General features: G+C 44.6%; 5 protein-coding genes across 5 annotated transcripts in view; 1 reads left to right on the forward strand and 4 right to left on the reverse strand.

Moving 5' to 3' along the window:
• Positions 1–5,789: 5,789 nt before the first annotated feature.
• On the reverse strand, positions 5,790–15,721 carry LOC127590716 (protein crumbs homolog 2-like). Its single transcript, XM_052050158.1, has 5 exons — positions 15,580–15,721; positions 14,945–15,071; positions 14,738–14,854; positions 11,923–12,049; positions 5,790–6,128 (listed from the first exon to the last, which is right to left on the reverse strand). The coding sequence occupies exons 2-5, from the start codon at positions 14,989–14,991 to the stop codon at positions 5,907–5,909; spliced, it is 513 nt and encodes a 170-aa protein (XP_051906118.1). The 5' UTR covers positions 14,992–15,071; positions 15,580–15,721; the 3' UTR covers positions 5,790–5,906.
• A 12,954-nt stretch (positions 15,722–28,675) lies between these two features.
• Positions 28,676–79,376, reverse strand: LOC127590697 (fibropellin-1-like). Its single transcript, XM_052050133.1, has 5 exons — positions 79,144–79,376; positions 45,772–46,464; positions 35,940–36,135; positions 30,621–34,298; positions 28,676–30,125 (listed from the first exon to the last, which is right to left on the reverse strand). The coding sequence occupies exons 1-4, from the start codon at positions 79,262–79,264 to the stop codon at positions 34,151–34,153; spliced, it is 1,158 nt and encodes a 385-aa protein (XP_051906093.1). The 5' UTR covers positions 79,265–79,376; the 3' UTR covers positions 28,676–30,125; positions 30,621–34,150.
• Positions 79,377–88,719: 9,343 nt separating this feature from the next.
• fbxw2 (F-box and WD repeat domain containing 2) lies at positions 88,720–107,961 on the forward strand. Its single transcript, XM_052050126.1, has 8 exons — positions 88,720–89,215; positions 93,161–93,455; positions 94,137–94,359; positions 94,988–95,182; positions 98,834–98,967; positions 101,237–101,323; positions 104,701–104,870; positions 106,829–107,961. Exons 2-8 carry the CDS (start codon positions 93,189–93,191, stop codon positions 107,115–107,117), a joined length of 1,365 nt encoding a protein of 454 aa, XP_051906086.1. The 5' UTR covers positions 88,720–89,215; positions 93,161–93,188; the 3' UTR covers positions 107,118–107,961.
• Positions 107,962–109,646: 1,685 nt separating this feature from the next.
• Positions 109,647–139,033, reverse strand: mvb12ba (multivesicular body subunit 12Ba). The gene is made up of 11 exons (XM_052050147.1): positions 138,930–139,033; positions 138,760–138,825; positions 128,099–128,221; positions 127,819–127,926; positions 126,150–126,246; positions 120,371–120,500; positions 118,119–118,262; positions 115,308–115,402; positions 112,930–112,985; positions 111,697–111,756; positions 109,647–110,404 (listed from the first exon to the last, which is right to left on the reverse strand). The coding sequence occupies exons 3-11, from the start codon at positions 128,207–128,209 to the stop codon at positions 110,318–110,320; spliced, it is 888 nt and encodes a 295-aa protein (XP_051906107.1). The 5' UTR covers positions 128,210–128,221; positions 138,760–138,825; positions 138,930–139,033; the 3' UTR covers positions 109,647–110,317.
• Positions 139,034–139,534: 501 nt separating this feature from the next.
• LOC127590698 (SWI/SNF-related matrix-associated actin-dependent regulator of chromatin subfamily B member 1) overlaps positions 139,535–144,179 on the reverse strand; it is a 10,903-nt gene continuing 6,258 nt past the window's right edge. The window contains exons 8-9 of the mRNA XM_052050134.1: positions 141,337–141,468; positions 139,535–140,289 (exon numbers count right to left, since the gene is read on the reverse strand). Of these exons, the coding sequence (XP_051906094.1) occupies positions 140,250–140,289; positions 141,337–141,468 (172 nt within the window). The 3' untranslated portion in view covers positions 139,535–140,249. The remainder of the gene's footprint in view (positions 140,290–141,336; positions 141,469–144,179) is intronic.

Raw genomic sequence — 144,179 nt, forward strand, 5'->3', positions numbered from 1 at the left:
GGTGAATTATATATATAGAAGTCACTACAGCATTCAAATTATCAAAGGCTAGCAAGCCTTTCTCCGAAGGCGAGTTTTTGAAAGAGTGCATGGTCGAGACAGCAGGTCTATGTTTAGCGTTATGGAAATCAACAAAGCCCATCACAGATCCAAGTTAACTGACCAACACTTCAGATCTGTCCTGAGAATTGCCACAACAAAACTAACTCCAGACTTTGATGCACTGGCAAAAAAGAGAGACCAACAACACTGTTCCCACTGAAATGGTGAGTTTTTCTGCTGTGTTATGAAAAAATACATTTGGAAAGTTTGGAAAGATTAAGAAAACCTTTATTAGTCTCGCAATGGAGAAATTCCAGATTCACAGCAGCAAAGTTATGAAAGGAAGAAGTAGAACAACAAAAAAAATAGGAGCTGCTGGAAAGGCAGCCACTCTCGCGGCGCCATTTTGAAGTCAAAATAACAAAAAATAACACAAGACAACACATAGGACAGAGACAGTCGTGCAATCTTCACCACTTTTCTGCATACACTTTGTTGTCTGAAGCAGTTATAGATGAAAGAGGAGAGGATCAAAGTGTCCTTTCACCAGTGGATCAGAGACATCATGCCGAAAAATGTGCACACGTCTGCTACAAGCAAAGTTTTGAAAGCAAACACGAAGCTGTAGCATCCATTGACGAAAAGAGATTAGTTCACTTCTGTCCCACATAATCCGCTTCAAACTCCAAGCCGCGACTCCCAGCTCCAAATCCGCATCGGCACTCCGCGCCAACGCTCCTTTCTTCTCATCGTCGGCTCCTCAAGACCTCCATCCATCCAGCCGCAGACCGTTCAACAGCACCGATCTCTCCGCTGAACAAAGCGGGGCTGTGAAAAATGCTGCCCATTACAGGCGCAAGACACAAGCGCCCCGGGACTGTCCAGCAACGACAGTCAAATGGCGCCGACATTCCTCCAGTCAAAAACAGTGCTGGTATACCCATGCTGCCGAGAAGGCGCAACCACCAAGCACAGAGTCTCCTCCTTGATGAATGTCGTGGCCAAAAAATGCTGAAAAAGGTCCACATCAAGTCCACACGACGTAACAACAAACACAAAGCGACAAAAGAAACACAAGAACAACAAAAAAATGCAAGGCTCATGAGAGCACTTGCTGACGGCTGCCTCTTCGGGCGCCATCTTGACTTCAAAGCTGGAAGTCATTCATTCATTCATTCATTCATCTTCCTAACCGCTTGATCCTCACTAGGGTCGCGGGGGGTGCTGGAGCCTATCCCAGCTGTCTTCAGGCAGTAGGCGGGGGACACCCTGAATCGGTTGCCAGCCAATCGCAGGGCACACAGAAACGAACAACCATTCGCACTTACACTCACGCCTAGGGACAATTTAGAGTGTTCAATCAGCCTGCCATGCATATTTTTGGAATGTGGGAGGAAACCGGAGCACCTGGAGAAAACCCACGCAGGCCCGGGGAGAACATGCAAACTCCACACAGGGAGCCCGGAGCTGGAATCGAACCCGGTACCTCTGCACTGTGAAGCCGACGTGCTAGCCACTGGACTACCGGGCCGCCCCTCAAGTTCAGAATTTGAATCGAAAATAACAAATTACGAAATGGCTTCAAAGTTTCATGGAAATGGCTATTTCTGGGCAAAAAAAAAAAGGAAGAAAAAGAGCTTTACAAAAAGCTTTTTAAGCATGAATTTCAATCACGTGAGGCACCACTGCCACCTACTGGTCGCTTTTTTACATGCTTTACAATGCAAATGGCTTATTCTCATTCACAGATTGCATCAGACCTCCTCCTCTCTATGACGCACCAAAAAAAAAAAAACAAAAAAACTTAGACGTACAAGTACGTCCTTGGTAGGCGGGGGCCTAATTTTAAAAAGACGTCTTGTGGAATGAAAGAGTTAAAAAAAAACAAATCTGAATTTTCGGCCCTTTTAGAATCCAGCCATACTCACATGCGAGGGATTACAGATGTCAAAACATTTCTGCACGCTTTGTCCGACCGCGACAGAACCAAAGTTTAGCACGGGACCGCCATGTTGTTGATCAGCTTTCGAACTGGGGCTTCTCAACTGAAGACACGGGTACTTGGCTTTCACCGGGAGAGCAAAGCAGAAAAGAGGCGAATGATTCCACATGCAGCCTTCACGTGTTCACACACTTTGGAAGTGTGTTGGTCGAGAATGACAGTACCCACTCCCTGAAGACGCACGGCGACGCAGCAGTCGGCTTTTTCCCCTTCCTCCCCGAAACGGCAAGCGGCCATTTTGTTGTACAAGAGCGCCAGCTGTGGTTGGAAGTGTGTCTTTTAATTAAGAGCAATGCGTATTTACGCACAGCAGCGGTACAGTAGCTTAATTAACACGCCGCACATCGCTCTTAATTTAAATTTTCAGCTGCAGGTAGGATATTTCATACAGCCTATGTCTGTGTGCTTGGCAACAATACACGTGTACTGTTTGCGTGTGAAGGCGAGGGCGTCCGTGGCGAGTTTGTAGAGCGCGCGGTCAGGACAATCCATCCATGATTTTGCGGAGTTTAACACAAGTAGATATTATCGAGCTTGAGTACCGGTATTTCGTTGTGTAATATGTTTTGAATGTTGAAAGTGATTAAATTTTTCAATAAATGTTGATTTCCTTAACTTTGCACCTTAAATTGAAACTTATTAAAAACAGACGCAATCTTGATAAATCACAGTGCGTGTGTTATTTTAATCTATTTACATTTCCTCCTCCCGGCATCTGCAAAATAGTATGTAAATGCCATATCTTGCATATTCCTTGAGACAAATTTATTAACTGATAATGGCTATTTTCACATTTGAAAGACAGTTAATAAATTGGGTTGTAGTGTTCTTCCTTTGCTATGAGGTTTGCACACACTACATTTAATGCTTTCGTATATCCGGCCCAAACACTCCCTCCAAATGCACCTGGCCCGGCCCCTCTGTCAAATTTGAAAACCCATTGTGCCCCGCGAGTCAAAACGTTTGCCCACCCCCGATTTAAGGTCTTCAGGTAATGTCAAGCAACAAAACAGTAACAAAAATTAGCCCAAAAAAGTATTTAAAAAAACAACAACAACATTTTCAATGTATTATTAAACAAAAAGGTCACAGAAATGGGTAAAAAGCTGGACTCGCAAACTCACCCTAAAACTAACTAATACAAAAGCGAACATCTAACTAAGGTGGCTCAATAACTAATGAAGAATGAATTGTTTAGCAAGAATCACTGGTTGGAGGCAGAGAGCAAACTGTCAGTCCACGGAGGATCATGCGGCAGTTAAGTGTTGGCCAATCAGGAAGGGCCTCTACATCAGCCATTTTCGCTAGTCCCCGTCGGCCATCTTAGTTCCCAAAGAGATCCTATTAAGGACGGGAACACTCACTTCCACAAACATACCGGAACATACATACATCAGTGGCGAATGCTGGTCTGTCAAGGAGGGGAAGTTAAATTCTTTAAAAATTGAGCACATTGTAGCGCATATTTAGTCAATGACACGTACACACAATTGTATGTACACACATATTATATTATATATTATATATTATTATATTTTATCACTTATTTTTTTGACATTTTAGGGTAAGCTGAGCTTCGCTTGCAGTCTTTGAGCAATCACCTCTGACATACATACACAACACCAGAGACAGCTGCCACACACATGAACAAAACAAGTACAGCATGTACATAAGATTACAAAATACGGCCAGGACCGTAACACCCCACACTTAAGAATAAACATACTCGGATTTGTCAATGACCAGACTCAAATAACCCAAAACAGAGCATCAGGCATAACATTATTTTGGACTTTTTTATGTCTTACATCTAAATTGAAATGTAGGCCACCACGAGCAGAGAGCTGGAGCCGACATACACCTCGAAATGTTGCAGAGCAAGACGCAGTGCGAAGGCAACTTGTGCTGTGCTTTACCTGGTCCTGATTAATCCTTTTCGAGAGTAGCTGACGGGATGGTGATCACTATGCTCATTCTCATACCACAGGACCACACCCACACCTTTGGCGCTGGCGTCGGCCTCCGGTTTAAAAGGATGCATAAAATCAAGAGGCTGAAAGAACAGGAGTGCAGTCTTGAGCGTGTTCAGCCCGAGGTTGTGTTGGCTGCACCAGAGCTCCAGCTGCTCCACTTGTTGGCGGTACGCAGACTCGTCACCGTCTTTGATGAGACCGATGACCGTGGTGTCGTCTGCGAACTTTATGAGTTTAACAGCTGGATCTGATTCAAAGTAAGCGATGCCTTTTGGAATGTTTCCAGAAGCTCGTGCCAACAACCTGAATACACCACAATGTTGTCTGGGTACGCCTCACAGTTTGGGACAACAGGAAAAAAAATGGATACATGAACCTCTGAAAGTTGGCGGGAACAGTTCGGGGGCCGAATGTCATGATGTTTTACTGGTAAAATCTGTCAGGGCTCACGAAATAGAAATCCCTGATGCCCTAGGCCTGAAGGGAACTTAGCAATAACTCTTTCAATAGGTCGAGTTTAGTTTGACACACTGCATTGCGGTCAACATAATCCTCTATTTGCGGCAAAGTTTATGAATCAGGCTTACTAACGTTGTTCACTTTCCTGAAATCTGTGCAAAATCGCAGAGTTTGATCTGACTTCTGCACCAGAAGGCAGTGAGAACTCCACACACTCAAGCTAGGGACAGCCAAGCCATTTTCCAGCAGGTATGCGACCTCCTTCTGGAAAAGGCCACATTTAGTGGGGTTTAATCTGTTTGCATGTTGTGTAATTGGTGGCTGATCACCTACATCAATGCCGTGTAAGAAGACATTGGAGCGGGTGGGAATGTCCGGAAAAAGAGAGAGTTATCTGTCAAATGACAAATATAGATCTGAACTCCAATGCTTGAGTGGGACAGTTTACTTCTCATGTTCTTCAAAGTTTCAGAGTTTTGGAGATGCAAACACGGGATTCTGCCTCGATACTGAGCCCCGGAGAATGAACGTGTGGTATGCCTCATCCGCCACGTTTTCAGTTGGCTCAACTGCACGGACAGGTGACAGAGCAAGTTAATGCTGAACCAAATCGAAGCTCTTTGGCTTCGCAGACTATTTTTTCCCCTTCTGCTGCAGTGCCGGCCATTTAGCAAGCAGGCGCCCTGGTTCATGGCAATAAAAGTACTCGCGCTTCTTCACGGACACAGAGTATGATCGTGGTTGAGATTTCAGGGAAATGCACACAACACGATGTGTCAACACAAATTCGGCGGTAAGCACAGCAGCTTTTTTGCTGGCTTTTATAATGGAAGTTTGTCTGTCACAAGCTCTCCACTTCAGGAAACCCGAATAGGAAGCCTTCTCCATGGCCCCTTTCTCAAAGGAGAAAAAGGAGGCATCGGTAGAATGGTTGTGTCATGTACAATTCCTCACTCCTAAGCGCCGCTGCCATGTTGGGGACTTCCTCCTTGGGCCGAAGGGGGACGCCTTGGCCAGCGCCACCTTCCAGAAGCTGGTGTTCTTCACGGGAGTCATTCCAAACCAGTGCTCGACAGGGCAGTCTGTGCCGGGCAGCACAGAAAGACAGATGCGGTGCAAATACATTAGCTCCAAAACACCACCACTCAACTTCGAAAACAATATGTGTTGTGAAAAAAGGCATCAATATAGATAGATGCCTCAATATTCGTTTTTTTAATCCAATCGTAGCTCTTGAATCGTAATCGAATCGTTAAGTGGCCAAACATTCCCACCATCAGATACTGTTCTTTTAAGTTCACAAAATATACAAGTTTCATGCTGTATAAATTTACTTTATATCTGGGGCTCTCAAATGCAATACTGAGGTCACTATAAAACAGATACAAACTGCAAAAGTTTGATATTTTCCATGTGGTCGGTGACTTCTGTCAAATGAGTCTTTCCTCTGGTGGAATTTTGAGCATTCTGTTCATCTTCAACCGAGCCCCGGTCAGCTCTTCAGAGCTGGGGCTGTAAACTCCCTCTGACTGGCGCTTCTTTCTTGTTGTTAAAATCATGAAGGTCAAACCACATATTAAAACTAGCATGGAGAGGGACAACAAGGCGACAGACGTGACCAGCCAGGCCGTTTCTTGTTTATTGGCTTGTGTCTGCAAAGGCAAAAAGAACAAAGATTGTGCTGAAGTGATGAGACTGTAGTGTGTCAATATAAAGGTCGCATATACTGTATAAGTATATGCGCGTATACTGTATAAGTATAGCCCGGATATAAGACGGTGTTTTTTGCATTGAAATAAAAAGTGGGGGTCGTCTTATATTCGGGGTCTAGACGCTATACCCACTCACGACGCTAGATGGCGCCAGATATCATTGACGCGAATGCTGAACTTGACTCCCGAGACCAAAGTGAACCCGTCTCGAAGAATAAAAATGTAGCGGTAGTACAAAGAAGAAAAATAAAAATATACAGTGAAAGTCCTCTACGACGAAATCATGTTTGCAGCAAGAAATTTTTCACAACAGGGGGGTTTTCATTGTAGCAATTTTGATCTCAGAAGTAAGCACACACACAAACGTATGTGGACTCTATTATTATTCCAATAGTCCACAAGTATGAGTACACACTTATTTGACACTTCATATTGTCAGTGTTGAAAGAAAAAAATGGAAAGAAATTGCAAAATTGCGATCAACATCCACTTTCACTTACATCGATTTCTTGGATAATGTCTTTTATTTTGCTTGCTCCGTCTTTCATTTTGATCACTTTTATCCTCTCTTCCAGCATCAGAGCTCTTCTTGTCTTAACTGCTTGACATCAAAAGGTCCGTTTTGTAGCCATTTTAGCAATGCAACGTCCATATTCGTCTGAATCTAACAATAACAAATACTTCCTGGCATGCAATGAACTTTTAAGCCGGCCACGGGACGCTTCGTAGTATAGTGGAAGAGACTATTATTCTTGACTTCTTTATTTGGTTTCACTGTCAGAAATCTCTATTCAATGATCTCCTCTGTTTTGAGGTACTGTACATGTGGTATGATTTCATTTTTTTAACATCCCCATAACTCTTGCGTGGCTCTCGACAAAGGCAGACACTTTAGCTCCTCCCAATTATTTTACTGTGTTACTGCAAAGAGCAACATCATACACACATAAACATCACCGCATCCCTTCCTCACTCACATTCACACACACACACACACACCCACACACACACACACACACACACACACACACACACACACACACATTTGCTCAGACAGATTTATTGTAAATGTCACACACCAACATGAAAATGACAGAAATTGACTCCTAAGGTACTAAGACCTCACACACAAACAAACTCTCATTTCAACTCCAGTCCACAAACAAAAATATAATAAAGTTTTTCTTCTAAGTGTTACTTAGCGCCTTCTCTTGAACAATACTCTTCCAATCTGGCATGTCATCCGTTGTTGCCACTCGAAGCAGGCAGTCACTGTCTGCATGCGAGCTGCAGCAGTTACTTACTACTTGGGTCAGCTTGCCACATAGGTGAAACATTTTTGACCTAAGATTGACTTTTGAAGATGACCAACCTCCCGCGATCAACCTGATCGCGCACTTGCAAGCATATACACAAACGCACGCACTCGGGCACCCAACAAAGCACACACATGCATGCCACAATGAGCAACAGCCAGAACGTCCCCTTTCATGAACGAAACTGAAAAACACAGATACACCAATCTTCCCCTACCCCCATTTCCTCTTCCCACCCCTCACAGTCGACTTGGGACCAGTCCACTGGATCCTGGTCGATCGCGATCGAGGTATGGGTACCCCTGCCTTAAAATCAGAGATAATTCGCTGGCTAGCTTAGCATGCTGTTGTTTGTGCATGAGCACCACTTCATTTGTCATTGAAGTGGTTGCCCTGTGTGTCAATCAAGTAACAGGATTGATGATAGGCTGACATAATAAATTCTGCTGTGCTTAGCACCGTTGTTTGATAGGCAGCGCCACTGCCGAGTTTTTGATGCTTATCATGTGAAAGCCCGGAAGCCACATGGAAGCAGCCAAAGAGCCACATGCAGCTCGCGAGCTGCGGATTGTCCACCACTGGTGTAAATAAGATTAGTCTTGCAATGGAGAAATTCCCAATTCACAGCAGCAAAGTTATGAAAGGAAGAAGTAGAACAACAAAATATAGGAGCTGCTGGAAAGGCAGCCACTCACGTGGCGCCATTTTGAAGTCATTCATTCAGTCATTCATCTTCCGACCGCTTGATCCTCACTAGGGTCGCGCCTGGTGATGGAGCCTATCCCAGCTGTCTTCGGGCAGTAGGCGGGGGACACCCTGAATCGTTTGCCAGCCAATCACAGGGCACACAGAGACGAACAACCATCCACGATCACACTCACACCTAGGGACAATCTAGAGCAGGCGTGTCCAAAGTCCGGCCCGCGGGCCAAATCCGGCCCGCGGTCGAATTTCATCCGGCCCTCGGCCCCCGTCATAAAATCAGTGCCGTCTGGCCCGCAGGTTGGGCGCAATGGAACACGTGTTGCATTGACTGAGGTCTCGTAGACTGGTGAGTGATGTTTCATAGAGTACTGCTTCCCTCTAGTGGCTAAGTGAGTAATAGCATTCACTAAATGAGTAAAAGCATTTAGACACTAGAGGGCATCACTCACGAGTTAACAAGACATCACTCCGTGTTTATATTGACTGATATGTCATATTTCAAATCATCCTTGCAGTTGTGGATATGTGTATTGCTTGTTCATTTCCCTGTTGTTCGAGTCAAAGGTTTTGTGACTATTGAAAAGTCATTTTATGTTTCAAATCAATCAATTTGCACTCAGGAGACTTCCGTTTAAGAAAAAGTCAAGTGAATAAGCAGTTGCATGTGATATACCTGTTTCAAATGAACCAAAAGAAATTCTTAAGATTGTTGAAATTCAAATAAAAATGGAAATGTGAAACAGACTGGCTTACTAAACAATATTGTTGTTCAATGTAAAGAATATCAGCCAAGGTCGGCCCCCCGACATTTTACCACATAAAATCTGGCCCCCTTGGCAAAAAGTTTGGACACCCCTGATCTAGAGTGTTCAATCAGCCTGCTTCTCTCTTAAAATGCCACGCTAGATTTTTAAGGACGTACTGCTGCTGTGGTTTAACGGCCCAATTTTCAACCCGTCAAAATGACGGACGACCTTAAAATTTCCCCGTCCACTCTTAAAAAAAAATTGTTATTGATGGGAAATTGTTGGTTAATGTAACTTCTTCAGAAACAGAAATATAAGAGATGTAAATGTTTATACAGTCTTGTCTAACTTACACTTCGTTACAAAAGACAGGCTTTGTTATCATAAATCACCCCTCCTCCTCCCGAGTCCTCACAAATAAAATATGAAATGTCGGGTTTGCTTCAGGCTCGGGCCTGCATATCAAGCTAGGTGATTGGGCTTGGGCCGGGTCGGGCTTAAATACCCTCGGGCCCGATTTTTTTAGGACAGATCTTAGCTCTAGTGCAGACATGGGCATAATACGCCCGTTAGTCTTTTTAATCCGGCCTGCCAAACATCTCCCAGTTATATCAAAATATAACATTAATAATATTGTTTCCCCATGTAATGCCCACATTTCCCCAATAGATGGCGCTTGAGCATTTGCCCCCTCTTCTTCGCGGTTAAGCTTTTCCCAGAAGAAGCACTCTCCTTCTCGGTTCTCCCTGTAAAGCTTTCCCCCTTCTAAAAACAAACATGAGTTTATCAAAGAAAAGAAAAGTCGACAGTGAGTGCCAAGTGTTTAACACAGAATGGACAACAAAATATTTGTTTAATATTAGCCGTCAATTTGCTACGAAGCATGCCAATGATTCCAGCTGTCGGCGCAAGAACGGACAGCTACGGCTGAGAGGTTGGCAGCCAATTTACTGACCCAGCAAAATTTTTTCACCGACAAACTGCGCTTCAGGAGTCATCTACCAAGGCAAACCTTTTGTTGGCTTTCAAATTAGCACAAGCTAGCAAGCCTTTCTCCGAAGGTGAGTTTTTGAAAGACTGAATGGTGGAGACTGAAGGTGTTCTGTGTCCGGAAAGTCAAGGCAGGTTTGAAAAAATCAATTTGTCACATCGGACTGTGACTCGCCGTGTGGAACTAATTGATGAACATATAGCTAGCCAGCTAAACAATAAGGCAGAGTTCTTTCAGTTATATTCACTTGCACTGGATGAAAGTAATGATATCAAAGACACAGTGCAGCTCCTAATTTTTATCAGAGGAATAAATGACAGCTTTGAGATAACGGAGGAGTTTTTGACCATGCAGTCCCTGAAGGGAACAACGTGTCAATGTGACAAGGTGTCTGCTGCTATCGAGAAACAAACTACCTTGGAGTAAACTTGCCAATGTCATAACGGATGGATCACCAAATTTAACAGGAAAAAACGTTGGGCTGCTGAAACGAATCCAGGATAAAGTAAAAGAGGAAAACCCTGAACAGGATGCAATTTTCCTTCACTGTATCATCCATCAGGAATCACTTTGCAAGTCTGTATTGCAGCTTAACCATGTTGTGAATCCAGTCGTAAAACTTGTTAACTTTATACGTGCAAGGGGACTCCAGCATCATCAGTTCATCACGTTCCTGAAGGAAATTGATGCAGATCATCAGGACTTACTTTACCACTCTCGTGTCCGGTGGTTAAGTTTGGGCAAAGTTTTTCAATGCCTGTGGGACCTGAAAGAGGATCGGCGCATTTTTAGAGTTCAATGAGAAATTTGACGAATTTCCTGAGCTACGAGACCAGATTTTTGATTTGCTTTGTGATTTTGCGTTTGTTGTGGAGGTATTTTCACACTTGAATGAGCTGGATGTTAAACTGCAGGGGAAAGATCAGTTTGTGCACGACATCTCCAAACATGTTACAGCGTTCAAATCTAAGCTTGTTTTATTCTCCAGACAATTTGTGAACGCATACTTTACTCATTTCGCCACACTTGACACGAAAGAGGCGACGCAATATGCAAAGAAATTACAGCAAATCACTGGATGACTAGATGACCTGCACAGAGAATTCAGTCACTGGTTCTCTGATTTTCAAAACATTGAAAAGTCACTTCAGCTCGTGTCTTGTCCCTTCTCACAAGACCCTGAAACAGTACCACATGAGGTGCAATTGGAACTGATCGAGCTTCAGTCTGACGCCATCTTGAAGGAAAAGTTCAACACTCTTAAGCTTAACCACTTTTATGCTTCACTGAACCAAGCCACCTTTCCAAACCTACGGAGGACGGCACTGAAGATGCTGGCCTTGTTTGGCTCGACCTATGTATGTGAGCAGACATTCAGTGTTATGAACATGAACAAAGCCCGTCACAGATCCAGGATAACTGACCAACACCTCGGATCTATCCTGAGAATCACCACAACAAAACTTACTCCAGACTTTGATGCACTGACAAAACACGGAGCTCAACAACACTGTTCCCACTGAAACTGATGGTGAGTTTTCCTCTGTGATTATTCAACTCAAATGTAATTAAATAATCATTAATAGGTCAAATCCTGTATGTAATTAATATAATTCTTGGCTCGGCCCCTCTGTCAAATTTTAGAACTCATTGTGGCCCTTGAGTCAAAAAGTTTGCCCACCCCTGCTCTTGTGTGTGTGTGTGTGTGTGTGTGTGTGTGTGTGCGTCTGTGTGTGTGTGGGAGTGAGCGTGTGTGCACGTGTGTCTGTGTGTGTGTGTCTGTGTGTGTGTGTGCGTCTGTGTGTGTGGGGGAGTGAGCGTGTGTGCACATGTGCGTGTGTGTGAGTGTGTTTGTGTATGTGTGAGCATGTGTGTATGTGTTGCTCTTAGTCTCTGACTCGTTGGCCACCCCTGCAGTAATGGATCATGCTGTGATCCTGAAAAACATTTTTTCAAAACAACAATACTGCACTTACATTGGTTTCACAGACTGGCCCATTGTATCCTGGTGGACATTCACACACAAACCTATTTAACCGATCCAAACAGGTCGCACCATGTCGACAGGGGTTGGAGCCACATTCATCAATCTCCAGTTCACATCTGTAACACACGAGAGCACATGTGTTTGTGAAACATTAAACCTCCTAGATCAGGGGTGCCCAAACTTTTCGGATCGAAGATCTACTTTTCGATCAACTAACCTCATGGGATCTACCCTTACCGACGTGCGTGCACGCGCACACACACACACACACACACACACACACACACACACACACACACACGCCATGATGAGAAACAGCCTGAAACTGAGGCATGTGACGCACTTCTGCAGCCTGTCAACTATCGTAGCTCACAAGTACCATTTTAAAGTGCTTCGCTGGACCCTCCTAGATTCCTATTCTTTGCCCGTGCCCTCGGTAATTGTACACGAAGCAAACTCTGAATGAGAATCATGACGATAAAAGATAGAGCGCAACAGCTCTGATTACAAGCTGCAATTGCAGACTGCTGAGCGCTAACAACTTCCGGTGAAGTAATCAGGCGCGACCGTAAATTCAAGATTTACCTGCTTTATTTTATTTTTTAAATATTTATTTTGTGAAAATGAGACTGAAAATGAGACCATTAGGTAGATCAGGATCTACCTAATGGGCACCCCTGTCCTAGATGCTTTAAATTCTTTTACCCCTGTGTAGAGGAGGGATGGGCAACTGTCTCACAGCCACTCTTGGAGTGGCCTTTGATAAATTTGGGAAAAGAGAAAAAATTTATTGTTGCCTAGCCAGTGAAAGATGTCATACCAGTGTTAACCACAGGGTAGCAGACTTCGCTCATCAGTGCCTCCTACCCAAGACTTTAATGCCTAACAGAAGAAGACCTTGTCATTGCCCCCATCTGCGGATTTATATATGAAAGCACTAACAATGCCGCTTACTTGCCGTCGAAAGAAGAGAAGCCATTTTACTGGCAGCTGACTAAGCGCAGCTAATTTCAATTAAGAACTTTTTGTGTTAGCCTTAGTTTCTCTGAGTGACGAACTGTCATACTGCTGTGTAGTGTTTCAGAGTCTCAGCCTTCACACAAAAGTTACTCCTGTTTTTTTTTTTTTGATTAGTATCATTCTGACTACTTTTTTTGTCATCTCCTCCAGCGTTTTCATCCGATTCACTCTCAATTCCAATTTCAAAATATTTAGTAAATATTATCCAATAAATTCAGGTGCTTCAATGTGGCTTTCACAATTCCTACTTCGGAAGTGCGAGACTACAGGGAGAACAGATACCCAGGGTGAATACTTTGGGTCTATGGTGGAGGGAAATAGGAACTACAATAAGGACAGAAAGATACAGATCCAACCAGGTAGGAATGCATGCAGTAAAGTCTCGAGTGTCTTAAAAGAGTCCCTGGTAGGATGAAGGGAAACGTTTCTAGTGATGACATCGGCCATGATATAAGAATTAGATACAGAGGCACTTAAGAGATATCAGGAAGCAGATCCGAAGGTGTCGTAAATGAAGATGTTGAGGTTTTTTTCTCTGGAGTGACCTAAGGTTAGAGGAGCGGTACCCAAACCCCGGGCCGTGGGTCATTTGTATTGTATTGTATTTGGTACCGGGCCGCGCAGAAAGAACATATAACTTGCGTTTCAACAATGCTCCGGTTTCCTCCCACATTCCAAAAACATGTGTGGCAGGCTGATTGAACACTCTACATTGTCCCTAGGTGTGAGTGTGAGCATGGATGGTTGTTTGTCTCTGTGTGCCCTGCGATTGGCTGGCAACCTGTTCAGGGTGTCCCCCGCCCACTGCCCGGAGACAGCTGGGATAGGCTCCAGCACCCTCCGCGACCCTAGTGAGGATCAAACGGTTCGGAAGATGACATTACAACAACTTCCTTTTTATTTATTTTGGAATCTGAAAGATATTTTATCTTGAAAATTTACCGGATTCTCTGTTACCCACGTCTACAGCAGGGGTGTCCAAAGTCGGTCCTCAAGGGCCGCTGTCCTGCCTGTTTTCCAGCGCTCCCAGTAGCAACACACCTGATTCCAATAATCAGGAATGTTCTAATGCTGCTTCAGAGCTGGATCAAGAGCTGATCATCTGTATCAGGTGTGTTGCAACTGAGAGAGATAGCAAATAGTCAGGATGGTGGCCCTCCAGGCCTGGATCTGGACATGCCTGGTCTACAGTATGTTACTCTTGACGCAGATCAAGGCGCGCTTCTCTGTCACGTGATAGGGCTAGTAGAGGGCTGATTAGAATGAAGCTGACAGGCCAAAAGAGCTCGAGGAAACTTGCAAAAATAGATAGTTTGGACATGTCCAGAGGAGAGAGAGTAAGTATATTGATAGAAATATGATGAGTATGGGGCTCCCAGGAAAGCGAGTGAAAGGAATACCTAAAAGAAGGTTGATGCATGTAGGGGTGTCCAAAGTCGGTCCTCAAGGGCCGCTGTCCTGCCTGTTTTCCATTTCTGCCGGCTGCAACACACCTGATTCAAATAATCAGTATTGTTCTAATGCTGCTTCAGAGCTGGCTGATGCGCTGATCATCTGAATCAGGTGTGTTGCAGCCGGGAGAGTTGGAAAACAGGCAGGACAGTGGCGCTCCAGGCCCGGAAATGGACATGGCTGATGTATTGAGAGAAGACATGAGGGCGGTTAGTGTTAGAGAGGAGGATGCAGAAGATAGACTTGGCTGGAAAAGGACGACACACTGTAGCAATCTCGAACGGGACAATTTGAAAGGATGACAAGAAATATGTCCTTGAACAGAAACTTACCTTTTGCCTTTAAATCCTGGAACGCATGTACAGTTAGCTCCCCAGAGGCCATCATTGCAGATTCCCTCATTTGCACAAAGCACATCTTTACCACATTGTAGTGGTGGATAGTCCCACCTATTGGAAAATGAATTAATGTGTAATGTATGCCAAAAAATAATTAACATAATAATTCAACTTTATATATGTTTTGCTTTGCATATTTACTCGCATAGTGGACCGCTGTATTCTTTTGGGCATGAACAGGTGTACATGTTGGTTCCGTCTCGACAGGTGCCTCCATGTTTACAAGCATGTTGTTCACACTCATTAATATCCACATCACAGAGTGTTCCTGAATATCCAGGGTGGCACAGACACTCAAAACCAGTTAAGTAGTCTTTACAGTTCCCATGAGCACAGGGGTGGGAAACACAATCATCAGTTTCTGTCTCACATAGATGTCCTTCCCAACCTGAGTCACACTGACAGTTAAATTTATTAAAGAGATCATGACATGTAGCTCCATTTCGACACGGATCTGAATCGCAAACAGGGACACCGCTACAGCCCAAATACAGGTTTTGTTTTCCAAGTAAACGGAATGGAGATTGCTGCGGAGTGTTGAAGTCACTGACAAATGGAAGATAAACTCCTCCGACCCTTACTGCTCCTAAGCACCCGATAAAGCTCTCTGCTATGGTGAGAACAGAACTTTGATCATGGAGAAAGTGTAAACTGCCTGTGGTCTTAGGTAGGCTGCTGGCGTCAACTATTCCATCCACACTAATTAACCAGTGAGAGGTTTTGTGATCTTGCTTTGCCATGGATACATTTATTCGATGCCACCTGCCATCACTCACTTTGCGCTCTCCGGTAAAGATCAGTAACTCAGGTCTGGCGGCTATGTGGATCTCGACCCAGATTGAGGAGTCAAGCAGACCTAATATCAGCAGGTCAGAACCCTTTGAGGCCCTCAAAAGAACTGCACTCTCAGAACGTGTCCGTAGCTCCATGTATATTGAAGATACCGGTTCAGCCAAGGAATCTCTAGCACTGAACTGTACAGGACTGTTGTTGAAGGTTGCATTGTATATACCTAGGGGGAACATATGAAAACAGTTGTCAGTAATTATCATTATCCATCCATCCATCCATTCATCAATTTCCTGATCCGCTTTATCCTCACAAGGTTCACGGGGCATGCTGGAGCCTATCCCAGCTGTCTTCGGGCAGTAAGCAGGGGACACAGAGAGGAACAAGCATCCGCGCTCACACTCACACCTAGGGACACTTTAGAGCACGGGTGCCCATTATGTCGATTGCGATCGACCAGTGGATCAAGGACTGTTCCCAAGTTGATTCGAGGGGTGTAGAGGGGAAAAAAAACATTTGTGCCCGTCTGTGTTAGTATTTTATTTTTTGTGTTAATGCACACCTAATCATTCTATCAGTCTCACTTTCACAAAAAGTATTTAAAAAAGAAAAGAAAAGAAAGCAGGTCATGTCATCTTTGACCTATGGTGACTGTCACCATAAGTTGTTAGCATTCAAGCACTCTGCAGTTGCAGCTTGTGATCAGAGTTGTTGCGCTATATCTTTTATCGTGATCATTATTCTCATTCAGGGTTTGTTTTGTACAATTCACAGAGGGGACGCGCAAAGAATGGGAATCTGGAGGGCCAAGAGAAGCATTTTAAAACGGTAGGCGTGAGCTACGATCATTAATAGGCTGCCTAAGTGCATTGCATGCCACAGCGTCACACTATTGCTCATCATGACATGGTGTGTACGTGCGTGCGTGCGTATGCGCGCATGCGCGGTAACGGGTCGATCACGGGAGGTTGGTTGATCGAAAAGTAGATCTTTGGTCAAAAAAGTTTGGGCACCACTGATTTAGAGTGTTCAATTAGCCTGTCATGCATGTTTCTGGAATGTGGGAGGAAACCCGAGAACCCGGAGAAAACCCATCCAAGCACGGAGAGAACATGCAAACTCCACACAGGAAGATCGGAGCTGGAATCGAGCCCAGTACCTCTGCACTGTGAGGTCAGCGCGCTAATCACCCGCCAACCCACCGGGCCGCCCAATTATCATTATTATTATTGTAATTTTTTATGAGAATTTGTTTTTGTTTGATATGATTGATGTTTCTTAGTGGTCAAAACTGTCATAATCCTGTCAGGATCGCGGGCTCCCTGGAGCCTATCCCAGCTGCCTTCAGGCAGTACGCGAGGTACGCCCTGAACTGCTGGCCAGGCAATCGCAGGGCACACATAGACAAACAACCATCCGCACTTCCATTCACACCGAGGGACAATTTAGAGTGTTCAATTCACCTGCCAGGCATGTTTCTGAAAACCAGAGTACCCAGATAAAATCCACACAAGGACAGCGATAAGATGCAAACCCCACACAGGAAGGCCAGAGCCAGAATCGAACTCTGCACCTCTGCACTGTGAGGCCAGCGTGCTAACCAGTCACCCACTGTGCCTCCCCCTTGTGTACATATGGTGACATTCAAATACACTTGCCTTGCCTGGTTTACAAACTGCATTTTGTATTTATAGTACCAGTACTTGGGTTGTTTCTTTTTTTGCAAAATAAAAATTGCCCCAAAAACCGAAAGAGTTAGCTGTGATAATTAATTAAATATTAGAATTCAAGAAGGCAGCAATTTTTAATGGCGCTGGCTGAAGCAATAGATAAAGATACTTACATTCATATCTATTAACGAGGTTGACGCAGTAGCCACCATTTAAACAAGGATCACTGACACACCATATTCGAGTTTCACAAGTAATGCCTGTGTAGTCCTCCGGACACAAACATGTGAAGTCATTGAATGAGAATGTGCATTCGCCTCCGTTTTGACAAGGGCTCATCTGTTGAGAAAAACAATATTGGTACTTGATTACCTGATTTCTGTGACACATGTGGGATACTTGAGACAGAAAATGAACATTTTGTCCAAAAGGTTGATGCTTGAAATACGAAAGTTAGGTTTCAATGTTTTTTAAAAACGCCTTGTTCCATCTGAGTTAAATTGACGTTCTTAAATTGAGGAAGTTTTATGAAGCTGTAAAGCTGTCACATTTACCCATTCGTTGTCATAGCCAGCATACAGCATTCCCTCATTTTTCGCAGCTGATACTTTAACCTAGTTCTTGGAATGTATTTCTTTTTATCTTCCATTTATCCAACCATCCATCCACCCATTATCCGAGCCTCAGGCCTACTGAACCCTATCCCTTTAATGTTAAAGGGTAAGTCTGTTCAAAAATGTTTTTTTTTTTTACAATATGGTTGAAGCCTGAGTATTCGTTTCAGACGAGTTTCTGTTATGGAGAATGCAATTTTGCCAAGTATGAGCATGAAATAAGTAGAACTCATCATGATGCGTACTCATGCTGAAAAAAAATCCTCAAATTTTCATTCAGAAAATTAAGAATATTTATTAAGATTAAGATATCCTTTATTTGTCCCACACTGGGGAAATTTATCCTTTTATGATCAATCCATGTCAGTTTCAGATATGATAATGTACAGATTTAAGCCCCACCCATTCCTGGGTAAACCACGCCCACTTAGGTGTTACCCCTGCTCCCATCCCGAGTACAGATACCGTATAGATAATTTAGGTGTGTGAACAGATACAGCTAGTGGTGACGCGCCCATTTCTAATATGTTCTGCTCTTCTAAAAACAGTATTCTGATTAATATTGTGTTTGTGCAATATGAATTAAGCAGCAAAATCCACCCATTTTTTTTCCATCTCAGAGATCAGTCATTTTGTCACTCACTATCAACTGAAAATTGCATCGCAGTTGCTCAACACAATATTATTCAGAATACAGTGGTACTTCTACTTATGAAATTAATTGGTTCTGCAAGAAATTTCTTCAGTCGAAAATTTTGTAAGTACTTTTCCATAGAAATGCCCTAATCCGTTTCAAGCCCCCCCAAAATTCAGGCATAAATCTTTTCTAAAGCAGAAAAATGCATCAAACAATGTAACAAATACATTTTACAATTAGATTATTGCACAATAAATGAGAGTTATTGTGCAATAATCACTTAACTTTTAACTGCGTCCTCACCATTTTTGGCCCTATTTAGTTCATGTTCTCTTTCAGAAGTGGTTTTTGCCTGGCGTTTTGTCAAGAACCGTTTGTTTTTGTCGGCTTTTAACAATCGTTCGAAAATGTCCAATGCAAACATCAGCATAGTGAGCGATCGCCCAACTGGTTAACACTTTTTCTGGGTGATTCACATTTACGTAAAACTGTCGGAACACCTCATGGCCAGTGGTGGGTGGGGTCGAGGGGGGGGATGACGAGGATGCCACAAAGACACATATCTATCTATTATTTCTATCTACAGTCTTAGACGCATACGGTAGAGGTCCTTCAATGAGATGCCAGGATGATGCTCGGTAGTAGCCAATGGCAGAGCAGCTATCAGTATGTTGCATTCAAGAAACTCGGAGATCTGATGAGCAGCCCCATCCTGTATGTTTACCTTTCGTAACTTGAAATTTCTTTCGTAACTGGAGGCAATATTTTCCTGTTGAGGCGTTTCATAACTTGAAAATTTCTTATGAATAGATGTTCGTAAGAAGAGGTACCATTGTACCGTTTTAAGACTCATTGGACTGCACAGACAATATTATTTTCAAGAAAATGTTGGAGTTGATTTCCTCTTTTAAAATTTCTTACCTTAATCAGATTCCCGCATCACATTTAAGACAAAGGTAGAATTTTGGTGCAAAGTTAGTTGCCATGACTACTGTTGTTTCTTCTTCATATAAAGAAGATTTCTGCCGGAAGTATGTACGGTACATGGAAGAACGATAGTCATGGAAACAAACTTTCTGTTTCCACAATAGCAATTTACCAGGCCATTAATACACCAGGATTATACGTTTGGCTACAATATGACGCGGGATTCTGATTGCGGTTAGCAATCAGCCAACAAAAAGAATTACACACATTATATTTTTAAATGCAACAACATGCTTCGTTAACATTGCTAGCGCTAATGCCAAAGTCAATGTAATATCCCATTGACATACCAACGGGAAATTAGCATGGACTTTAGGAATATTCCTTCAAATAACAAATATTTACAAACGCTGTGAAAACACGCTGTGAAAAAACAATTTTTAAAAATCTGTGAAAAAGGAGTGATATTAGTTGAGCTCAATCACAACTTTCTTCTTATCTCATAAATGTGTAAATCTACGCACAGCACCACGCTGCCCCTAAAAGGCTAACATGCACAGGAAAAGTCAGTATTTGTTGTTTTGTTTTAGTTTTAGTAGTTGAGAAAAATACAAATCAGATCAATGAATTAAATCAATGTTTAATAGTTTTATGACTTGTGATTTCAATCGCAATCAAGACAATTGTTATTGTTATTTTTTTTCCAATGCATCAGAAATGAAATGTTACTTCTGTAACAACGGACATGACATTCATCTTTCCCACCTTGCAAGTGTTATCGCTGATGCAGCCTCTCTTGACATTTTCAGCTTCACTTGATAAATAGATGTCCTCTCCATTTTGGTCGTTCCATGTATCCACCTCCAGATGCACTGAATCCAAACGAAAGTCCTGGATGCAGCCTTTGTAATGCCCCCCCCAAGGATTAGAGTCCCAGTTTTCCGGTAGTCCTCCTAAGTAAGCCTGATCCCCACTCTTAATGCTCACATCAGGTATGGTCCCTATTCCATAACGAAGACTTGCATGTTCAAAGATAACGTGCCTTTGATGGACTTCTACCAGAAGGAATTGCTTCTCCCCCGTTGTCAAAAATACGGGAGCTGTTAAGGGGGAACTGTTGGTCTGAGAGTTGATAAAAATTCTCCCCATATTTAAATACATTGAAAAGTAGACTTCTTCCTTGGGTGTTCTCAGCTGAAAGATCAGCCCGTCCATCTTTCGTGACCTCAAAAAGAAGGACACTTGAAAGTCCCTCCCATGGCTCTTGCCGATATCATACAAGCTAAAACTCATACTGTCTTCATGGCTGTATGTCCAGGACTGTAATTCTGTCAAGGAAACATTTCCAGTTTGAACACAGTCAAAAAAAGACAATGTTAACAACAAGTAAGGGTTGAACCAAATCGTCAACATCTCGATTAATCGGCAAACAAACCTATTTTGGCAATAACACAGACGCCTCACTGAAATTAATAGGTGATAGATTTGCGCTACAAACTAGCAGCAGTGCCTCACTGTCGTGGTCCTGCTGGTCCCGCCCGTGACGCACTCATCCAATCACAGATACCTTGGTGATCTCACTGTTACTTGGATCTTCATAAAACTCTTGCAACAATTCATGTACCACAACTACAATTTGCTCCAATACAATTTTGCAAAGCATTCTCTCCTCCGATAATATTTTTATTGTTATCTGTTATTTGCAATTGTGAGGGTCAGCAACCTTAAATGCTGTATTGGCCACAGAAAAAGAATAGCGCAGGGAGCCACAAAACCCTTTTGACATCTACATTAGATTGAGGATAACTCTACACATATGGTTTGAATGTTTTTACCTGTATTTTTTTTTTTTAACTAGCTTTGCATTTGTGAACTCAATGAGCTGTTCCCAAGAATAGTTTTATTTTTTCTGCATGTTATATTTTGAAAATATTTTGAAAGAGAAAGTTTTCTTGGACTTTTCAGGAGTCGAATAGCACTATAAATCTTGAGGCCTCGTGGCACACATTGGTGTTCGTGATGAATATATTGAGCCATAACAACAAAAACAAAGGTGGTGCATCTTCAAATTTAGAATTGCATTTAAGAATGTAAATTTAAAATGGCGGTAAATCCAGAGAGCCACAAATTGCAAACCCCTCTTATATACTCTAGGGAGCTGTGACCCTGTAGTTGTGCTACTTGAATATATATTATGAGTTTTACTGTGCCTACGAGGCCATGATGGTATCTGAATGTGAATGGAAAAATCTGAATTCATTCAAACCCTACTTGAAAAAACATCCTAGGATAAATCAAACATGTTTATATTACACATAAAATACATTTTTAAAAATTGCTGATGTGATAGACATGGAATTTAATCAGGGGTGTATATAAGTGGTGTGTAGGTGCCCACGCACACTGAAAATGTTAAATTCGCACCGGTTTAGTCCATCACTCCACATTGTACGGAAGAGGATTAGGGCCAATGAAGAAAAAAAAAGTTGGCAAGCACATTACATTTTTCTTTTGGAGCAAACAATTTGTTCCAATGAGCTAATTTTTTCTTTTTTCTTTCTTTCTCAATTCAGTTGATTTCAGCGGCTTGGCTTGTACCGCACAAATAAAGTGGTGTGGTGCGGCCGCCATCTGAGTGGCAGCCTTTATGTGCATCTTTGTCTCGCTGTGCAGCTGCTGCGATGATCTGTCAAAATATGTCTTGATGTGAGATCAGTCTGTGGTGCAAAGAAGATTGGGGACCTCTACCTTAGAGAATAATCACAAATTAGCTGATTCTGTGGCCCTGTACTCGAAACAACATTGGTTGAGGGCCACAGCAACATCCCAACACTGGTGTGATTGTCTTTTTTGGTCAGATTACGTTTGGTTTTGTTTCCTTGTGTCTCTTTTTTTGTCTCCACCTGTTCTTGCCATCCGAGTACCTTGTGTTAACCAATCAACCCTTTTGTCTTGTCAGTTTGCTCCTATTTAGTTCCATAATTGTGTCAGTCTTTGTTGGATCGTTGTGTTACTGTCATGTTTTTTTTTTCTGTCACGTCGTTTTGTGCTTCTGTCATGGGTTTTTGTTTGTTACTTTGGTTTCTTGGGGTTTTTCCGGACTCGTTTGTGTTTGTACTGTCATGTTGTTTGTTTGTTTTTTTGTTTGTCATAGTGTTGTTTTGTGCTTACTTTGAATTTTGGGCTTTTTAAGTACTTTGTCAGGTCTTTCGGTTATTTTTTCCAGTGTAACCTTGTGTTTTTGTTGATATACTTTGTTCAGTGCACCTTGCTTCTCCTGCCTCCTTACTTTTTTGGTCCCCTATCATCTAGCACTCCATGACAAATATCAGTTGTGTTATAAATGAATTAAATGTCTTTTTATAAGATGGTAAATTCTATTGTTTTAATGGCCCGGTATGTGTTGTAAATACTGTAGAAATTATTCAACAAAAAAATTAGAATTTCTAGAAAACTATTCGGACCATTCTTCTTCTTCTTCTTCTCCTTTCGGCTTGTCCCTTTTCAGGAGTTGCCACAGCGAGTCATTAATTTTCATCTTTCCATGTTCTCTGCATCCTCTACTCTTGACTCCAACTACCTGCGTATCTTTCCTCACGGCATCCATGAATCTCCTCTTTGGCCTTCCTCTCTGTCTCCTACCTGGTAGCTCCATCTCTAACATTCTCCTACCAATGTATCTGTCCCTCCTCTGTACATGTCCAAACCATCTCAGTCTGGCCTCTCTAACTTTTTCTCCAAACGTTCCTGTCTGAGTTGTCCCTCTGATTACCTAATTTATGATCCTGTCCATCCTTGTCACTCCTAAGGAGAATCTCAGAATCTTTAACTCAGCCACCTCTAACTCTGCCTCCTATTCCGCTATAAAACTATTCTAACAATTAAAATGGTGTAATATACGTTACATCACTATTTAATCATCGATCTATCCATTATCTAATCTATTTATCCTCAATGGGGTCGCAGGCATGCTGGAACTTATCCTAGCTGTCATTGAGGAGTAGGCGGGATACACTCTGAACTGGTTGCCAGCCAATCGAAGGGCACACAAAGACAAACCCATTCACACTCACGGTCACACCTAGGGTAAATTTAGAGTGTTCCTCCATTAATCTGCCATGTGTGTTTTTGTAATGTGGGAGAAAACTGGAGCACCCCAATAAAACCCACGCAGGCACGGGAAGAACATGCAAACTCCACACAGGGAGGCCAGAGCCAGAATCAGACCCACAACCTCTGCACTGTGAGGCCACCACTGTGCCGCCACTAGTTAATCACGATTCTAAAACATTCGGTTTGGTCAGAACCTAACCGGTTCTGCTTTGAAGAGCAGACCCAAATTATAACGTGCACCCCTGAATATAATTCTTAGAATTTGTGTGCTAGAATGTTGTCTTTCTGAAAAAATAGTGGGAAAACCGCTCACCTTCAGTGCATCTTTCACCGTAGAAGGGACGCTGGCAGTCACAGCGGTAGTTGGTCCACAGGTCCATACAATGTCCATTCCCATAGCAGGGGTCAGGCTTACACCACTCGGTCTTGGGACATCCATGATTTTGTACTTCCTTCTCTTGAAATGATTGGAGGAGGATCGGTTGGGCATCGATCTTTAAGTCTTCCATGCATCCAATAAAGTTTGCCTCACTTAGGGAGTTAAGTAACATTTCTTCAGATGCTCCACCAACATATATATGCGAGAGGGTTTCCAAAGTCTGGAAGGGTGATTCATGTCCAGCTCTGCAGTTATCTCTGTAACAGCCAGGTCCTTTCATTATCAAATGAATGCCTTTCTTATGCTCAAATACATGAATATCTCTCCAAAACCCGTCATTAACAACGACAGGAAAGGTCAAGTTCACTTCAGATCCATCAGAAAACGCTTTTGTGTGAAGGAAACCATCCACAATCTCTATCAGGACATAGGTGTCAACATCTCCTCTGTAAAAGAGTAACACATCAAACAATGTTGTCCGGAAGCGGAACTGTATTGCAAATTCATTATTTTGAGTCTCAGTTTGGATCATCTCTTGAGAAACGTTAATAAAAATGAACCGCGGGGAAGAGAAAGAGAACGTTGTTAGCGTAGAGCACTGCTCATCCATGAAGCCATGTGGGCACAAACAGGTGTGGCCATGTTCAACTCCATCAAACCACGGGTAGCAGGTGGCTCCATTTTGACATTCATGGCGGACACAGCCCGAAAGCTTAACACTGCAGTCCTTGCCTCCCCATGGCCAATAACCAACATTGACCTCGGGACAGTGACAGTTGTAGGAAGCAATGTCGTCTTCGCACCAGCCATTATTCTGACAGGGCTGGCTTTCACATTCGTCAATATTCATTTCACAAAGAAAACCTGAGGGAAGATGTAAACAAAAATTTAATTGAAGATCACTTAAAATCCACTTGGCATTGATTTTTATTTAAATTATGAACAATATGCCCTGTACATGTTGTACTAGTTGTGTAATTAAGCGGTTTAAGATCAGCGAAGAGAATTGTGAAGGAAGTAGGTTTATACATTTTTTTTTCTTACTACAGTGGTGCCTTGAGGTTAAACAAGCTCAAAAGTAGAAACAATCTTAAATGATCTTTTTCCATTAAAATGAATCAAAATGCCATGAATCTGTTTCAGATAATAAAAAAATAATACATGTACATTTTTTGAAATGTTTATTTGAATGTGGTGAAGCAGCACTCAAGTTTTTATTTCGTGTTTTCAAGTGCTGAATGTGGCCACCATCGTCAGCATAGACAACATCAAGCCAATATGAGAATTCTCCCAAATGTGCCTCAGAATGTTGCGGTTATTCGATCTTTCATGTCATCGATATTTGCTGGAAGTAGGGGGAACATGCCACTAAAAGATAAAGCCACACACAGTGAGGTCTAAGTGTCCAGGCCAAACGCAGAGAGTGAGGTCTTTAGCACCTCTGCTACCAATCCACTGCAGAGGCACATTTTTGTTCAGATAAGCTTGAACCCCAAAATGCCGATGGGGCAATGCTCCATCTGGTTGAAAAATGAAGTACATTAAAGTCTTAATACAGGAAAATCGTAAATATTTTAAGGGTGTCAATTATTATTACCGGTAGTTTTTTTTTTTTTTTGTTGCTAAAATTGCAGCATGCCTCAGACCCTAGCCTGACTATATTTGCTTTTTGTCTGCAGCGCTACTGAAACTAAAATTCCTTTTGGTAAACTCTTAATGCCGTGATGTACGCTATTAAAGAAATCCATAATACCAAAATAGATGTACTTCATTTGAATAAGAAATACACGAGTAGCCGAGGCAGCAAAATACACCGCACTTCTTTTTCTGTTGCTTCAGGGAATTCATTCATATTTGTAAGAATGAAGTTTTATTGTGTTTGTTGGATCATTTTAAGTTACGAATAATACAAATCAGTTAGAACTCTTACCTGAAAACCCAGCAGGGCAGGTACAAACATAACCTTTGTTTTGATCTGCACAAGTGCCTCCATTATGGCAGGGTTCAGAGTCACACTCATCAATGTTAATGGTACAGTTCTGTCCTGTAATCAAAGCAGTACAGGATTTGACAAGTTTACATAGAGAGGAGAGTTATGTTATTTTTTATGATCATTTTTCATTATGTCACCTACCTGCAAACCCTGACTGACACTGGCAAATATATCCAGCTGCATTTGCATAGCTTCGCTCCCAATCAAGCTCCCGGTGACTCAGATTTGAACGTTCAAAACATTCCCCATCATTGTCACAAGGATGTTCAGCACACTCGTCTATGTCAATCTCACAGTTTGCGCCTTCATAACCTGGATGGAGCAAAACAAAAATCAAATGTTAATACTGTGGCTGTCATGAATGAAAATTACGATGATTATCTTCACCTACGAGCCTTTAGCATATGAGGTTGGCGAATTGTTTCTCTGTTGCTGTTGCTATGCCATCTAGTGGTGATTATTAGCAGGAACCAATTGTAACCTGAAAGGGGTTTCGGTCCGACAGGTGCAACTTTGAGAGCTCTGCGCAGCCATTATGAAGCAAAGATCACACCAAAAGCTGCATTAACTACTGACTAAACCGCGGATCGGCAACACGCGGCTCCAGAGCCACATACGGCTCTTTAGCGGCATCTAGTGGCTCCGTGGAGCTTTGTAAATAAATGTTTGAAAATGGAAAAAGATTTTGATAGTAGGCTAATATAGCTCAAATAGATATCGATACATGTTGCAGCTCTGAAAAAGGAGAGCTGTGGTGTTGTTTTTTTTTTTAAACGTACACTATATTTATGCTTTTAACAGTCTCGACAAACAGACACGTCTGCTTCCGACTCCTTGCCTTCTCTCTTCTCGTTCGGCTCAAGAGGCGTCCAAACAAAGGCAGCCTCCGAAAAACGGAAATTAATGATCACTTCACTGGCACTAAGAAAAGCAAAAATAATGCACCAAAACAAAAAATCAGGCAAGGAAATCACAAAATAAATTCTATGGGGGAGTTTGTGAACACACAACAAAGGAATAAGATAAGATATCCTTTATTCGTCCCACAATGGGGAAATTTACAGCCTCCAGCAGCAAGAATGTATGTAGAAAGAAGAAAGGAGAAAGAGAAAAAAACAACAACAAACATCTTTCAATTAAATACAATATGAACACAAATGGATAAATCGCAGTACTATTTACAACCTTCACATCATTTAATTATTATTATTATTATTATGATTGTTATTTTTTATTCATCAGCCTGACAGCAGTCGGTAGGAACGAGCGTCGGTATCTCTCCTTCTTGCAGCGCGGGTGTAACGGTCTCTGGCTGAAGGAACTACCAAGTGCTGTCAGGGTGGGCTGGAGGGGGTGGGAGGGACTGGCCATCATAGCTTTTAGCTTAGTTAGCATCCTTCTGTTGCCCACCTCCTCCAGAGTGTCAAGGGAGCAACCCAGGACAGAACTGGCCTTCCTGACCAGTCGCTCCAGTCTCTTTCTGTCTCGGGCCGAGATGCTGCCTGACCAGCAGACAATGCCATAATGTATGGCCGAGGCCACCACCGAGTTATAGAACGTCTTAAGGAGTGACCCCTGAACCCCAAAAGACCTCAGTTTCCTGAGTAGGAAGAGTCGGCTCTGTCCTTTCCTAATCAGGGATTGAATGAATAACAAACAATTCTGAGGCAGTCCAGTCTCCTACATACATACAGCATGTGTTTCCTTAATTATAGGTTTTATAGAAGGCTTTTATTTTTTTGCGGCTCCAGACATGTTTGTTTTTTGTTTTTTTCCTATATGGCTCTTTCAACATTTTGGGTTGCCGATCCCTGGTCTAAACGAAGGAAGAAGGAGACAAGCAAGACTTATAAGGATATTTAGATCCTTCTGAATGTGAGCCCACAAAGTTTGTCTGCCTTTTTGTTGAATCAATTGTCTTCATAAGTTTTGTCTTTCATTTTTTGTTTTGCTATGCCATTTGTATTTATATGTTTCATGTCCGTGTTTGTGACCAGTTCTCAAAGCTTTGTTACCGGTGCAGTGGTTGTGTAGGCTCTAAGCTGCATTGTATTGTATTCACTTTAGCGTACAGTTTGGTTTGTTGATTGAACATAAAATATATACAGTAATAATTTGACAGAAAATAAGGTAAATAAAATAGTAAAAAGAAAGAAATCAGTCGTCATTCAACACAGTTATTATGTTCAAGGGAGTAGGAAGAAGTAAAAAACGTATCTAGTCAGTAGTAACATATAATGCAGGGGTGCCCATTACGTCGATCCTGATCTACCGGTAGATCTAAGACAGATCCCAAGTAGATCCGAAGAGTGTCGAGGAGAAAAAAAACAAACAACCATTTGTGTGTCCTTGTACATGTTAGTAACATATTTTTTGTGTTCATGTACGCTGCACCCTAATCATCTTATCAGTCTCGTTTTCACCCAAAAAATATTTTAAAAATAAAATCAAGCAGGTGAATCTGTAATTTACGGTGGCGCGTGATTATGTCACCGGAAGTTGTTATCACTCAGCAGTCTGCAATTGCAGCTTGTGACCAGAGCTGTTGCGCTGTATCTTTTATCATCATTATTCTCATTCAGAGTTTGCTTCGTGTGCAATTCACCAAGGGCACGGGCAAAGAATAGGAATCGAGAAGGGCCCAGGGAAGCAAAATGCTTCATGTGAGCTAAAATGGTACATGTGAGCTACGATAGTTAACTGCAAATGTGCGTCGTATGCCTCAGTTTCAGGCTGTTTCTCATCATAGCGTGAGTGCGTGTGTGTGTGTGTGTGTGTGTGTGTGTGTGTGTGTGTGTGTGTGTGTGTGTGTGTGTGTGTGTGTGTGTGTGTGTGTGTGTGTGTGCGCGCGTGCGCGTGCCGGTAAGGGTAGATCCCAGGAGGTTAGTTGATCGAAAAGTAGATCTACGATCCGAAAAGTTTGGGCACCCCTGATATTATAATGGATCCATAGCGGAACCACAGCCACTATTTCAGCTTCTATTCAATGCACTTCATAATGCAGTGTACCCTATACATAAAAACAGTTTTAAAACAGGCCATTCATTGAAGCTGTGCTTTATTATCTGAAGTGCCTTACAGTGCAGAAAATACAGTATTTATATAACCCTTAACAAGAAAAGAGTCACAGTAAACACATATTGATCACATTCCCTGATCAACAGTGATCCCACGCTATTTCGCGGTCCGTTTATCGCGGATTCGGTTCATCGCAGATTTTTTCTAACATATTCATTAAAAAAAAAAATCCCAAATGGAGTACAGTACTGTATATGTTGCTCTATGTGACTCGCTGTTGTTTTGCAGCTTCTCCCGGACTGTTTGCGGACTTTAAAAAAAAAAAAAACTGTATATGTTAATTGGTCACAACTTGGCGGATTTTCGTTTATCGCGGGTGGTTATGGTCCCCATTAACCGCGATAAACAAGGGATTACTGTACCTCCACCCACTCTACCCCCCACCCCAAGAGGGCAATGAAAAGCTCATAAACCTCATATGGGGAAAAAGGGAGTGCCCTTGAGAAGGGCCCAGAGATGGCCAGGTTGCAATCAATGTTGATTAGGCAACATGTAATCCAAAATGGTTTTGCACAATGTTAGTTAGAAAAATGTAAGAGTCTACTGAGCAAGATGAAATTTAACATATTATGTGGTGCTATACATTGTTAACTTCAACATCACAAGAGTCCATATAATAGTCAAGTAAAATTTATTTATATAGCCGTAATCACAGAAAAATCTCAATGGACTTCATGTGCCTACATTTGACAAATACAGTATTGACATCCCCTAATCTTGGCCCCGAGGAGTGCAAGGAAAAACATAAAAAAATACACTCAGGGGAAAAATGAGAAACCTTGAAGAGGCCAGCGATGGGGGAATCCCACTTTCAAAATAACTACCCTGCCGTGGATGCAGAGTGAGTAACATTTAACACAATATGGTGCTTTATAGGGTAGTTACAAAAAATGTAAGACTCTGTTTCATAAGATAAAACACTGCAGGAAGATGCCTTCGGAGATGCGGGTCCTCTTCAAATCCCATGCCGATTGTTCAATGAAGAAATCTCCACAGCAGCGTCTCCAACTGGATGGTCCAGCTCAGATCCTGTCAAGATCAGTTGGTGCAGATATTTTCCAGATCATTTGGAGCAGAACCTGTACAGCGACATCCACTTAGGTCATCATCACCTTGCCCCCTCTCCAAGGAGGGGGGGGGGGGAGGCGGGGGGGGGGGGAATAGAAGAAGTGGCAGTCAAACAGGCCAACATGTAGTTCAACTAAATGCAAGAGCCTACCAAACAACTCGTAACTCCAGTTTAAAACATTTCTACTGAGGTGGCAGTTGTAATTACCATGTGTATGGTATTCCAGTGCACTGTAGCCCGAATACAAAATCCTAAAGATGAAACGCTGCAGGACGACACCTTCGGATTAGTGGGTCCTCCTGAAAACCCTGCCCAGTCAATCAATGCAATATTCTTCATAAAAACCCCTTCGGGAAAGTGGTTTGTTGAGATGAAATCAGGCAATGAGAACCCCGCTACCAGTGTCTCCATACAGTCGACACTAGCACGCTAACAGACAGCTCGCACCATCCACCCGCCTTCCCTAAAATTTGCTGGTAACAAAGGCAAAAGTGAGGAGCTTTTGCCCAGAAGCCAGACCTGACCGTGAACAAATTAATGAGGAATACCATCAGCTCACGCAAGAGGTCGCGCCACCAAGAAATCAGCTTTAGACTTTGGCACCAACAAGAAAAAGGAAATCATCTTATGGATAACAAAAACAATGCACATGTTTTGAACTGAGAAACAGGTTCGCTTGACTGTCATCTGACCAACAAGCTTTGGTTGATCACAGTACCAATGCAAGGTATGAAGGTGGAGCCTCTCAGCAAATGGAAGCAGTTACTGAGCAACAAACACTAATCGGCTACAAAGCCTTATTTGCCGTCAAACATCTATGTAGCAGAAAACACTCAAAGGTTCTGTGTTTTGCTCATGACATAGTTTCTGATATTTCTTAAGCTGAGATCACTACTGAGCATCCAAGTGTCAGAACAGTTATAATTCACACAGTAGCATCTGATATGTTGATAAAACAGTCAGAGGTACTGAAGAAATAACTTTGTTAAGCTTTCTACAAAAAAAGCAATCTCTGAATCCTAGAGATATTCATGAGCAGGCCTCCCGACAAGGGGGTAAGTGCTTCAGCCAAATCATGTGGCTATCAAAATGGCTGAGAAGCATCTAAACAAAACAGAGGTGATTGTTTTTGGTAATAAAGAAAAGAGAATTACTGTTAGAAAACACCTGGAATCACTGCCTTTAGAAACCAAAGACCAAGTCTAGAATCTTTGGGGTGCTGATAGACTCAGACCTGACTTGAAGCAATCGTATAAAATCAATCACTAAAACAACCTTTGCATGCTGCAAGCAGACTTGATTACTATAACAATCTTTTTTTCCGGATTCCATCAAAAGAGCATCAAACAACTGCACCTCATTCAGAATTTTGCAGTTTGTTTTCTGACCACGACCAAAATGTTAGAATATATTACTCCAGTCCTAAAGGCTTTTTCCTGGCTCCCACTTAGCTGTTGAATGACTGGTGACATTCTGATAATGGTCTTAAAATACGGAATGGTTTGGGTTCTGAATACATTAAAGAAATACTGATTGACGCAGCATCAGGAGCAACAGGGGGTTCAGCATCTTGCTCAATGACACTACAACATGGTCAACATGGCTGGTGATTGAACCCCCAACCACTCTACCATTGAGCCATGCTGCCTCATGCTAACTGTTTCCATGTACCCCCATTCAACATTAGAGATTTTTCATTCGAATTTAATATCTCTATGGGTGGTTCTCTATGTGCAGTTGGTGACGTTTTTGATCTTGCGATGACCACCTAACTTGGGGCTCGAACCTGTGATTCCGTCCAAAAAAAAAAAAAAAAAACCTCACTGTGTGGGCACACACTTGCAAATCTTCGCCGCTCCACACCCGTTTTTACAATCTCACAAATCTGCTGTAACCCAGCCTGCTCTAATGTGTGCTGTCATGGAAGCATCTAACAAGAGTCTATATTTCTAAAAAGTGTGATGGATGAAAGTTGTCCAACCTCAGCAGGCCAAGTCTACCCAAAAGCAGGCGCCATTACCTACCAACCGCAATCCCTGCTTACTACGAAAATTGCCAGCTACTTATTAAGCGAGAATAATTTGCTGACTAGTTAGTCCAATCATTGCGTTTCATAGGCAAGGGTTTAAATATGATGAGAGCTCGAGTGTCCTGTAGCTAAGGTGTGGGAGCCAGGAGACCGGAGTGAGGTGAGACTAGCTCAGGGGCTAAATCTCTGCATAAGGACACTTTGATCCTCTCCTTTTCCATCTACAGTATAACTGATTCAGACAACAAAGTGTATGCAGAAAAGTGGTGAAGATTGCACGACTGTTTGTGTCCTATGTGTTGTGTTGTGTTATTTTTGTTATTTTGACTTTAAAATGGTGCCGCGAGAGTGGCTGCCTTTCCAGCAGCTCCTATATTTTGTTGTTCTACTTCTTCCTTTCATAACTTTGCTGCTGTGAATCGGGAATTTCTCCATTGCGAGACTGATAAAGGTTTTCTTATCTTATCTTATCTTATCTTATTTGAACATGCTCGGCACAATTGGCAAGAATCTTAGAGCTAATGCTAACCGAACTAGTAGGTCAGTTACAACTGACACTTTCTGTTGTGTCTGCCACATCTACAGCTATCAAACCATTCTGCTCTAGCTGATGGGCCGTCTTTGTACCAAGGAAAGCCTCTCAAGGAGAAGGGTGCTAATGGTGCATGAGTCCATACATACGTTTAGTCGTCTGGAGATTTGGGAGCAAAGGCAGTAGAGAAGTTGAGGAGCCGAAGTCTGCACAGCAAAAATCGATCCTTCTCTGCTTACAAAAGCAAAAAAAGAGTCTTCCCGCCGACCCCGGAAAAAAAATGAAAAACTAGAAATGTAGGACATGGGTGGGGAAAAGAAAATGTTTGTCTCTATGCGAGGACAGAGTAGTTGTTGGAAGTTGCAAGAAGGAGATGACGCCAAAATCTAGCATGTCTTATTGCTGGTAAACCTAAAACATGGTCAGAAACTAAGTGATCCACTTAGTTTGACGTGCTACTTGACTAGCGGTTTGGACGCTCCTCAGCAAGGGTAAAAATCGGGAGTCATATTCTTGAGGAGCCACACACTTTCTAGTTTGAGGTACCCTTGCTAGTTTGAGGTACCCTGACTGCTGCTTTGTTAAATTAAGCAATGGCTTAATACACTCTCGGACAACACAACACAAACAACCTGTCGGTAAATTGTTTCTAATACAAAATATCTGAGGTCAATGAATGCATCGTGTTTGCCCTCTTCACATAAAAACACACGTCGTACAGCTTAAAATCAGGCTAGTAAATTTATAATCTATCAATAGCTATTAGTTTCTTGATAACATTTCTTGACAATCTTAATGATTAATATATTAATATTAAAAACCTTAATACAGTGGTTAGCGCGTCAACCTCGCACTGGTTCAATTCCAGCTCTGGCCTCCCTGTGTGGAGTTTGCATGTTCCCCCCATGCCTGCGTGTGTTTTTACCGGGTACTTCGGTTTCCTCCCACATTCCAAAAACGTGCATGGCAGGCTGATTGAACACTCTAAATCAGGGGTCTCCATCCACGGGCCTGGAGTGCTACTGTCCTGCCTGTTTTCCAGCTCTCCCAGGAGCAACACACCTGATTCAAATAATCAGGATCGTTCTAATGCTGATTCAGAGCTGGCTGATGAGCTGATTGTTTAAATCAGGTGTGTTGCAGCTGGGAAAGACGGAAAACAGGCACGACAGTAGCCATCCAGGCCCGCAGTTGGAGACCCCTGCTCTAAATTGTCCCGAGGTGTGTGTGTAAGCATGGATGGTTGTTCGTCTGTGTGTTCCCTGTGATTGGCTAGCAACCGATTCAGGGTGTTCCCCGCCTATGGCCCGAAGACGGCTGGGATAGGCTCCAACACCCCCCATGGGCCTTGTGAGAATAAGCGGATTGGAAAATTGATGGATGATTTTCTTCACTTTGGAGCCCTTCAAATTGCATTTTTAAGCCACACAGGATGACTTGAAAATGCACTGTACATGCTGTACATGTCCATCTAAGTAGAAGGTGTTTGCGCAAATGTTTGGTGTTTGACATATAGTTCAGGTACCTGGCCAACAGACGCAAGTATAATCTTTCACTCCCTCCAGGCACGTAGCACCATGTTGACAGGGATGAGACGCACATTCAGCGATGTCCACTTCACAATGGACGCCCTCAAATCCGGTGTCACCGCAGTCGCATTCATAACTGTAACAAATTTAAAAAATTTTTAAAATGGTTCTTGTTGAAGGTAAAAGAAGATACATGAAACTGTGGTTAGAGTACAGAAAATATTTTCTGAACATTCTGGGCAAATAGGGTCAAATTTTAGAGCGATCCCAGAAAAATACAACTCAACTCAACACAATGGTATTTATATAGTACTTTAGAATAATCACCGCTGTATAAAGAGTAAAGTACATGGAGTGAAATAAGTTATACAACACCAAACAATAGAATCTCAAAGACAGTAAAAAGGACAAGGGCGGCCCAGTGGTCCAGTAGTTAGTGCTCGACCTCACAGTGCAGAGGTCGTGGGTTTGATACCGGTTTGATACCTTCCTGTGTAGAGTTTGCATGTTCTCTGCGTGCCTGCGTGGGTTTTCTCTGGGTACTCCGGTTTCTTCCCACATTCCAAAAACGTGCATGGCAGGCTGATTGGATGCTCTAGTCTAAATTGTCCTTAGGTGTGAGTGTGAGCGCGGATGGTTGTTCATCTATCTGTATGTGCCCTGTGAGTGGCTGGAAACCGGTTCAGGGTGTCCCCCGCCAACTGCCCGAAGACAGCTGGGATAGGCTCCAGCACCCCCAGCGACCCTCGTGAGGATAAAGCCGATCGGAAAATGGATGGATGGATACATAAAAATCACAAAAACAGTAAGAATAAACTCAAGTCACATGCTGAGTCAAAAGTCAAAGAAGAAAAATGTATTTTAAGACAATTTTTTCTTAAAGATGGGCAGCAAAGGGTCTTGGCGAGCATTTCGTGGGAGGTCATTCTAATGGAAAATGAACTGGCAATGGAAAAGGCTCGATCCCCTCTGTCTGGCACAACACTGGGTGCCTAAATAAACAGGGAATGACAATTTCATATTAAGGTGGGGCATGTAACATACTAAAACCTGCAAGTCTAAAGAGCTTCATTATAGTTTTTTGTACTGGTTGAGTCACAGATGGTGTAGTGATACACTCGTCTGACTTGTGAGCGGGCAGTGTGAAATCGGTTCCCACTCAGTGACGATGTGCTTGTGGGTGTGAATAGTTGTTTGTCTCTATAGGTGCCCTGCGACTGACTGGCAACTAGTGAAGGGTACTGTCTGCTTTCCGCCTCAAGTCAGTTGGGATCGGCCTCAGCACCCCCCGCCGCCCTGTTCAGGATAAGCTGTGTAGTGACTTCTATATATATAATTCACCACCAACTGCAAACGTGTGAATGCAATGTTGCATATGCGTGTCAGAGAGTTCACGATTTGGTAACGGGGTAGAAATAATTGCAGTCCCTTTAAGGACCACCATGTTTATCTGCTGGTTTCTATGGAAACCGACTTTCGGCGGGTCTCGGTTGGCGCGGGAAGTTTTGCTGCTGTTTGTGCTAATAAAAAAATGACATACTCTCTCTGAGTGCGAACGTGAGAAATTGTCGCTTTCTTCGCGTTGCTACAATTTCTACAGCGGTGTTGAAAATTGATGGATGGATAGACTGACTGATTGGCACTATAGATCCTCTGTTAATACATTGTACCACTTTACTTTTCAAAACATACACTTACATAATTCACAATGAACCAAAAACATTCAAGAGTTAATAGAAAAGAAGAAAACCAAGTCTTTTTCAAATGATTCCCTCACCTGTTGACCATGTCACGACAGCCACCTCCATTGTTACATGGCTTACTTGCACACTCATCAATGTTAGCTTCACAACTGATGCCTTCAAACCCAGGTAGACATTCACATGAGTAAATGCCAATACCGTCGTGGCAGGTGCCTCCATTGTGGCAGGGATCCACTTCACACTCATCAATTTCAGTTTCACAGTTGATTCCTAGTTTTGAAAAGGAAACACAAGATACCATTTTCGATGGCAGTGTTTGAGAAATATTGTTAGTATTGGTTCTCAGGGCACTGAATCAATCGCAACTAGACTGGACTCTATTTTTGCATCTTGAGCCAAGCAGGCCATTCATGCAACAAGGCTAGCTATGACAGGACGATCGTGGGTTTGACTCAAACATTTATGCTCCAGGTTGGACACATGCTGCAAACCACAAATGGTACAATTCTTATGGCATGCAAAATGACAATCTTTAGAATAATGAGAGACCACTGTCCATCAGCAAGAGTCATTGGGTGGAAATTCCCTCATTAATATTCTATTCAGTTGGGGAAAAAAAAGTGCAACTGCCTCATTGCTAAAATAGACAAGTTATTTCTGCTTATAATTGTCTTTGCCTTTTGCAAGCATTTTCCCCCTAATTTTATCCTTGTTTATTGTGTAACCAGTGTCATTTGTTGTTCTTTGTCGGTCCTGTGCATTTTTGTGTAAATAAATCTTTTTGTTAGTCTCATCAAAGTCTATGTTTGTAGAGCCAAATTCTGTCTGGAGATATCAGGACATCTTGAGACACAGGCAACTCAGTGAGACCAACAAAACATGTATGCGTGGACAGAATTGGTGGTAACCCTCTTTTAATGCAAGAAAAATCACTAAAAATCTGTGAGCAACTATAAAGGGCCCTCGCAGCCCTAGCAAGGTTGAGGTACTGGCACATTGGAATTGTAATTTTTTGAAAGAAAAAAAAAAAGAAATACTGTACATCAGATTAAAACCCACTTTGATAGAATATGAAATCTATAAAATGCAAAAAGTGAGTCAAAATTTAAAAGCAAATTAAAAAGGAAGACATTTTGTCTAATTCTTGGCCTTTCATTGAGGTGATATTTTACCAATGCAGCTTCCAAACTGATGTACTTCATTTTCTAAGAATACAAATTTCAATGTCACACGTGCCAGCTTTGCCAAGGCTGTGAGGGCCCTTTATAGCTGCTAGCAGCTTTAATTGGTAATGTTACAGAACATATGTATGTTGCCTCAAAGCTTGATTTGGGGAAAAAAAGAAACACATCTGTTCTGTCTTTTCTTGAACCCATTTAGCCATACAAGTCTGTCCTTTTCGTGGTGGGAATCAACAAGTCCACAATGAGGGATGCCATGAAGCTGAAGGAGTCCTACTGATGCTAGCTGAGTACTGGCTGGCCAAGCGGAATGTAGCTTTGCCAGTCACAAAGGTAAAAACTGGAGCATGGGAAGAATTTTGCTTTTGAAAACAACTTCCAGAGGTTTCATTGAAATTCTGGTCCACCATCCTGGGAAGCATCCATCCATCCATCCATCCATCCATCCATTTTCCAATCTGCTTATCCTCATGGGGGTCACAGGCATGGAGCTTGGAGCTTATCTCAGCCATAATCGGGCATGGGCTTTGTTGTGTCTTGAAATGACGAGGCACACACACGCGTTTTCCATTATGTATTCGACAGTCGAGTTCCGCCATTAACCTCGTGGGGAACATTTCACACATGCGCAGTCGATGGCAATACAAAGTACGGGAAGTCAATGCGTTGAAACAACATACAAATCTATGATGGTTAATACACCACATTACCTCCCCCCTTAGTTTAAAGATGCATAACAAATTCACGTTTCCTTATCCATCATACTGCATAACATTTCTTCAATAATAAACAAACTCGATTTAAACATCTTTCAATTACGACATCACAATCAATCCCTGTAACGTAAAGGGCGTTGTGCTTTACGTCCTGAACGTCTCAAAGCTACTGTCTCTGGCACAAGTGGTTCAGGCGGGTCTGGTGCAAAAGTTGGTGATGCGGGTGTTGTGGACTCCGGTTCGTCAAAGTCTTTCTCCTGCTCAGCTGACTGAGTCGCACTTTCAGGTCCAGGATCTAAAATGTCAGGTGGGTATCGAAGACGCAGCTGGTCTCCATGGCGCCTGTATACCTGATCAGTTTCACCTTGCACATTGTATGACACTGGTCCAGTCCGCTGTGTCACTACTCCAAGGATCCATTTGGGATGTTCTCCTGCTGTGTTGCGTAGACAGACGGGGTCAACCACATCAAACTGTCTGTCAGCAGCCTGACGATCATGTTCCTCCTTCTGTTGATACTGTCTCCTCCTCACCGTCTCAGAGATGCTTGGTTTAAGGAAATCCAGCCGTGTTCGTACATGTCTCTTTAAGAACAAGTCTGCTGGTGACTTTCCAGTTGTACTATTTGGCGTTGTGCGATAACACAGTAAGAAGTGTGAAATCTTATCCTCAACACTCAGGATCTCTCTTGCAAGCTTCTTCATGCCCGCCTTGAATGTTGCAATGCATCTCTCAGCGAGTCCATGTGTAGCAGGATGCTTCGGTGCTCCAGTAGTGTGCAAGATTCCGTTCCTTTTCATGAAGAGTTGGAACTCATCCAACATGAAGGTTGTGGCGTTGTCAGTGACGATTTGTTCGGGTACTCCTTGTGCTGATGGTGGATGATGAGGTTATCTGTGACATTTTGAAGACCTCTAGCCACTTGGAGTACGCATCGACCACCATCATAAACATGTGACTCATGAATGGACCTGCAAAATCAATGTGAATCCTTCTCCATACCCGTCCAGGAAACTCCCATGGGTGCAGAGGAACATGGTGTGGCATGCCTTGTTCTAGCTGGCACGTCTCACACTGCTTGTAGACCTTCTCGATTTCCATGTCAATATTTGGCCATCAGACATATTGTCGTGCAATTGTCTTCATTTTTACGATACCAGGGTGTCCGTCGTGGATCTCTTTTAACACTGCTCTTCTCATTTTCTCTTGCACCACTACTCTTGTTCCCCACAGCACACATCCCTGTTCTACAGAAAGTTAATCTTTCTTTCTGTGAAATACCCTGACATTTTCGGGAATTTCAGTTGGCCACCCTAACTGAATGTATCTGTGTAGTAGTGAGAGCTCAGTGTCTTTGCGTGTAGCCTTCAATATTTGTTTTGCACTTAATGGCGCCTCCTCCAGGTGCTCACAAATCAGTGCGTTGAGAGAAGCTGTTATTGTCTTTGTTCCATCGTCTATCGTCTCAGGCAGGGGGACACGGGATAGTCTATCTGCATTACCGTGCTCCTCTGATTGCCTGTAGGTTATGTGATAATCATAAGCGGACAATATGATTGCGCATCTCTGTGTGCGTGCTGCTGCCATTGTTGGTAGTCCCTTGCATTCTCCGAACAGCGCGAGCAGAGGCTTGTGGTCGGTTACCAATTCGAACTTCCGCCCCCAAAGGTATTGGTGGAATTTCTTTACTGCGTACACCAGACTCAAAGCCTCCTTTTCTATTTGTGAGTAGTTCTTTTCCGCTGGAGAGAGCGTTCGAGAAGCAAAAGTGATGGGATGTTCTTTCCCATCAGGTGTCGTGTGCTGAATGACAGCTCAGATCCCATAAGCAGAAGCATCACATGCGAGTGTAAGTGGCAGGCACGGGTTGTAATGGGTTAATATATTTTCACTTGTCAACAGTTCTTTACAGTTGTCAAACGCGCTCTGCTCATCTTTACTCCATTTCCACTTTGTTTTCTCCTTCAGCAGTCTGTAAAGTGGAGCCAAAACTGTACTTTGGCATGGTACAAAGTGTTCATAGTAGTTCACGAGACCTAAGAAGGCTCTCAGCTCTTTAGTGTTTGTGGGTGCTGGAGCATCATGAATGGCCCTGGCCTTATCTTTGGACGGGTAGACTCCTTTTCCATCCAGCACGTGCCCCAGGTACTCTATTTGCGTCTTACCAAAGTCACACTTTGTCCTCTTCACTCTCAGACCATTCTCTTTCAGCCGCTGAAGAATTCTGTCCAAGTTCGTTAGGTGCTCGGATTCGTCTCGGCCCATCACAAGCAAGTCATCGAGGTAGACCACCACATTGAGGTCTTTCATTAGATTCTCCATGATCCTTTGGAAAATACTGACAGCAGAGTTGACACCAAAACACAGTCTATTGTACACAAACAGTCCTTTGTGTGTATTGATTGTAGTATACTTCTTTGAGTCATCATCGATAAGAATTTGTTGATAAGCTGCAGCCAAATCTATTTTTGAGAATATTTTCCCACCACATAGTGTGGTCCTCCTTGTGGGTCCTGGCCTTGCCGTGGCAAGGAGGCTTGTGTGTTCCAATGATCCGGAGAGCGTTACCGTCTGGAGCTTGCTCCAGGTAGGGTCTCCCTTGGCGGGCCGGTCTTCGGGGAGGTTCCAGACTAACAAGGTCCCAACGGTGTGTCGGTACGCCGCTGAGATGGCAGCCCCATCATCCGACTATCCTGCAGAGGGCCAACAACCCACTCAGGAGAAATTAATTGTTACGAAACCGACCAGAAGAAACCAGACTGCCCAAACCAAGACAAGACATAGGAACGCCCCCGACCAACGAGTACGGATTGACCTACGCCTGAAGACGCGCATTGCCACATGGAACGTCCGAACGCTTCTTCGGGATGGAGCTCCTTTACTGCTGTCCTTGGAGCTCTCCCGCTACAAAATCACCATGGCGGGTCTTTGTGAATCAAGATGGCAAGGCAGCGGCGAAATTACAGAAGGAGAACACAGCTTCATATGGAGTGGCCCTGAAATCCGGACGGGCCTCCATGGAGTTGAGCTGGCCATGTCCAAACATACACGGCAATCACTTATCAGCTGGATCGCAATTAACGATCGACTCCTGTCTGCACGGTTCCTCCACCGACATGGCAAGATGACAGTCATCGTTGCTTATGCCCCCACAGAACTCGCCGATGATACAGTGAAGGACACCTTCTTCGACCAACTCCATCAGGTCGTTAGCCAAACCCCACCACATGACATCGTCATCATCCTCACGGACGCCAATCCAACCTTCTCTTCTTCCTCCAGAGAAGGACCATCTCACCAAACCCCCACACAACCCATTGGCACCACCTTTGTCGATAACACCACAAATGATAACGGCAAACGTCTGCTTCTCCGCTGCCATTCAAATAACCTCTGTATCACCGACACATGGTTCCCCCGCAAGCAGATCCATCACTGGACCTGGTATAGCCCTGATGGAAGAACCCGGAAGGCGATAGACCATATCATCATCTCCTGCCGCTGGCTATCCTCCGTCACCAACTGCAGGGTCTTCAGAGGTGCACAGTTGGGCAACACTGACCACCGCCTGTTGGTTGCCCAGCTAAGACTTAAAATACTACCAGACCCGTCTATCAGGCCACAGCCACGCTTAATGTCTTCCAGGCTCTGCGACCCCACCACTGCCTCCGCATATCGCCGCTCCATCACCAACGCCTTCACCGCTCTGGCCGTTGATGACATCGCAGACTGGGAGACTTTCAAATTAAAGGTCAACCAGTCTGCCCAGGATGTACTGGGAAGATCAAGATCTCTTCCCAAACAACCATGGATCTCACAACCGACCCTCGACATCATTGACCGCCGCCGTGCTGCTCGCCTGCACGGTGATATCACAGAGTACCGAAGGCTCAATGCAGCACGGAATGCGGCAATTGCAACTGACAGGGAGAGATACTGGGGAGAAGAGGCCGAACGCATGGAATCAGCAGCACAGCGCAACGACCTTAGACAGGTCTTTCAAATGCTGCGCCAAGCCCGCATCGGACCACACATCAAGACCGCCCTCATGAAGGATGCCAGTGGAAATCGCATCACCACTGAAATAGACTGCCTTGAACTCTGGAAAGAGCACTTCAGCAACCTCCTTCATCACCCTCCAGTTCCCACCGACCCCCGTCTTGTCACTGCTGCCAACTCTACCACCCCCAACCCCAACTGCAAAACTGACCCAGTCACAATCGACGAGGTCAGAGCAGCAATAAAATCACAAAAAAATCACAAGGCCCCTGGAATCTGTGCCATCACCGCAGAGCTGCTCAAAGAAGGTGGTGACTCCATGGCCCAGTGGCTCACCCACATCATTAACCATGTCTGGGTGGCAGAACAGCCCCCCACAGACTGGACCCGAGGCATCATCCTGCCATTCTGGAAGCGGAAAGGCGACAAGCAACTCTGCAACAACTACAGAGGTGTCTCACTGCTCTCCATACCCGCAAAACTGTTCACCCGGATCCTTCTCACCCGCGCCCTTCCCGCCATTCAAAGCCATCGCTGCCCCCAACAAGCTGGCTTCATGCCCAACCGGTCCACCATATATCACATCTCAGCAGTTAGACTCATTGTGGAGAAGGTTAGAGAGTTTCGGAAGGACCAACATCTTTTTATAGCCTTCATAGATCTCAAAGCTGCCTTTGATACAGTCGACCACCTCTCCCTTTGGAACATTCTGAAATACCTTGGAGTGCCACCCAAAATAACCACATTGTTCCAGCGACTCTACAACAACTCAGAGAGCTGTGTTCGTGTGAATGGGAAGGACTCAGAGTGGTTCCCCATTAACAGCGGGGTCAGACAGGGCTGCGTGGCCGCTCCTGATCTATTTAACTGTGTCATTGACCACCTTATGATCCGAGTACAGGAGCAAGTCTCAGGCGTGTCGCTCGGCAACTTCCACCTGAGCGACCTTGAATAAGCTGATGACACCACCCTGTTCAGCAACTCCCTCCAACACCTCAGCAGTGCCCTCTCCATATACCAAACAGAAAAGCTGGGCCTCCAAGTAAGCTGGCAGAAAACCAAACTTATGTATATCGGTGACGGACCCAACCCCTCCCCCCTGATCTTTGGCAGAGACGAAGTGCAATTTGTCAACTCCATCATTTACCTGGGCTCCACTATTACCAGCAGCGGCGATCTCAAGCCAGAGATTGACCGCAGACGCGCCCTTGCGGCCGCGGCAATGCAGTCACTGTGGCGGCTCCTTTGTCGCCACCACTCAGTGTCCCAAAAGACCAAGATGCGCATTTATAACGCAGCAGTTCTTCCCATCCTCCTGTATGGTGCAGAATCCTGGCCATTAAACAAGACCCAGGCCAAGAGGATCGACGGCTTTGACAGCAGGTCACTAAGAACCATTTTGAACATCAGCTGGCACCTCCATGTTTCCAACTCAGACCTCCGAAAACATACCCTTCAGCCCCCTGCATCCCGACTGGCCGCTCAGAGGCGCATCCGTTGGCTTGGTCATCTCCTCTGATTATCCCCGGAACACCCAACTCGTGCCATCTTCTCATTTGATCCAGCGACAGCCGGCTGGAAAAGGCCACGCGGCAGACCCCACACCAGATGGCTCGATGTCATCAGAGAGGATCTCAAACACCAGGGCCTCACCCTGGAGGATGCAGCGGACCTGGCCCATGACCGTGGTCATTGGCGGACCCTGGTGAAGCTGATCGGCTCTACGCACTGCGACGACCCAGCCGAATGAGACTGGGCCCCCGCGTCGCAAGAGCATTATTATTATTATTATTATTATTATTATTATTATTATTATTACATAGTGTGGCTAACACCTCCTCGATGTGTGGTAGTGGATATGTCTCTGTGTTAATAGCTTGGTTCGCCGTTATCTTGTAATCACCACACAAGCGAAGTCCACCATCCCGCTTGGGTACTGTAACCACTGGAGCCACCCACTCACTGTACTTGACAGGGGTGATAACGCCATCTTTCTCAAGTCGCTCCAGTTCTTTTTCTACTTTTTCTTTCATGGCAAAGGGCAAAACACAGGCTTTAAAAAGGTGGTTAAAAAGCTCCTCGGTGGCAGAGCGCTATGTGTGGATAAAATGAAGCTATGGGACTGTCCTAGTTGATACAACTCTGCAAAGTCATGTGGACTTTGGGGACAGAACATGAGATTGGCAGACCAGGGTGGTGGTCTCCCTTTTTAAAAAGGTGGACCGTAATGTGTGTTTCAAATAGAGATGGGTCACACTCGTCAGGCCTCCCTGATCAGATCTGTTCAGGAGTTCTGGGGGGAGGGCCTGTTGGGAAGTTGAGTCTCAGATTTAGGAGGAGCTTGTTTGTGGAACAGTGAACAAGCGCTACAGTCTACACCAGGGGTGCCCATTAGGTAGATCCTGATCTACCGGTAGATCTAAGACAGGTCCCAAGTAGATCCGAGGATTGTTGAGGAGAAAAAGAACAATCAACCATTTGTGTCGTTGTACATGTTAGTAATATATTTTTTTGTGTTAATATACACTGCACACTAATCATCTTATCAGTCTCATTTTCACACAAAAAAAAATTGCGCTCCATCTTTTATCGTCATGATTCTCATTCAGAGTTTGCTAAGTGTACAATTCACCGAGGGCACAAGCAAAGAATAGGACTCTTGGAGGGCCCAGGGAAGCACTTTAAAACAGTACGTGTGAGCTACGATAGTTAACAGGCTGCAAAAATGCATCGCATGCCTCAGTTTCAGGCTGTTTCTCATCACGGCGTACGCGCGTGTGTGCGTGTGCGCGCGTGCCGGTGAGGGTAGATCCCGGGAGGTTAGTTGATCGAAAAGTAGATCTTCGGTCCAAAAAGTTTGGGCACCCCTGGTCTACACCCTCGGCAGACCCCACGAGGGTGAATGGGTGTTCGCTCAATCTGTGTACATGTGTTTTGTGGATTGTAGGCCACAAATCACATGTACAGGATTCGAAAAGCAGCCAAAATGAGTTTCCTCCGAGAGTGTCCACACTTTCATTTTGAGATAGGGTGAGAAGCTCGGTCATCTGGGAGTGGATCAGAGTAGAGCCATTGCTCCCCTGAATCAAGAGGAGCGATATGAGGTGGCTCAGGCATCCGGTTAGGATGCCCCGTGGATTCCTTCCTTGTCAGGCATGTTCCAAAGGTAGGAGGCCCCAGGGACGACTCAGATCAAGATGCAGACACTATGTCTCCCGGCTCCTCGGCACGCATCCAGAAGAGCTAGACAGAGTGGCTGTGGAGAAGGATGTCAGGGCAACCTGACCCCGTATAACAAATGAATGGATGGATGGATGCATGAATATTCGATTGTGCCCGCATATTAGAAGAAGAATCTGTGCTTGGTGGTTGCGCGTTCTCGGCGGCACGTGTTTACCAGCACTGATTTTGATTGGGAGGAATGTCGGCGCCATTTGATTGTCGTTGCTGGTACTTGTGTCTTGAGCCTGAAATAGGCAGCATTTTCACAGCCCTGCTTTGGTCAGCGAAAAGGTCGGTGCTGATGGATAGTCTGCGGCTGGATGGAAGCATGAGGAGCCGACGATGAAAAGAAAGGAGCGTCAGCGCAGAGCGCTGATGCGTATGTGGAACTGGGAGTCGCGGCTTGAAGCGGATTTGAAGCGGATTTACATGGGACATGAGAAGAGAGCCAATCTTTCTTTTCGTTAATGGATGTGACAGCTTCTTGTTGAGTTCAAGCTTAGCTTTCAGCATAACGTCTTTGATCCACTGGTGAAAAGGACACTTTGATTTGCGCCTCTTTCATCTATTATTGCTTCAAACAACAAAGTAAATGGAGGAAAAGTGGCACAACTGTCTGTTTTATGTGTTGTGTTGTATTATTTTGTCATTTTATGTTCAGTGTTCTTTTGATGGCGGCACGGGAAATACACAATAAAGTTGTACTTGATACTTGATATTCCACATTTTGTATTCCAGTTAATTTAAGTGTGTATCCTGTGAATGTTTGTGTCAAAATTTTGATTTACCTGTAAAGCCCATGAGGCACTCACACGTATAGTGGTCCTTTTCATTGATGCAAGTAGCATTGTTGTCACATGGTCTTGATGCACACTCATTGATGTCAATTTCACAGGTGTAGCCCTGAAAACCTGGCACACAGAAGCAATGGAACTCTGCCACTCCATCAATACAGAGAGCACCGTTTTGACAAGGCTCCGACAAACAATCATTTATATCTTCCTCACACGTTTTTCCTTCATATCCTTGTGCACATTGGCATTTAAAGCCTTGTGGGTGAAAAATGCAGGTCCCATTGTTCATGCAGGGTTCGTCAATGCAATCAGTTACACGTTGGTGGCATCCTGGCCCTCCATAACCAGCGGGACACCTGCAGAAGTATCCATTGAGTTGATCTACACACAAATAACGTGGCTCAGAGCAGGGGCTACTCAGGCATTCGTCCATCTCCTCCGCACAGTTATCACCCGATAGGCCACTTGGGCAGATGCAATGGTATTCTGGCATACCAAGAGTGCTGAGGCAGTTTTCACATGGTGCAAAGGAACAAGCATCATAGAGTCGGTCACAGTTTTTGCCCATGTATCTCACTCCTTCATTGACACAAATGCAAGCATAATCATCCGTTGTGTCCACACAGGTGGCTCCATTTTGACAAGGTGCAGACAGGCATTTGTCAGGTGCAGCTGTGCAGAAGATTCCTGAAAAAGAAAGGGAAGAGTCGAGATACCAATCCCATACATGGTAATTCAATGTAAACATTTCTGGTGAGTTAATTCAATGACGCAGAGAATTGATTTCAAGAATGGGGATTTGTGTTTTGTATCTTATGTCTCTATAATAACAATGCTTCTTGTGAGTTAGTTTTATGGTATTATGTTTATTACTCTAAGTATTTTTAAAGACCCATTCTATCATAAAAATTGTGAATGACCATTTTCACCCAAGATAAGGTGCAATTATGTAATTGTTGTTAAATTGATTTTGTGATAACTTCCGTTGCCTTGTGTTGGTGCCCACCCCTAATTCAAATATGCATTATTACTTTGTGAATGCTTGCCCAATCAATTTATTGTAAAAAGCTTTCACGCTTCGACTTGGAATTGCCTATTCCTCAGACCCTAAAAAGTTCACTGTCCAAAGGAGAAAAAATAAGCAAAGCGAGGAAAAAAGGAAAGACTGAAGTAAGGAAGCAAGAATGCAATTAAATAAGAAAGCAAGGAAACTAGGAACCAAAGAAAGAAGGAAGCAAAGAAAAAAAGTAGCAAGGAAACTAAGACGCAAGCGAGGAAGGAAGCCAGGAAACAAGAAAAGAAGTAGGGAAACTTGGAAGGAACGAAGAAAGCTTGAGGAAGCAAGCATCTGTGAAGCAAGGAAGGTAGGAAGGAAACTAGGAAGCAAGGAAATAAGTAATCAAGGTAACAAGGAAATTAGAAAACAAGGAAGCTAGGAAACAGGGAATGAAGTAAGGAAACTAATAAGGAAGGAAGAAAGCTGGGGAACAAGGCAGCAAGGATCTATGAAGGAAGGAAGGAAGGAAGGAAACTAGGAAGCAAGAAAACAAGTAATCAAGGTAGGAAAGCATCTCAGGTGTACGCAATCCATCTATCCATCCATTTTCAGCATTGCTTATCCTAAACAGGGTCGCAGGGGGGTGCTGGAGCCTATCCCAGCTGATTTCAGCCGGAAGACGGACTACACCCTGAACTGGTCGGGAGTCAGTCGCAGGGAACATTGACAAGTTCTCGGGTATACCCCAAATGATGATGAAATCTCACACGCGTAGACAGGGATAAAGGTTTAACAAAAAGTGTTTATTTAGACAAAAGCATAGAACCGACGAAGTACAAACAAAGGTCACTGGCATCAAAGAGCCATTAAAACACAGAACAAAGATGGCAATGTAATAGTTAAACAAGAATACACTGAAAAAAATAATTGCAAGAGAGTTAATGCGAAATCAAACTGAAGAGAACAACATGATGCGATAATACATACAAAAACGAGATCAAGATGGACGAAAGTGAACTATGAGCAGGGACAAGAGGTCTTGAGAACAATCACTTGAAGCATGAAAAGCGAGCAAAATTAATAATCCGATAAAGAACAGCCGTCGTCGGAGTCCTTATAAAGTCCAGTGACTGCAACAAGAGACAGGTGCACCATTGCAGGGAACATCTTCCACTTCAGCCGGAACTGAAACAAAAAAATCAAACCATGACACATAAGGGGTGTTCACACGGCAAGATTTGCTCCAGTGCTGCGCCAGCGCTGCCCCAGTTGAACGTTCACATGTGCAAATTTACACCGGTGTAGCCCCGGAAAACAGCTTACTCCGGAGAAAATATTTAAACCACCTCCCTGAGGTGGGTTAAATTTGCTCCGGAGCAAATGCTCGTTTGCGGGGCAGCACCGATGTAAATTTGCACGTATGAACTCTACAATTTGCTCCGGAACAAATGCTCGTTTGCGGGGGAGGGGAGGCAGCCTCGCTACGCATGAAAGGAGTTGATTACATACGGCAAGAATGCGTTGCTTTCGTGCTCTGTTGTACTTCCGTCATGTGTTTGTTTAATAACGACACAAGATATGGCTGGTAACAGTAGCAAGCGTCACCTCTTGGGTTATACCATCTCAACTAGAACGGGGGGGGGGGGGGGGGGCGAGTCCCAAAACGCCATCTTTCCTTTTGTAGGAGACTGGACTGTCTCGGAGTTGTTAGTGTAGTTTTTAGTTCCTTTGTTGTGTGTTCATAACCCACCGGCCCCCATAGAATTTATTTTGTGATTTCCTCTCTTCATTTTCTGTTTGGCGCATTACATGTTTGCTTTTCTAAGTGTTATTGAAGTCATCATTGATTTACGTTTTCATCGGCGGTCACTCTCGAGCAGAAGGCACGGAGACCGAGAAGGAGAATGACGTGCCTGTACAGTAAGTGCTTGAGTTGTGTATACGTTTTTAAACTAACCAACACGACAGCCCCTTGTTTTCTATCGTTTTGCTCCACTGCAGAAACTGCCGTGTGACCGCAAGTGGAGCTGCACTGACGCTGCGCTGGTGCTAACACGTTCAGCGGCTTTGCATATGTGACCGCTCCACAAAATCTTTTCCGGTGTAAAATATATCGCAACAAAATACATCGGTGCAGCACCGAAGCATATATGTGCTGTGTGAACACCCCTATATAGAGATGAACAACCATTCATACCTTTGTGGAGTGGGAACTGATCTCACCGTGCCCGCAAACAAGTCAGACAAGTGAACGACAACGCCATTAGTGGCACGGTCTATGTAATATTTTTGCAAATATAGTCGCCACAATCGGGATGTCTTGGGATGAGAATCCGGGGCGTTGGTAATGATTTGTTCGGTATGGAATAGAATATAGAATCCGGGGTGCACCTAATATTTTGGCCAACACGGTCGACCCACTGGAGAAATCTCGAGATGTGAATCTGGGGTGTTCCTAGTGTGTTGGCCAATATGGCTGCACTATTGGGGATGCCGAGGGATGAGAATCCAGGGTGTTGCTCATGATTTGGCCTGTATGGCCTACCCACTGGGGACGCTGAGGGATGAGAATCCGGGGTGCACCAATATTTTGCCAATGCAGACGTCCCACTGGGGATGCCTAAGGATGAGAATCTGTGGTTTTCGGCCTTGCCGCTTACATGCTGTGATTTCTCCAGATTCTCTTAATCTTTCCATGATATTATAGACCATAGATAATGAAATCTCTAAATTTCTTGGAATTGTACATTGAGGGGAGGTTTGCATGTTCTCCCCGTGTCTGCGTGGGTTTTCTCCGGGTATTCCAGTTTCCTCCCACATTCCAAAAACATGCATGGCAGGTTAATGGAACGCTCAAAATTGTCCCTAGGGGTGAGTGTGAGCGCGGATGGTTGTTCGTCTCTATGTGCCCTGCGATTGGTTGGCAACCGGTTCAGGGTTGCTTGAAGACAGCTGGGATAGGCTCCAGCACCCCCTGCGGCCCTTGTGAGTATAAGTGGATTGGAAAATGGATGGATGAATGCTTGTCCTGAAGCTGTTCGACAATTGTCTCACGTAGTTGTTCAAAAAGATGTGAACCTTGCCCCATATTTGCTAGTGAATGACCAGTAGCGTGGTAAAATAACGACAGTTATGAAAATGACGCAGAGTCCTTGAGCTCTTTAAAGTTTCCACTAGTGTTGAAATACTGATAAGCAACAGTTATCCAAATAATGCAGAGTGGCGATGCGACAATATGGTAATATAATATAATATAATATAATATAATATATAATATATATATAATATATAATATGGTAATGCTACGTTCACACCGCACCACCTATTCCCAACTTGCTAATTTTTTGGCTCTGTCCCGGTGTTGGAAGCTGGCTGTGTTGTACAGCTTCCACTGCCCACAACCCGCAATGACTATTTCGTCCTATATTTCCTATTATTTTCATCATTTACATTCAGACAGGTAGTAGCTTTTGGGAAAAAAAAGCTATTTTTCAAATCGGTTTCACCAAACACTAAGAAATAAAGTGTGGCAAATGTAAAATGGAGTGAATGACACAGATTTAAGTGACACTTTCTATCTTGGCCTCATTAACTGGGAAAATGAAGGAGAAAAACTCAACAGCATCACAAATGCTGAAAAAAAATTATCACTTACCTGCTGATTAAAGGGAATTTTATAATTATGAGACTGGACAATGGTGCAAAAGCAAATGTCATTAGCATGTCTGATGTAAGAGAAATGCAGGTAATGCCAAAAATACACAGAAAGAGTTGAAAGATTACAATGGCCACCCATGAAGTGCTTGGGTACTTGTAAATCTCATGTCAATGTCAAAGGTAACAGTGTACAATGTACAATTTTTGGTTGTTACTGACATATGTGAATCACTTTTGGGTGATAAGAGCTGTGAAGAGCTAAGACTGCTGAGACAGACTCAAAATGTGACACTAATGTTATTGTCCCAAAATTGTTCAAAGGTTTTGTGTACAATACCCTTGACATACAAAATAAGACAAATATCCCGGGAGACTGTCGGTTGATTAGGAGCACCCGTGGCAAAACGTGGTTGTCTGAAAGAATGATGAGTTGAGAACATAAAAAATCAAGCATGAGTATTACCAAATACTCACATGAGAAAAAAATGGTGAAATCAGTGAAATGGTAAGAGCAACCTATTTTACAAAACTTAAAGCTTCACAAGGTTTCTGGCATTTAAGACTGGATGAGTGCAGTAATAAATACTGCACCTTTGATAAACCTAGCTGGTATTGTATCTGACTGAATACCCAATTTGTCATATGGCTAGAACACTTTATAACACCATTTGAGGATTCCATCCATCCATCCATTACCAAGGTTGCTTATCCTCATGAGGGTTACGGGCATGCTGGAGCCTAAACCAGTTGTCTTTGGGCAGTTGGCGGGGGACACGTTGAAGTGTTTGCCAGCCAATTGCAGGTTACACAGACAAATAACCATTCACACTCACAGTCACACCTAGAGACAATTCAAGGTACGTACTCAATTTACCTCCCATGCATGTGTCATGATCCTGTTTTGGTCTGGCCAGCAGGTGCCATTAGCGGACTTCGGCACGCACCTGCTGCCAATCTTTAATTTGTGAACACTGTATTTAAGGTCTCTTCTGCATTACACCTGTGTCGGAGAATTGTTTTTGGTATTGCTATTCTCGCTGCTCATGGACTATTGTGGTATTGACCTCGTCGTGTTTCGCGTTTTGCAATTTCGGTACACCAGCTTTTTGTGTGATTTTGGCTTTGTGATTTGGCTTTTGCTCGCGTGTATTTGGATACATTGTTTTTATTTGTATTCGCGGTCTTTATTTTTCTCCCTTGCCTTTTGTGCAAGCGCTTTTTGTTATTCGTTAATGTTCTCTCTGGTCCCTGTTTGACCAGCGCTTTGTGTTACCTCTTTATCGGTGCGATTATAAGCATTAAAACCTATTTTTGTTTCAGAGACCATGTTTACGTCTACGTTTTTGGGATCCAGACTTTACTCGGCTTGTCCGAGTCGTGACAGCATGTTTTTCGAATGTGGGAGGAAATCGCAGTACCTGGAGAAAACCCATGCACATACAGGCACGAATAGAACATGCAAACTCAACACAGGAAGGCCAGAGCCTGGGATTGAACCCTGGATTTCTGCACTGTGAGATAGACGTACTCAGCACTCCTGCACCATGTCGCTCTTAACCGCCATTAGGAATAAAATCTACATCATAAATATTCCACAGAGCAATGGAAAATATTGAAGGCTTAGGGGGAGTCAATGACATTATCGTATGGGGCTTGACTCTCCAAGAGCACAACCAGAGGCTTTATAAGGTGATGGAGTGCATACAAAAGTATGGACTGAAACAATAGAGCCAAGTGTGAGCGTGAAGTGCAAGAGGTCCTTTTCCTTGGGGGCAAACTTACAACAAGAGGCATACAACCAAGACCAAACCAAGACAAAATAAAAGGGATACTGAACATAACGAGACCAACAGACAAAACATGTACAATGCTCAGTATGGGAATTGTAAATTTTATAGAAATAAATCTATCTATAAATATATCTATTATATATTATATTATACAATACAATACAATACAATACAATACATGCTGATTTATATAGTGCTTTCACAACAGCAGCAGCTGTAACAAAGCGCTTTACAAAACAGTTAACATAAAGTAAAATAATAAACACAACACATAACATAAAACACGGACAGTCGTGCAGTCCTAACCACTTTTCTGTCACACGCTTTGTTGTTTGAAGCAGTTTGAGATGAAAGAGGAGAGTATCAAGGTGTCCTTTAACCAGCGGATAAGAGACGTTATGCTCAAAATGTGCACACGTCGGCTACAAGCTAAGTTTCAAAGTCAACAAGAAGCTGTAGCATCCATTGACGAAAAAAGAGATTGGTTCACTTCTCCTATCCCATGGAAATCCATTTCAATTCCAAACGGCGACTCACGGTTCCAAATACGCATCGGCGCTCTTCGCCAACGCTCCTGTCTCCTCATCCTCAACTTCAGCGGCCATCCATCCAGCCGCACCAACGCCAACTGTCCAACAGCGCTGACATAGCCACTGAACAAATCGGGGTTGTGAAAAATGCTGCCCATTACTGGCGCAAAAAACACAAGCGCCCCAGGTCTGTCCAGCACCGACAGTCAATGGCGCCGACATTCCTCCCAATCAAAATCTGTGCTGGTACAGGCTCTGCTGCCGAGAAGGCGCAACCACCTAGCACAGATACTGCTCCTTTGACGAATAATTCATTCATTCATTCATTCATTATTATATTATTATAAAATATATATTATCTATCTATCTATCTATCTATCTATCTATCTATCTATCTATCTATCTATCTATCTATCTATCTATCTATCTATCTATCTATCTATCTATCTATCTATCTATCTATCTATCTATCTATCTATCTATCTATCTATCTATCTATAGATTTATTATATATAGATTTATTGTCAATGACGAGAGACAATAAAACGAATGACATGCCGGCTCAGACGTCGCCCGGCCAAACAAGGTCTGCGTCAGGTGCTGGGGAACCAGAGCACCTTGATGAAAAATGGGCTACTGGAACAAAGCGGAGATGGGCGAGATGCGATAACATGGCTCTGTTGGAATGCTACTACTCAAGCAACCCTAGTCAGAGGGGTTACATGCAGAGAATGTGGGCTAAATGGTTACTTCGAAACCCACAGTCACGGTTGACAACGAAACAACGAGTAGCTCAGTGTTCCAACATCCACAAATGGCAACTGCTATCACAACTTGAGATTGATGAGGTACAACGCCGGTTCCACGGTGAAGGGCCCCAGGCTGCCAGATCAGAGGAGGAGGTCATCCCAGAGATTGGGAGGCAAGCCCCAATGAATATAGATGATGAGATTGGGAGGCCAGCCACAATGAATGAAATGCTGAGCGAGGCAGCAACTGACCTGAAAGCTAAGATCATTGCGACAATGAAAGCTGGGCAACCTAGAAACCGATTACAACGGCTATGTGAAGTACCATCTGAAAGTCTCATAGAAAGTGTGAATGCAGCACTGAGGGCGATCCCTACCGTAACGATCACAGAAACCAATGAGCTGATATACGCTTCAGCATCAGTGATCCTAGAGACTCTGGGCTATAAAAGCAACCATGAAAGCCATGAGATACGTTACCCACCATGGAAAAGACGGTTGGAGGCTAAGATCAAGGCGGCCCGGAAAGAAATGCTGAGCGAGGCAGCAACTGACCTGAAAGCTAAGATCATGGCGACAATGAAAGCTGGGCAACCTAGAAACAGATTACAACGGCTATGTGAAGTACCATCTGAAAGTCTCATAGAAAGTGTGAATGCAGCACTGAGGGCGATCCCTACCGTAACGATCACAGAAACCAATGAGCTGATATACGCTTCAGCATCAGTGATCCTGGAGACTCTGGGCTATAAGAGCAACCATGGAAGCCATGAGATATGTTACCCACCATGGAAAAGACGGTTGGAGGCTAAGATCAAGGCGGCCCGGAAAGATGTGAGTCAATTGACGGAGGCCCAGAGAGGTGTGATGAAAAGGCCGATACCCGAGAGGTACATCCAGATGACCATACCTGAAGCACTCGAAACTGTCACGTTGTGCCCGAAGCGATAAAATGATCGCTTCGTGCACAACAAGATAATGAGGTGGATCCCCGAAATAGCAGACAAAGCAAAGGTGGTCCGAGAACAAATGGGTTTTAATACAAAACACAAAATACCCGTCCGGGAGCAACAAACAGAAAACGCTGGTCAAAATCAGGACCAGGAATAAAAGGAAGCAACAGAAAACGCTTGCGAGAAAACAGCAAGGATTATAGTTGGCAACAATAGGAATTAATAAGAGTAGATTTAACGACGCGCAATCACAGCCACAAGGCTACACAGCAATGAATAGATTAAGGCAGTAATCGAGAGAATTGGCTCGGGGTGGAATACTCCGGCAGTAAGTTAACTGCCCGAGCACAAAGATAAACCCTGTGTAATCAGTCCTTAATGGGTGACAGGTGTGTCGGCGGTAGGCAGGAAAAGTCTGCCCCCCTGCTGGCAAACACGGGACGTGACAGTACCCCCCCCTCAACGGACGCCTGCCGGCGGCCTACCCGGCTTGGTCGGATGAGCTGCGTGGAAGTCGCGCAGAAGGGACGGATCAAGGATCCAGGAGCGGGGCACCCATTGACGATCCTCAGGCCCGTAGCCCTCCCAGTCGACCAGATACTGGAATCCCTTACCCCTGCGCCGAGAGTCCAGGACGGTACGAACCGTGTACACCGGGTCACCGTCGACGACCCGCGGAGGGGGGGGCGGAGTGGAAGGCGGAGCCAAGGGACTGGAAACCACTGGTTTGAGCAGGGAAACGTGGAACACGGGGTGAACCTTCATGGCGGGCGGCAGCCGGAGCCTGACCGTGACGGGGCTGACGATGGACTCGACCACGAACGGACCAGTGAATCGGGGCCCCAGTTTCGCGGACGTGCCGGCCAGGCGGAGATCCCTCGTAGCCAGCCACACCTCCTGCCCCACCACGTAAGTAGGTGCCGGGCGCCGACGACGGTCCGCGATCTGCTGGTTCCGGGTCGCCGTGCGGGCCAATGCAGCTCGGGCCTCTTTCCACACGCGGTGGGCTCGCTTGAGGTGATGCTGCACAGACGGGACCTCCACCTGTCCTTCCTGGGACGGGAACAGCGGCGGTTGATACCCGTAGGCCGACATGAAGGGGGACCTACCAGTGGCTGAAGAGACGAGGGTGTTGTGTGCGTACTCCACCCACGGTAGATGGTCGACCCAGGAGGAGGGACTGCGCAGGCATACACAGCGGAGGGCCGCCCCCAGATCCTGGTTGGCACGCTCGGCTTGTCCGTTGGACTGGGGGTGATATCCCGAGGTCAGACTGACCGTGGCCCCGAGGGATCGGCAGAACCGCTTCCACACGCGGGACACGAACTGGGGCCCCCGGTCCGAGACGATGTCCGTCGGGATCCCATGGAGACGGAAGACGTGTTGGACTAGGAGGTCGGCGGTCTCCAGTGCAGATGGCAACTTAGACAGCGGAACAAAATGAGCCGCCTTAGAGAACCGGTCCACGATGGTGAGGACGACCGACCGCCCACGGGATGGAGGAAGGCCCGTGACGAAATCCAGGGCGATGTGTGACCAAGGTCGAGGAGGGATGGGCAATGGCTGGAGCAGGCCTGCCGGAGGCCTATGTGAGACCTTGCCGCAGGCGCAGGCGGAGCAGGCATTGATATAGTCCACCACATCCCTCCGAAGCTCCGGCCACCAGAACCGCTGGGTGACGAGATGCACAGTCCGGTTCACCCCAGGATGGCAGGCCACCTTGGACCCGTGCCCCCACTGCAACACCTCCGAGCGCAGAGGTGGGGGTACAAACAATCTCCCTGTGGGGCATCCAGCCGGGACCTGGACACCATCCAGGGCTTCCTGGATCTTCTGTTCAATCTCCCACCTCAACGCCCCCACGATGCACCGGGTCGGGAGGATGGTCTCTGGTGACCGGTCCCTCTCCACGGGGTCGTGGAGACGGGAAAGGGCATCGGGCTTGGTATTCTTAGAGCCAGGAGAGTAAGTGAGGATGAAATTAAACCGGGTTAAGAATAGTGCCCAACGGGCCTGACGGGGGTTGAGTCTTTTAGCCGAGCGGAGATATTCCAAGTTCTTGTGGTCGGTGTAGACCGTGAACGGTTCCTTAGTCCCCTCGAGCCAGTGGCGCCATTCCTGTAGGGCGACGATTACAGCTAGCAGTTCACGATTGCCCACGTCGTAGTTGGACTCTGCTGTACTGAGTCGACGAGAGAAAAAGGCGCAGGGGTGCAATTTCTGGTCGACCGGGGAACGCTGCGACAGAACAGCCCCGACCCCTGAATCCGAGGCGTCCACCTCTACGACAAACGGGAAGTCCGGGTTAGCATGGTGCAACACCGGGGGATTTGTGAATGCGGCCTTTAAGCCAGAGAATGCCGACTCCGCAGCCGAGTCCCATTTGAATGGGATTTTTGTGGACGTCAGACGGGTCAACGGGAGTACCTTTTGGCTGTAGCCGCGAATAAAACGACGGTAGAAGTTAGCGAACCCCAAGAAGCGTTGCAACTCCTTCCGGTTAGTCGGTGTTGGCCAGTTCGTCACCGCCTCCGTCTTGGTGGGGTCTGCTCTCAGCTTGCCCTGCTCAATAATAAACCCCAGAAAGGAGATGACAGGTACATGGAATTCGCACTTCTCTGCCTTGACGAAGAGCCTGTTCTCTAATAAACGCTGCAATACCAGTCTGACGTGTCGCTTGTGTTCTTGGATAGATTGGGAAAAAATTAAAATATCGTCGAGATAGACGAAACAGAAAATGTTCAGCATGTCTCTCAACACGTCGTTGATGAGATTCTGAAAAACGGCGGGAGCATTTGTCAGCCCGAAGGGCATAACCAGGTATTCAAAATGGCCGAGCGGGGTCTTAAAAGCAGTCTTCCACTCGTCACCTTTCCGGATGCGAACCAGGTGGTAGGCACTGCGTAAATCTAATTTTGAAAAGATTGTGGCTGATTGTAAAGGAGCGAAGGCGGAGTCTAGCAACGGTAGCGGATACTTATTTTTTACCGTGATGTCGTTCAGACCTCGATAGTCCACACACGGTCGCAGGGATTTGTCCTTTTTCTCAACAAAGAAAAACCCCGCACCTAACGGCGATCGCGATGGTCTAATTAGACCTGCAGCGAGCGAGCTGTTGATGTATTCCGTGAGTGCCTCGCGCTCGGGTTTAGACACCTGATACAGCCGTGAGGTTGGTAACGGAGCGCCCGCCTGCAGGTCTATGGCGCAATCGTAGGGTCGGTGCGGGGGCAAGGAGCGTGCGCGATCCTCGTTGAACACCTGTCGCAAGTCATGATAGCAGTCTGGCACTCCGTCAAGGCAGATAGTTTCGGGGATGTCGTCACCGGCACGTTCGTGCTGCCCTACGGCTGATCCTAGACAACGTTCATAACAGTTTCGGCTCCAACTCTCTATTGCCGGACGCTCCCAGGAAATTACGGGGTTGTGAGTCCTGAGCCAGGGCAAGCCGAGAATAACCGGGGCGTTACGACACTGCATTAAATGGAACCGTAGATGCTCAACATGGTTGCCGGATAATTTTAGTTTTAGTGGTTCTGTTCTTTGCGTCACGACCCCCAGGAGGCGCCCATCGAGATCACAAACCCGCTTCTTATCGGCCAACTTCTCGACATAACAGCCCAGGTCAGCGGCGAAGTCGGTATCCATAAAACAACCATCAGCCCCCGAGTCTATCAGAGCCCTAACCCGCCGCGACCGGGACCCCTCAAATATCTCACCCTCGAGTTCCAGTCTCCCGGTGTGTCCCGGCCGGGAGTCAGTTCGCCGAGGCGTGGGGAACTCTGCGCGGGGTCGGGACTCACAGTTTTTGGAGGGCGAGGATGGGGAATGTCCCGGTCGGCTGGGAGCAGCATGAGGTCCCCGTTGACAGCTGTCAGACCGAGCACGATCGTCGAATCGGCGCCATCTCTGCTCCGGTCCTACGTTTTCGCCACCCAGCTGCATCGGCTCCTCCCCGCAGTACGTGGCACACCGGGACGGAGAACGATCACCTCCCCGCTCCCGGTTTCTCTCTCTCAGGCGGTTGTCCAGTCGCAGGGAGAGCTCGATTAACTCCTCCAGGTTGGAGCTGTGGTCGCGAGTCGCCAGCTCATCCTTGAGCTCGGTGTTTAATCCACGACGAAACAGTCCGCACAACGCCCGGTCGCCGTAGCCACTCTGGGCGGCCAGAATCTGGAACTCGATGGAGTAGTCCGCAACCGATCGCCTCCCCTGGTGGAGTTCAAGTAGCCGGCCCTCAGCCTCTCTGCCCCGCACGGGATGGTGGAACACCCGGCGAAACGCCGCCACGAAGCCGTGGAATGAAGACCGGAGGCTCGGCTTCGCGTCGCTTGTCGCCATCGCCCATGACGCCGCCGGACCTGTCAACAGGCTCATAATATATGCCACCTTCGCGGCGTCAGTAGCATAGAGGGAAGGTTGCTGGTCGAAAACGAGCGAGCACTGGTGGAGGAAGTACCCACACTGCCCGTGCTCACCCCCGTAACGTGGGGGGTGTGGAAGCGAAGGCTCACTCATCATTGTGGGGAATGATGCGGGTGCCTCAGGGGTGGCAGGACGAATCACGGAGGGAGGTGCTCTCCGTTCCTCCACCCGTACAAGACGGGGTTCGAAATCATCGAACCTGTGAGCCAGCATGGAAACCGCGCGGCTGATTTCCGCAATGGCTTGGCCCTGCTGACTCAACTGTTGCTCTCGGCAGGGCAGAGCGGAAAAAATCCTTTCTAAGTCTGCGGGATCCATGGTGGCCGGAGAATTCTGTCACGTTGGGTCCGAAGCGATAAAGTGATCGCTTCGTGCCCAACAAGATAATGAGGTGGATCCCCGAAAAAGCAGACAAAGAAAAGGTGTTCCGAGAACAAATGAATTTTAATACCAAACACAAAATACCCGTCCGGGAGCAACAAACAGAAAACGCTGGTCAAAATCAGGACCAGGAATAAAAGGAGGTAAACAGAAAACGCTTGCGAGAAAAGGGCAAGGAATATGGTTGGTAATAATAGGAATAGACAATAGTTGATTTTAACGACGCGTAATCACAATCGCAAGGCTACACGGCAATGAATAGAATAGGGCAATAATTGAGAGATTTGGCACGGCGTTGAATTCTCCGGCAGTAAGTCAACTGCCCGAGCACAAAGATAAAGCCTGTGTAATTAGCCCTTGATGGGTGACAGGTGTGTCGGCGGTAGGCAGGAAAAACCTGCCCCCTGCTGGCAAACACGGGACGTGACACCTAGTGTGTTGGCCAATATGGCTGCACTATTGGGGATGCCGAGGGATGAGAATCCAGGGTGTTGCTCATGATTTGGCCTGTATGGCCTACCCACTGGGGACGCTGAGGGATGAGAATCCGGGGTGCACCAATATTTTGCCAATGCAGACGTCCCACTGGGGATGCCTAAGGATGAGAATCTGTGGTTTTCGGCCTTGCCGCTTACATGCTGTGATTTCTCCAGATTCTCTTAATCTTTCCATGATATTATAGACCATAGATAATGAAATCTCTAAATTTCTTGGAATTGTACATTGAGGGGAGGTTTGCATGTTCTCCCCGTGTCTGCGTGGGTTTTCTCCGGGTATTCCAGTTTCCTCCCACATTCCAAAAACATGCATGGCAGGTTAATGGAACGCTCAAAATTGTCCCTAGGGGTGAGTGTGAGCGCGGATGGTTGTTCGTCTCTATGTGCCCTGCGATTGGTTGGCAACCGGTTCAGGGTTGCTTGAAGACAGCTGGGATAGGCTCCAGCACCCCCTGCGGCCCTTGTGAGTATAAGTGGATTGGAAAATGGATGGATGAATGCTTGTCCTGAAGCTGTTCGACAATTGTCTCACGTAGTTGTTCAAAAAGATGTGAACCTTGCCCCATATTTGCTAGTGAATGACCAGTAGCGTGGTAAAATAACGACAGTTATGAAAATGACGCAGAGTCCTTGAGCTCTTTAAAGTTTCCACTAGTGTTGAAATACTGATAAGCAACAGTTATCCAAATAATGCAGAGTGGCGATGCGACAATATGGTAATATAATATAATATAATATAATATAATATATAATATATATATAATATATAATATGGTAATGCTACGTTCACACCGCACCACCTATTCCCAACTTGCTAATTTTTTGGCTCTGTCCCGGTGTTGGAAGCTGGCTGTGTTGTACAGCTTCCACTGCCCACAACCCGCAATGACTATTTCGTCCTATATTTCCTATTATTTTCATCATTTACATTCAGACAGGTAGTAGCTTTTGGGAAAAAAAAGCTATTTTTCAAATCGGTTTCACCAAACACTAAGAAATAAAGTGTGGCAAATGTAAAATGGAGTGAATGACACAGATTTAAGTGACACTTTCTATCTTGGCCTCATTAACTGGGAAAATGAAGGAGAAAAACTCAACAGCATCACAAATGCTGAAAAAAAATTATCACTTACCTGCTGATTAAAGGGAATTTTATAATTATGAGACTGGACAATGGTGCAAAAGCAAATGTCATTAGCATGTCTGATGTAAGAGAAATGCAGGTAATGCCAAAAATACACAGAAAGAGTTGAAAGATTACAATGGCCACCCATGAAGTGCTTGGGTACTTGTAAATCTCATGTCAATGTCAAAGGTAACAGTGTACAATGTACAATTTTTGGTTGTTACTGACATATGTGAATCACTTTTGGGTGATAAGAGCTGTGAAGAGCTAAGACTGCTGAGACAGACTCAAAATGTGACACTAATGTTATTGTCCCAAAATTGTTCAAAGGTTTTGTGTACAATACCCTTGACATACAAAATAAGACAAATATCCCGGGAGACTGTCGGTTGATTAGGAGCACCCGTGGCAAAACGTGGTTGTCTGAAAGAATGATGAGTTGAGAACATAAAAAATCAAGCATGAGTATTACCAAATACTCACATGAGAAAAAAATGGTGAAATCAGTGAAATGGTAAGAGCAACCTATTTTACAAAACTTAAAGCTTCACAAGGTTTCTGGCATTTAAGACTGGATGAGTGCAGTAATAAATACTGCACCTTTGATAAACCTAGCTGGTATTGTATCTGACTGAATACCCAATTTGTCATATGGCTAGAACACTTTATAACACCATTTGAGGATTCCATCCATCCATCCATTACCAAGGTTGCTTATCCTCATGAGGGTTACGGGCATGCTGGAGCCTAAACCAGTTGTCTTTGGGCAGTTGGCGGGGGACACGTTGAAGTGTTTGCCAGCCAATTGCAGGTTACACAGACAAATAACCATTCACACTCACAGTCACACCTAGAGACAATTCAAGGTACGTACTCAATTTACCTCCCATGCATGTGTCATGATCCTGTTTTGGTCTGGCCAGCAGGTGCCATTAGCGGACTTCGGCACGCACCTGCTGCCAATCTTTAATTTGTGAACACTGTATTTAAGGTCTCTTCTGCATTACACCTGTGTCGGAGAATTGTTTTTGGTATTGCTATTCTCGCTGCTCATGGACTATTGTGGTATTGACCTCGTCGTGTTTCGCGTTTTGCAATTTCGGTACACCAGCTTTTTGTGTGATTTTGGCTTTGTGATTTGGCTTTTGCTCGCGTGTATTTGGATACATTGTTTTTATTTGTATTCGCGGTCTTTATTTTTCTCCCTTGCCTTTTGTGCAAGCGCTTTTTGTTATTCGTTAATGTTCTCTCTGGTCCCTGTTTGACCAGCGCTTTGTGTTACCTCTTTATCGGTGCGATTATAAGCATTAAAACCTATTTTTGTTTCAGAGACCATGTTTACGTCTACGTTTTTGGGATCCAGACTTTACTCGGCTTGTCCGAGTCGTGACAGCATGTTTTTCGAATGTGGGAGGAAATCGCAGTACCTGGAGAAAACCCATGCACATACAGGCACGAATAGAACATGCAAACTCAACACAGGAAGGCCAGAGCCTGGGATTGAACCCTGGATTTCTGCACTGTGAGATAGACGTACTCAGCACTCCTGCACCATGTCGCTCTTAACCGCCATTAGGAATAAAATCTACATCATAAATATTCCACAGAGCAATGGAAAATATTGAAGGCTTAGGGGGAGTCAATGACATTATCGTATGGGGCTTGACTCTCCAAGAGCACAACCAGAGGCTTTATAAGGTGATGGAGTGCATACAAAAGTATGGACTGAAACAATAGAGCCAAGTGTGAGCGTGAAGTGCAAGAGGTCCTTTTCCTTGGGGGCAAACTTACAACAAGAGGCATACAACCAAGACCAAACCAAGACAAAATAAAAGGGATACTGAACATAACGAGACCAACAGACAAAACATGTACAATGCTCAGTATGGGAATTGTAAATTTTATAGAAATAAATCTATCTATAAATATATCTATTATATATTATATTATACAATACAATACAATACAATACAATACATGCTGATTTATATAGTGCTTTCACAACAGCAGCAGCTGTAACAAAGCGCTTTACAAAACAGTTAACATAAAGTAAAATAATAAACACAACACATAACATAAAACACGGACAGTCGTGCAGTCCTAACCACTTTTCTGTCACACGCTTTGTTGTTTGAAGCAGTTTGAGATGAAAGAGGAGAGTATCAAGGTGTCCTTTAACCAGCGGATAAGAGACGTTATGCTCAAAATGTGCACACGTCGGCTACAAGCTAAGTTTCAAAGTCAACAAGAAGCTGTAGCATCCATTGACGAAAAAAGAGATTGGTTCACTTCTCCTATCCCATGGAAATCCATTTCAATTCCAAACGGCGACTCACGGTTCCAAATACGCATCGGCGCTCTTCGCCAACGCTCCTGTCTCCTCATCCTCAACTTCAGCGGCCATCCATCCAGCCGCACCAACGCCAACTGTCCAACAGCGCTGACATAGCCACTGAACAAATCGGGGTTGTGAAAAATGCTGCCCATTACTGGCGCAAAAAACACAAGCGCCCCAGGTCTGTCCAGCACCGACAGTCAATGGCGCCGACATTCCTCCCAATCAAAATCTGTGCTGGTACAGGCTCTGCTGCCGAGAAGGCGCAACCACCTAGCACAGATACTGCTCCTTTGACGAATAATTCATTCATTCATTCATTCATTATTATATTATTATAAAATATATATTATCTATCTATCTATCTATCTATCTATCTATCTATCTATCTATCTATCTATCTATCTATCTATCTATCTATCTATCTATCTATCTATCTATAGATTTATTATATATAGATTTATTGTCAATGACGAGAGACAATAAAACGAATGACATGCCGGCTCAGACGTCGCCCGGCCAAACAAGGTCTGCGTCAGGTGCTGGGGAACCAGAGCACCTTGATGAAAAATGGGCTACTGGAACAAAGCGGAGATGGGCGAGATGCGATAACATGGCTCTGTTGGAATGCTACTACTCAAGCAACCCTAGTCAGAGGGGTTACATGCAGAGAATGTGGGCTAAATGGTTACTTCGAAACCCACAGTCACGGTTGACAACGAAACAACGAGTAGCTCAGTGTTCCAACATCCACAAATGGCAACTGCTATCACAACTTGAGATTGATGAGGTACAACGCCGGTTCCACGGTGAAGGGCCCCAGGCTGCCAGATCAGAGGAGGAGGTCATCCCAGAGATTGGGAGGCAAGCCCCAATGAATATAGATGATGAGATTGGGAGGCCAGCCACAATGAATGAAATGCTGAGCGAGGCAGCAACTGACCTGAAAGCTAAGATCATTGCGACAATGAAAGCTGGGCAACCTAGAAACCGATTACAACGGCTATGTGAAGTACCATCTGAAAGTCTCATAGAAAGTGTGAATGCAGCACTGAGGGCGATCCCTACCGTAACGATCACAGAAACCAATGAGCTGATATACGCTTCAGCATCAGTGATCCTAGAGACTCTGGGCTATAAAAGCAACCATGAAAGCCATGAGATACGTTACCCACCATGGAAAAGACGGTTGGAGGCTAAGATCAAGGCGGCCCGGAAAGAAATGCTGAGCGAGGCAGCAACTGACCTGAAAGCTAAGATCATGGCGACAATGAAAGCTGGGCAACCTAGAAACAGATTACAACGGCTATGTGAAGTACCATCTGAAAGTCTCATAGAAAGTGTGAATGCAGCACTGAGGGCGATCCCTACCGTAACGATCACAGAAACCAATGAGCTGATATACGCTTCAGCATCAGTGATCCTGGAGACTCTGGGCTATAAGAGCAACCATGGAAGCCATGAGATATGTTACCCACCATGGAAAAGACGGTTGGAGGCTAAGATCAAGGCGGCCCGGAAAGATGTGAGTCAATTGACGGAGGCCCAGAGAGGTGTGATGAAAAGGCCGATACCCGAGAGGTACATCCAGATGACCATACCTGAAGCACTCGAAACTGTCACGTTGTGCCCGAAGCGATAAAATGATCGCTTCGTGCACAACAAGATAATGAGGTGGATCCCCGAAATAGCAGACAAAGCAAAGGTGGTCCGAGAACAAATGGGTTTTAATACAAAACACAAAATACCCGTCCGGGAGCAACAAACAGAAAACGCTGGTCAAAATCAGGACCAGGAATAAAAGGAAGCAACAGAAAACGCTTGCGAGAAAACAGCAAGGATTATAGTTGGCAACAATAGGAATTAATAAGAGTAGATTTAACGACGCGCAATCACAGCCACAAGGCTACACAGCAATGAATAGATTAAGGCAGTAATCGAGAGAATTGGCTCGGGGTGGAATACTCCGGCAGTAAGTTAACTGCCCGAGCACAAAGATAAACCCTGTGTAATCAGTCCTTAATGGGTGACAGGTGTGTCGGCGGTAGGCAGGAAAAGTCTGCCCCCCTGCTGGCAAACACGGGACGTGACAGTACCCCCCCCTCAACGGACGCCTGCCGGCGGCCTACCCGGCTTGGTCGGATGAGCTGCGTGGAAGTCGCGCAGAAGGGACGGATCAAGGATCCAGGAGCGGGGCACCCATTGACGATCCTCAGGCCCGTAGCCCTCCCAGTCGACCAGATACTGGAATCCCTTACCCCTGCGCCGAGAGTCCAGGATGGCACGAACCGTGTACACCGGGTCACCGTCGACGACCTGCGGAGGGGGGGGCGGAGTGGAAGGCGGAGCCAAGGGACTGGAAACCACTGGTTTGAGCAGGGAAACATGGAACACGGGGTGAACCTTCATGGCAGGCGGCAGCCGGAGCCTGACCGTGACGGGGCTGACGATGGACTCGACCACGAACGGTCCAGTGAATCGGGGCCCCAGTTTCGCGGACGTGCCGGCCAGGCGGAGATCCCTCGTAGCCAACCACACCTCCTGGCCCACCACGTAAGTAGGTGCCGGGCGCCGACGACGGTCCGCGATTTGCTGGTTCCGGGTCGCCGTGCGGGCCAATGCAGCTCTGGCCTCTTTCCATACGCGGTGGGCTCGCTTGAGGTGATGCTGCACAGACGGGACCTCCACCTGTCCTTCCTGGGACGGGAACAGCGGCGGTTGATACCCGTAGGCCGACATGAAGGGGGACCTACCAGTGGCTGAAGAGACGAGGGTGTTGTGTGCGTACTCCACCCACGGTAGGTGGTCGACCCAGGAGGAGGGACTGCGCAGGCATACACAGCGGAGGGCCGCTCCCAGATCCTGGTTGGCACGCTCGGCTTGTCCGTTGGACTGGGGGTGGTATCCCGAGGTCAGACTGACCGTGGCCCCGAGGGATCGGCAGAACCGCTTCCATACGCGGGACACGAACTGGGGCCCCCGATCCGAGACGATGTCCTTCGGGATCCCATGGAGACGGAAGACGTGTTGGACTAGGAGGTCGGCGGTCTCCAGCGCAGACGGCAACTTAGACAGCGGAACAAAATGAACCGCCTTAGAGAACCGGTCCACGATGGTGAGGACGACCGACCGCCCACGGGATGGAGGGAGGCCCGTGACGAAATCCAGGGCGATGTGTGACCAAGGTCGAGGAGGGATGGGCAATGGCTGGAGCAGTCCTGCCGGAGGCCTATGTGAGACCTTGCCGCAGGCGCAGGCGGAGCAGGCATTGATATAGTCCACCACATCCCTCCGAAGCTCCGGCCACCAGAACCGCTGGGTGACGAGATGCACAGTCCGGTTCACCCCAGGATGGCAGGCCACCTTGGACCCGTGCCCCCACTGCAACACCTCCGAGCGCAGAGGTGGGGGTACAAACAACTTCCCTGCGGGGCATCCAGCCGGGACCTGGACACCATCCAGGGCTTCCTGGACCTTCTGTTCGATCTCCCATCTCAACGCCCCCACGATGCACCGGGTTGGGAGGATGGTCTCTGGTGACCGGTCCCTCTCCACGGGGTCGTGGAGACGGGAAAGGGCATCGGGCTTGGTGTTCTTTGAGCCAGGAGAGTATGTGAGGATGAAGTTAAAACGGGTTAAGAATAGTGCCCACCGGGCCTGACGGGGGTTGAGTCTTTTAGCGGAGCGGAGATATTCCAGGTTCTTGTGGTCGGTGTAGACCGTGAACGGTTCCTTAGCCCCCTCGAGCCAGTGGCGCCATTCCTGTAGGGCGACGATTACAGCTAGCAGTTCACGATTGCCCACGTCGTAGTTGGACTCTGCTGTACTGAGTCGACGAGAGAAAAAGGCGCAGGGGTGCAATTTCTGGTCGACCGGGGAACGCTGGGACAGAACGGCCCCGACCCCCGAATCCGAGGCGTCCACCTCTACGACGAACGGGAAGTCCGGGTTAGGATGTTGCAGTACCGGGGGATTTGTGAATGCGGCCTTTAGGCTGGAAAATGCCGACCCCGCAGCCGAATCCCATTTGAATGGGACTTTTGTGGACGTCAGACGGGTCAACGGGAGTACCTTTTGGCTGTAGTTGCGAATAAAACGACGGTAGAAGTTAGCGAACCCCAAGAAGCGTTGCAACTCCTTCCGGTTAGTCGGTGTTGGCCAGTTCGTCACCGCCTCCGTCTTGGTGGGGTCTGCTCTCAGCTTGCCCTGCTCAATTATAAACCCCAGAAAGGAGATGACAGGTACATGGAATTCACACTTCTCTGCCTTGACGAAGAGCTTGTTCTCTAATAAACGCTGCAATACCAGCCTGACGTGTCGCTTGTGTTCTTGAATTGATTGGGAAAAAATTAAAATATCGTCGAGATAGACGAAACAGAAAATGTTCAGCATGTCTCTCAACACGTCGTTGATGAGATTCTGAAAAACGGCGGGGGCATTTGTCAGCCCGAAGGGCATAACCAGATATTCAAAATGGCCGAGCGGGGTCTTAAAAGCAGTCTTCCACTCGTCACCTTTCCGGATGCGAACCAGGTGGTAGGCACTGCGTAAATCTAATTTTGAAAAGACTGTGGCTGACTGTAAAGGGGCGAAGGCGGAGTCTAGCAATGGTAGCGGATACTTATTTTTTACTGTGATGTCGTTCAGACCCCGATAATCCACACACGGTCGCAGGGATTTGTCCTTCTTTCCAACAAAGAAAAACCCCGCACCTAACGGCGATTGCGATGGTCTAATTAGACCTGCAGCGAGCGAGCTGTTGATGTATTCCGTCAGTGCCTCGCGCTCGGGTTTAGACACCTGATACAGCCGGGAGGTTGGCAACGGAGCGCCCGCCCGCAGGTCTATGGCGCAATCGTAGGGTCGGTGCGGGGGCAAAGAGCGTGCGCGATCCTTGCTGAACACTTGACGCAAGTCATGATAGCAGTCTGGCACTCCGTCAAGGCAGATAGTTTCGGGGATGTCGTCACCGGCGCGTTCGTGCTGCCCTACGGCTGATCCTAAACAACGTTCATAACAGTTCCGGCTCCAACTCTCTATTGCCGGACGCTCCCAGGAAATTACGGGGTTGTGAGTCCTGAGCCAGGGCAAGCCGAGAATAACCGGAGCGTTACGGCACTGCAATAAATCGAACCGTAGATGCTCAACATGGTTACCGGATAATTTTAGTTTTAGTGGTTCTGTTCTTTGCGTCACGACCCCCAGGAGGCGTCCATCGAGATCACAAACCCGCTTTTTATCGGCCAACTTCTCGACATAACAGCCCAGGTCGGCGGCGAAGTCGGTATCCATAAAACAACCATCAGCCCCCGAGTCTATCAGAGCCCTAACCCGCCGCGACCGGGGCCCCTCAAATATCTCCCCCTCGAGTTCCAGTCTCCCGGTGTGTCCCGGCCGGGAGTCAGTTCGCCGAGGCGTGGGGGACTCTGCGCGGGGTCGGGACTCACAGTTTTTGGAGGGCGAGGATGGGGAATGTTCCGGTCGGCTGGGAGCAGCATGAGGTCCTCGTTGACAGCTGTCAGGCCGAGCCCGATCGTTGAATCGGCGCTGTCTCTGCTCCGGTCCAACGTTTTCGCCACCCAGCTGCATCGGCTCCTCCCCGCAGTACGTGGCACACCGGGACGGAGAACGATCACCTCCCCGCTCACGGTTTCTCTCTCTCAGGCGGTTGTCCAATCGCAGGGAGAGCTCGATTAACTCCTCCAGGTTGGAGCTGTGGTCGCGAGTCGCCAGCTCATCCTTGAGTTCGGTGTTTAATCCACGGCGAAACAGTCCGCACAGCGCCCGGTCGCCGTAGCCACTCTGGGCGGCCAGAATCTGGAACTCGATGGAGTAGTCCGCCACCGATCGCCTCCCCTGGTGGAGTTGAAGTAGCCGGCCCTCAGCCTCTCTGCCCCGCACGGGATGGTGGAACACCCGGCGAAACGCCGCCACGAAGCCGTGGAATGAAGACCGGAGGCTCGGCTTCGCGTCGCTTGTCGCCATCGCCCATGACGCCGCCGGACCTGTCAACAGGCTCATAATATATGCCACCTTCGCGGCGTCAGTAGCATAGAGGTAAGGTTGCTGGTCGAAAACGAGCGAGCACTGGTGGAGGAAGTACCCACACTGCCCGTGCTCACCCCCGTAACGTGGGGGGTGTGGAAGCGAAGGCTCCCTCATCATTGTGGGAAATGATGCGGGTGCCTCAGGGGTGGCAGGACGAATCACGGAGGGAGGTGCTCTCCGTTCCTCCACCCGTACAAGACGGGGTTCGAAATCATCGAACCTGTGAGCCAGCATGGAAACCGCGCTGCTGATTTCCGAAATGGCTTGGCCCTGCTGACTTAACTGTTGCTCTCGGCAGGACAGAACGGAAAAAATCTTTTCTAAGTCTGCGGGATCCATGGTGGCCGGAGTATTCTGTCACGTTGTGCCCGAAGCGATAAAATGATCGCTTCGTGCACAACAAGATAATGAGGTGGATCCCCGAAATAGCAGACAAAGCAAAGGTGGTCCGAGAACAAATGGGTTTTAATACAAAACACAAAATACCCGTCCGGGAGCAACAAACAGAAAACGCTGGTCAAAATCAGGACCAGGAATAAAAGGAAGCAACAGAAAACGCTTGCGAGAAAACGGCAAGGATTATAGTTGGCAACAATAGGAATTAATAAGAGTAGATTTAACGACGCGCAATCACAGCCACAAGGCTACACAGCAATGAATAGATTAAGGCAGTAATCGAGAGAATTGGCTCGGGGTGGAATACTCCGGCAGTAAGTTAACTGCCCGAGCACAAAGATAAACCCTGTGTAATCAGTCCTTAATGGGTGACAGGTGTGTCGGCGGTAGGCAGGAAAAGTCTGCCCCCCTGCTGGCAAACACGGGACGTGACAGAAACTGCCAAACAAAGGCTCCAAGCCTTGTCCAGTCGCCTAAAGCGGTACATGAAAGAGAATGAGGCCAGGCGAATAAACAGGCTGTTCGCAACACAACCTGCGAAAGTGTACGCTAAGTGGCATGGTCCTAACAACAGAGCTGACCCACCAAGACTGGAAACTGAAAGGTACTGGAAAGGCATATGGGAGAAGGAGGTTGCACATAACAGCAGTGCACAATGGCTGGTGACCCTGAGAGAGGAGCACAGCAACCTCCCTGAACAGAACCCAGTTACCATAACAGTGGCAGACATACAGGAAAGTCTCAGATATGAAGAACTGGACAGCACCAGGCCCGGACATGGTCCACACCTACTGGCTAAAGAAACTCACAGCACTCCATGAGCGCCTAGCAGTACAAATGAACCAGCTGCTGAGGGATGGGACTCACCCAGAATGGCTAACCGAAGGGCGAACAATCCTGATCATGAAGGATCCCTCGAAGGGTGCAGTTCCATCCAACTATCGGCCAATAACCTGTCTCTCCACAACATGGAAGCTCATGTCAGGCATCATTGCGGGTAAGATAAGTAGACACATGGATCAATACATGAACGAAGCGCAGAAGGGCATTGGTAGAGATACTAGAGGAGCCAAACATCAACTCCTGGTTGACAGAACAGTCGCACAAGACTGCAGGTCCCGACGTACCAACCTGTGCACAGCTTGGATTGATTACAAGAAAGCCTATGACTCGATGCCACATACATGGATCACTGAATGCTTGGAGTTGTATAAGGTGAACAGGACCCTAAGAGCCTTCGTTGCGAACTTGATGAGGATGTGGAAAACCACACTTGAAGCCAATGGCAAGCCACTTACCCAAGTGTCCATCAAATGTGGCATATACCAAGGTGATGCACTCTCCCCACTGCTGTTCTGCATAGGACTGAACCCCCTAAGCCAAGTAATCACCAAGACAGGCTATGGATACCGCCTCAGAAATGGAGCTACGATCAGTCACCTCCTCTACATGGATGACATAAAGCTGTATGCTAAGAGCGAAAGGGACATAGATTCCCTGATCCACACAACCAGGATCTACAGCAGCGACATCGGGATGTCATTCGGGCTTGAGAAATGTAGTCGGATGGTGACTCAGAGAGGAAAGGTAGTCCGCACTGAAGGGGTCTCACTCCCAGAAGGAACAATAGCAGACATTGAGGACAGCTACAAGTACCTTGGTATACCACAAGCCAATGGCAACCTCGAACTGGCAAAAAGGAAAGCGGCTACGGCCAAATACCTCCAGCGAGTGAGGCAAGTCCTAAAAAGCCAGCTCAATGGCAAGAATAAGACCCGGGCAATAAACAGCTATGCCCTGCCAGTGATCAGATACCCTGCAGGAATAATAAGGTGGCCAAAGGAAGAGATTCAGACCACGGACGTTAAGACCCGAAAGCTCCTAACCATGCATGGAGGGTTCCATCCCAAATCCAGCACCCTGAGACTGTACGCAAGCCGAAAGGAAGGAGGCCAGGGAGTAGTGAGTGTGAGAGCCACTGTCCAGGATGAAACATCCAAGCTCCATGAATACATCAAGGAGAAGGCTCCAACGAATGACGTACTCAGAGAATGTCTCAGACAATGGGGAACAGAAGATGAGGCGCTGGAAGAGGGACCATCATGGGAGGACAAGCCCCTACACAGGATGTACCACCGGACCATAACTGAAGTGGCTGATCTCAAGAAGTCCTATCAGTGGCTAGAGAGGGCTGGCCTGAAGGACAGCACAGAGGCACTCATCCTGGCTGCTCAGGAGCAGGCCTTGAGCACCAGAGCCATCGAGGCCCAGATATACCACACCAGACAAGACCCAAGGTGTAGGTTGTGCAAAGAGGCACCTGAGACGATCCAACACATAACTGCAGGGTGTAAGATGCTGGCAGGGAAAGCCTACATGGAACGCCATAACCAGGTGGCTGGCATAGTCTACCGAAACATCTGTGCGGAGTATGGACTGGAAACCCCAAGGTCAAAATGGGAAACACCTCTGAAGGAGGTGGAGAATGACAGAGCGAAGATCCTGTGGGACTTCAAGATCCAGACTGACAAGACGGTAATGGCGAACCAACCAGATATCGTGATCATAGATAAAGGGCAGAGGAAAGCCGTTGTAGTGGATGTAGCGGTCCCAAGTGATGGAAACATCAGGAAGAAGGAACATGAGAAACTCGAGAAATACCAAGGGCTCAGAGAGGAGCTGGAGAGAGCCTGGAAGGTAAAGGTGACAGTCGTGCCTGTGGTGGTCGGAGCACTCGGGGCAGTGACCCCCAAACTAGATGAGTGGTTGCAACAGATCCCTGGAACAACATCGGACATCTCAGTCCAGAAATGTGCAGTGCTGGGAACAGCAAGGATACTGCGCAGAACCCTCAAGCTTCCTGGCCTCTGGTAGAGGACCCGAGCTGAATGAGGGACGGACACCACCCGAGGGGTGAGATGAGGATTTTTTAATTTATATATATATATATATATATATATAAATTTATTCCCAACCGTACAGCAAAGACATCCTGCATCCATGCGATCTGGCATTCCTTCATTGGCTCCTTGTACATTTTAGTTATTTTTAAGATTCAAATACATTTGTTTTCAAATCTTTAAATGGCCTCGCCCCACCTTACCACGTTGAGCTCCTCCACCCAGAGTCTCAGGTCTGCAGACCAGACACTTCTAGAGGTACTAAGGACTAAGCCAAGGCTCAGATGGGATCAAGCCTTTTCCAATGCCGGTCTCTCTCTCTTTGGAATGACTTCCCACAAAATTTCAGGTTTGCCGTGTAATTGACTGGCGACCAGTTCAGAGTGTAGTTTGCCTTTTTCCCTTCGTCAGCTGCAACGGGCTCCAGCACTCCCCGCAATGCTGTCCAGGATAAGCGATGTTGAAAATGGATGAATAGTTAAATTCATTCATTCGCGGGCAACTTCCGGGTTGAGTGAAAGCTGGCGTGTCTGGCTGCCGCTGCTCTCCCACAACTTTTTGTGTTTTTACGGGCGACTGTTTTACTGTCCTCGCATTACTGTCTTCATACGACAATCATTCCACTCCAGCCCCCAATCAACTCTTGCTTCACACCCTCAACCATTTTCGACTGTTTTTGTTCTGGTGTCGCAGCGTCCTACCTGCTCGGCTCTCGGACCAGGCCCCGTGCCATCTCCGCTTCGTTGTGCCCCGTGATGGGGGTCGGCAGGGCCTGTGTCTGGGTTCTACTGTTGTGGACCATCCTATCGCTCCTCCATCGACCTGCCGAGGGTCTTCTCCAGTACTCGGTGGCTGAGCTCCTCAGGCTCCGCTTCCAATGGCTGGGCTCTACACGAGTTCCCGGACATCGCTCGCTTTCCTTCCCGGAAAGACATCCACCGTGGTCTCGTCGGGGCTTCCGCCTCGACCGGTTCAAAAGCATCACTTCCTTCTGGTCATCCTTCCGTCGGCCATCCAGAAACGCCAGCCGGTCCATCGACCATGGTGTGTTAGCCGGCTTGGCTAGGTCGGCAAATGGCCCTCGCAGCAGAGATACTGCTGGCGTCAACTTCGGGCGACTCAACATCCGTTCGCTTACTGGGAAGGATAATCTTATCCAAAATATCCTCACTGACCGTAAACTTGACATTCTCTGTTTGAATGAAACCTGGAAAACTCCTGGAGACTTTTCACAGCTTAACGACTCTACTCCCCCGGAGTAGAGTCGTTAAGCTGTCGTTAAGAATATACACATGGACAACTCTCCCTTCCTCTTACCATTGACTTCACTTCTTCACTTGATAGTTTGGTTTCTATCAGTTTGTAGACTTCCCCACATACATCAAAGGTCACACCCTGGATCGGATTTGCTGGTCTGGTCTCACCCCCTCCAACTGTACTGCTAACAATTCGATACACATCACGATCCACTGCCAGCGATGCGATACTTAAACGAGACATGGAATTTTCTGGCGATACGATGCGATACGTTTCACCGTCGTCACGATGCGATACGATTCGATACACATTAAGTTCAAATCAATGCGATCCGATACGATACAATGCAATTTGTTGCGATATTGTGCAATTAAACATGATGCAAATAAGCAAAGAAAAAAAGCTTTTAAAAAGATGGAATTCAGTATGATATTACAAAAAGGATACCACTTTATTCCTTATAAAGAGTAGAACTTGTAAAACAACTTATTTAAGCCCTTTCACAATTGGGTTTTGTGCAAAGAAAATGTAAACAATTTGGCACCTGAGACTCACAGCTGTTGCTATAGTGTAAACACAAACAGACTATTCTCACTGAGTGTCTTATATGAAATATAATAATAATATATATATGTATATGAATCTCTAGCGCAAGATGTCCACCCATCCACTGTAAGTGCAACTCTTTGCGCACTGTTCAGCGACACAGTAATCTCACTTCTCACTTTGTTGTACACATCGGGAATATGTTTGTAAGTGAACACAGACCTGTCTGGTATTTTATACCTGGGTTCCAAAACGTGCACGAGCTGTCTGAAACCCTCGTTGTCCACCACGCTAAGGCGATCCTCACCTGGTTTACCAAGAGTTTCTCCGGTGTCCGACGAGGAACTGGGCGGGGAAGCGGGAGGGAAACTTGTCGGTGATCTGGTGCCATCGGTTTAAGTGGGTCTGCATATTTGTGGTGCTGCCGTTGTATGGCTTCTTAGTGCGACATTCCTTGCAAATTACGGAGGTTTTATCAATCTTTCCGTCTTTCTTTTCGAAGCCGTAGTATTTCCAAACATAAGATTTGAATGTTGCGCCTGCATTAAATATAGTAGTTTCCTTGCTGCTGCGTGCGCTGACTTCCATAATGTTTCGCTCGTTGTGTACTGGACTGTATGTGACGCACGGCTACCGTCCGTATTCAACACAAAACGCAAAGCAATGATGGTGCATTCATTGCGCCTAGGAAAGGGCAGATATGTGACGTTTAACATGAATAAAACGGCGATTGAATCGGATTTTACCGATACCCATCAATGCATCGTGATGAATCGCGATTTCACCGATACCCATCAATGCATCGTGATGAATCGCGATTTCACCCGTCAATCGCGTCGTACCCAGTGAATGAGCCGATGCACTCGGATCGCGGACGTGCGCATCGATGTATCGATTAATATCGATTATTTTCCACACCCTTACTCTGGACTCATCTGCTCCAATGCTGCAAATATGAAGACTCTCTTTTCCCTCTGGAACAAAATCACTCAACCCCCTGTCTCCCTACCACCTTACTTTTACTTGTCTGACACCTGCAAAGCTCTTCTCCTATTTTTCAATGAAAAAAATCAACAAAATCCACCAGCACCTGGGCTCCTCTGTACCTCTCCCCTCCTCTGACCATCTTACCCCTTGCCAACTATTATCTTCTTTTGAACTCCCCCATCTGTCATTAATTTCACACCTCATCATTAAATCCAAGACTTCCTCCTGTCAGCTCGATCCCCTCTCTACAGTCCTGGTCAAATCCTGCTTACCCTCTCTGCTTCCTTTCATCTCAGCCATTATTCATTCCTCTCGGTCAACTGGAATTGTTCCTATCCCCTTCAAAACTGCAGCTGTCACCCCAATCCTGAAAAAAACTGGTTCAGATCCCAATGATTTCAATAACCTACGCCCCATCTCCCACCTTCCTTTCATCTCTAAAATTCTTGAGAAAATTGGTGCCTCTCAGCTCTGCTCCCACCTCACCGACAATAGTCTCTATGAACAATTCCAGTCCGGCTTCCGTCCCCGTCACAGTACTAAAACAGCCTTCATAAAAATCATTAATGATCTTCTCATGGCAGCAGACTCTGGCTTAATCTCCATCCTCATCCTCCTTGACCTGAGTGCAGCTTTCGACACCATCTCTCACCCCATCCTCCTTAACAGATTCTCCACCATAGGCATCACCCACACCTCCCTACGTTGGTTTCACTCTTATCTCACTGGCCGCTCTCAGTTCATCCAACTCACTTCTTTCACCTCAGAATCCCTCTTCTGGTGTGCCCCAGGGTTCTGCCCTGGGTCCCCTCCTTTTTATCATCTACCTTCTTCCCCTTGGCAATATTGTTCGCAATTTTGGATTACACTTTCACTGCTTCGCGGGTGACACCCAGCTCTACCTCACCAGCAAACCCGATGCCTCCCTCCCACCCTCCTCCCTCTCTCACTGTCTCTCAGAAATCAAATCTTGGTTCACCCATAACTTCCTCAAGCTAAACAGCAATAAAACAGAACTCCTCCTCGCCTGTACCAAAGCAGACAGTTTTTCCCTCATAATTGATAATTCCATGATATCTCCTTCCCCCCAGGTTAAGAGCCTGGGTGTCATCCTCGACAGCTCACTATCCTTCCACTCCCACATCAATAACATTACCCGGTCTGCACATTTCCACCTCCGGAATATCAATCGTCTCCGCCCCTCACTCACTCCTCACATCACTGCTATCCTTGTTCACAGTCTCGTCACCTCCCATATTGCAATTCACTTCTCTTCGGTGTCCGTCACAAATTCCTCCATAAACTTCAACTTGTTCAGAATTCAGCAACCCGGATCATCACGAGATCCCACTCCTTCCATCATATCACCCCCATCCTCCGACAGCTCCACTGGCTCCCTGTCAAATTTTTGAATTAATTCCAAAATATTTCTCTATACATTCAAAGCCATCCAGAACCTCCCCCCCACCCCCATCTGTCAGATCTTCAAATTTCCATTCCTTCTCGCTCACTCAGGTCCTCATCCTCCCTCCACCTCTCTCTACCCTCTGCCCGTCTCAGTACAATGGGGTGCAGAGCCTTCAGCCGCTCTGCCCCCCAAACTCTGGAACTCACTTTCACCCAATATTCGTAATATTGACTCTTCCTACATTCAAAAGCCAGCTCAAAACCCACCTATTCAGACTTGCATATCCACCTTAAATCTTTCTCTTCTTTTGTTTATAATTTTATCTGTGGTTTTATTATTTGCTCTTTGTTGTAAAGTGTTCTTGAGTGTTGTGAAAGGCGCTTACAAATGAAATGTATTGTTATTAAACTTTAGGCAAGCCCCCTCGCTGCTCATTATTTATTTTCCTCCATGTACAGCAGTGGTGGTTGTTTTAAAGTGCACTATAAATACAGTTGAGTTGAGTTGAGCCAAAGCAGGTTAGTTGGCCTCCTTGACCTGTGCAGCCTCTTCATGTTGTAATCCCTGTTGCCGTTCGGAACAATCCCCTTGCTGCACTAATCTTCTCATGACAGAATGGCTCACATATATGATTTAAATTTAAGGTTATTGACTCGCATTTCTCCCTTACATACTTTTATCCTATTATTCTTATGAATTTCTATTTCATTCAATTCAGAATTACAACAATGCAAGACTCTTACTTACTGAATATTTTCGAAAGATTATAGAAATTAGATGTGCATTTTTTAAATTATTTTCCGAACAATGAAATAAATAAAAACACACACACACACACATACACACACACACACACACACACGCACACACACACACACACGCACACACACACACACACGCACACACACACACACAGACACACACCAAAAGACATTTGGAGGGCCACAATTCCTTTTTTGCAGAATTCCAACTCAATATGTCTTTGCATTGGGATTTTCTTCATCAATATCAAGCCTTGTTTTTCCACTCTGATCCTGCAATTCAACTTGAGTTGGCAGAATGGGGAAATGTAATGTTTCTCCTTGATTGTAAGCAACATATTTTAATTTTCTCAAAACTCGTCAGTCTGCTTTGTAATTTGGTGCAGAGTTGGTTTTTAAATTAATCATATTGAATTCAAATTCCGGTAGTCATACTAGCCTAACGCTGCGGTCAGACCGAACGCAAGCCGAGTGATTCTGGCTTCACGTTTTCAATGTTGTGGAACATTGTGGGACACTATCATTATGTTCTGTGGCACACAGAGGAAAATGTCACAGCCAGCTTCCAGTAGATACCAGGATAGAGGAAAAAACTTGCAGGTTTGGACAATGCCGAATGAGAAATTTGGCATATCTGGTTATTGATTTTTTTTTTCACGTTTACCACTTTTCAACTGTCAAGCAAGATAGCATTTTTGCAGTCAATATAATAACACAACCACTGTTCACCAGGTTAATAAACGGTGTTCAAACTTTTTTCATCTGTCAAATAATATAATAATATCGCTAAATTTATCAAATAAACATACAGTACAATAAACTATGTGACATACAATTCTTCATCCAGATAATGTGCTTTATAGTCTGGTGCACTGTGGTGAAAATGTTTAAAATAGACCCGTTCATTGATATTGTGCCTAAAACTCCAGTGCACCCAACGGTCTGGAAAATAGGGTATGCAAATGTAACAAAGTGACATAACGCTTCTCATGTCCATCAATACAGTCGAAGAACACGTTACAAAGTCCGCATCACAGTTGACTTCATTCTGCCGTGCAGGAGTTACCACTCATAAATCTTGTTCTAAGAATTTTGAAAGTTCCTAACAAAAGTATTTAGTGTTTTTTTTTTTGAGTAATTTTTTGAAAGCTGCTACATTCCTACAAAAAAAACACGTTCTGCTTGCTTGTTAACATATACCGGTAAATGTTTTATATTCAAATCACACTCCTTTTTTCAGCCATGCCTTCTTTCCTTGCGGCATTCTAAAGATTACTAAACATTGGTAAAAATGCTTTACAATACTTCTACTGCTGCTCAGTAAACAATACACAAGTGTACATTTCAATAAACAAGTGAATGAAACAGACATATTGATCCATCTTGTGATTGGAGACTATGAGCATAAGCAACCATGAGCATATGGTTCACAGCCCATGTTGATAGTGACTACTTAGTGCCACTCCTTATGATGATTAAATCTACTCAGTAATAATGCTAATACATGCAAGCTAAACACAATAGGTTTACAGACAGGCTTCAAGATTAAATTGTTCTTGCAAATCAAAGTTATGGTTACACTCAGGAAACAAATTAAAATACAACCAAGTTGCCTCTACTCACCCCATTTGAACATCATCGTTGTCAAAAACAGAGTTTTAAGATTAAAATACGCTTTCCTAAAATCCATTTTACATGATGTGACGAGCGTATTATAAAAACGGTGATACTGTAATCCTGACATTAAATGGAGAGACTCCTTGTTTGTTACTGTCACCTTGTGCGAATAGACAGGCAAAGAACATACTGTTTTTGTCGAGCTGCCAGTAAGCACAGCCCAGGTCTTAAGATCCAGTGCCACATAGTCTGGAGTAGAATTAGACCTGACAGGCTAACTGGAAGACATGAGCTGGTTAAACCGTTCACCGATTATCATTCTTTGTTTCCATCGGTGTCAGGTGAAAAGTATCTTTTTTTTATTCCTTTTGTAAACATTAAAAGATTAAAAAGCGACAAATAAACTACTAATTCATCCGAATGCATGTGTATTTTGCCAGATTGCCCATAAAAGCTAATATTTGACAAGGTTATGTTTTTTTTTCTTTTTCTTGCAGGAGTGTAGCTTCTGACACAAATAGAGCCCCCCCCCCCCCCCCCCCACACACACACACACACACACACACGTGTTAGCTGTCCATCATGTCTGATGATGACACTTGCTCCAAGGGAGGGGAGGGTCGGTAGGGTGGGTGGTGTGGGTGGGGGGGGGGGGGGGGGTGTTCAGCGACTCTGTCGCTGGTGCCACTTCTCGTGGGCATAGAGACCGATCCTTGAGCCGCAGACTCGACCACAGATGGAGCAAGGGAAACCGGATACCAGGGGGGTACCAGCTGCCCGCTGGTGTCGTTGAATGCGTTTCTCGGTTCGTCTGGCTTGGTTAATTTGGTGTATTTGAGAGATTGCAGTGGCACAAGTGATCTGCCAGGTTGGTCTGTTGAGTGCAAGTGTTTCAAGCTGCGTGGGGTTGACGTTGGCTCGCTTTAGGAGGTCCCTGCTGTAGTCCTTGAGACGCCGCTTTTGCCCCCCAGCAGAACGCTTTGCACCTCTCAGTTGGCCATAGAGGACCTGGCGGGGTAGGCGGTTGTTTGGCATGCGTATGGTGTGTCCAATCCACCGAAGATGTTTCTTCGCCACAGCCGCTTCCATGCAGATGGAATTGGTCCTTTTGAGGATGTCTGTATGGGGAATTCGATCTTCCCAGGACAGGCCAAGGATCTTTTGCAGGCAGCGGATGTGGAAGGCTTCCAAGGTAGTAATGTGCCGGCGATATGGTGTCCATGACTCTGACCCGTAGAGCAGAGTGGAGAGACATACTGCATTGTACACAGCAATCTTGGTACAGGTCTTCAGGTTTCGGTTTTCAAAGACCCTGCTGCGCAGGCGACCAAAGGATGATGATGCTTTATTAATACGGGTGTAGACTTCAGTATCAAGGGAACAGTTTGAAGATAAAGTGGAGCCAAGGTAGGTGAAATGGTCCACTACGTTTAGTGGAGTGCCATTAATGTGAAAGGTGGGGGATGTGGAAGTTGGGGTCGCGAGTTGGAACATGACCTAGGTTTTTTTATTGTTGATCTGAAGACCAAAGGATTTGTACAGATTGGAAATGGTGTCCAGGGCGTGCTGCATCGAGTTTGAACTGTGAGCTAGTACAACGCAGTCATCAGCATACTGAAGCTCACAGATCTGACAGATTTTTGTCTTTGAGTGAGCCTGGAGCCGTCTGATGTTGAAGAGGCTTCCGTCTAGGCAGAGAGCAGGATGTTAAAAAGCACTCTGGCTTGCATCCCATCATGCAGCTGCTGGAGGATGCAGAGAAACTTGGGTGGCACCCCAAGTTTGGAGAGGTGTTTCCAGAGCAACTCACGGTTGATGGTGTCAAAGGCTTTGCTGAGATTGATGAAGGCTATGTACAGGTCCTTGTGATGTTCTCTGCTTTTCTCCATTAGCTGTCTTAAAACAAAGATCATGTCAATGGTGGATCTAGTCTTCCGGTAGCCACACTGAGTTTCTGGAAGCACACCTTCTGAGATGTGCTTGACCAGCCTGCTGAGCACGATTTTGGCCAAGATCTTTCCTGTGGTGGAGAGGACAGAAATTCCTCAGCTATTCCCACAGGCTGCTCTGTCCCCTTTCTGTTTATAAATAACAACGATGTTAGAATCCTTCCAATCCTGCGGGACGGTCCCATGTTCCCAGATGTTTTGAATCAGGAGGTGCAGTCGGCGCGTGAGGAGATAACCTCTGTTTTTGAAAACCTCTGCAGGGATGCCATCAGGTCAAGCGCTTTTGTTGTTCTTTAGGCCTGCAATGGCTTGCTGGGTTTCAGAATAGGATGGTGGGGTGTCGAGGCTCATGATTGTTGGCAGGTCTGGGATATTGTCCAGAATGTGTGGGTTGACAGGGTTGGGTATGGTTGAGAAGATTTGCAAAGTGGTTTGCCCAACGGGCAAGGATCTCATGGTGGTCCTTGAGGAGTGCAGAGCAATCAGCTGATCGGACTGGAGCAATTGCCCGCTTCTTGGGACCATACAGTGCTTTGATGGCATTGTAGAAGCCTTGGGTGTTTTTACAGTCTGCCAGGTTTTGGATCTCATTTGCCTTCTGCACCCACCCACCAGGTGTCCTCCATGATACGGAGTGCTCGATGGGTCACTGTTCTAACTGCAGAAATGGTGGCTTTACGGGTGAGAGATGTAGGGCAAGACAGGAGAGCTTTATGGGCCTCATGCTTTGCTTTCAGAAGTGTATGTATCTCGGTTGAGTTGCAGTCAAACCAATCCTGGTGGCGTCTCCTTGACTGGTCAAGCATCTCCGAAGCTGTGCTCTGGATAGCCTGGTGCAGAGCTGGCCAGTCACCTGATTCCTCCGGGATCTTGTCAAGGTTTTCAGCAAGGAGTCACCGGAGGTTGGCTCTGGTGGTGGGTGGGGTTGTTCAATGCTGCACAGTTGAGCCTTTTGTTGGGAGCTGTCCTTGGATGACGGGGTTGAATGATCATGAGGAGTTTGGATCTGACCATAAGATGGTCAGTCCAACACTCAGCTCCGCGCATGACACGGGTGATGAGGACATCCCGTATGTCCTTTTGACGGACAATCACATAGTCCAGGAGATGCCAGTGTTTGGAGTGGGGGTGCTTCCAGGTGGTCTTAAACCTGTTCTTCATTTGGAAAATGGTGTTAGTGATGACCAACTGATGTTCTGCACAGAGGGAGAGGAGCCGAAGGCCGTTGTTGTTAATTTTTCCCACTCCATGCTGGCCAATAACTTTATTCCATACCAGTTGTTCCATGCCCACCCTAGCATTGAAATCTCCCATGACTATGAGCTTGTCCGTAGCTAGTGTTTGCTACAGGATGGTGTCCAGAGCTCTGTAGAAATCCTCCTTTATATTGTGCTCGGCATTCAGAGTTGGTGCGTAGGCACTGATGAGTGTGGCGAAGTGTCCCTTTTCCAGGGGAATGCACCAGCCTTTCATTGATGCCGGTGGGGGATTCTGGGATGCGCTTCAGCAGTTGGTACTTCACAGCAAAACCAACTCCATGGTTACGACGAGTGCCTTTAGGGACTCCTTTCCAGAAGAAGGTGTACCCTGCACCAACTTCTGTCAGGGAGTCCTCTCCATGTATTCTGGTCTCGCTGAGAGCTGTGATATCGATGTTATACCTCGCGAGCTCTGTGGCCACAAGTGCTGTCCTCCGGTGGGGCCTTTCAGGAGTTTCAGTCGGGTCCAGCAGTGTGCGGACGTCCCACGAAGATTTGCATAGATGTTTCGTTTATTATCCTTTCAACCGCAGGGAGGATGCTCAGACGATTGCGGTTTACCATCCGGAGTGTGGAGAGCAGACAATTTTTAGACCATTTTTTCTAGGTCCCTCCCCATCACAGGGGTGAGCAGTGTGGAGCTGTTTGAAAGTGCTCTATAAATACTGTTGACTTGACTTGACTTGACAATGGAAGATGAAAGGTAGTCCAAAATACGTCTGCCTTGCCTGATCTAAAGAAGTTTCCACAGTGCTAAACAGCATAATCAAGGAGTTGAGAAAGTGACAGACAGGTTTGAGAGGTGGAAACGTCTAAACAACTTAAAATAGAATTTTAACCAGTGTAAATTTGGGGAGAAGCAAGCTTGTTCCCCACTGGTTCATCTCTGCTGTTGTGTTTATTTCCCAGCCCAGCATCACCAGAGGAGGACTACAGCTTGTGGAACTGTGGATGGCTGAAACAGAAGCCACCAGCACTAGAGGAATGTGGTGATCCCAATCGCCTTGATTCTTGGACGTGAGGATGGCAAACTGCTGCTACAGAGCGCTGTTAAAGCACTCCACAAGACTGAGCACTCTGCGGATGCAAATTGGTGGTGCGTGTCGCTGTCAGTATGTGGCAGGTATAGTCGAATGACCGGGAGTGGTTACGCCCAGATGGCTGCAGCTCGGGTATCCGAGGGCGGTGTCCCTCGGGTTCCCAAATGCTCGACATGAGTACCCAATTCCTCAAATTATTGAACCAGCACGGTGGCCGCGTCATGGATCCCCACAAACGAGGTCTCGTTGTTGTCGCACCGGTCGTCCTTGGCTGGCTAAAGCTTTTTATTTTCTTATCTGAGTCTACGGGATCCATTATTGTCAGGTTCCGGTGAGGATTGGTAAGAATGGGACCCCACAAATATAGATAAGGATAAGTGAAAAATAAAAGATTACCCAAAAACTACAATACCGTGAGGGGTTTTGCGAGGTGATAATGTAGGACCCCAAAAGGTAGGGAGGCAGGGAGGAGTAGGGTGGACTGAACAAAATGTATTTAACAAAAAAAATACAAAGTAAGGCGGACACAAAGACAAACACAGTGACAAAGCACAATGACCCGACCTCGACAGGTCGGGCAGAGAGTCCTTTTAACAGAAACACTAACTAATGAGGGCGGCCCGGTGGTCCAGTGGTTAGCGCGTCGACCTCACAGTGCAGAGTTCAATCCCTGCTCCGGCCTCCCTGTGTGGAGTTTGCATGTTCGTGTGCATAGGTTTTATCCGGGTACTCTGGTTTCCTCACACATTCCAAAAACATGCATTGCAGGCTGATTGAACACTCTAAATTATCCCTTGATGTGAGTGTGAGTGTGAGCGTGAATGGTTGTTCATCTCTGTGTGCCCTGCAATTGGCTGGCAACTGGTTCAGGGTGTCCCCCATCTACTGCCCGAAGATGACTGGGATAGGATCCAGCACCACCCGCGACTCTTGTGAGGATAAAGCGGATCAGAAAATGAATGAATGAACTAACTAATGACACAATGACCAACAGGTGGCACTGTTGGGCACTTCCTGCAGTGGCACACCTGCAGGAAGAGCCCTACACTGCTACTACCTGTTGGTCACAAACAGAACCGCCCTAAAACGGAGTATGGACAAAACGGGTCCAAGGTCAAAAGGGGAAACACCCCAAATATGGTGGAGATTGACCGAACGAAGATCCTGTGCGACTTCCAGATACAGACTGACAAGATGGTAATGGCGAACCAACCAGATAACGTGATCATAGATAAAGGGTGGAGGAAAGCCATTGTAGTGGATGTAGCGGTTCCAAGTGATGGAAACATCATAAAGAAGGAACATGAAAAACTGGAGAAATACCAAGGGCTCAGAGAGGAGCTGGAGGGAGCCTGGAAGGTAAAGGTGACAGTTGTGCCTGTGGTGGTCGGCGCACTCGGGGCAGTGACCCCCAAACTAGATGAGTGGTTGCAACAGATCCCAGGAATAACATCTGACATCTCAGTCCAGAAAAGTGCAATGCTGGGAACAGCAAGGATACTGCGCAGAACCCTCAAGCTTCCTGGCCTCGAGAACCCGAGCTGAATGTGGGACGGACACCACCCGAGGAGTGAGACGAGGAATTTTATAATTATGAAAAGTATATAAAGTAAATATTCCTGTTTTTTTCTTTATTTACAAACCCGATTCCACTAAAATCAGGATGTTCTGCAAAATGTAAATTTTAAAAACAGAATTTTCACAATATTTTACAATATTTGCACATCATTTCTAACCATATTCAATTAAACACATTACAAACAAGATATTCAAGATATTTAATGTTCACACTGATGAATGTTATTGTTCTTTTGCAAATATCTAATTTTGAATTTGATGCCTGCAACACATTCCAAAATCGCTGGGACGGGGGCAACAAACGATTGGGAAGGTGAGAGAATGCTGAAAAGGAGGATGCACGAAAGGCTCAGTTGTTCACAACCAGGGATGGGATGAGGTTTGCCACTTTGTGAGCAAGTGCAACAACAGTTGAATAACAATGTTTCACAATTTACACTTGCAAGAAATTGAATGATTTAATCATCCATGGTCAAGATTCAGAGAACCAGGGGAAATCTCCAAAGATAAGTGCCAAAAACAAACAACTTCTCATGCAGCCATGTATTACAAAAGCGATAAATCAACAACAGGCGGCCCGGTAGTCCAGTGGTTAGCACGTCGACTTCACAGTGCAGAGGTACCGGGTTCGATTCCAGCTCCGGGCTCCCTGTGTGGAGTTTGCATGTTCTCCCCGGGCCTGCGTGGGTTTTCTCCGGGTGCTCCAGTTTCCTCCCACATTCCAAAAATATGCATGGCAGGCTGATTGAACACTTTAAATTGTCCCTAGGTGTGAGTGTGAGCGTGGATGGTTGTTCGTCTATGTGTGCCCTGCGATTGGCTGGCAACCGATTCAGGGTGTCCCCCGCCTACTGCCCGGAGACGGCTGGGATGGGCTCCAGCACCCCCCGCGACCCTAGTGAGGATCAAGCGGTACGGAAGATGAATGAATGAATGAATAAATCAACAACATCCACAAATACCATCGGCTTCTCTGGGCCTGAGCTCATCTGAGATGGACTGATTCAAAGTGAAAAACTATGCTGTGGCTGACGAGCCCATATTTCAAATTAATTATGGAAAACATGTATGTTGTATCCTCCTGATCAATGAGGAAAAGGATCTTTCAGATAGTTTTGAAATAAAAGTGGCATGGGTGACTTGCCTGCCAAGGCACCATTAATGCTGAACGGTACATTCAGGTTTTGGAGCAAATTTGTCACGTTGTGCCCGAAGCGATGGAATAATTGCTTTGTGCACAACAAAATAACTGAAAGTGGATCCCCGAAATAGCAGACACAGAAAAAGGTTTTGTCAAAGAACAAAAGGAGTCTTTAATACGAACACAACATTACCCGACAGGGAGAATAACAAAAAGCGCTGGTCAAAATAAGGACCAGGGATAAAATAAAGAGAACAACAGAAAACGCTTGCGGAAAAAATAGCAAGGAGGGTCTGATTAGACAATTATATAAATTTCATTCGCAAGAGGAACAACGACGCACAATAACAGCCACAAGGCTAAGAGGCAATGAATAATACAAATAGGCATTGGGAGAGAGAATTTTGGCACGGCGTGGAATACTCCGGCGAGTGAGTAGACTGCCAGAGCGTCCAAATAAAGGCAGAGTAATCACTCACAAATGGGTGACAGGTGTGCAAGCGGCGGGCAGAAAGCCCGCCCAATGCTGGCAAATACGGGACGTGACAAAATTATGCTGTTGTCCAAGCAATGTAATTTTACAACTGTTACAACAGTATGGCTTCTTCGTAAAAGAGTACGAGTACAAGACTGGTATGCAGTAGTCCCCATAGAAGATGCGTGGCGACAAAGGACACCTCATACGGGTGTGCAACTGAAGCTTTACATCAAGCGAGAATGGAAAACATTTCTTCCTACAAAGCTTCAACAATAACTTCCTCAGCACCCAAATGCCAAATGCTAATTGAGTGTTGTTAAAAAGGACATGCCCATTCGTGATGGGAATTCCGGCTGCTTTTAGAGAGCCGGCTCTTTTGGCTCGGCTCCCTAAAAAGAAGTTTTTTTGTTGCTAAAATATATTTAATACCAAAAATAAATATTATATGTATAATGAATTACTAATGCAAAAAATAGACAATATATCAAATATGTATTATTTATATGGCTTTATTTATATTCTTCTGAACATACTCAACATGGAACACACAATTGGCTGGCAACCGATTCAGGGTGTCCCCCGCCTACTGCCCGGAGACGGCTGGGATGGGCTCCAGCACCCCCGCGACCCTAGTGAGGATCAAGCGGTACGGAAGATGAATGAATGAGTACAACATGGAGTGCTACAAAAATATAAACAAAGTACAAAGACCCATCTCAAAACAAGGTCGTCAAAAAGTTCCAATCTCTGAATGTGTATATTTATAACCTTTTAACTATTTACAGTAAAACAACATAAGTAAGCGTTGAATACCACACAACAAATTATAAATTAAAATTTGTAAAAGAAAAAGAAAAAACAGCATCCAGCTAAAGGTTTTAGCTTGTCTTTAGTGAAGATTCTTTAGAGAAGATCTTTAGAGAATCCCTGATATCAATGTTTGATATCAGGGATTGTGTGTGTGTGTGTGTGTGTGTGTGTGTGTGTGTGTGTGTGTGTGTGTGTGTGTGTGTGTGTGTGTGTGTGTAAAACCCTCCCCTTCCGGCTGCCAATGAGGAGTCGGCTCCCATCGTTCTCTTCAAAGAGCCGGCCTTAAGAGCCAGCTCGTTCGCGAGCGACACATCACTATACATTACAGTCAAGTAAAACTTTCCAGTGTTTAAAACATGCAATATAACACATTATTAGATTACAGGCAAAATCTCATGTTATTTTTTTAATCCTGTTCAGTACATTTTAAGTACAGTTGCTAGTATAATCCATTTGGAATTGTTTTCAATCTTTTGTTCATCCAATTCTTACATTTCATACATTAATTGTATTACAATTTTATGTGTTCAGTACATTCTGAATCTGTCGTTAATGAGTTGACTTTTTCGGATTTTTAAGAGAATTCAAGTTTCTTTAATCAAGCACCTATTTTGAAAGGATTATTTGGGTTCCCTTTAGACATTATTTTGTTATTTAAAGATACTCAGGAACTCTTAGGCAGTGTATAATGGATGTAATAGTCATCGGGTAACTTTGAGGGATTATTTCTGATATTTAAGACTGTTTCAACATTTACAGTATACAGTACAGTATTACAGTATTTGAATACATCCAGGAGTGTTACATTCATATTCTACACAATTGTGCACAGTGCAAATGTTGTAGATTCAATTTTGTGCACCGGTCCTTCTGTGTGGAGTTTGCATGTTCTTCCCGTGCTTGCGTGGGTTCTCTCTGGGTACTCCAGTTTCCTCTAACATTCCAAAAACATGCATGATCGGTTGATTGACAGCTCCAAATTGTCTCTTCGTGTGATGGTGAGTGAATGTTTATCTATGGGTGCCCTACGTTTGGCTGCCAACCGGTAAAGGATGTACCCTGATCGAAGTCAGCTGGGATAGACTCCAAGCATTCCTGAGCACCTCGTCAGAAAGAGCACATCGGATAATGGATGGATGGAGAAAGAGAGTGAGCGAAAGAGAGAGATAGAGAGAGAGAGAGAGAGAGAGAGAGAGAGAGAGAGAGAGAGAGAGAGAGAGAGAGAGAGAGAGAGAGAGAGAGAGAGCGAGGGATAGATATGGAGGGAGGGGCACAGAGAGAGAGGGAGAGAGAGAGCGCGCGAAAGAGAGAGAGAATTATTTTATCTCTGTTGCTACTGTCAATACCTGCAAAAATGTACGTGTTCCCCTTTTCTTCATATATTTTTTTCCAAGAAAGTCACTTCCTTTCACTTTTTCTCCCCGACCACAATTCGGCACCCTCGCGGATCGTAGCGCCAGCTTCAGTGACGAATCTGCCAGTCGGTAGAAGAAGATTGCTGTTCCAATGAAAACATCCGCAACAGTAGCCAGTTGAAACAGTTCACCTTACTTGAACAAAAATATCTAGACTTCACCGAATGTAGTTCGCTAGCATAGCACCTGGAAATATATGAAGCGCTTTGCTACTAGATGCATTATGTGACGTTTTCTGTCAGAAGAGAATACTTCCTTCGATCGTGGTGGATAGCTAACGATAGCAACGAAGCTAGCTTAGTTCAACAGCATTTCAACTTGATTGATGCCCGGTTACCCTCCAGCAGATAACTTATATTAGTAAATGAACTATGGCAGAAAGATGGTGAAAAGAATTTCTACAGTCCGGTTAGTATATGCTTTGTATAAACATTTTCACTGTTAAACGATTACATGATATGGTGTTTTATTATATTCTTGCTGATGGGAAAATTGTCTTTGTAGAACTGTTTACGTTACACTGGTCACGTTAATCCTTCTGCATTTGCGAGCGCACACCGGAGTGGCGACATTCATGTCATGAACTACAGGTAATAGTTTTCATCACAGACAGTGTTTGCTCTGTGATCTATAATATCATGATACCCACGGTAAAATGTTGAAAGGATGAACTCAAGCATTCATTTTTTTCTGAAGTAACATTTTACTACCAGTTATGGAAAATTAACTTTGACATAGAGCCCGAAAATGTAATTCATCTATCATTTAAGTTCATCAGTAGTTTTGCACAGTGTCAATAAGACTGTAATTTCAAACTAGAAGCCTTGTCCTGCACTCCAACGTTGTCCCTTGCCAACCACTGATAATACATGTAGCCATCTAATATTCATAAAATTACTTTTGGAAATATTGTGTAAAAGGTGTTTATTACAAAAACATACAGGGTCTGAAGTCAATGGGAAACATGTTTTTAATCGGGGAAAGGCTGAGCGAAGAAAATAAAAAATTTAAGCAATGAATGTAATGCAATATAGTAGATTTCACCTAAAAGTCAGTGTTTAAAATAAAGATGATTCTGATTACTTTATGGACTTGTTTCCCCTCAACCAGAATGATCAATTGCATTCCTAAAAAAATAACAATGGAAGTGTTTATATTAAATGCTTACCTATTTAAGGAAAAGTTTCACCTTTAATATTTTAAGAAAAACCAACAAGCGTTATATTTAATACACTTGCATAATAAATTAAAAACATACCCAGGAAAAAAAGCAAATATGTTACAGTCATTTGACAGGTCCAACAGATATCAGATATTTGGTCTTTTATATGTGGTAATAACAATAATAATAATATGAGACAATGTTGAATGATTTGCAAGTACATTGATTAATGTGGAATGATGGGATTTTGGGATAATCTTGATTAATATGGATGGGGGTGGAGTAGTAGGGAATATTGTGGGAAGATACAGAATAATATGGAATCATATCAATGACATGGAAGACTATTGAATGAGATGAAAAACAGTCAAACCTTGTTTTTCGAACGTCTCTGTTATCGGCCAAAGAAAATTCGATATTTTTACACCTCGGATTATGACCGAAAACCGGTTTTCGACCAAACTGAGCAAACCCAAATACAGTATATCAAAGATTAGATACGTCTGTAAACTAAAAGAAGGCAGACAAAGATGAATAAGGTGAAAATCTAAAAACTAACAAAGATGAATGAGAAATGGGTGTATGAATGTTGAACAATGAGACTCTGTTTATGAAGCATACAAAGCCCAGATTTAAACCTAGGATATCGCAAGGGTGCATTTACTCTGGTAGAAGGAGGGTCACACTTGGCTCACGATGATGATGATGATGATGGTGATAAGTCATGATGAGGAGCCAGTTGAGCCCTCGCGTGGTGGGATGCCTCTGAGTGGCGCGAGAGGGGAAACGCCGGGGCTCTTGCACCCCAGACGCAGCTAAATTCCCACCACCGGTGGGGAAGGAGGTGGGGTCAGGGCTCGCCCCGCCGGAACGGAGGGCAGTGGGAGTAGCCGCCCCACAACAATCCTTAAACAATAATCAGGCGAGGGCCCTTCTGGGGCCTGCACTGGGTGTGAACCTCGCGTATCACCTGTGAGAGTCGTACCGGGTGTGGGACCCGGGAGGGGAGGCAAGTCCCTGATGGGGGCCGATTGCCCAGGAGGAGGAGGAGGAGCCAGTTGAAAATGGGGAAAAAGATAAAGGTGAGGGAGTGGAGAAACCCAGAAAGGTTACCACCACGGTGGTCCTCCATACTCAAAGTGATGGAAGCTGCTGGAGATCATGTCAGATTGCCCTTATTTCGAAGAGTACTGCAGCGTGTCTGTAAAGTAAGCGACAGAGCGCAAATAACTCAGAGGAATGAGTTTGAGAGAAGGAAGAGCAGCTGAAGCGATCAAAAAGCCACTAGGGAGGGCCAATGGTTCACCCCTTAATGTGAAAGCATGCATATTCATAGACATAGCCCACTACATATCATGTTCCAAATTAGACTTCCTATTCCTTTGCCTGATTTCCATGGGCTGGTTTTTATAAGCAAATTTTCCTATTTGTCTGAAACAGCCTCGTAAACTTCCTTGCTTGCCGCTCATGTTGTTTCTTAAGTTAACACACATGGAAGTAATAGACTATGGATTTAAATAGTCATGATTTCAGCGTCATGAGTTAATTTGGATCATATTCGATTGTGCATCTGGGAATCTACGTGGAGTTTGTACTTACTGGAAAAAGTCAGAATTGTCAATTTTGCTGTTGTAATTTTCCGACAACAATTGGTACGTGGCTACGTTGTCACTATGCAAATTGGCATCCTTGGGAACGTCAATCTACTTGGTTTGATTTTGTAAGTTTACTCTATTGATAGTACTTAATGTAACAGGCAAAGCAGGGGTGTTAACCAACCGACATTCGCGGCGCGGATTGTAAGTGGCTTGGTTTCGGGATCTTGGTTCAGCTTTCAACCTTTATCTGTTTTTAATCAGTTTGAGGTCGCAGATCCCTTGCTGGGACAAAGGAAATGAATGTCTTTAGTGGAGATACATATTCAATATGTATGTAATCCCTAGCTTAGTTCTGAGTTGCTGTTGTGATAGGCGTTGACTTCAGGTGTACTAACCTTCACATAGCTTTGGCAGGTGCCAACCTTGATGACATCTTTTAAGCGGTAAATCTTGTGAGTATCAATGATTGCCATAGCAAAAAGAACCATCACTTCACAGAACTCAGGACTGACATGCAACACGATGGAATGATGGTACTAAGTACGGTGGAATTTGTCCCATGGATAAATCTTTCATCGAGTAACCTTTTTTCATGCAGCATGTCATTCATTACTCATGACAATAACTTGGGTGCAGAGGTATAGGGTTCGATTTGGCATGGGTGTTCTCCGGGTTCTCGGTTTCCTCCCACATTCGAAGAACATGCATGGCAGGTTAATGGAACAGCTCAAAATTCTAACGAAATGCGATTGTGAGCGTGAATGTTTGTTCGGCTATGTGTGCCCTGCGATTGGATTGGCTGGCAACCAGTTCAGGGTAGAGGTAAGATCGGGCCGCCCGAGCCCAACCCGAAATGTCAATCATTGCTTCGGGTTCGGGTCGGACTTCTCTCTTGCTGACCTCCCCCCCCCGAGGCCTTGAATAGTTTTGGCCACGAGAGACGGTGGTTCTCAAAAAAACAGAAGTCGCCTCATCACAACACGTACTGTACTAAAAACTCTTGCAATGACAATTCAAAGAACTCCTTACACTCTCTGTCGAGTATCCACCCGTCATTGTTCGTCTTTGTCTCCCTGCTACTCTCTCTTAAAGTGCCGCGCTAGATTCTTCCAGTTTACGCTTTGGGAGTGTACCTTGGTAAACCTCACTCCTTGAACCCCTCAAGGCCGCTGACTTCATGGCCTGTACTCCCAAAACGGTAATGTGGTAGCGGCGTTCTGAAGCCCAAATAAGGCAAAGACGACGCAGGAGTTGCCACCGATATGCCAATACCAAACCCACATATCAAAATAACAGTCCATTTTATATAATACCACAAATCATATTGTAATATGATCACACTCCACTATACTGGCACAGGAAGTCTCTCAGTTCTCAACTTCCACCTCTATCCAGGAACGCCTTCAACTGTGTGTCCTGCACAAATTACAAATTTATGTTGGTTTGGTACATTTTACCCTTTCAGTTTTTGGACTTGATGAGTTGAGCTTATCATGTCATGATTATGATGATGCGGTGAAATGTTTTACAGAAAAAAACAAAACATTGATTGACACTGAAATACTAATCTATGACCCTGTTTTCTTCTTCCAGGGATTGCTGGTTGCTCTAATGAGCGCTCATGGAGAGAACAGATTTCCAGAGGTGGCTGGAGTCAGTCTCGACCACTTTCCTCACACTAAATGACCAGCAGCGAAACCAGTCTTTGGACCACATTATATCCCTTAGCGGTGCAGCCCAGCTTCGTCATTTGTCAAATGGCCTGGAGGCACTCCTCAAACGTGACTTTCTGCGACTCCTGCCGCTGGAACTGGCTTTCTATTTGCTGCGCTGGTTAGATCCACAGACTTTACTCTGTTGCTGCTTAGTCTCCAAGCAGTGGAACAAAGTAAATATTGCAGCTATTTTTTTTAGATGTATGAAATTGAAAGCCAAATTAGAACACATTTAATATGCTTACTTAAATGTGTACACGGTTGCCAGCCAATCGCAGGGCACACATAGAAGAAACAACCATCCACGCTCACACTCGCACCTCGGGACAATTTAGAGTGTTCCATTAACCTGCCATGCATGTTTTTGGAATTTGGGAGAAAACCGGAGTACCTGGACAAAACTCACGCAGGCACGGGGGAGTACAAACTACACGGGGAAAGCCAGAGCCGAAATCGAACCCTGCAACTCTGCACTGTGAGGCGGATGCACTAACCAGTTGATTGGGCACTCCAAATGGTCCCTAGGTGTGATTGTGAGTGTGGAATGTTTGTCTATGTGTGCCCTGTAATTGGCTGACAACCAGTTCAGGGTGCATGCACCTTGCCTACTGCCCGAAGACACCTGATTAGGCTCCAGCACGCCTGCAACGTTTGTGAGCATATGCGGATGAGAAAATTGATCGATGTATCATTAGTATTGGGATACTCTTTGTACAAGTATCACATTTTTCACATATCCACACAGTTTTAACTGTAAAGCACTGCATTAAAATCAATTTGTTGGATGTTTTCATGTCTCTTTTCAGTCATTTTAGACTGTTCAAACCTATTAACAAGTGTCCATCTCTCTTTAGGTGATAAATTCATGCACAGAAGTGTGGCAGAACGTTTGTCGGGAGCTGGGCTGGAGGATTGACGAGTCCATTCAGGATGCATCCCATTGGAAGGGTGTCTACCTTAAAGCTAAACTGCGTATGGTTCAACTGAAGGATCAGAAGGCCTTTGAGACATCCTCACTCATTGGCCACAGTGCTCGTGTGTATGCTCTATATTATAAGGATGGTCTTCTCTGCACAGGTATGCTGTTGCTTGATTTATAGTGATTTCCAATGTGTATCAACAACAACAACAAATGACGCACTCACTATATACCTTATATTCTGCACTATAAGGCCCTTCGAATTATAAGGTGCACTGTCAATGAATGGCCTATTTTAAAACTTTTTTCATATAGTCTAGGTTTAAAGACGGGAACTAATTTATTTTTCTTCGCAGTGGTAGCGCCACCTACTGGCAACAGGAACTAAATCTATTTTTCTTTGATGTTTCCCTCTTGCGGGATAACGAGATTTATTCAATTTTTGCTTGCAAGAGTGTTTAGCCCTTGTGATGTTGAAATGTATGAGTCATTGCGAAACACTGTTGCTGTGGCAATCCACAGTTCACTGAGAAAACATTAATTTTCAATGAATGATACACAGATTTTTATGCATGACTATGGGGGGGCTGGCAGTGATTGAGTTGATGCTATGCAATCAACTGACACCCCCTTCGCGGTCTACTGGTCGATCAAAAACGACACATTGGGAACCCCCTGGCATAGACTATAATAATCAGAGATCATAATTTGGAACGCATAGTATATTATTGAAGTCATACTTTTGGTATTGTGACTAAACTAACTGTATGTTGTCTTACTTTCCAGGATCTGATGATCTCTCTGCAAAATTATGGGATGTACGTACTGGTCAATGCATTTATGGAATTCAGACTCACACCTGTGCCACCGTGAAGTTTGACGAACAGAAGCTTGTAACCGGATCCTTTGACAACACTATTGCGTGCTGGGAATGGAGCACAGGGGCCAAAATTCAGCACTTCCGTGGCCACACTGGAGCAGGTTTGTTGAGGACACAGGCTTGCTGTGGATCGATTTCTTTTTATTTATTTATTTAATTTTTGGTACCGTTGGCAAAAATCATTCCTTATGTACAAAAATGGGCATTTAGGACATTTCAGAGCGGATCACAACAATTAAACCAAGTCTTGCAAAGGTGGGAAAAGGAACAACATTAAGCTGCACCGATGTCACCTTTCATTGTTTCCATTTCTATGAATTAGGTGTTGGTGTCCCTCCTGCTTCCTCGCCTCTAGTGTGCAGGTACTCGTTAGGGCCCAAGCAGCAAAATAAATACATAAAAACAATAATTTACACGTTTTGAATAAATTGCTATTGTAATTTAATTCAAAACATCATAGAACCCATTTTTAGTCTAAAAAGGGGTGTTCACATGGCACACATTTGCATTGGTGCTGCACCGATGTATTTTGTTGCAATATATCTTACACCGGTGTAAATTTTGTGGTGTGTTCACATGTATAAAGCTGCTTACTAAAGAGAAGCGCGTTAACCCCGGTGGACTCCCACTTGCGTTCACACGGCAGCTTCTGCGGCCGTGCAATACGATAAAATAATATGGAAATAAAACATGCTCATGCGTATAGTGTACTTCCTTTTCCCCGTTATGTTTGTGACATATCGAGAAAACATGGTTTATACTTCTCCAGACTAATAAACGCTGTGGTCTATCAAACACCGTAAAAGGATGAGAGAGAGAAAGGAAAAATGGAAATTGAGGATTGAAACACCACTTTATTTCTCCTGGATCCTTCTAATTGGGCTTGGATGGTCCAGTCAGCCCAAATAGTTTTCAGGGCTGACGTTTCATCGTCACCCCAGTTCACTCCCCTGTGTTCGTTTCTATTATCGCATATGTCGTTGTTGTTACTCGCCATTTTGGAAGTGTACAATACCCAGGATGCAAGTTATGCAATGCCCATATGTAATCAATGCCCATATGTAATCAACTCTTCGCACACATAGCAAGTCTACCCCTGTAGTGTTAACACATCCCATTTTACATCGGTGCTGCCCCGCAAACTAGCATTTACTCCGGAGCAAATTTTTAAACCACCTCCTGAGCAGGGTTAAATTTGCTCCGGTTTAAGCTGTTCTCAGGGGCTACACTGGTATAATGTTGTACGTGTGAATGCTCTATGGGGGGCAGCCCCGGTGCTACACCGTCGTAAAAGTTGCCATGTGAACACCCCTATAGAAAACCAGGCATGGCTCCAGGAGTTTTTGTCTCCGGGACTAACGGGGGGACTTTACTTACAGTATACGTAAAGATATATTTTAGAATACATAATAAAATATTGGGGCGGCCCGGTAGTCCAGTGGTTAGCGCGTCGACTTCACAGTGCAGAGGTACTCGGTTCAATTCCAGCTCCGGCCTCCCTGTGTGAAATTTGCATGCTCTCCCCGGGCCTGCGTGGGTTTTCTCCGGGTACTCCGGTTTACTCCCACATTCCAATAACATGCATGGCAGGCTGATTGAACACTCTAAATTGTCCCTAGGTGTGAGTGTGGGCGTGGATGGTTGTTCGTCTATGTGTGCCCTGCGATTGGCTGGCAACCGATTCAGGGTGTCCCCCATATATTGCCCGAAGACCGCTAGGATAGGCTCCAGCGCCCCCCGCGACCCTAGTGAGGATCAAGCGGCTCGGAAGATGAATGAATGAATGAACGAATAATAAAATATTGGAGGGGCTCAACTGGGGCTACATAGATTTGTGATGAGCTTAGAACACGCCCGGTGTTGCGCCATCCCTGAAGAAATCTGGTTTAGAGGAACAAGGTACGTGCAGTTGGACAGCAAAAAGCATTTTCTGTTTAAGGTAGCTTGTGTTTCCCCATGACTTTTTAATGATTGCTTGCATGTGTGGCATCACATCACCATCAACCATTGAGAAATGTAACCACACTTTTGACTCTTTCCCTGGCCATGATTGTCAATTACTAAGAGCACTGAAGCTGGAATCAGCAGTAGTGTGCCAATTATGTGATATTCTTTTGCGATGTATTTTATTTCATCAAAATCTTGCCGTCGTCTGATTGCAAAGAGTAATGGAGTTGGCAAAAGAAAAGATGACTCACCAAGCCACATTAGCTTGAAGCTTATTTAGCTGACTCGGCTGCTCGGTAGTTGCCTCCTCAAGCCAGCTGATGGTGGTATTTTTTGCGTTTTAATTTGCCCCTCAAAAGGCTTCAATGAAGATTGGACCTTTCTCTTCAGTCTCTCACACATGATAGCGTCGAATTTGGAAGAATCCACTTAACGAGTCTGCCTACACTATCCGAGTTTTTGGACTCGATCGTTGAAAAAAACGATACTCGATCAGCATCTGGAGCAATATATCTATTGGATTGTATAATGACTCTACAATCAACTCCTCCCATAACGAAAATGCAAACACTGATAAACACTAAATATAACATGGAATATTTACATCATCCCTCTCTCTTCATTAATGAATTAAAAAAGTATTATCTTGATCGCAATCTTAGCTATCTTGCTATCTTAGTTCAAAAACTATAAACAAATCTTACTTACCAGCTTCAAGTTCCTCACTTCACATTGTGTTCCTGCTGAAGTCCCGGATGAACTCCCAACCTGTTGCGTGCGCTATACAGATTTGGCCCCATCTCCGCAAACAGTATTGACTTTTTATGTAATATCGAAAATAGCTCAACAAACAATCGATACCACAGTATAGGGTCTTCTATTCTTGCTGAGCAAATGTGCATGGCCGGTCGTCACATAGCTACACTGAGTGATGAAAGCTCTTTTGAATGAAAGAGATGCTAAACTGGAATACATAACACATACTGTAGCTAGGTCTTTCTTTTTTTTGGACCTAAATAAAATGGTTTCAGACTTTTTACCAGTCAAAGACAAAAAAAATGACATGAAAGCTCTTACTGTGTTTGGATGGTCGAGAGCACAGGCGCGGAGCTTCCGCCTCCTAGCGCAAAGCCTTCCGCTCACATCAAATGCGACAAGGCTAAAAATGGATTAGCTGGCCACTAGACAGTAGCGGTGCAGTGCACATACAAACCAATGTCATTAAAACGTAATTAATCTTAACTGTTGTTTCCCAGCAGAAGTGCAGTCGATCAGTGTATGGAATATGAATATACACTGTTTACTGTTTAAATGAACAGTAGGTTCAAAATTTGAAACCCATCACCCTGATTTTTTTTGTTTAGCTGTTTAGGTTTAAAATAGATTACAGTACATGAAAAACATCAACTTTCCAGCAGTTGAAATTGTCCAAATCACAGGTTTCTATGTTGCTTCCCACCAGTTTTTTTATTTTATAATTACCATACCCATAATGCACCGCACGACGCAGAGATCTAGCACCATCTAGTGTGTACATAGCGCAACTGTTTCCACTATTGTTGTGTTTATCATTTTACTTTATGTTAACTGTTTTGTTAAGCGCTTTGTTACAGCTGCCGCTGTTGTGAAAGCGCTATATAAATCAGCATGTATTGTATTGTAGTTTCGATTTTATGCGCCTTATAATGCAGTACCCCCGATACAGTATATGAAAACAGTTTTAATTCATCCATTGAAGGTGTACCTTATAATCCGAAGCACTTTATTGTGCAGAAAATACAGTAACTTGGTCTTTTTCTGCTCAGTTTTCAGTGTGGACTACAATGATGAGATGGACGTGCTGGTGAGCGGTTCTGCAGACTTCAGTGTGAAGGTCTGGGCTCTGGCAGCCGGTGCTTGTCTCAACACTTTGACTGGACACACTGAATGGGTTACCAAGGTCTTCAATCAATTTGTAGTTTTTATTAGAGATTGTGTTGTTCATGACGATTGGCAGATATTTTTCTTAAATTCCAGAATGCCTTTTTTGTGGCTACTTTTTATGAACGGCTGTTAACAAAAGGCATTTTGTGATGTCACTATCTGCATTCCAAATCAAATTTGACATTGCCCTTCACCCACTAATATAGTCACACCCTTTTACTATTACTTGAAGGGGACGTTGAATCAGAAATTTAATTGTGCATGACACTAAAAAAGAAATAAACAAAACTAACCTAAACCACCCACACCCACAGAAGCTAGAGCTCATGGGACAAGTTTGTGATATGGTCTTTTAATGTCCAGCGCGATAGTTTGGGGGGGCGCCCAACATATCACGAAGCATTTTGTCCCCAAATTCAATCATCGGCAACGCCTCGCCTCCTTCGGGGACATTATAAATACATATTCTCTTTTGGACCTCCCTTCTTGATCAAATATTTTGTTTTTGTTTTGACTAATCACTTTTAGCTTCTTGCTCAGCGTTAAAATCCACTGTCTGGACTTTACCGTAATTCTAACAGGGCTTTCCGTTTCCATAGTTCTTTGATTAACATTCGCAAGTTGGCTTTAAAAGACAATTATTGCTTGATATTCTTAGGAAACTCCTCTGTATCTCCTCCAAAACTTTAACCAGGGCCACATCACCATTAGCTTCAGCGTTAGTATTAGCCTTACCGTCCAGCATCACAGAGCTATGTCATTTGCAGGCTCTTGTGCATTGCCCTTACCACTTGCATCCTTTCTCCCTAGATTCAAAGCTCGTTCTTAATTACGTTTTATGGGGTTAATTTCTTTTGAAATCGTTTAGGGGGGTGAAATTTATGACGACTCGAGGGATAGCTCCCTGCCATTTGTGCCGATAATGTCGCCAGAAGCCCATAAAGGCCTTCTTAAGGGTCTTAAGCCATTATTGACGCAATAATAAATAAAACAATGAGCCGATTAACCCCATGTTTAATAAGCAGATATCGATATGAAACATCGACCTGGATGGGGAGTGAACATACAGAGGGCGTTGGCTAGGTTTACCCTGCTTCCCAAATGATTAGCTACAGCCCCAGGCTGAGCCAATAATAACAATAATAAAAATACATTTTATTTATAAGCACCTTTCTAAACACACTCAAGGACAACTTACAATCAAAACAGGAACAATAAAACCACAGCTAAAATTATAAATAATAAAAAGACATGATGTAATTAGCAGCCTGACACAGCCATGTTTAATTATATATGTATGTATATGACCGCCCAGGCTGACGGATGGCTCCAGCAGATACTGACTTCCTGATACAGGAGAGTGCAATACTCTACTGAGAACAACTACGATCCTGCGTAGAAAAATAAATAAGATATAGGATACAATAAATTTAAATGCATACCAAAACAATGAATAACAAAATTAAGAGTAAAATATCTGATGACCAAAATATTCCATAGCTGCAACCCTTATACATTATCATTCAAACATTTCCTTGTTTTCAAAAATTCTTGATATTTTGCTTTCGTACCAAGGTGTTTTTGCCTTTCTGGACTACAAAATGCACTAGATTAAAACGTACATTGGCTTTCGTATTAATAGCCCCCGGGTCTCATTTTATAAAACGGGATATTTGCAGAGGCAAAGCTGAGCCTGAGCAGTAGATAGAAGAGTCAGGTAAAAGCCCGGGCTGTGTCCACGGCAGCACCCTCCACGGCCAGAGCCCACCCCTACTCCTATCACTGACAGCCCCTGCAGTGATGAAATTAATACAAAAAAAAAAACACCAACAGTACAAATTTAACAAACTAAGAGGACTGCATAATGTATAGGAAATAGAAGTGCTATAATAATTAAATCCAAAACAATCAAAAACAAAATTAAGATAAGGGTGAAATCATTAAGAGTTAACAACAGAGCGTATGACAGTAAAAAAAAGATCAGTTTAATCTTAGGTAACCCAATTTTTTTAATGAGATATATAGCTTCAAGAGGAATAGAAAAATAATACAGATAAATACAATGGATAAAAAAACAAAGGCATCATAAAGGCTAAAAAGGTGGAACTTGAGCCACCTTTTAAAACTATCAATGCTCTCTTTGGTCTGCCAGGTTATTCCGAGGGCCAAAGACTTGAAGAGTTGACAGTCCGCAACGGTTGATATGATAAAAGAAGATCTCCTAGATAAGAAGGGGTTTCCTAAATTAATAAAAGAAGTCTGAATTTATGTTCATTTTCATACAGGTGATACTCCAGAAAAGTGAAGTGGAGTCTGTGGTGCACAGTCCTGGTGATTACATCCTCCTTAGTGCTGATAAGTATGAAATTAAGGTAATGCTCCCATCCTCACTCTATCCACTACTGTTGAGATAAAACGTTTTCGTGGGGGCTATGAGCACAAGATGCATGATTTAATCATTTCTGAGCTTTCTGTCATGTTATGTAAAAATGCACCTGCACAATTTAATTTAAAAAACCTTTAAAGGTATAATACAAAAAAGAGAAAAAACGTGAACTGGGATGGTGTACCCAGAGGCTTGTAGTCATGATGAAAAGGCTTCAGCACCTTCTGGCAAGTACTGGTTCAAATTTCCCTCTTGCATGGATTACTTGTTGCAGCATAAAAAATCTTGTCGCTGCAATCTTTCTGTTTTGGTCAGGATCCACAGCCAAAGCTTTTGCCCCACCTGATTTATTACACCCTGATTTTGTGTTGTTGTCATACAGTATGTATTGCAGTGAAACACCTCTACAATGAAATCATGTTTGCAGCAAGACGTTTTTCACAACAGGGGACTTTTCACGATTGCAAATTTATCTGAGATGTAAACACACACACACACTCAGACATATGTGTACTCTTTATTTTTATTCCAATAGTGCATAAGTATGAGCATACACTTATTTGACACTTCATATAGCCAGCGTAGAAAGAAAAAAAAGGGAAAGAAGTTGCAAAATTTAAGATTAAGATTAAGATATCCTTTATTTGTCCCGCAAAAAAAACACGCTCGAACTATCCTCTTCTGAGGATATTTTAAGTCCAGGATAAAAAAAGACCCTAGCACATAAATAAGCATATGACAGTTACAACAAGTCACAAGACATAACATGTAATAAGGAGAGGATGAATGGGAAGGGGGGGGTGGGGGTTGAGGAGAGGGGTGACCGCGACGCGGCCGAAAATGACCAGCTGCACGGATTCACACAGCTCTGCATGGTGAACCATGTCACGGGGGAAAAAGAATCGGAGCGATGAAGACGGTGATAACAAGGATGTGTATGCGCGTGTGGTTGTCCAGTTGTGTATGTGTATGCGTGTACAGGTCATAGCTGCTTCGTCGAGGTCTGCTCATCATGAAGACAGTCCCAGCTTATCAGTCCATGGCCGAGAAGGAGGGGGGTGATGGTGGGGGCCCTAGTTTCCATGCATACTTCCATCCAGAGGAAAGGGCCAGATAGCGTTTTTTGTTTTGGAGGGACGGTCGCCAACAATTTCAGACAGCCTTGAGTCCGTGGTCTGTATCTCTTCACTGGCGCCGATCAGCCGAATCTGAAAACTTTCCGCGGCGCTGATTCCAACTTCTCCATGATGTTGTCAATCGCGCGGAGTCGCTCCAAAACCGCATCAATATTGCGGTTGAGCTCAGTCACCGCTTGAGTCTGAGTGTTGGACATTTGCGCCAAACCATCCAGAATGACAGCTTATTCACTTCCAATAAAGCCGTTAAATTTTGCGATAGAACAGAAAGCTGCCAACACCAAACAGCACCTGTTATCAAAAGGCCAAGAATGTAGATGTCTTCCACATGCTCCACGGACAGTATTGCCAGGCACACTGGTCTCCACTTTATCCATGGATCCAGGGCGTATCCGGCAGCAAATATCCCCGGAGGGCAAGCAGGCTCCCCACTGCCTGCTCTTTTCGGCGAAAAAATGTTGTCGATTGCATCGAGAGACCAGCCAACTAATTCCATGGTTAGTTCTTTGGATGAAAATACGGTAGGAGGCTAGGAAAAAACAAAGACAGCACAAAGACTAAGTGGCGAGCAAGGAGAGGGTGGGGGTGAGGGCAGGAGCTGATCAGGATTCACTTTCAATTACCGTATTTTCATGACTATAAGGCGCCATTAAAAGTCTTAAATTTTCTCCAAAATGGACAGGACGCCTTATGATGCGGAGCGTCTTTTGTATGCGCTGAGTTCCGAAATCTGACCAACAGCCGACACGCTGTTTATATAGAGAAAAGGCGGAAGTGACTGTGGATAGGCATGCTGCAAAAAAGTCGGCCAATCAGTGAAGGGTGGGCGTGTATATATACATATGTGGAGAGGGAGAGCGAGAGAAGGCAGACGTGAGAGAGGAAAGGCATGCGGGGGAGAAATCCGCCAATGAGAGTGAATTGTGGGCGTGTAAGTGGACGCTAAAGGGACGCCCCAAGCAGGTACCAACACCTGTATAGAGTGTGGCAATGTGCATTGTTGCAAAACAACTCCGGTTTTGGTTTCTAAGAACCCCTGAAAATAAATTTGACAAAGAGACACGCTTGCGAAGCTCAGTTCAAACTTCAAGCCATCGGTTATGCTTTTGGCATGCGTGCCCATCTCACAGCAGCGGTGAAAAACCAAGTCAAGCAAATGAACTCTGAGCTTGCAGTTATTCCCGGAGGCTTGACTAAAGAACTCCAACCGCTGGACATCTGCATCAACCGGGCGTTCAAAGTAAAGTTGCGAACGGCATGGGAACAATGTATGATCGATGGCAAACAAAACTTTACAAAGAGTGAGAGGCAGCGCTGGGCGAGTTACGCCACAATTTGCAAATGGATTGAGGCTGCTTGGACGAATGTGTCTGCTTGCACTGTTGTTCGAGTTTTTGGCAAAGCCGGCATCATTTCTGTGGAGCCACATGGTGAAAGTGACTCTGACAACGAGAGGGAACGCGGCGTTTTTGATTGATTACGGTACTTGCACAATCGTTCAATTCTTTCTACACACACACACGCGCTGCCACCATGTTTCGCTCTGTAGCATGTGATGCGTTCAATGACAACTGGGATGTGCAGTCCTCTGCTTCTGATACAGAGGATGAGGACTTTGATGGATTTCTGTGTGATGATTGATCGAAAAACGTGAGAAATGTGTAAAATACAGAATTGGCACCCATTAATGAGACTGCGCCCAACTGTACGGTGCGTCGAATGGTCGTGAAAATACGGTACATCTATTTCTTGCATCATGTCTTTTACTTTGCTTCCTCCATCTTTCATTTTGATCACTTTTTTCCCCTGTCTTCAAGCGTCAGAGCTGTTCTTAACTCCTTGGCATGAAAATGTCCGTTTTGTTGCCATTTTTGCAATGCCACGAGCATTTGAAACTAACAATAACAAATACTTCCTGTACTACTGTGTATATGTAAGGTGTTTGCTGTTGCCGCTTCCGAGCTAAACAGTAGGAGTCGCTGTAGGCTGAGGTCGGATTAGACTTTTGTGGAAGGCTTGTTTTCGTTGTGAATCTCGTTGCGAGGCAAGAGCAGAGAAAAAGATTTCGTATTGTGCAACAAGGGAGCAGAAAAGTGGGAATGGTTTTAATGCATGAAGATTTTTTCACACTAGGGGCCATTTAGGTAGGTTTCATTGTAGAGGAGTTTCAATGTATATATATTTTTATCATCCATAATATGGATCCAACACTGACTTCTCTTTTCAGATCTGGCCTTTAGGAAAAGAAATCAACTGTAAGTGCTTAAAGACACTGTCAGTATCGGAGAACCGCAGCATAAGCCTTCAGCCCCGTTTGCAGTTTGATGGACGCCACATTGTTTGCAGCTCTGACATCGGAGTGTATCAGTGGGATTTTGCCAGTTTTGAGATTCTCAGGTAAATTATCAGCAAGTCTTGCCGAATCCAGTGTTTCTCAATATGGTTCAGCGTTATTGTAAAACACTACAACCTCGTTACAATGCCCCTCGAGGGACATAACGAATATGTACGTTATAACGGTAGTTCATTGTAATCATTTCCAATAAAATGGCCGCCAACTACAATGTATAATACAGTATGACCATTTATAATTGTAAAAGCATGAACATGTCATATAGTATAAACATGTCAATTACAAATACGCCTGCATATAGTATGAAGGAAAAAAATTATTGTATAAGATGTGATTCAAACAACTGTAGTGTTCCTACTTCATCTCTGAAAACACTCGGTCAACAAATGAAAAGTGACTTCTCCAGTTCAGAATGTGCCGCGCCCCAAATCCGGTTACGATCGTCTTTCAAACTGTTGGCCTCGAAATCTGCCATGACTTGGTTGCCATTACGGATGATTGTCGAAATCATCGACTTTGCCAATTTCTACTCTCAGCTGAGTTTTGTCTCGAAGACTCTTTCGAAAGTGAGAGACAATTTCAGCCTTCACACATTTGCTTCCGTTTACCAGACATGTTTGCATACCATGTGTTCAGGACTGCGCCGTGCCTCCGGAAGTACAACAATGTCTTAGTTGATCAATAGTGTTGCTAAGGGGAATCCCACGCTGGACATTTTGTTCATAATCAAGTTCGTGGCGACAGTTAATTTCCCGCGGTTTGTTACAACGAAGACCTTTTCACTATTTTGTGGGAAACATCTTGTCGTTATAATGAAGTTTACATTATAAAGGTGTTCATTGTCAGTAAAATTGGCACCTGGAAAATGAATTATGTGAAATCTGGACTTTGAAATATGAACATTACAGGGGTGGAAGCGTAAACGGGGAACATTGAAAAGAGGTTTGACTGTATTATGTTTGTAATGCATGGGTGCCCATTACGTCGATCCCGATCGACCGGTAGATCTAAGAGAGGTCCCAAGTAGATCCGAGGAGTGTCGAGGAGAAAAAAAAAACAACCATTTGTGTGTCTTTGTACATGTTAGTAAGATATTTTTTGTGTTAATGTATGCTGCACCCTAATCATCCTATCACTCTCATTTTCACAAAAAAAATATATTTAAAAAATAAAATAAAGCAATTAAATCTTGAACTTACATTGGCGCGTGATTACGTCACCGTCAGTTGTGAGCGCGCAGCAATCTGCAGTTGCAGCTTGTGATCAGAGCTGTTGCGCTCTATCTTTTATCGTCAGTATTCTCATTCAGAGTTTGCTTTGTGTACAATTCACCGAGGGCACGGGCAAAGAATAGGAATTGAGGAGGGCCCAGGGAAGCACTTTAATGCGGTACGTGTGAGCTACGATAGTTAACAAGCTGCAAAAGTGCATCGCATGCCTCAGTGTCAGGCTGTTTCGCATCATGGCGTGTGTGCGTGCGCGTGCCGGTAAGGGGCGATCCTGGGAGGTTGGTTGATCGAAAAGTAGATCTTCGGTCCAAAAGGTTGTAATGGGACTGCTGTGGAGCAAGGAGCTCATCTTACTCTCCAGCATACTTCCGCTTTATTGTTCTGCCATTTTTTTTCTTGTGAGGATTCAGCCCAGCCCACACCGTTTAACATTTCTGCACAATAAAGGTATCAAAAGTTGCATCTCAGCCCAACTCAAGTCAAGTTAAAATTATTTCTATAGTCCTTTATCATAAAAGGTCTCAAAGGGCTTCAAATGCCCACAGATATTAACAACATCCCCTGATCTTAACCTTGAGAAGGGGCCACAGATGGGAGAATCCCCCTTCCCTTTGGATGGAATGCGCTCACCCCAGGCCACATCTCTCCACCATGGAAAGCAGAAGAAAGAGAATCTGAATTAATTGCTCCTATAATTAGTCAATACTTTACTTTTTTGGTCAACACTTGACTTTTCGCATCACTCTTAATCCAACATATTCTTATTTTCCCAGGGTGATAAAAGTGCAGGATCCAGCCAACTTGTCCTTGCTGAGCTTTGGTGAGGTGTTTGCACTCCTTTTTGACAACCATTTCCTCTATGTGATGGATCTCAGGACAGAGTCAATTTCAGGTCGCTGGCCTCTACCGCCGTACAGGAAATCGAAACGTGGATCCAGTTTCCTGGCTGGCGTGACATCGTGGCTCAATGGCTTGGATGGGGACAACGACTCTGGACTGGTGTTTGCGACAAGCATGCCAGATCACAGCATTCACTTAGTACTATGGAAGGAAAACGGCTGAAGAGGATTGAACCCGAGATTCACCCAATGTGAAGTAGGGCTGCACAATATGGAACAAAAATAGCGTTATGGCGATCATGGCCCATGCAATTTGTCGCAAAGACACGCAATAATTTTGATTTGGAATTGGATGCTTTTGTCTGAAGTTGACCAGTCAGATGCAACTGAAAACGCATATCGCCAATCAGTAGGTGAACAGTATCTAGGGGCATTCCAATTCATTAGCTGAGAAAACACCAAGCTTGCTTACTTTGCCGCATGAAAAGCTGTATTCCTTTCATTGGCTAATAATGTCTCTGCTTTAGGTACTTGTTAAATATCCTGATATTGATATTGCTGTATTCAACACCCATAATCGCATATCGTGCAGCCCTAATGTAGAGCACCATCATTGTGACACACGCGAACATAAAAGGATCATGGTTTAATTAAGGATTTTGTTTTTATCAATTTCATGTAACCCTGCAAGCGAGGGGCTGTAGATTTTTGTCAAATCGGAAAGCACGAGACCACTCCTTGGAGTACTGGCCTACCTGACGCGACAACGGTGAAAGACTATCCAATCTTTACGCTCAGAATAAAATGCACACATTATTTTGTATCAAATGTACTAAACATTTTGACATTTGTGTTGAATCAAATAGTGAAGCAAATTCTGAGACAACAGATGAACATTTTAGCCTTTCATTTCCAGGTATTTATATGGATTGGATACATGACTTTGATCTTACCTTTTCTTTTAATCAACATTTTTTTTTTCTTGAGCAAGTACATCTGACTGACAGGTGTGTTTTGTCGAAAGGTGTGTCCTAACTCATTGATTATTCAAACTAAGCTAATTAAAATTTAAAAAAAAGATTTGCTCCTGATCTCCAACATAAGCTTGTCTGTACACACTGAGATACTGTCACTCATCACTTGCGCTTGAATGGCGTATTCTGGGACAGTGTTGCTGATCTTTATTAAAGAATAACATGATGCTAGCGCAGAATTAACTTAAACATTTGCGGAAATCGTTTGTCTGTTCTTTGAAAGATAGGCTTTCACCACATAATCTTTTTAATTGCTTGTACACAAGTTGCTGGGTCTCTGAAGTGTCTCAGTGGACCTCAAACCGCAGACAATTCGGACAAGCCAGCTGTTTGCAAACGAATATGCTGCTTCTTCCAAGTATGACATCCACGTGACGTCACTACCAGCGCGATCGGCCGCACGCCAGTGTCTAAATCAGTGGTTCTTAACCTGGGTTCGATCGAACCCGAGGGGTTCGGTAAATCGGTATCAAGGGTTCGACGGAGCCTCTGACATGAAGGGTAAAACACACCTGACTCCAAATGTCAATTAGTTATGACACGCCCGCTAGGCCATCGCTGGCTGCAAATGATCACATTACATTGCTTATTCAATCAGTGCTGCGGGAAATTTAGTTCGCTCAGTCGTCACCGTGTGACAAATGCAAATTTAAAAGACTGGAGCATCTTATTTTTCTAAATCAAAAATTGTGAAGACAAAGCCCACAAGCATCCTCATTCACATCAATTTCACATTATTAAAACACATTGAATGATACAATATAAATGCATGAATGTGAATGATATTGTCAAGGGTCAATGTCATCTTTATTGTCAAATATGCTTTATGTATGACATGCAGCATAGATGAAATTTCTTCCTCTCAATCCTCAGTGCATACATGCATGTAAACATGCTGTGCATTAAACACGCGCAGCTAAGAAAGGATAGCAGCTACACTATATAAAAAAAGACATGTAATCTGAACAGTATAGACAATATAAACAGCATAAACAACAACATAAACAATGGCGCTTGTGGCTACACTGAGCTTTTAACTCATTCAGTACCAGTCATTGGGTAGAGTGAGGTAGTGCATTGTATACACGTCATCATCAAATCAGTTTGTTCAGTCTGTCAAGTGGGTTGGCTGCAGGGATTTTGAAGGTCCAGAAGGTGGCAGTGGTCAGCGATACAGTATCGGTACAGTATCAACACAGTGTGTCATTGTGTCGACACGCCTCATGAGGCCTCATGGACCCATCACTACCTACAGTATTAGCAAAAATGTTCAACATTTCGTTATGCTTCACCTCATATCAAAAGATTCACCACAATCACTATTTTTTACAATTATTTTCTGACATTTTTATTTGGGTTACACAAACACAAAAATTCCTAGGTGGGAGGGAGCAAAATCCTACTTCACGGTTTTTCAATTTTCGCACCCATTACTAATTAACCACAAAAAACGAGGGGCTAATGAAGATTATATATCTATATCTACACACACACACACGTTGATTATTCTTCCAAACGTATTTTCCTGTCATCCCGAGTTCCCAAAATCCCATCTACGTGCAAGCAGCAGATGTGTGTGTGTGTGTGAGCGTGTGTGTGCGTGCGTACAGGGGGCTGAGAGACGATGCAGCTATCGTGGACCCCCGCATACTTGCCGTGTTACTCTACTTTTTGGGGTGTTTCTTTTTCGGCATTTGCTTTGTTTTTTTGGGGGGTGGGGGGGGAGTGGGAATCAATCCCCGTTGACATGGAAAACACAGAAAACATAATTTGCATTATTTAAATATTTGGGGTTAAATTTCGAATCACCCCCCCCCCCCCCCCCCCATGCATTTTAATGGCAGTCATTTCGACACCTTTTTTGCTATTACTCGCTGGCCACCCCAGTGCCTGCAAATAGCAGAGGTCCACTGGTCCGCAGCTATTTAACAGGAGTTGACCGTAACTCCACGAGACCTTGACTTATTGGGGACTGACATTGCGGTCCAAGATTTTAAAATCAATCATCATCGCTCAACAGACAATAAAATCACAGTTCATTTATTTTAAGTCCATCACATGAAATGTGGTCATCTGTTATACATGAAAAAGACAAAACATATGTCAAGGTAAAATCATGAAATGTGTCTCCTTGGTTATTTTTACAAATGAGCTTACCTGTTCTATTTTAAACTTGCTTCAACTCAGAGTGGTTCTCTTCACATTGAACTTCTATTTCTCAGTTAAAATGCTTCTCACTGCCGTTTGATCAGCACAATGAAAAGATGGACCATAACAGGTTCTACAAATTCAGTGTTGCCGCATTTTTTCCCTCAATACAGTTCTGGATGAGTGGAGTGTATACGAGAAAGTCTAGTGGGGTGGCCAAAAGTGATCTTGACCAGGTGCATCAGGCCTCAGAGCTTAGGGTTGTCCGAGTTGGACTGGGAGGGAGCCGTGCTGCAGCGCTGTGTTCAGTACGAAAACTGTAATCATACTGATAAAGAAATGTTTGTTAAAATTCCAAGCTTATTCAAGAACACTCATGACATTTTATGTCCATTTTACTTATACTTGTTGAATACACGGCATCATGGAGACACCATTTAGGGCTGAGCAATTAAAAAAAAAAAAAAAAAAAGATTGAATTGGGACTTTTTCTGACAGATATTGTGCTTACGATTTGATCTGATTTTTTTTCCAAATCATGCTTTAGGGCAATTGTCACTTTGTGCAGTAACATTTACAAACCCATCCATCAATTTCCCCCCCCCCCCCCCACCCCCCGACCTTTCCGGGTTCGGGTCATGGGTGTAGCAGCTTCAGCCGTAACTGAATTGGGAAAATGGATGGATGGATGAAGTTGCAGCCACTTTGAAGTCAGATAACGTTTCTTCACCGTTTCCACGGGGGCTTCCTGAGGGTTAGGACTGGTCGTTTAAAAAAAAAAAAAACACACATTCGTGGTCAGAGATAGCCAGGTCATTAGCGGAGGGCGCTCCCATTGACTGCCCACAAATTATAATGAGGTTCAGGATGTGCCCTCTCCTGTGAGTCGGCTGTGTGAGGTGCTGCTTGGAATGCATGTGGCTAATACATTGCTGCTAATATAAGGTAAGATATCCTTTATTTGTCCCACACTGGGGAAATTAACAGTCTACAGCAGCAAGATTGTGGGTAGAAAGAAGAAAGAAGAAACAAACACTGTTCAATTAAGTGCAATATAAGTACAAATATGGATAAGGTGCTATTTACAATTGTTTTTCACATCATTTACTTATTTTTAATTTTTTTTCCCAGCAGCCTGGCAGCAGTCGGTAGGAACGAGCGGCGGTATCTCTCCTTCTTGCAGCGCGGCTGTAACAGTCTCTGGCTGAAGGAGTTACCTAGTGCCTGTCAGGGCGGGCTGGAGTAGTAAAGCAAAACCTCAATGATTTTTCAGGGCTCCGCTAGTCCAATTCAGGCAAACGCCATGGACCATGTTGAATGTTCAATTTAGTCTAAAGTGTAGAATGCAGGCGAGGGTATAGCAGAGTGGAAAGAACGCCCACATTTAAGGTGCGCTCCCACCCAGAGTGTGTAACTGGTGGGAACGTGTGCAAATGACCAGAATTAAATAGTTGAGAGAATGAGCACACCCAGAAAAGCCTTTTCTGACTTCAGCACAATGGACAATATGCCCCAATTAGCACATGGTATGTTTACTAAAAAAAAAAACACTTGATATGTGACCCGTCCATAAATGAACTTTCATGCTCCTAATCAAAATATTTAGCTTTAAATACTCACTTCTTTCTCAATTTCAGCCAACGTTTTGATCGTAATACCAATGAGATCCATCTGCTGCAACTGAACGGGAAGATAATGTTTATTGAAGAAGTCATCCAGTCATGTAAAATACTGTATCTCTACAAATAATGTCATTTTACGGAAATAATTGGAAATTTCTTGTTACCAACTACAGGCTGAACGGCTATATGATGTAACACACACACACATGTATTTAGCATTTGCCTAATGTGTCCACTGTTCTGGTGTCTTAAAAAAAAATTTGCCTCATTGGTCAAAAAACCCCAAAACATTCTTCCAAAGTTCTGCTCTTTGTCTCTGTTCTCTCTCTCCAAGTGAACTTGTTTGGAGGACCAGACCCAGGGCAAGCTGGCAAATTAATTTTAATGTCTTCTACTTGCACACTATTTTCCAGACAGTGGAAGAGATGATTTCATCATCTTTTGAGATATTCATAAATTCCTTCCTAAACCCATAAGCTGCAACAATCTTCTTTCTAAAGGACTCAGGCAGGTCGTTTGACCTCATCTGGTGTTGACGCTCTCCATTTATATTGTTCCCTTAGATTACTTGACTTTACTGTATTGTTCGAATTTATATTTGATATTTGTGTTTACATTTGTTAAAAAATGTTTGTATAGGGGGTCCTGATTTGTACACGATGAGTTTACACATAAATACAGCTGAATGTTTTTTCATTGCCGTATTTTCTTCACTAAAAGGCACACTGGACTTTGAGGTGCATCTTCAATGAATGGCCTATTTTGTTTACGTTTTTTTTATACATTGGGTATTATAAGACGCAATCTACAATGCATCCACTGGCTGGAGCTACGCTCAAGGAAACACCAACAGAACACTACACTACACCCTGATTTCAATAGCGACGATCAGATGTCAATATAACTTATTTAATGAAACAGCGACACAGTACCTTAACCAACAGCAAGTTATAACATTGATTCATTCACGTTGAACTCTGTTGCCGCTGCTATATTTCCGTGTGCAACTGCGTAACCCGATCGCCTTAAGTTTGAACTCTGCGTTATAAGCATGTCTCTAGCAAGAGCCCTTTTGGGGTCGAAATATTACCCTAATGACCATACACAAGCTGTCAGATTTTAAGAAAATGGAAGGCTTTTAGGTATGCCTTTTAGTGCGGAAAATACGGTACTAAATTACAGTATAACAATATATACTGTAGATTTACTGAAAAGGATTCGAAAAACTTACATCTGATGAGGCACATGAAAACTTCTCAGAGATCATGAAGGGCACGCCGTCCATTGCTGAAAGACACGGATAAAGATATTCTATAATAATAATAATACATTTGATTTATAAGCGCCTTTCAAGACAGCCAAGGACACTTTATAGTCAGCTTTTGCAATAATAGATCACGACTTTGTGTTATGGAGTGAGTAAAATGAGTAGCGCCTGACCGATTAATCAGCCGGACTATTATATTGGCCGATTAAAGCCTTGAAAGAAAACAAATAAATCAAGAAATAAAATAAAGAATGACATTTTTTTTTTTTAATCGGCCACATTTTTGCTGATTCAACGCCAATATATTACTTTCACAGACAAGAGTAGTGCTGTTCTGCAGGTATGGGCAGGGAATAAAGCTAATGCATGGCTGACATTGTGTTATTCTGTGTGAATTGCATCGATATTAGTCCTCCCACATGCCCATTATTTTGCCGTCTATGTACAGTATCTGTAAGGAATAGAGTGCAAGTGGACAAGGTTTCTTCCTCAACAAGACCCCCACAGCCCAGACTGCCGCACCATGCCTGGTCAGGTTTCTGACATAATGGTGTCGATACATTGCCCAATTTATATCCTTCGGATGGATTCAAAATGAGATGTTTCCCGTCTTGGCGTGAACTTGATGCAAGTTATGAATTGTGACATGCAAACGGTTTTAAAAGAAGAATGAATTAGACTCAGATCTAACTTGTATTTGACAGAGAATTTGAGTCTTACCTAAAATTTGAGCTGAGGGGTGGAAAATTTGCACATTTGCCTGTCTGAATAGAAAAGGGACTTCCCTTTTGGACGCAAGCTCTCACTCTGACCATGCTTGTCTTCTGAAAGACCTCTCGCTCTGTGGCAATTTTTATTTAGCCCCCACCCCACCCCGCCTCCACTCGCGATGAAACTTCCAACTCGCTTTAGTTTTGGGCTCTCATCCCTTAACCCACAATGTGACAAGTTAGCCGTGACAACTCGGCTGCTGAAAAGACAAGGAGATGCATAAGCCGGACTCGCTTCCGCCTGAAAACCACCCCTGGTGGCGGTGGCAGGATTCTGTCGCCGTACAGGATCCGAGCCACGAGAATCCCAAAAAGGTTTTGTTTTCCTGCTTCCTGGCTTTTTTTTCTTTTCTTCATCTGCAAACAAGTTCAAGATTCCAGACTCACTGATCAGATATAAGAATTATTACTCTTCTCTACAAAGAATAACATTTTGGAGACCCTGAACATGAACCATATAGACTCACATCAAGCCTGGCAAAATATTTGATATTTTCTTCATGTACATAACGAGTACAGAAAAAAAAGGATCTGTATTCCCCCATACAGAGATTTATTTGGAACCTTAACTTATGTGTGACTGACGGCTATAGAAATTAGCAGGCACATATGGAACGCTCAGCTGTAAAGAAACAAACAAACAAAAACACATTTGGTAGCCATACTATAAAATGTACAGGAAGTCAGCTTTGAGTTATTTGAACATCCAAATTTGGACAATTTTTACATATTTATATGGATCATCCTTTTTTTGACAAATTGTACTACAGATTTCACCCGAGTGACTTCAAACATAGGCTGCACCAGCTCAAGATTTTGCCAGGCCTTCATGAGTATGTGCAAAATGATGCTGTTTTTGACTGTCTATAACCCGGTTTTAGACAATCAAAAACAGCATCATTTTTCTTTGGAAAGGGTGATCTCTTGGGCAACAGCGTGCGATAAAATAAAAAGATTTCACAAACGTTTAGAAACGTCAAAAGGGCAGATTTCCTGTTTGATTGAACATATGGCTCCCAAAGACTTTTTTTTCCCTTTTCATTTTGATTTTCACAGTGAAATGTCTACCAGTGAATATAAAAAAATTGTAGGGCGAGCTCAGCTTTAGACCCTCAAAAACTGCATCATTTTTTTTTTGGAAACAGCAAATGGCTTCGGCGAAAACATACGACGAAAACAAGATTTCACTAAGTGTTTAAAGATGATCAGGAGTTTGCCGATATAAAACCACTATAAAAGGCCAAAAACGATGCTGATTTTATCAATAAAGTCAAAATGGCGGACAACAGGACGTCTGCCATTTTGATCTTATTTTGAAGGTTTAGTATATGGCTCCAAAATACTTTTTTGTAGGTTTTGGGCTGCCAATTTCAACACACACAGACCCAAACGACAACAGAAAAGCATTTCAATCACAATTAGCAGGAACAAGCACCACTATGACGCTCAAAGTGAATTCCCCAGTGGATAATCTTTTGGAGAAGTTAATCCGGAAAAAAATATAATTTGCCCAGTGCAGAAAGACTGGGACAAATTCCAGTGTAAACTTTGGAGAGATGTTGAATATCAAACCAGAGATTGCGTAGAGGTTGGAATTTTGGTGCTCGTAATCTGGTCGAGTAGGATTTTTTCCTCTGAAACTGGCAGGGAGAGTCATGGAAAAATGCCTGTGGGCAAAAAGAGGGAAAAAAAATTAAACAACATGTAGTGTTATTTACTCTGTAGTGACTAAAAGTCCATTGGTGTATTTAGCTACAGATACAGAAGTACCGCATTTTTCGGACGATAAGTCACACATTTTTTTTCATTGTATTACTTAGCCTGCTACGACTACTCAGGTGCGACTTGTATCAATTAAAATTAGAACTCAGACTAACATCCAAAATTTAGAAGAGAAGAAAGAAGTAGTAGTATTAATCGAAGTGGTGGTCATGGCCGTGGTGGCAGCGGCGGTAGTAGTATTCGTCATTGTAGTAGAAGTTTGTAGTAGCAGTAGTAGTAGTAGTAGTAGTAGTAGTAGTAGTAGTCGTCATAGTAGGAGTAGTAGTCGTAGTTAGCAGTAGTAGCAGAAATAGTAGTAGTAGTTGTGTCTTGGTTGCGAGGTTTCCAGTCATTTGTGGGTTAATTTTTTTGGTGTGCAATCAGATTTCAGCTTCGATGTGTTCCTCACGCAAAAATAATTTCATCCTTTGCTTTAAGACCCTTGAGTGCTGGCGTCAACCACATGCACGCGCGCACTACTGAAATCCCTGGTTCTCCTTTTAGCCAATCAGATTGGAGATTCCTTTTATTGGTTCAACCATTAGCACTTCTGATTGGTTCAGCTGTATGTGCGGCCGAAGCTTGATTTATGATGGAAGACGATATCGGACCATGAGTGAAAATATAATTCATTTTGTGATTTCCTCGCTTGATTTTCTGTTTTGATGCATTATTTTCTATTTTTGTAGTTTCATTGAAGTAATCGTCAATTTACGTTTTTCAGAGTCGTCATGAACGCCTTTGGAGTTGAACGGAAGGAGCGTAGCTCCATCTAGTGGATGCATTGTGGATTGCTTCTTATAATCCAGTGCGTCCAATATATGGAAAAAAAATTAAAAATAGCCCATTCATTGAAGGTGCGCCTCATAATCCAATGCGCCTTTTAGTGCGGAAAATACAGATATATATATTATATACTAGAGCTGTCAGTTTAGCGCGTTTTTATTGGCATTAATTTAAATGAATTTTAACGGGATTAATTTTTTTCTCGCGAGATTAACGTGGCAGACGTCACAGCGGATGTTACGTTGCTCTATATAAACCGGAAACAAAACAACAAGCGCGCTGCAGAAGCCAACGGCCAAAACGGATACTTAGAGTGTATATCAGGGGTCTCCAACGTGGTGCCCGCGAGCACCAGGTAGCCCGTGAGGACCACACCAGTAGCCCGCCAGTGCTAGGATTGTGATTTGCTCGTAGAAATTATGATTTAAAAATGCAAACATGGGCAGTATTATAGATTCTATAGCTACCTATTTAGCTATCTAACTAGCTAGCTACAGTATACATCTCGCTAGCTAATGTTCTAATATTATTAAATGTAATTTGTACAAATGTTATTTCAGACGTGTATCAATTTGGTAGCCCTTCACACAATCAGGACACATGAAGTAGCTCTCACTCTCAAAAAGTTTGGTGACCCCTGGTGTATATGAATGGAAAGTTTACTTTTAAAAAGTTGCCAGATAGTTCCAATGACAAGACCAAAGTTACCTGTATGTTTTGCAGTCGTAAACTGAGCTATCATCATAGCACGTCGAGTCTGAAATACCACTTAATGGCCAAGCACACAGTTGATGTGAGTACTCCGCCCCCTCGTCTCAAACAGACAGCTATGCAAGCCTGTCAACATTGTCCACAACTCGACTCAAACTGAAACTGACGCGATTGTTACTTGTTTGGAACTATTTTGTGTGGAAGATTACAGTGTTCCGTGTCCATATAAATAAAGCAGGTGGAGCCTCTCTGTGTTCGTCTGACAGTGACCGGTGCGCTGAGGCACGTCGAGAGTTCAGCGGTGCGGATGTAGCGACCTAGCGAACACTGAAAATAAAACGTCTCCAGTGTTGTCATCGAACCAAGTGTTGCCATCTGAAATGATGTCTACACAAAACCATAGCGAGACTTGCGCGAAAGAAGAATCAACATAGCGTGACTGCTGTGTTCAAAGCAAACTTGAGAAAAACGAAGTATGCAATCATGGCTTAAATCCACTATAGGCCGAGTAATTGTTTACCGTAGATGTGCACTTTATAATGTTATATTGCTCTGTTTGAGTCCATAAAACGAGCTGTTAAAGCAGCTGTTGTGTGACAAAATGTTTTTTTCACTGTTGTTGATGGACAGTAATATTGTGTGAGAGATTATTTGTGAATAACTGCTCCAAGTGAAAAATGTTCATGTAAAATTGAAAGTCGAAATTGTTATTTCAGTAAATAATTACATTTTGCACATAGAAAATTGATTCATAATTCCATGTTGATGAGAGCTTTAAAATGGGGAAAAAATAGGACAAAAAAATATAAAGGGAAATTCAGAAACGATAAATGCGTGATTAATCGCGATTAATTTTTTGTGAATTTGAGTTAATTATGACATTTGCATTTATTGCATTACAATTGCATTATATTAAATATTTTAGTCATTTGACAGCTCTAATATATACACATACGTATACACACACACACACACATAAACTTTATATATGTAATTTCTTTTCCCAAATGAACCGGTTGTGAGGAGTTTCCACAGTACATTGTAGAAAAATCTTTTATGGGGGGGGGGGGAAAAAAAAAATCAACAAACAAATCACCATTAAGAGACCAATATGATTGTGCATACTTTGTCACTGAAGCTGGTGGGACAGGAGGTGAAGTGGAGGTAGAATTCACATTCTGGACATCAGTCACGACTGATGAGTGAGAGGAGTCTTGAGTTCGCGGCACGGTTCCCATACGATACCAGATACCCATATTGTTTAGCTCTCTGTCAAAAAAAAAAAAAAAAATCATGGTTACGTATCAAATGCCAAAAATAAAAAGAGTTAAACCTAAAAAGCATGAACTGTTAGGAATTATTCACAACAACTTGAGAAATGTGTAATGTGCATTTATGATGCTTCGGGCCTGATTTACTAAAAGTCTGCCTGCACAAAAATGGCCACAAACGTGATCGTGGTCTCAAGCAGGAGGAGAAACTAATAAGGCTGGATGATTCATCGAAATGTAATCGTGATTTTGATTTTTAAAATGTTATCGTAGAACAGGGGTGGCCAACTCACGACTCGCGAGCCACATGCTGCTCTTTAGTTTGTTCAATGCAGCTTCCGGGCTTTCACATGAAAAGCGTTGAAAATCCCTCTGCGGTGGTGCTGCCATTCAAACTATGGCGTCATGTACAGCAGAATTTACAATGTCAGCCTATCATCAATCCCATTACTTGATTGCCATAAAGGGCAAATGAATCACCGCTCATGCGCAAACAACGGCACAAAGCGCAAAGATAGTCAAGTCAAGTCAACAGTATTTATAGAGCACTTTCAAACAGCCATCGCTGCATACAAAGTGCTGTACATGGAGCGATTTAACATACACAATAAACAGTAAGACGAAATGGTAAGAAAGGCGGTAGAAAGCACCAAGCAGTAAAATCATGCTGAGTCGAACGCCAAAGAATACAAGTGGGTTTTGAGGGGGGCTTTAAAGATGGGCAACGAGGAGGCTTGCCGAATGTTCAGTGGTAGGTCATTCCAGAGAGAGGGACCAGCAACAGAAAGAGCCTCAGTTTAGTTCTTGGTACTTCTAACAAAGACTGGTCCATAGACCTGAGGCGCCGGGCAGGTGTGTAGGGGCGGATGAGCTCAGAGAGGTAAGGTGGCGCGAGATTATTTAGAGATTTGAAAACAAAGAGGAGGATCTTGAAAATAACTCTAAAATGAATGGGGAGCCAATGAAGGGATGCCAGAGTAGGAGTTATATGCTCCCTCTTACGAGTACCAGTCAAGAGGCGAGCAGCGGCATTCTGGACCAGCTGAAGGCGCTTAGTCAGCGAATTACCTCTGATTTTCAGGCAGGGGCGCCCCATACGTCAACTGCGATCTACCGGGAGCCAGAGGACTGGTCCCAAGTCGACCGCAAGGGGTGGGAGGAGGAAATGGGGGCGAAAAAAAGTGTGTCTGTGTGTTTAGATTTCGTTCATGTTCAGTGACGTTCCAGCTGTCATTCATCTCGGCGTGCGTGCTTGCGTATGCGCACGTGTGCGTGGTTGGGCGTCCGCGTGTGTGCGTGCATGCGTATATGCTTGCACGTGCGCGATTGGGTCGATCGTGGGTGGTTTGTCGCTTCAAAAGTCTTCGGTCGAATATGTAGCAAGCTGACACCAAGTAATAAGTAACCACTGCAGCTCGCATGTAGACAGTGCCTGTTTCGAGTGGCAAAACGCATTACAAACAAGATTTGAAGAGGATTGTTTAAGAGAAGGAATGTCAAAAGTCCCTGCACTAAGGCGTTAACAACTGTCCTGGGCTGCACCCTGGACACTCTGGAGGAGGTGGGCAACAGGAGGATGCTCGCTAAACGAAAGGTTATGATGGACAGTCCCTCCCAACCCTTCCAGCCCGCCCTGACAGCACTGGGTAGCTCGTTCAGCCAGAGACTGTTACACCCGCGCTGCAAGAAGGAGAGATAGCGCCGCTCATTCCTACTGACTGCTGTCAGGCTGCTGAATAAACATAAATGAAAAACCTGTAACCATTATAAATAGCACAGCCACCTTACGCTGTGTTTTCTATGCTATTGCTAATTTATTATATTTATTCTACTAATATATTGTTAATGCTTTATTTTATATTGCACTTATATTGAACTGTGTACAGCTCTTTCCTGAAACAGTCGTTTTGTGCAATGAAACACTTTCATTCCCCCCCCCCCCCCCCCTCCCAATTTTGCTGCTGTAGACTGCAAATTTCCCCAGTGCGGGACGCGCACACACACACACTAGAGTGTTTGTGGGGACGTATGTGTGTGTATTGATTAGTACAATTGCAATAAAACATTTTGTGACAGAAAAAAAAATTAAAAACCCAAGAAACAAACCCAATAAAGGTGAACTGTGGGGGCGCCTGCTTTGATCTTCCCAGGATACGAATATCACAGATGGCTGCCTCTGTAGAGTCTCGTGGAATAAACTTGATACAGAGTCGCCTCTTCCTGAATGCCTGTTCCTCTAAACGACAAAACATGAAAACAAATCAGATACCATCTTGATTTAAATTTTATATGAATCAAAAGAGACAATTTGGTCAACGGTTAGATCACATCTACTCTTGACGACTTGATAAGCCACTCTCAGCAACCTGACTCTTAAATCAAAATTTGCCGTGATATATTCCAGTTTTAAACATTGGCCCTGGTGTGGTACCCACCAGTTCTTTTATTTTCAATGGCCTCAAATATAAGTCGAATCCCTAGAAGAATTCTTGCCAAACGGCATGATGTTTTCATAAGCTTCTGATATTGTGAAAGTACTTGGAATAAACCATGTTACTTGCAGGGCAAGCGTGTAAGCTTATGCGATTATACCCGCCCAAAGCCTGCTTTAAAATGTTTCATGATACCACATTTGGCGTTTACTGTAAGACTACAGATGCAAAAAAAATTAGACATAAATTTAAATAGAAGACATGTTTTATTTTAAAAACATTGCCAGTGCTAAAACTGAAGTCACTGTAAAATCTCAATGACTTGCGAACAAGAAATTAACATTGACTTTGAGAATGATATTCATTGAAATAAAGAATAGTCACACAATAATCGTAATAGAGTTAAGTTAAAACGTACGTCATCTTATCCCATGAAGTGTGTACTCCATGCACGCACGGAGCCACACTGACCTTAAGAGGCCAATGTGACGACAGCAGGAAGAGACGGAATTTCTTTAAAAAGATATATATTTTTTTTCCTGTTTTTTAATTGATATTATTTGGGCAGCGATCGTTGCGACGTCCCTATTTTTCTAGAAATGTATTTGTATCATCTTTTTCCGAACATTGAATAGTATTTTGGGGGACCGAAGCATGTGCGAAAACTCACCAAATTTTGCACACTCATTGATAAATTGGATATTTTAAAGTACAGTGGTACCCCTCTACTTCCGAACATCCCCTGTGCATCACCGTATGGTACGGCGCTTGCACCGTGTCCTGCAGAAAGATTCTGCAGCGCATTGTGAGAGCAGCTGAGAAGATCATCGGTGTCGCGTTTCCTCTACTTGTGGACACTTACGACTCTTGTCTGACCCGCCAAGACACCCAGATAGAAGGTGACCCCATCCACCCGTCTCACAGCCTCTTTGACCTGCTGCAGTCAGCGAGGAGACTGCAATGTCTCTCTGCTCAGGCCAACAAGTTGAACAGTTTATTACACCAGGCGGTCAGACTAAACTCCCTCCATGTTCTGCACGCGCACCCCCCCCCCCCCCCCACTCCGGTCTACCCCGCCTCCTGCCACAATCGGTGTCCCTCCCCCAACATCTGACATCCGATTACTGCACTTAAAACAAGTCAGTACGAATATGCAATAATCACCAGTGCCCTTAGTTGTATGCTGTTGCTATTTGTTTATTTATTTTACTTGTATTTAAAATATTTATATATTTACTGTATATAAATATACAGTACAAATATTATACAATATATAATATATATTTACTGTACCCCTCCGTGAGTCGTCACCTTACCGTGGTGGAGGGGTTTGTGTGTCCCAATGATCCTAGAAGCTAAGTTGTCTGTGGCTTTATGCCCCTGGCAGGGTCACCCATGGCAAACAGGTTCTAGGTGAGGGGCCAGACAAAGCACGGCTCAAAAGACCCCAATGACGACAAAAATAAATGGATCTAGGTTTCCCTTGCCCGGACGCGGGTCACCGGGGCCCCCCTCTGGAGCCAGGCCTGGAGGTGGGGCTCGTTTGCAGGCGCCTGGTGGCCGGGCTTACACCCATGGGCCCCGGCCGGGCACAGCCCGAAGAGGCAACGTGGGTCCCCCTTCCCATGGGCTCACCACCCATGAGAGGGGCCAAAGGGGTCGGGTGCAATGCGAGCTGGGCGGCAGCCAAAGGCGGGGACCCTGGCGGTCCGATCCTCGGCTGCAGAAGCTAGCTCTTGGGACATGGAATGTCACCTCTCTGGCAGGGAAGGAGCCCGAGCTGGTGTGTGAGGCAGAGAATTTCCGACTGGATATAGTCGGACTTGCCTCCACACACAGCCTGGGTTCTGGTACCAGTTCTCTCGAGAGGGGTTGGACTCTCTTCCACTCTGGAGTTGCTCACGGTGAGAGGCGCAGAGCAGGTGTGGGCATACTCATTGCCCCCCGGCTCAGTGCCTGTACATTGGGGTTCACACCGGTAGACGAGAGGGTTGCCTCCCTCCGCCTTCGGGTGGGTGGACGGGTCCTGACTGTTGTTTGTGCATATGCACCAAACAGCAGCTCAGCATACCCACCCTTTTTGGAGTCCTTGGAGGGTGTGCTGGAGAGTACTCCTGCTGGGGACTCCATTGTTCTGCTGGGGGACTTCAATGCTCACGTGGGCAATGACAGTGATACCTGGAGGGGCGTGATTGGGAGGAACGGCCCCCCCCGATCAAAACCCGAGTGGTGTTTTGTTATTGGACTTCTGTGCTCGCCACGGATTGTCCATAACGAACACATTGTTCAAACATAAGGGTGTCCATATGTGCACTTGGCACCAGGACACCCAAGGCCGCAGTTCGATGATCGACTTTGTAGTTGTATCATCGGATTTGCGGCCGCATGTTCTGGACACTCGGGTGAAGAGAGGGGCGGAGCTGTCAACTGATCACCACCTGGTGGTGAGTAGGCTCCGATGGTGGGGGAAGATGCCGGTCCGTCCTGGCAGACCCAAACGTATAGTGAGGGTTTGTTGGGAGCGTCTGGCGGAATCCCCTGTCAGAAGGAGTTTCAACTCCCACCTCCGACAGAGCTTTTCCCATGTTCCGGGGGAGACGGGGGACATTGAGTCCGAGTGGACCATGTTCCGTGCCTCTATTGTTGAGGCGGCCAATCTGAGTTGTGGCCGTAAGGTGGTTGGTGCCTGTCGTGGCGGCAATCCTCGTACTCGCTGGTGGACACCAGCAGTAAGGGATGCCGTCTAGCTGAAGAAGGAGTCCTATCGAGCCTTTATGGCCTGTGGGACCCCAGAGGCAGCTGACTGGTATCGACTGGCCAAGCGGACCGCGGCTTCGGTGGTCGCCGAGGCAAAAACCCGAGCGTGGGAAGAGTTCGGTGAGGCCATGGAAGCCGACTTCCGGACGGCTTCGAGGAAATTCTGGTCCACCATCCGACGTCTCAGGAGGGGGAAGCAGTGCACCACTAACACTGTGTACAGTGGGGATGGGGCGCTGCGGACTTCGACTCGGGACGTTGTGAACCGGTGGGCAGAGTACTTCGAAGACCTCCTCAACTCCACCAACACGCCTTCCTTTGAGGAAGCAGAGCCTGGGGACTCTGAGGTGGGCTCTCCTATCTCTGTGGTTGAAGTCACCGATGTGGTTAAAAAGCTGCTCGGTGGCAAGGCCCCGGGGGTGGATGAGATCCGCCCGGAGTTCCTCAAGGCTCTGGATGTTGTGGGGCTGTCCTGGTTGACACGCCTCTGCAACATCGCGTGGTCAACGGGGAGAGTGCCTCTGGATTGGCAGACCGGGGTGGTAGTCCCTCTTTTTAAAAAGGGGGACCGGAGGGTGTGTTCCAACTACAGAGGGATCACACTCCTCAGCCTCCCTGGTAAGGTCTATTCAGGGGTGCTGGAGAGGAGGGTCCGTCAGGAAGTCGAGCCTCAGATTGAGGAGGAGCAGTGTGGTTTTCGTCCCGGCCGTGGAACAGTGGACCAGCTCTACACCCTTAGCAGGGTCCTTGAGGGTATGTGGGAATTCGCCCAACCAGTCTACATGTGTTTTGTGGACTTGGAGAAGGCGTTTGACCGTGTCCCTCGGGGAGTTCTGTGGGGGGTGCTTCGTGGGTATGGGGTACCGAACCCCCTGATACGGGCTGTTCGGTCACTATACCACCGATGTCAGAGTTTGGTTCGCATTGCCGGCAGTAAGTCGGAATCATTTCCAGTGAGGGTAGGACTCCGCCAAGGGTGCCCTTTGTCGCCGATTCTGTTCATAACCTTTATGGACAGAATTTCTAGGCGCAGCCGAAGCGTTGAGGGGGTCCGTTTTGGGGGCCTCAGTATTACATCCCTGCTTTTTGCAGATGATGTGGTGCTGTTGGCTCCTTCAAACGGGGCTCTCCAACTCTCACTGGAGCGTTTCGCAGCCGAGTGTGAAGCGGTTGGGATGAAAATCAGCACCTCCAAATCTGAAACCATGGTCCTCAGTCGGAAAAGGGTGGAGTGCCCCCTCCGGGTCGGGGAGGAGATCTTACCCCAAGTGGAGGAGTTCAAGTATCTTGGGGTCTTGTTCACGAGTGGGGGTAGGAGGGAGCGGGAGATCGACAGGCGGATCGGTGCAGCGTCTGCTGTGATGCGGACGTTGTATCGGTCTGTCGTGGTGAAGAAGCAGCTGAGCCAAAGGGCGAAGCTCTCAATTTACCGGTCGATCTACGTCCCAACCCTCACCTATGGTCACGAGCTATGGGTCGTGACCGAAAGAACGAGATCCCGGATACAAGCGGCTGAAATGAGTTTTCTCCGCAGGGTGTCCGGGCTCTCCCTTAGAGATAAGGTGAGAAGCTCAGTCATCCGGGAGAGGCTCAGAGTCGAGCCGCTTCTCCTCCACATCGAGAGGAGCCAGATGAGGTGGCTTGGGCATCTGATTCGGATGCCTCCTGAGCGCCTCCCCGGTGAGGTGTTCCGGTCATGTCCCACCGGGAGGAGACCCCGAGGAAGACCCAGGACACGCTGGAGAGACTATGTCACCCAGCTTGCCTGGGAACGACTCGGGATCCCCCGGGGAGAGCTGGAAGAAGTAGCTAGGGAGAGGGAAGTCTGGGCTTCCCTGCTAAAGCTGTTGCCCCCGCGACCCGGCCCCGGATAAGCGGTAGATGATGGATGGATGGATGGATGGATATTTACTGTATGTTTTGTGAATTTTTTACGTAAATTTTAGCTTTGTGTGTTCAATGCACCACATGTTTGCACTGTGGGTGAGAGAGGAAAGTAATTTCATCTGTGCTGTATGTTACACATAGAGCACATTTGACAATAGGGGTGTTCGCACGGCACACATTTGCTCCGGTGCTGCACCGATGTATTTTGTTGCGATATATTTTACACCGGAGCAAATTTTGTGTTCAATGACCCCCCCCCCCCATCGAAAACGTAAATCAATGATGACTTCAATGACACTCAGAAAAGTAAACATAATGCGTCAAACAGAAAATCAAGAGAGGTAATCACAAAATAAATTCTATGGGGCGTGGGTGTGAGCACACAACAAAGGAACAAACTACACAAACAACTCAGAGACAGTCCAGTCTCCTACAAAAGGAAAGATGATGTTTGGGGATTATTCTCCCCCCGCCTTCTCATTGGGATGATGGTATAACCCAAGAGGCAAGGTGCCGAAACGAGTTTTTGCTATTGAAAATAATCCCCATTTTATGATGCTAGCACTACGTGTCTTCATTTTTTTCAATGTCATACATTTACATAAAAGTTTAACACCTAATTCACACTGTCGCTATGGCGTGTTGTGTGTAGAATTTTGAAGAAAACATTTTCATTAATTTTATTTTGGAATGGGACTGTGAAATGAAATGTGAAAAAAAATTAAGCGCTGATGAATACTTTGCAGATGCACTGTATATAGGTCTGTCCAGTCGGTACCCATTACTCACTGCTTGAGGTGGTGACTTACGAGTGTCAACAGTCTCCTGGATTGGAATAAAGCCCACAGGCAGGGTGTCCTTTATATCTATCAGCTTCATGTCAACAAGAACATTCCCTAAATGGCTCTGTAAGAACAGGATAGGAATTATGGGTGGAAAAGTGAGAGAAGAGCAGATATTAGATAATAGAACACATCTTAATTTTTTATAAGACACTACTCTGTTTATGAAAGAATAAAGTGGTCACAGAAATAAATTAAACTACAAAAAAAAAAAAAATATCCCTCCATTATCTGAACCGTTTTAACCTCATGAGGGTTGCGGACATGCCGGAGCCTATCTCAGCTGACTTCAGGCAGAAGCAGAATACGCCCTGACCTGGTTGCCAGCCAATCCCTGGGCAAACAGCCATTCACATTCACAATCACACCTACGGACAATTTAGAGTCATCAATTAACCTACCGTACATGTTTTTAGAATGTGGGAGGAATCGGGACTGCCCAGAGAAAACCCTCATGGGCACAGGGATAACATGAAAACCGGGCCCCAGAATCAAACCCTCGACCTATGTACTGTGAGACAGACGTACTAACCATCATGCCTCCCGAAAATAATAATGAAAATTAAATGAAATGCTTTTGAATCGTCGTTCAACAGAAATATTAGGGTCCGGGGGGGAAAAAAAAAATATATATATATATAGTACTCGAATAGTCACCAATACCAAGTATGTATCCCATTACTACTTCTGAAAGATACCATATGTATTCCAACAATGACAGATAACTTGAAAGAATATGTACAATATGAAGAATATATTCCAATATGGGATTTTTCCTTAAAATTGCATGCAATTAATGGCCATTTTCTCTAAACAATTCGCCAGAACCAGGTTTCCTTCAACAAAGTCGGGAAAAGACGGTAAACTACTCGTTCTTTTCAAAGGCAACGTAAAGACTGGCTTTGTGGCTGTGCTGTAAAAAAAACAAAAACATCTTTTCCCGCTTTTCCTGCCTTTTATTCTCAACGAGTGAGATTGTGTGCACCCATATAGGATTTTGTTACTTGTAAAAAAAGACAAACATCTGCGTCCCGTGTTCATTCGTTTTGTATTTGTTGGCAAAAATTCTCAATCAATTTATCGTACTGACTGACTTCTATTTTTGTTTTTGTATAAAAATAGTGTGACGAAAAAAATGACGAACGTTTTTAGTCAATGAAATTAACAGTGGAACAATTATTATTATTTTTTATTTTTTAATAATTTTTTTCACTTAGAGATTTTCCCAAAAACCATCAAACTGGAGCTTATATTAAATATTTCGCTTTTGTTGCTACCACGTTGTTGACCAATGTGAAATCAATTGAAACAATTTAAGCTTTGAAAAGACCTAAATGTTTTTTTGCAGCTTCATAATTGTAATAAGGCTCATGTTTTTCGGCTTCATATTTTTCGACCCCACTCCGGGAAAAGGAGTGCCTCACCAATCCCGAATCTCACCGCATGTCACTGCATTAAAATGGCATCTACACATAGATAAACTTTGCCGAGATGTGCCATAAGTCTAAGTTCATCACTGAAGTCGGTTGGTCGGGAAAAAAAAAGGAGCACCACCTAACAACCACACTAAAATTGTTATATGTGCCACGGATTGTAAATAAATTTAATGCACATGAAGCAGGAGAAGTAAATTTACATTTTCCTTTGAGAATACCCTGGTGAAGCACAGGTACCGGGTCACCTTGGACTTGAAAAGTCCATCTTTCCACAGATCAGCGTCCAGACCATCAGTTGTTGTTGAAACCTAGAATCGACATTGATTAGCATGGTGGGAATACAAGTATTAATTGGTGTGATTGGAGATGCTCCACGCAACTGTACACTGTATGAGCTGGATAAATGAGAATGCTGGTGATTAACTTTATTTATGACAATTACATTAGGGTACAAACAACAAAAAAAGTAAAGGATCTTACAACATCATAACCAGTTGGTGCTCTGCTCCTTGAGGCTACGACACCAACTCCAGTGATTGGGTCCATGGGCATCTCTGGCAAAGCCTCAGAGAGGTCCCGAATCTCAGGCATTTCTGTTAAGTTCTGCAATCAAAAGATGGCAATTTTTCTTATTTAGAAAAACTGTAACCCACCATTTGATTAATTGCTTTAGTTATAATGATGTTGTGTGGTAAAATATTTACTACATCCTGTTTGCTGAAAATTGTTGAAAACATCCAAAGACTGAGCTCTATGTAGTACTATATTATGACATATAAAGCCGTTTTTCTCAAATTGGGAGAGCCGCTGCCAGCTATTTTTGACCATTTTGACTCATTTTTGAAGGCCTGCAGAAAACGGAGTTCTGCAGCTACAGTATATAAGCATGGAAGCATTAACCCTCTTCTTTCATCAGGAAAAAAAGGCACATTTCTCCCTTTTACAATCCTTTAGTCAACAGCAGTTAAACATTGATTAAGTTTCTTGAAAATACTTGTTTCCAAGAAAAATTCGGAGAAAAATACATTTTGTGAAAGGATGAATTTCAAAGAACACTTTCACTTTGAGGCTCTTTTTGGGGGATTTGTGATACCTCAAATATCTTCAGCAATGCTTTCCTACTAAATAATAACAAACAACACAAAAAAACAAAATAACACGTATCATCCATCCATCCATCCATCATCTACCGCTTATCCGGGGCCGGGTCGCGGGGGCAACAGCTTTAGCAGGGAAGCCCAGACTTCCCTCTCCCTAGCTACTTCTTCCAGCTCTCCCCGGGGGATCCCGAGTCGTTCCCAGGCAAAACAAAATAACACGTTTCCATCCATCCATCATCTACCGCTTATCCGGGGCCGGGTCGCGGGGGCAACAGCTTTAGCAGGGAAGCCCAGACTTCCCTCTCCCTAGCTACTTCTTCCAGCTCTCCCCGGGGGATCCCGAGTCGTTCCCAGGCAAGCTGGGTGACATAGTCTCTCCAGCGTGTCCTGGGTCTTCCTCGGGGTCTCCTCCCGGTGGGACATGACCGGAACACCTCACCGGGGAGGCGCTCAGGGGGCATCCGAATCAGATGCCCAAGCCACCTCATCTGGCTCCTCTCGATGTGGAGGAGAAGCGACTCGACTCTGAGCCTCTCCCAGATGACTGAGCTTCTCACCTTATCTCTAAGGGAGAGCCCGGACACCCTCCGGAGAAAACTCATTTCGGCCGCTTGTATCCGGGATCTCGTTCTTTCGGTCACGACCCATAGCTCGTGACCATAGGTGAGGGTTGGGAGGTAGATCGACCGGTAAATTGAGAGCTTCGCCCTATGGCTCAGCTCCTTCTTCACCACGACAGACCGATACAACGTCCGCATCACAGCGACGCTGCACCGATCCGCCTGCCGATCTCCCGCTCCCTCCTACCCTCACTCGTGAACAAGACCTCAAGATACTTGAACTCCTCCACTTGGGGTAAGATCTCCTCCCCGACCCGGAGGGGGCACTCCACCCTTTTCCGACTGAGGACCATGGTTTCAGATTTGGAGGTGCTGATTCTCATCCCAACCGCTTCACACTCGGCTGCGAAACGCTCCAGTGAGAGTTGGAGAGCCCCGTTTGAAGGAGCCAACAGCACCACATCATCTGCAAAAAGCAGGGATGCAATACTGAGGCTCCCAAAACGGACCCCGTCAACGCTTCGGCTGCGCCTAGAAATTCTGTACATAAAGGTTATGAACAGAATCGGCGACAAAGGGCAGCCTTGGCGGAGTCCCACCCCCAATGGAAACGATTCCGACTTACTGCCGGCAATGCGAACCAAACTCTGACATCGGTGGTATAGTGACCGAACAGCCCGTATCAGAGGGTTCGGTACCCCATACTCACGAAGCACCCTCCACAGAACTCCCCAAGGGACACGGTCAAACGCCTTTCTCCAAGTCCACAAAACACATGTAGACTGGTTGGGCGAATTCCCACATACCCTCAAGGACCGTGCTAAGGGTGTAGAGCTGGTCCACTGTTCCACGGCCGGGACGAAAACCACACTGCTCCTCCTCAATCTGAGGCTCGACTTCCTGACGGACCCTCCTCTCCAGCACTCCCGAATAGACCTTACCAGGGAGGCTGAGGAGTGTGATCCCTCTGTAGTTGGAACACACCCTCCGGTCCCCCTTTTTAAAAAAAGGGACTACCACCCCGGTCTGCCAATCCAGAGGTACTCTCCCTGTTGACTATGCGATGTTGCAGAGGCGTGTCAACCAGGACAGCCCCACAACATCCGGAGCTTTGAGGAACTCCGGGCGGATCTCATCCACCCCTGGGGCCTTGCCACCGAGGAGCTTTTTAACCACATCTGTGACTTCAACCACAGAGATAGGAGAGCCCACCCCAGAGTCCCCAGGCTCTACTTCCTCCAAGGAAGGCGTGTTGGTGGAGTTGATGAGGTCTTCGAAGTACTCTGCCCACCGGTTCACAACGTCCCGAGTCAAAGTCAGCAGCGCTCCATCCCCGCTGTACACAGTGTTAGTGGTGCACTGCTTCCCCCTCCTGAGATGTCGGATGGTGGACCAGAATTTCCTCGAAGTCGTCCGGAAGTCGGCTTCCATGGCCTCAACGAACTCTTCCCACGCTCTGGTTTTTGCATCGGCGACCACCGAAGCCGCGGTCCGCTTGGCCAGTCAATACCCGTCAGCTGCCTCTGGGGTCCCACAGGCCATAAAGGCTCGATAGGACTCCTTCAGCTTGACGGCATCCCTTACTGCTGGTGTCCACCAGCGAGTACGGGGGTTGCCGCCACGACAGGCACCAACCACCTTACGGCCACAACTCAGATTGGCCGCCTCAACAATAGAGGCACGGAACATGGTCCACTCGGGCTCAATGTCCCCCGCCTCTCCCGGAACATGGGAAAAGCTCTGTCGGAGGTGGGAGTTGAAACTCCTTCTGACAGGGGATTCCGCCAGATGCTCCCAACAAACCCTCACTATACGTTTGGGTCTGCCAGGACGGACCGGCATCTTCCCCCACCATCGGAGCCTACTCACCACCAGGTGGTGATCACTTGACAGCTCCGCCCCTCTCTTCACCCGAGTGTCCAGAACATGCGGCCGCAAATCCGATGATACAACTACAAAGTCGATCATCGAATTGCGGCCTTGGGTGTCCTGGTGCCAAGTGCACATATGGACACCCTTATGCTTGAACAAGGTGTTCGTTATGGACAATCCACAGAAGTCCAATAACAAAACCCCACTCGGGTTCTGATCGGTGGGGGGGGGGGGGGGGGGGGGGGTGGCGTTCCTCCCAATCACGCCCCTCCAGGTCTCACTTTCATTGCCCACGTGAGCAAGGGAGTCCCCAGCTGTACTCTCCAGCACACCCTCCAAGGACTCCAAAAAGGGTGGGTATGCTGAGCTGCTGTTTGGTGCATATGCACAAACAACAGTCAGGACCCGTCCACCCACCCGAAGGCAGAGGGAGGCAACCCTCTCGTCTACCGGTGTGAACCCCAATGTACAGGCACTGAGCCGGGGGGCAATGAGTATGCCCACACCTGCTCTGCGCCTCTCACCGTGAGCAACTCCAGAGTGGAAGAGAGTCCAACCCCTCTCGAGAGAACTGGTACCAGAACCCAGGCTGTGTGTGGAGGCAAGTCCGACTATATCCAGTCGGAAATTCTCTGCCTCACACACCAGCTCGGGCTCCTTCCCTGCCAGAGAGGTGACATTCCATGTCCCAAGAGCTAGCTTCTGCAGCCGAGGATCGGACCGCCAGGGTCCCCGCCTTTGGCTGCCGCCCAGCTCACATTGCACCCGACCCCTTTGGCCCCTCTCATGGGTGGTGAGCCCATGGGAAGGGGGACCCACGTTGCCTCTTTGGGCTGTGCCCGGCCGGGCCCCAGGCGCCTGCCAACGAGCCCCACCTCCAGGCCTGGCTCCAGAGGGGGGCCCCGGTGACCCGCGTCCGGGCAAGGGAAACCTAGATCCATTTATTGTATTCATCATTGGGGTCTTTGAGCCGTGCTTTGTCTGGCCCCTCACCTAGTTTCTTGCAAGATAAACACTGCACTGATGCATTACCTATGCATGACATTTGCATGAACTTTTCAGGAACGTTGAACTTTGTCTGTGTGTGTGCGTGTGTGTGTGTGTGAGAGAGAGAGTGACTACATGCATGTGTGTGAATGTTCGTTAAAAGATAAAAATAATGATGGGACTTGGTCATCTATTTATTTTTTTTGAAAAAGCTTTGTTCTCACCACTACACTGCTTTCGCACGCCACCTCACGACATGGGATCGTGAGCCACACCCACTCTCGCAATGTGTGGACCAAGATCTAAATAAAGCCAATCCTGGCATCTAGCGGTGATTTATCATACTAAAATCATTCCCTCAGCCGTGACACAGACCGAGGTGGTGAACGAGGCCCTTCATTTATTTTTTAAAATAAAAAACACAACACACCCAAAACGTATGTTTTTTTGCAAATGTAGTTTTGCGTTTGGGCATTAAATGAATTAAGGAGGTATTAAAATTGTTTTCATTTTCACTTTATAAGACAAGTAGCTGAGCCTGGGAGCTCCCTGTTGTAATCTTGCCAAATACAACAGTAGTAGCTTGGTTTTATATTACATGATGTTACACTTCTTTTGTTGGTTTGTTCTTTTTAGTGGCAATGTAGTTAGCGTGACACAAACACACCCACAGACATGTCTCCTCCGCTGCGCACAGCTGTGCTGCAGGCAGAGACAGAGCGGTGGGTTTGTCTTTGCTTGTTTGGAGGGAGAGGCAAGCCAAAAGGTACTTCTAAATAATACTGCCTTGCTGGACAAGCAAGCTTGTTCCCCTCTAAAAAGCCAATAAATAACCATGTAAATCTTCTGTTGACCATTAGACAAATCAAATGTATTCAACAGAGCAATCTCCCATTCGATGATAATGTGCAATTCAACCAAATCGATGCTATTTGCATCACCAGGCAAATACATGAAAATTCATGTATTGTGTTTCGAGTCAATGTTCACTTAGCAAACATGTCAGGGCTATAGTGCCTGTATTTGCTAATTTTCTGGTGAAAGCTCACAAAGAGTTTCAACACCCAAACTGACATGATAAAACCAGCTCTGAGATGGCCCAATACAAATAGAGTACCGTATTTTCACGGCTATAAGGCGCCATTAAAAGTCTTAAATTTTCTCCAAAATGGACAGGACGCCTTATGATGCGGAGCGTCTTGTGTATGCGCGGAGTTCCAAAATCTGACTGACAGCTGACACGCTGTTTATATAGAGAAAAGGCGGAAGTGACAAAAAGTCGGCCAATCAGTGAAGGGTGGGCATGTATATATACATATATGGAGAGAGAGAGAGAGAGAGAGAGAGAGAGAGAGAGAGAGAGAGAGAGAGAGAGAGAGAGAGATGGGACAGGCATGCTGGGGAGCAGTCCGCCAATGAGTGAAGGGTGGGCGTGTAAGTGGACGCTAAAGTGTCGCCCCAAGCCGGTACCAAGACCTGTATAGAGTGTGGCAATGTGCATTGTTGCAAAACAACTTTGGTTTCTAAGAACCCCCGAAAATAAATTCTACAAAGAGACACGCCTACGAAGCTCAACATGATTCTCAACATGCGAGCTCATCTGTGAAACTCAGTGAAAGTTTTGCATCTGGTTTGTGTGTGTGTGTGTGTGTTTTTCTAATGAGTTTCTTTTTGACTAATCTTCATTAGTAGCCCATGACGGCATTTGCAAAATGAGTGTACAGAAAACATTGTGTCTGCCAATTTTGGTGTCAGGATGTGTTCATCTTTAAGTGTTCTGTTGTTTTCTCTGATCTGCTTCTGTTATGGGGCCCAGCTGGGTTTTGCTGATCTGAACATTGCAGAATTTGCGGGCTCCGGTTCTACAGTTCGCTGCTGCATCCTGGAGGGCTATGATACAAAAAATACCCGCCAGGACAACTCAATTCTCAAGGTAAGTTACACACTCATTCAAAAGACAGCTCAGCAGATTCACTGAACCACGCATGTTTTTTCCATCTATTAGGTGACAATTGGGATGGCACTTCTGTCTGGGGATCCATGCTTTAAAATGTAGGTCTTTATTTCTGTCAGGCATAAATTCACTCCGGTTCCTTTAAAAATAATAATAATAATAATAAATTCATATGCGGTTTCATCAACACGCCTCCCAGCACAGCAAAATCTGTCTCTGTCACAGATGAGGATCCTAACCTGCAGCTTGACTGTAAGGGTGATGATTGCACTGACGTCAAAATACAACCACTCAGCACAATTGTGGAGGGACATTGCGCCCATAAACCAAGACAGACATCGATTCGCAGCACAGGTAACCACTTAGTGTGTGTATTAACATACAGTGTAATGTAGATTCTCATAGCCTTCTCCAAAGTGCTTGAAGTTTTATGTATCAGTCTGATTGCTGTCCTAATTTCAGCCTCACATTCTCAAAGGATGTGATTTAGCTTTAGTTGAAATGTCTCAAAAATTAAATAAAATAACATTTGGCGCCACACGGTAGCTGCTCGGTCAACTTTTGCCATGACCTGGTCTATGTTTCACCCAAATCTACCTGTATGATCATGCTAAATTAGCCTACTGTCAGCAAACATGCATATTTCCATGTTTGTTGACACAACCTTACAGAGTGGTATCTCCACCCTCTTGCCACATACATCTGTACTTCCTGAAATTACCATATTTCCTGCACTATGAGGCACTCCAGATTATAAGGCGCACCATAAATGAATGGCCAATTTTAAAACGGTTTTCATAGATTAGGCGCACTGCATTATAAGGCGCATAAAATATAAGCGACAAAAGTGACTACGGTTGTGCTATGCATACAGTAGATGGTGCAATGCTAAAGGGAATACAATACAATACAATACAATACAGCTTTATTTATATTGAATAAAACCATGCAGAAGTCACAAACACGGACATGAAACATATACCGTATTTTCACGACTATAAGGCGCCATTAAAAGTCTTAAATTTTCTCCAAAATGGACAGGACGCCTTATGATGCGGAGCGTCTTGTGTATGCGCTGAGTTCCAAAATCTGACTGACAGCCGACACGCTGTTTATATAGAGAAAAGGCGGAAGTGACTGTGGATAGGCATGCTGCAAAAAAGTCGGCCAATCAGTGAAGGGTGGGCGTGTATATATACATATGTGGAGAGGGAGAGCGAGAGAAGGCAGACGTGAGAGAGGAAAGGCATGCGGGGGAGAAATCCGCCAATGAGAGTGAATTGTGGGCGTGTAAGTGGACGCTAAAGGGACGCCCCAAGCAGGTACCAACACCTGTATAGAGTGTGGCAATGTGCATTGTTCCAAAACAACTTCGGTTTTGGTTTCTAAGAACCCCCGAAAATAAATTATACAAAGAGACACGCCTACGAAGCTCAGTTCAAACTTCAAGCCATCGGTTATGCTTTTGGCATGCGTGCCCATCTCACAGCAGCGGCGAAAAACCAAGTCAAGCAAATGAACTCTGAGCTTGCCGTTATTCCCGGAGGCTTGACTAAAGAACTCCAACCGCTCGCTGGACATCGGCATCAACTGGGCGTTCAAAGTAAAGTTGCGAACGGCATGGGAACAATGGATGATCGATGGCAAACACAACTTTACAAAGAGTGAGAGGCAGCGCTGGGTGAGTTACGCCACAATTTGCGAATGGATTGTGGCTGCTTGGACGAACGTGTCTGCTTGCACTGTTGTTCGAGTTTTTGGTAAAGCCGGCACATTTCGGTGGAGCCACATGGCAATGAGCGTGACTCTGACAACGAGAGGGAACACTGCGTTTTTGATGGATTAACTGGTACTTGCACAATTGTTCGATTCTGATACAGAGGATGAGGACTTTGGATTTCTGGGTGATGATTGATCGAAAAACGTGAGTACATTGTACAATGGCTAAATAAAATACAACGGAACTCAGTTTTGCTTCCGTTGCCTTTTTAAAAACGTGTTTTTAGCTTGTATCTGTATGTCTTGGCATGCTACCGTATGCTTCAAGCTAACGTGTTTTTAGCATCCGCGCATGCATGCCGTATGTTTAAGCTGGCGTATGTTTTACCACTTTAAAACTGCGGCCAATAATACAGTGCGTTTTGTCTATGTGTAAAATACAGAAATGGCACCCATTAATGAGACTGCGCCCAACCATACGATGCGGCGAATGGTCGTGAAAATACGGTAGTTCAATATGTGTATCATCAAATTTGGTGCTTCAAAAAAAAATATATATATAGCTTTGATTTTATATTGAGAGTTTTATAAAATGCAATTGGCACTGATGTAGTGGAAGTTTTAAATTGTAAATTTCCCCATTGCGGGACAAATCAAGGATATCTTAAGGTCCACATCGCTCTATAAGGCATTCATTGAAATACTATGAAAAAAACAAAACAAACAACAAAAAAAACCCTTAAGAGTGTTATTGTGAGCCATAACCAGAGTGTATTTGTTTTCAACATTTCCAATTTCTTGCAGAAAACCAAACTAATCGAAGTTACAGTATTTGGTTCTTTGACCTTCAGTTGTGTTAAAAATGTGTGTAAAATACACAACAAAAACGTAAATTCTTCCATGTCATTTCCATTTTTGTTTAATTACCGTATTTTCACGACTATAAGGCGCCATTAAAAGTCTTAAATTTTCTCCAAAATGGACAGGACGCCTTATGGTGCGGAGCGTCCTTTATATGCGCCGAGTTGCAAAATCTGACTGACAGCCGACACGCTGTTTATATAGAGAAAAGGCGGAAGTGACTGTGGCCAGCCATGCGGGAAAGAAGTCGGCCAATCAGGGAAGGGTGGGCGTGTATATATACATATATGGAGAGGGAGAGCGAGAGAGAGGACAGGCAAGCTAGTCCGCCAATGGTGAAGGGTGGGCGTGTAAGAAGCTAAAGGGACGCCTCAAGCCAGTACCAACACTTGTATAGAGTGTGGCAATGTGCATTGTTGCAAAACAACTCCGGTTTTGGTTTCCAAGAACCCCTGAAAATAAATTCGACAAAAAGACACGCCTACGAAGCTCAGTTCAAACTTAAAGCCACCGGTTATGCTTTTGGCATGCGTGCCCATCTCACAGCAGCGGTGAAAAAAGTCAAGCAAATGAACTCTGAGCTTGCCGTTATTCCCGGAGGCTTGACTAAAGAACTCCAACCGCTGGACATTGGCATCAACCGGGCGTTCAAAGTAAAGTTGCGAACGGCATGGGAACAATGGATTATCGGTGGCAAACACAACTTTACAAAGAGTGAGAGGCAGCGCTTGGCGAGTTACGCCACAATACGCAACAACGAGAGGGAACGCGGCGTTTTTGATGGATTACGGTACTTGCACAATTGTTCAATTCTTTCTACACACACACGCGCTGCCACCATGTTTCGCTCTGTTCTTTACTTTCAAATGTGGGAAAGCTTCACACGAGAGAAATGTTGACTTTGCTGTTGCTACTCCTTCTTTCCGCTCGGCAATGCGTAGCAACTCACACTAGCATGTGATGCATTCAATGACAACTGAGATGTGCAGTCCTCTGCTTCTGATACAGAGGATAAGGACTTTGATGGATTTCTGGGTGATGATTGATCGAAAAACGTGAGAACATTGTACGATGGCTAAATAAAATACACCCGAACTCAGTTCTGCTTTCGTTGCCTTTTTAAAAACGTGTTTTTAGCTTATCTGTATGTCTTGGCATGCTACCGTATGCTTCAAGCTAACGTGTTAGAGTGCGCGCATGCATGCCGTATGTTTAAGCTGGCGTATGTTTTACCACTGTAAAACTGCGGCCATTAGTACGGTGCGTCCTGTGTATGTGTAAAATACAGAAATGTCACCCATTAATGAGACTGCGGCCATTAGTACGGTGCGTCGAATAGTCGTGAAAATACGGTAATTCTTTTATTTATTTTTTGGCCAACGGAGACCCCTAGTAAGGATAAGCGGTGTCCAAAATGGATGGAAGGTATCTCCTACTTACATTATCCTTCCATCTGCAAAGTTGTGAAAAAAATGACTGGGTTTAATTTGATATTTTACTTACTAATTTAATTCCACTTGCACATTTGTACCGGAGGACTTAGTAGGGTGCAGTTAAAGCGTCTCTTCGCTTGCATTTGCTCTGCCAAGGTGGCCCTTAAAAATACATTTGTGAAGATCAGCGGTAAGTCGTGCACCCCTGCTCATATTCATGTTTTCTGTAAGTTTTTAAATTTTTATAAATTACACTCTGTGAGGGTCAAGGCAAATGCATTAATTTATTCATACGGTAATTTGGTACGTATAAATTCTCCATCATAATGCATAACTATTACTCAGATTTCCCTTTTTATTAACATTCGATAATTATTCTGTAATAATTGAACTTCGATCAACATCAGGCTGAAAAGCTCGTTGGCTAGCGGAACGACAGGGTAGAAACACAATCAGCAACAAGGCCCGACTGTCTAAAACTACCCTTCGGTCTAACATGTTCCTTGTGAGAGCAAAGAGCTGTACCCAGGATATATGCCCATCAAATACATACCACGTTGGTTTCACGACCACCTTTTTGTGCTGCAAAGAATGCTAGTTAAATCCTAGGGCCAATAGCATTAGCATTGATAAGATGCAACGTTAGCTCACTCACCAATGACGACAAAATTGTATCCCAAGGGTATTTGTGTTCTCCTTTGTGTTATCACGCATGCCCTCTCTAAGCGTTGAGAAGAGATGTACGAACAGATGAAAAGAGAAGACATAACAAGAATTTAGCATCGTGATTTTGTCATTTGCGATATGAACTCAGAAGAAGCAAACCTGGGAGACGCGTTATGAATCCGATTGGTATCTTGCCAGGCCACGCCCTTCTGCAATATGATTGGGTACTGCATCCCGCAAGGATACGCCTATTTAGAGCATGGATTATATGAAGGCTTTTTTTTAATGATGTATGAGTGGGTCAGCGGATTTAACTGGGTGTGCCTACTCCTAGCCTGCAAAAATTTAAAAACAAAAAACCTCGGTGAATTGTACATGAAACAAACTCTGAATGAGAATAATAGAAGATATAGCACAACAGCTCTGATCGCAAACTGCAATTGCAGACTGCTGACCGCTAACGATTTCCGGTGATGCAAGTCACACACCATTGTAGGTTAAAGGTGACCTGCTTAATTTTATTTGATTGTTTAACTACTTGTTATGAAAGTGAGACTGATAGGATACTACGGGTATGGTGTGCACTAATACAAAAATATACCATATTAATACACACACGCACACACACACAGACACACAAATGTTTTGGGTTGGGGTTTTTTTCCCCTCTACACCGCTCGTGATTGAGTTGGGACCAGTCCGGGAGCTACCAGTCGATCGCAATGGATGTATTGGGTACGCCTACTATACAGTCGATAAGCAAACACTTTTGAGTAAGTTCTTTTATTGTTTCAATACAAATACAGTGTTACAAGTACACATGCCAACAATTATAATTCCAACAAATGAAATTATAGTATACAGTATGAACAATGTTAACATATGCAACTGGGCCAAAACTATTGATCTACTGCCTCTACATATAAACATGTCTTAAGCCTAGCTGGAATCAACATGCATCATGCTCATCATTTCGGCCATTTTAGAAACACCAAATAAGGCCACCAGGAAAAATTTTAGAGGTTTGTTTTTTTTCTTCAGACCTCCCACCTGCATTTTGTGGCATAGGTATTTTTTGAATAACAAATTTGGCTTGGTGAGTGTTATAATACTATATGTTGAAAGAGTGTATCAGGTAATCTTGCTCCAAGCAGCTACAGCATGAATGTATATGCCAATTAAAAGGTGATGTGTAAAGCTGTAGTCCAAAGACTGTAGAATCTAACACAAGTGGCACTTTTGTTGCTGAAGAATTGTCACATTTTATACTAAAGTCACAGGTGGGACTGGCATTTTATTGGTGGTCATATGTGGGTCCTTTGTTCGGAAATAACTTTTCACTGTCACTATCCTCAAAGTGTGAGCACTGACTACATATGGATATATTTACGGTGTGTATATATGCGTGTGTGAGTAACGTCTGGGTCTCCAGAGGATGTCTTGTAGGAGTAATCATCAACTGTACCTTCAAATCTCCTCCTACCAGGATGGAGCAGTGTTGGCCAGTCGTCTCATACGTCTAAAAAGAAACATTATATTACCATTCTTAAAATACGCACAATTTGCAGAATATTGAAATCTATTTAGGCTATAGTCGTAGTTCAAAATTTGAGATGTCTCCATTGTTGAAGAGTTGTCAAATTCTATGCCTCTTTATCACAAGGTGGGAGTGAGCTTTTAGAGGTGGTCATATGTGTCAGAAGATTGCTCAGAGAGATTTTTGGTTTGAGTTACGGCGGGCATCTTGTCTTCTGCTGATGATAGGTTTCAGATTTCCTTATTTTTTTCCCCCCAGACAATTGTTTTTTTCCAGTAAAGAGAACTCTCTTACAACCTTGCTTTCAGGCCTTCATCAGAAATTGTCAGCAAGTCAAGAAATTTATATTTACTGGAAAAAATAATTGTCTGAAAAAAAGAAACCTAAAACCAATGTTGTAGTGGAGTAAGCTCATGACAGCTGACCACCTCTGATCAAATAATCACTTTTTTAGTTTTTAGATGTAATAGATGGCTTCTTTGACACCCCTCGTAAACAGTTGAACCTTTAGTCATAAAGTCAAATTACCCCTCCCCCCCATTTTTTTATTTATTATTCTCGGCTGTATTATGAAATTTTAAAAAATATTCTGGTAGTGATAAGATGAGTTCTTTAGATTTAGAACAGTGTGAATTATGTACTGTAATATGATATTAAATTATGCACAAACATTAAATACATCTCAGTATTATTAGTTGAAAAAGAAGTTCAACTGATGACATGTTTATATAATATTAAATGAAACAGATGTTGGACATAAAAAACATTCCACTGAAAATCAGCCATCACACAACTAGTTATGAAATCAGAAGTCAAGAATTATAGTTTGTTCAAATATTGTTACGTTCTTGGAAAAATTCAACAAGAAAATGCAATTGCTTGCAATATCCCATTATTTATTACATATGACAATTTGAAATATTGGTCAAGATTTTTGCAAGCATCATGGAAGGTCTGTAAATTCTATATGTACATACTGTAGATTCAGTATACCCGTATACTGTGCTAGTTTGGATACATGTGCCTCACCTTGTGTTCCTGTCTTGATCTCGGATCTTCTTCTCCATTTCAGCATCTGTGAGTGTCTCCAACAGGGGACACCACTGGTCTGCATCACCAGTGTTACGAATGGCAATCTCTACTGTTGGGAGTGGGTTCTCACTGCAAGCAAAATGAATGCATCAGATTGAGTCTAAATACAGTTCTCCACAAGTGCGGACATGAGGTGGTGTATTTAAAGAGCACTTTAAAACAACGACCGCTTTATACAAAGTCCTGTACATGGAGCAAAAATAATTTATACAACAAAACAATAAGTTAATAACAAAGGCAGTAGAAAGCACAAAAACAGTGAAACAAAAACAAAAAATCAAGTCCCATGGTGAGTCAAAAGCCAAAGAATAATAATTTGTTTTAAGATGAATTCTAAAGATGGGCAGCGATTGCCAAATGTTCAGTGGGAGGTTATTCCAAAGAGAGGGACCAGCAAAGGAAAATGCTCGATCCCCTCTGAGCCTCCGCTTAGTTCTTGGTACCTCTAATAGTGTCTGGTTTGCAGACCTGAGGCAATGGGCAGGTGCGTAGTGGGGGAGGTGCTCAGAGAGGTGAAGTGGGGATAGGCTATTTAAAGATTTGAAAACAAATAATAGGATCTTGAAACCAACTCTGAAATGTCGAGGGAGCCAGTGAAGGGGATGCCAGAGTATCAGTTATAAGATAAGATATCCTTTATTCGTCCCACACTGTGGAAATTTACAGCCTCCAGCAGCAAGAATGTATGTAGAAAGAAGAAAGGAGAAAGAGAAAAAAAACCCCAACAAACATCTTTCAATTAAATACAATATGAACACAATGGATAAATCGCAGTACTATTTACAATTTTACTTCACATAATTTAATTATTATTATGATTGTTATTTTTTATTCATCAGCCTGACAGCAGTCGGTAGGAACGAGTGTCGGTATCTCTCCTTGCAGCGCGGGTGTAACAGTCTCTGGCTGAAGGAGCTACCAAGTGCTGTCAGGGCGGGCTGGAGGGGTTGGGAGGGACTGGCCATCATAGCTTTTAGCTTAGTTAGCACCCTTCTGTTGCCCACCTCCTCCAGAGTGTCAAGGGAGCAACCTCTTATGTGGTCCATTTTAGGAGTACCAGTCAAGAGGTGAGCAGCAGCATTCTGGACCAACTGTAGATGTTTCATGGAGGATTTGGCTCACTCTAAAGCTAAGTGCATAACAGTGATCCAGCCGATATGTAGCAAATGCATGAATTACTGTTTGAAGTGATCCTGGGAAGGAGAGGCTTTACTTTAGCCAGCTGCCTGAGATGAAAGAAGCTGGATTTCACAACGGCACCAATTTGCCGGTCCAATTTAAAATATTTGTCCATCTTAAGAACCAAGTCCGCAGGACAGTATGTACAAGGACCACTGGGACCAAACACCACCACCACTTTGATCATCTTTTCATTGAAATGCAAGAAATGTAGTGCCATCCAGGTCTTCATTTCCTCCAGACAGGATAAAAGTGGTCTTAATGAGAAAGAGTCTTTTTTGCGGGACATAGATCTGACAGCCATCTGCGTAGCAGTAGAAGGAAATACCATGTTTCTTTAAAATGGAACCCAATGGGAGCAGATAGTGAGAACAGCAGAGGCCTCAGAATTGAGCCCTGTGAAACACCACACGGCAGTTTGTGATTCAAAGCATCCAAGGCTAACACAAAAGGTTCTGTCAGCTATATACTATAATACTATATACTATATAATAATATATACTATAATACTGTAGGACCCTAAACCACTCAAGGACACAGCTTCAAAATAATTCAACACCACTGAACCTGGAACATGGGCATAGGAGTCAAATGTGGTCTTTGAAACAAGAGTCCGAGCTGTAGAAACCTTATCAATGAAAAACTGAAGGAAACTGCTGCAAGTGATATTCTTAAGTCTTGTAAAATTTGAGTAGGTTTTGAGACTCGAGCAAGTCTTTCTTGACAACAAGCACAAAGACAGTTCAACCTCCAAGTTTAGAGGGCATGTTTTTCATCAAATGGAGCTTGAATTTCTTTTGTGCACATATGTCTAAAATTCTGCCGATTGCATATTCTTGAACAGTGATTTTCTACCAAGGTGCCCAGAGATCATCAACGGAGGATCCAATAATCCAATTTCACTTAACTTGTTAGCACATTATGGTTTATTAATTACAAATATGTAATTAATTCATCTTCATTCATCAGGATATTGGAGGAATGTAAGGCGGCAAGGGACAAATAACTACTGTTCCAGGAGATGGCAAAAGGTACAATAAAACTGTGTATCCACTTATCGCTTTTCATGTAGTGCAATAAAACAAGTCATGGCTTCCCGTAAATATATCAGCTTTGTGTTCAATTAAAAATCATCATTATTGCTGCACTCGTATTTTTTGGTGACATCTCAGATTCGTGGCGTGGCATGAGATTTTTCTGATGTAAAATGAGTGCCTTGGCTCAAAGTTGAGAAACACTATTCCATGATGATGAAGCTTTTCATCAATGCATTCTTAGTCCTGTGTCTTATTGTTTTCAACAACAAAGCCCTGGTTGCACATTTCACCAAGATCCACTAGAAGTATTTCCTGATATTTTTATATAGATTTCCTTCAAAATTGGTCATCGCCGTTACAACAAAAGCTGCTGTAACTTGACAGGATCATATTGTGTCAAAACTTCACACATTTCATGAGAAGTAGTCCTGAATACATTAAACAACTTATTTTTCGTCGTAGTGGTAACCTACCTACTGGCAAAAAGAACAGTATGATTTATTCTTTGACGTTTTTACCAGATCTACCTCATATTTAGTCGGAAGAATGTTTATGCCCGATTGT

This window comes from Hippocampus zosterae, chromosome 18, assembly GCF_025434085.1.
Source record: "Hippocampus zosterae strain Florida chromosome 18, ASM2543408v3, whole genome shotgun sequence".
NCBI lineage: Eukaryota > Metazoa > Chordata > Actinopteri > Syngnathiformes > Syngnathidae > Hippocampus > Hippocampus zosterae.

Excerpts from the sequence above, each read along its gene's own strand:
- mvb12ba (XM_052050147.1), bottom strand. The coding sequence starts at position 128,209 with ATGCCTGAGATTCGGGACCTCTCTGAGGCTTTGCCAGAGATGCCCATG. Across the intron at positions 118,263-120,370 it reads CCACAGTTCACCTTTATTGG|AGAGCTAAACAATATGGGTA; the intron begins GTTTGTTTCTTG and ends TTTTTTTGACAG. Across the intron at positions 112,986-115,307 it reads CAACCTCTACGCAATCTCTG|CAATGGACGGCGTGCCCTTC; the intron begins GTTTGATATTCA and ends CGTGTCTTTCAG.
- LOC127590716 (XM_052050158.1), bottom strand. The coding sequence starts at position 14,991 with ATGTACACCTGTTCATGCCCAAAAGAATACAGCGGTCCACTATGCGA. Across the intron at positions 12,050-14,737 it reads CCAGGATTTAAAGGCAAAAG|ATGTGAACTGGAGATTGATG; the intron begins GTAAGTTTCTGT and ends CGTGTGTTACAG. Across the intron at positions 6,129-11,922 it reads GGCCAGTCTGTGAAACCAAT|ACACAAGCCAATAAACAAGA; the intron begins GTAAGTGCAGTA and ends TTGCCTTTGCAG.
- fbxw2 (XM_052050126.1), top strand. The coding sequence starts at position 93,189 with ATGGAGAGAACAGATTTCCAGAGGTGGCTGGAGTCAGTCTCGACCACT. Across the intron at positions 94,360-94,987 it reads GGATGGTCTTCTCTGCACAG|GATCTGATGATCTCTCTGCA; the intron begins GTATGCTGTTGC and ends CTTACTTTCCAG. Across the intron at positions 104,871-106,828 it reads GCCAGTTTTGAGATTCTCAG|GGTGATAAAAGTGCAGGATC; the intron begins GTAAATTATCAG and ends TTATTTTCCCAG.
- LOC127590697 (XM_052050133.1), bottom strand. The coding sequence starts at position 79,264 with ATGTCAGGATTACAGTATCACCGTTTTTATAATACGCTCGTCACATCA. Across the intron at positions 36,136-45,771 it reads GTGCCTCATGGGCTTTACAG|GAATCAACTGTGAAACTGAA; the intron begins GTAAATCAAAAT and ends TTTCAAAACTAG. Across the intron at positions 34,299-35,939 it reads TGTCGTGACATGGTCAACAG|TTATGAATGCGACTGCGGTG; the intron begins GTGAGGGAATCA and ends AATTTGTTACAG.